Raw genomic sequence first — 121896 nt, forward strand, 5'->3', positions numbered from 1 at the left:
TTAATGCCAAGTATGTGTTAACTATACCAGTGTGCCAGCATAGTTATCTTTTTTTTTTTTTTGAGATGCATGAGGTAGGTGGGGAATGCCAGGTGGGGCTGGGACAAGCCACCCCAGTCCCCAGGCAGGAAGGATGCAGATTGCCTGGGGAGGGGGTTCTGGGGACATACTGGAGTGGAAGTGGCTGAGGACATGTTTGACAGGGGAGGAAAGACTTCTGGGGTCTTGTAAGGACCAGACCACTGTACTCGCAGATAGGCAAGGCAGCTAAGACAGAGTGGTTTAGAGGTGGGAAAGCAGAGGTCATGTCTGGGTCAGGCCAAGGCACATGTCCACTTGGGAGATCTGGGCTGGGATAAATAGCATCACCAGTAGCCCACCAGGGCACAAAAAAAGTTGAGGCTAGAAGAAATGCCTGACCAGGCTAGACCACAGTACACATACCCACAAGTGTCAAGGCAGGAGGAAGGCCATACCAGGCTGGGATGCAGCACCCACTAAAACATGAGAGAACCAGATCTAGGGGCAGATTCTATAGGTAACTCATAAACTTGCCTCTGCGGGACTGCAATACTCACTGGTTTGCACAGGGAGGTGGGGGTAGTGCCTGGCTGAACTATGCTGGATCACAGAACTTATTGGACATTCATGAGAGCCAGGGCTAAATGGAGGCTGGGCTGGGCCAGGATGCAGCACCAATGGGCGCATTAAGGACTGGGACTAAGGACAGATCTTGTCAAGCATCATCATTGCACTTGTCAGTGCTTATTAGATCCAGGGCTGGGAGAGGGCTTGGTAGGGGAACTTGGGGAACTCCCAAGCTAGGACACAGCTCCCACTGGGAAACATAACAGCCTAGGCTGGAGGCAAGCCAGGCCTGACAATGCTGCAGCACTTGTCACCAATTGTGTTGGCTTGGTCTGCGGACAGGCCAGGCTGAGACAGGTTGCAGCACTCACTGGCACATGTGAAAGCAAGGACAGGATGTGGGCTACAGCCAATTGGGCTAAGCTACAACACCCACCAGCAAGAGCTAAGAGAGAGTAGGTCGTGTCAGATCAGTTTGGAGCACACATCAAAACACACAAGATCTGGGGCTGGGAAAGGCCTGGTAGGGGAACTTCAGGGACTCCCTTGGTAGGCTACAGCTTGCACTGGTGACTGTGAAGGTCAGGACCATAGGCAGACCAGCTTGAGCTAGGCTGCAGCACTCATCAGCATGTGTATAGTCTGGGTTTGGGGGCTGGCCAGTTTGGACTAGGCCATAGCACTTGCTGGTGCTTGTGAGAGCCAGAATGGGTGTGGACCAGTCAAGCTAGGCCACAGTACCTGCCAGTGTATGGCAGGACTAAGGGCTGGCCATGATAGGCTGGTCACAGCACTTACCAGCACATGTGAGATCTGGAGGCTGGGAGCAGGCCTAAGAACTTGGGAAACTCCCCTGCTGGGCTGTAGCTCTCACTGGTGAATGCGAAAGCTGGGGTTGGGGATAGGCACAGGCCAATCCAGAGCACAGCACACACTGGCATGAATGAGAGCCAGGATAGGGCACAATATCTGCCAGTTCACATGAAGGTTGAGGGTAGGCCAGGCTGGGGTAGGCTGCTGCACCCACTGGCAAGAGTTGGGACTCAGTGGGCCAAGCTGAGTTGGCTATCTAGAACACCTGCTGGTAAATGCTGAATTTGGGGGTGGGCCATCTCACACCGGGCTGCAGTGCCCACTGGTGCAGGTATGACCCCGTACTGGGAGCAGACCTGGTAGAGGAACTTCAAGGACTCCCTTGCTAGGCTGCTACTTTCACTGGTAAGTGTGAGAGCTGGAATTGGGGGCAGAGTAGTCTGAGGGAGAGCCAAGCCAGGGAAGGCTGCCACATCTGTTGGCATATATGAGAGCCAGAATGGGTGCAGGCCAGCTGGGCTAGGGACAGCACCTACTGGCAAATACACGGACTGGGTGTAAGTCATGTCAGTCTGAACCGAAGTACTCCCTGGTGGGCATGAGATCCAGGGCTGGGAGCAGGCTTGGTAGGGGAACTGTGTACACTTCCGTGATGGGGCGCAGCTCCCACCTGTGATCACAAGAACCAGGGCTAGAGGTGAGCCAGGCTAGTCAAGGTGACAGCACTCATTGGCATATGTGTAGGCAGGGTCTGGGGTGGGTCAGACTGAGCTAAGCTCAACACCAGTGAGGTGTACCAGAGCCAGATAGGATGCAGGACAGACCAGGCTAGGCCACAGCACATGCCAGCATACACGAAAACCAGCACTGGGAGCAGGCCTAGTGGGGATTATCAGGGGTCACCCAGACTAGGCCACATCAGCTGATATGCCTGAAGACCAGGCCAACAGTGGGCTAGACTAGGCTAGGCTGCAGCACCAATCAGTTCACATGAGAGATGGGGCTGAGGGTGGAACTGACCAGGCAGCTGCATCCACTGGTATGTGCATTGGCTGGTGCAGATGATAGACCAAACCTGATCCTGCACTAGCTGGCACACGTGAGTCAAGTCTGAAGTCATCCCAAGCAAGGTTTCTTGGGGGACTCACCAATTAGGCTTCTGGATTCAGACCCCATCCACAGGGAAAGTCATAATATATGTGATCCAATCTTGGAGCGCATGCATCAGGACTGGACCTCCTCAGTCAGTGATGCCTATCTAGCTTATCTAGGCCAGTAAAGGAAAGCAAGTGCCTCGTCAGAGGATGGAAAGCAGAACAGGTTGGACCATTCCACTAGGCAAGCTTTGCAACGTGGTCCTGGGACTGTGGATGCATTGAGATAGATCTGATCAACCAACAGACGTTGGAAAGATCCTCCCAACCCTTATGCAACAAAGCCAACAACATCTCAGAAATATCAAAACTATTCAATAACATCCTTGGCATACTCTACCCCACATCAGGAGTTCTAAGACATGACTGTCCCCCACCCCTGGGTGCTGAACTAGTTTGATAGTAAGGAGTGGTCCTCTCTCCTTCCCTCCCAGCAAACACAGGAGAAAAGAGAGAAAAGAAAGAAAGAAACAAACAAACATTTGTTCTACCCACACTCCTCCTTGCCTCAACCCTCCCTACCCTAATGGGAAATATATATATTCATCCCTTCAACTATGTAAACAATATTAAAAATAAAATATAAAAAGAAAGTGAAGCAATGGATAGGATCTCTCTTTCTCTCTAATAAATACTTCCTTTTAATTCGGCATGTCTCTGCAGCCCACACATTCCATCTCTGGAGCTTTCCTTTCCCAGGGCACTCTCTCAGGTTGCCAAGACACTTTGCCCACAATGTCTGATACCCTGCTCCCTTCAGGGTAAGATGTCTCTTTGTGCCATTCTGTGGTTGGCCACAATAGTTTGCAAAAATGACTTAATGGCACAGGGACATCTGTTCTTCCCTGTTTGCTCCTGTAATAAAAGGTCCCACTGGGCGTGAACAGCACCTCTCACCTGGGAAAGTTCGGAGGCTGGGCTGCTGTGAATGAGCGTAATGAAGGGCTTCTTCTCTCCAGAGAGAGATCGGCATCTTATCCCAGACGGGCCAGCTGGGATACCAACACAACTAAAGGGCATGGTAAATTACATGGACCTTCGGGAGCATAGGAATAATAAAGGTTGACTAGCATGTCTGAAAAGGCAGGTGAATACATAATAAATGGTTGACTGACACCGCATTGTAAAGCATGATACAGGATAGCTATGTTTCCAGACTTGATGGCCACTGTGTAGTAAAAACTGTCATTTATACCAAACAGACTCTAAGTGTCAGGGGATAGGACTCCAAATAGGTCACCTAACTGAGCTGGATTGCCTTTTTTTCTTTTTTAATTGTTGCCAGATTGGGGGTGGTGGGGGGGGAAGCCAGGGATTGGGAGAATATTCAGCTCATCCACCTGAGGAGCTGGGTGCATGACCACCAGCTGGTCCTGGGGAATGTCTGCAGCAGCTGCTGCAAGGTTAGTGATAGGTTTGTTCTTCCCACACTGAGAGTATACATGCCGACTCCCTCTTCCTTCTCACATGACATTTGGATAAAGGGACTTTGGACATAATTGTAAATCCCTTCTGGGTGACCTCTAGGCCTTTTTTTAAAAAACTTTATCTTTGTAGGTAGGATAACCTTCTATTCTCAATCTAATCTTCTTAAGGCCCCTCTCCTTCAACACTGATTTGGCCACATCTCTGTTTCCAATGTACTTGAAAAATCTATGTAATTTTGTATTATAAATAATTTGTGAATATTCCTCTCCCATCTGTGACGGATACTCTTCATCCCAATCAACCACATCATCATCATCTATAAGCACCACTATGGCATTCGCGTTCACCACTCTGGGCACTAGCTACCATGAGAGGGAGGATCATTTCTTCCAGATAAAATTCACATTGTCTACGAGCACCATAATTCGATAGCTCATGCATTAGGGCACTGAGATCTCTACACTTAAAAACACTATATTCAAAAGAGATACAAAGATACTCACATGCTTCTCTCAGTTCAGGAATGGATATGCCATCAGGACAATGGATTATTCCTGCTTTATAGTAATCCGGAATGGCTCAAAACACAGTAGAACCAATAACCTTTGCAACTTCATACTCTCCCTTCTCACTGGGACATGTATAGTTATGTTCCCAGCCAGATCCATACATCCTGCCCAGCATTGTATTTGGCTGTGCGGTAAAGCTGGATGGGTCTACAACAAATCTAGTGTTATCCGTGATTACTGTTACTCATTCCGATATTCTTACGTTCCGTGCTCCTTCTTTTGCATTTTCATATTCAAACACCATCTCTCCAGATGCCTTACAGTTGTCATCTGAACTTGACTGACTGCTGTTTCTGCTGCCATGTCCAGCACTGCTAATGGAACTTTCTGAGGACAAGGACTGCTTGGACAAGGACTATGATCTTTTTCTCTTCCAACTGTCGTGTTGGAAAAGTAAGAGAAGTAACATTTCTAATACAATGAGCAAGTTGAGACTGTTTTCATTAGATGAATCTCGCGATCTGTCACTTGACCTTCATCTATCTCTTGATCACTCATGTCCCCCACTGGCACCATGTAGACTCATTTTGGTGTGGCCTACTCCTCTTTAGCAACATGTGAGGGGGTGCTGTAGTTCCCCAGTGAGCGTCTGCAGGGGATCAAAGCAAAGGCCAAGGCCAAGGCCAGGGCCAGGGACACCTCCGATTCCTCCTGAACAGGATCCTTCCAGATCTTAGCTGGAGGTGGCCGCTCCAGCGGCTGCTCCTACCAGAGCCACAGGGGCAAGTTGCAGGCCAGCTCCTCTAGTTGGATTGCCTTTTTAGAATAATCCTGCCAGGTGGTTCCTGTTTTCACTCTCGTGGTAATGGGTCTGAAATGGAAGCATAAAAGAAGCTCATCTGGGTCCTGCACGATAGCCTAGCAGCTAAAGTTCTTGCCTTGCACGTGTAGGTTTTAATCCCAGCATCCCCGCTTCCCATTCAGCTCCCTCATCAAGATCCATTACAACAAACTGGCAGGGACTACAGTTGCATTTTATAGATGAAGAAGATGAGGCTTTTTTTTTTAAGATTTATTTTTATTTTTATTGCAAAGTCAGATATACAGAGAGGAGGAGAGACAGAGAGGAAGATCTTACGTCTGTTGATTCACTCCCTAAGTGATCACAACAGCCGGAGTTGAGCCAATTCAAAGCCAGGAACCCGGACCCTCTTCCGGGTCTCCCACACGGGTGCAGAGTCCCAAGGTTTTAGGGCATCCTCAATTGCTTTCCTAGACCACAAACAGGGAGCTGGGTGGGAAGCTGGACTACCAGGACTAGAATTGGCACCCATATGAGATCCCGGCTCATTCAAGGTGAGGACTTTAACCTCTAGGCCACCGTACCAGGCCCAGAAGTTGAGTTTGTCACAAGAAGCCTGTCTACCAAATGTAAGAACCATGACTTCAAGAACTTGTGAATTTTTTTAAAGGTTTGTTTATTTTCACTGGAAAGGCAGAGCCATAGAGAGGAGAGCCAGAGAGAAAGAGCTTCCACCTGCTGGTTCACTCCCCAAATGACTGCAATGGCCTAGAGCTCAGTTGATCCGAAGTCAGGAGCTTTTTCAGGTCTTCCATGTGGGTGCAGAACCAAAAGGCTTTAGGCCATCCTCCACTGCTTTCCCAGGCCACACACAAGGAGCTGTTTGGGAAGTGGTGCATCCAGGATGCAAACTGGCATTCATAAGGGATCCCAGCGCTGCAAGGCAGAGGATTAGCCAGTTGAGCTATTGTGTTAGTCCCGAGGCTCATGAATTTAACTCATCACCCATGTTGGGTTCTAATGTTGCCAACATCCAAGATGACTCCTGCCTCTTCTGTACAGAAAAGGATGCATTTGTATCACCACTGCACTACTGTGGAGATGACAGTATGTGACCTCAGAAAACAGGTCATGAAAGATGTGACAGTGTCTGCCATGACACCCACCTCCACTCCATGCCATATCACTCCCTCAGGAGGAAGCCAGCAGCCGTGATGTCAGGACATGCACGTAGGCTCACAGGGGACCCTCCTGATGAGGAACTGAAGCCTGCTTCTCACAGCCTGACCCCAATGTGCCAGTGCACATGAGCCCCCTGGAAGCAGACCCTCCATCCCTATTCAGGTCACCTCCAAGACAGCTGACCCCTGGATGGCATTCCATGAGTGACCCCGTCTAAATCTCTCCTGAATTCTTGTTCCACAGAAACTGTGAGATAGTCATCTTTCAATGTGTTAAGCCAATTAAAATAGCTTCTAACTATTTTAAAAACGTGGAGGGTAGCATTTTGTGTTCACATCCCATATTGAGGACCTGAGTTGGAGTCTCAGCTCAGCTTCCTGCTAATGCACACCCTGGAAGGCAGCAGGGAATGCCTCAAGGACTTGGGGTGACCTAAACGAGCACCATCTACATCCACATGGGTAACCTAAATGAGCACCCAGCTCCTGACTTCCCCCTCATTGAGCCCTGGCTGTTGCTGGACTTTGGGGAGTGAGCCAGTGGATGGAAGATCTGTCACTGTCTGAATCTCTGTGTCTCTGCCTTTCAAATAGATAGATATTTCTTTTTTAAATTGTATAGAAAATGTGTTATGTATCTCTAAGTCACCAACACAAGCTCCATTCCAAAAATTCTGGTCCTGATGAAAGCTGTAATCTTGAGATAGTCTTTGATGTTCTCTCTCTCTCTCTCACTATCTATCTTTCTCCCTCTCTAGAGCTCAGTTTCCTGTGTGCCTAAATAGTAACCTAAGTCAACTTCTGAGTGTTCTTAAGGTGACTATTTTATTACCATCAGGTTCAGGAATGTTCTGTGTAACAATGAACTCCTGATATACACAGGCTAGTATGTGCCAAACCCGTATCATTGTACCACCCCTCCCAGCACTCCTGTCTCCGTATTCCCGCAGCATTTTATGGGGAGCACATTCACTCATCATGGGGAACCAGGGCTGCTTCCATGTACCTCTCTAGCTTCATCCCCCACCCTGGCAGGCAGGGTCCTGTACTGAGTCTGCCATTCATGAGGGCCTGACCCCATGTCCTGGCCTTAGCGAAGCCCATTTGTGTTTGAAGAAGTTAGGGATGGTGCTAGAAGGAGGTGAGGGAGTGAGGCAGCAGGAATGGCAAGAAGCCTGGACTCTCTTCCCACAGAAGTCTCCTGAAAGAGAGGGCTTCTGTTTGCTGAGGCGGGAGAGGGCAGATATGAATGGAGTCAGGAACAAGAGTCCTTCCGGAAACTTCACTAGGGGCTGAGGTTCCCACAACCATCACTAAGTATCCCTCCATCCACTTCCATTCCCCCACTCTCAGCAGCTAAACCCCCACTCCACTGGGTCTCTGGCTTTTATATGGCTTTGAATTAGAGAATTATGGAGTTAAGGCAACTCCCAGATCAGATGGTAGCTCTGAGTCAGGTCCTAGCTGAGGGCAGAGGGCAGTGGGCAGTGGGTCCCTTATACCCCAGGAACAGCCAAACTAACTCCCTCATTAAATAATCAATGTCCTTGAGGTTCAGATCACTTCCTTAAAATAATTGCAAAGATATGCTCTTCTCCAATCACTAATAGACCTGAACAAGTCTCTTCTTTTTAAAAAGAATATGTTCTTTAAAAGAATATATGACCTAACAGCTAAAGTCCTTACCTTGCATGTGCTGGGATTCCATACAGGTGCCAGTTCTAATCCCAGTGAACCCTCTTTCCATCCAGCTTCCTGCTTGTGGCCTGGGAAAGCAGAAGAGGACAGACCAAAGCCTTGGGACCCTGCGCCGTGTGGGAGACCCAGAAGAAGTTCCTGCTCCTGGTTTCGGATTGGATCAACTTTAGCCATTGCGGCCACTTGGGAAATGAGCAGGTGGGTGGAAGATCTTCCTCTGTCTCTCCTCCTCTCTGTATATCTGACTTTCCAATAAAATAAATCATAAAAATAAGAGTGTGTGTGTGTGTGTGTGTGTGTGTGTGTGTGTGTTTGAAGGAGAGGGGAAAGGAGAGAATCTTTCCATCTTATGGTTCACTCTGAAGATGCCATGGCAGCCAATAGAGAGCAAAGCCAAAGCTGGGACAAGCCAAAGTCAGGAGCCAGGAACTCAGTCTGAATCGCCCATGTGGGTGACAGGGAGCCAGGTACTTGAATCAGTTCCTGTTCTCTCAGGTGTGTATGAGCAAGAAGTTGGAATTGGAAGGGGAGCTTGGACTCAAACCCAGTTCTCCAATACGGAGGCAGGTGCTTCTCAACCACTGTGCCAAACAAAAACCCCTGGAGAATTCCCATTTCATCTGGCTTTTCCACCCTAAAAAAAAAAAGTTTTGGGATCAGCTAATCACTGATATATCTAACACTATGTCACTAAACTAACTCCATGTGTCCACAATTTCCTCATTTCAAAAAGGAGGAATCAAAGCTCTGCCTGTCTCAGAGAGCTATGTAAGGTCAAATGAGTTAATGGATATTAAAAAGCATCATTTAAACTCTCAGCTATTAATTGTGACATTTAATGGGTGTATTAAAAATATTTTATAAACATTCCTGGATGGTTGAAGTGGATTTTGACATGATTTTGGACATCATGGGGAACATTAACTTAGGAGAAAAGCAAGAATTCATAAAAAAAGATTCATATCCTCTTAGGCAAGGACTCTTCCCATGGCTGAGCAAATTCAAAAATTAGACAACCTCTGCTGGGGCAACTGGGGACAGACACTGTTGTCTAGGCCGGTATTGACCGATTCTCTGATTGCTTTTTTATTCCCCAAGATCTGCACAAAGGATTGGCCTATCTGTTTATTCTAAGGCTTGTCCTCAATGTTCAGCCAGCCTTTTAACCAATATGCCGGAGAGAATTAAGGTAACTCATGCCTGCTTGCCTTTCCCAGGTAGAGCATAACTAGGTCACTACAGTATTTCAAAGCCTCTTTTTTTTTTCCACCTTTGTTGTTGTTATTCAGTTCTTCAAAAACAAGGTCAAGATTCAGAAGGAAGACCAGGCTCTTTGATCTTCAAGATCACGGCCACATTCTTCCCAGCAGCCTTCATCCCTGTGTCTGCATGCCCAATAAAAGTCTAATTAGGAGAGTCCTGAGGTGTCCTTGAGAGCCGGTGTGCCTGGAGTGACTGAAGTTGAAGACAGCATGAGGAATCCGCATCACCTCATAGCCTTGGCCTGGAAATGATGACTGACTGCTACTCTGAGCTGCCACTACCCTTCGCTCAGCTCCCTATCCCAGCAGAGACAGAGGTGGACCAATGAGCACAGACGCTTTTACTATGGTGTGGCAGGTGCAATTTCTTTCCAGTTGTTCCATCTGAGGCTTAGAGCTGAGTTGCACCCTTAGCAACTTGCCTCATCACTAGTATACAGTTCCTTGATCTACCCCAATGGACACAAGCAGGTAGCCTACTCACAGATGACCCTCCATCTTGTAGTACTATGGCCACCCCGATGATAGAAGATACTGAGGAAAACGAGCCTCTCTCCCACAAACCCAAATACAGCAGTTAGCCAAGGCTCGTGTCCACTGACATGGACCAAAGGAAGCCAATCAGGAGCCAGGCGGAAGGGCAGGCATGTAGTGCAGCAATTAATACACCCCTTGGCATACCCACCTTCCATATCCAGAATGCCTGCTTCAAGTCCTATCTTTCCATTTCCAATTGCAGCTGCCTGCTAATGTATACTCAGGGGTGCAGTAGGTGATGGCTCGAGCCTTTGGGTCCCTGTCACTCGTATGTGAGACTTGGATTGAGTGCCATACTCATGTGCTCCAGTTGTTGTAGGTGTGTGGGCAATGAAACAGCTGGTGGACCATATCATTCTCATTCTCTCTTTCAAATAAATAAAAATATTAAATTTTAAAAAGACATGCAGCAGCAGGTCTAAGGTACTTTTATGAAGAGACTAAATGGCATTAACAACAATAATAATAAACCTATGATATTATTATTCCAAAATCCTAATGATATTCTGGTACAACCACATTAATTGGTGGAACATCCAATTACTCCCAAACCAGTTGGTCAACAGCCTCTGACCCAAACCCAAGTCTTTCTACAGCACCCATTCTTCATTCACTGAAAAACCACCGTGTGACTCCTCTGGGACTCTCCCATCAACACACCTGGCCAAGATGTAACAATCAAAAACTTCATGTTTACCTCCCTGGCTAAGATCCCTAGAACCTGTGCTCCCACGCTACGTCCAGGAACAGCATGCCACCAGGCTGCTCCTCAAGTACTCCCACCACCCCCATCCAGGACCTCTCTTCCTGGGACACTTGCAGGGTTCAGGCACTCTGCACCCCACACTCTGCTCCCTGCCTCTGTGGTGGCCCCAGTGTGGGAACCCAAGGCAGGCAGCTCACAAACAGCCACAAGCTAAACGCCCAGTGCCCAGTCAGGCCCTTTTTAAGAGGGAAGGAAGACTGTGAATCGTCCTCAGTGAGTAGCACTTACATGTGGCCTCCTGCCCCTTGGCTCTGCTCTGAAGCCCTGGGTTAGGTGCCTCTTAAACCCCAGAAATAATAACACACACAGCAGCCATATGGCAACTCCTTGACCTGCTGTCGGCATCAATTTCCCTCTGTTCAAGCCAATGGAGGAAGATAATGACGGATCTTGGATTTAATTAACATCTGGACCCTGCTGCGGGGAGATTCCCAAACCCACGTCTCCCTGTAATTGCAAACCTTTATTTCTTTGGGCACTTTGATGATAGCCACATAATGGAACTATGGCCCCAACCCCTCCCAGTGCCTCATACTCCTAGCCTGCCAACTCACCTCCCTCCCTTGTCACAAGCCTGCTTGTCCACGGGTGAGTTTCAGTGTCCCTTCCCCATGATCCCTCTACCCAGTGCTCACCTATGTACATAGACCATCAGGGACCAGGAGACCTGAACTCCAGCCTCAGCTCTGCCCATGACTGTACCTCCAATCAAAGCCACAGCTCTCTGTTTATATACAGTGTAGGTGCTAAACACTTCTCAGTGTCTTTCCCTTCTGAACCATTCCATTCTTCAGCTTCCACCACACGGAGACACACACATAGGACAGTCCTCTAAAAGCTGAGTTAGTGATATTGCCCTGCTTGCCTCTCTGGGTGGTTATGAACACTGGGATAGAGAGCGTGTGACAGTGCTGAGCTGAATTGAAAGGTGCTACACCCAAGGAGGGGCAGCTTGCTCAGGTCAGACATGTTAGTCCAGTCTGAGGATTAATATTGGGGCTTCAGGCACGGTTAAAGTCCTAGCAGCTAAAGTCCTCGCCTTGCACGCACTGGGATCCCATATAAGCACAGGTTCTAATCCTGGAAGCCCTACTTCCCACCCAGCTCCCTGCTTGTGGCCTGGGAAAGCAGTCAAGGACAGCCCAAAGCCTTGGGACCCTGCACCCACATGGGAGACCCAGAAGTAGCTCCCGGCTCCTGGCTTCAGATCAGCTAGGCTCCGGCCATTGTGGCCATTTGGGGAGTGAACCATCAGACAGAAGATCTTCTTCTCTGTCTCTTCTCTTTGTATATCTGCCTTTCCATTAAAATTAAAATGAATCTTAAAAAGGAGAAAAGATCCTGATTAAGACTCATGTACCAGGTAATTTTTTTTTTAATTGGGAGGCAAGGCAGGGTGGGGGAAAAGCGGGAATCCCAGGAGGCTGTAGGAGACCACAGGCTCAGACAGCTGTAATGTGGCCGAGTCTCTATAACACATCTGGAGTCTCTTGCTGACACTCCCCACCCCTGCTGCACCCCAACCCAATCTGGCTTTATCCAGGAGAAGGGCAAGGAGAAAGCCTCACGCTGCTGCCACCCATTCCCATAAAAATGGCTTGGAGTTGAGACTTCCCAGAGATGTCACAAGGCCTCACAGTAGCATCATCACCCCTATTTACATCTAAGGGCCCAGAGAATCATACCACTTTGGGCAAAGTAGCCTGGGAGCCTTGAAGCAAGGGGTGCAGGCACAGGTGTGTCTGCTCCAAGCCCCTGCCTCTGCCCAACTAGAGCTGCCTCCAGGAAAAGTGCAACTGGTCTCCTTAGCTTTCTTTGTTCTCTCCTTTCCTTTCTTATTACCCGCCTTTCTTCCTGTTCATCTCTCTGTGTTCTTCTTCATCTTCTCCCTTTTCCTCCTGCTGTTCCTCTTCCTTTTTGTGTTCATTTTCATCTTCCTCTTCCTCTCCGTGCCTTTGTTTTCAACTATTTGCAAATACATCACCACAGTCATCAAAGAATAATAACTATAATAGAGTAATGCATTCTGTTACTCTCCAGGCCAGCACATTACCTAGATACCCCATAAAGTTTCCTGGGTTTACCTCCCTCGGAGCCCTGATGCTAACACAAGAGGCTTCTGACTTCACTAAATCTTGCTTTTCTCACTGTGCTGTCTGTGTGCAAATTCTTCTACATGAAACAAGAGCCAAACCACCTTCCCTGTGGCTTCCTGCAGGAGCCTGGTGCTCAGGACACAGTAGGTACATTGTAAGTATGCCTTCAGTGAAAGGAAGAATAGAAATGAAGACATGCACAGAGTCCAAGCTGCCCAGTTACAGGTGGGACACCCAAGTCATCAATTATCAGCAGAACCAGGACACTTCTGTACACAAAAGGTGGCACCACCTCAGTGATGTGAAAACACCGGGCATGAACCAAAACTGTCCTGGGCAAGCTGGAATCCCTGGTCCTCCTAGATGCAGGGCTCTTTGCATGATGGTCTCTTGCAACATAGAACATTCCCAGAGTGAACCGGTGGTTTCCACTCATTCAAGGGCCTTTTAAGATCACAAACAACAAAGAAGAGAAAAGGCACAAAAGAAAAGAAGGGGTCGTGTGCTTGGAAGTTTTGCTTGGCAAAAGTCTGGGAGGATCAGCAAAGTCCTCTTACTGCTCTGTGACTTTGCACCAATCATTTCAGGCGCTGCCAACCATAACAGTCTGGGTGCACAGACCTTGTCCCCACCCCTAGCAAAGCCCTGGATGTGCCCACAGGGACACGCGCAGGACCGTTCTGTCAGGACACCCCAAGAGGCCCCTAGGCATCCCTCTGTGTGTTTTATCTACACACATGTCTCCAGGGAAAACCTCAGAACTCCCGACATTTCTAGAAAACAGTCTTAAAAAATTGCTTCCAAGGCATCAGGGTCTATTTCAGGTACATTTGTTTGGAATGTAAATGACATCACAAATGCAATTTTTTTTGTAGAGAGTTGGGATGTGTGTGTGTGTAACTATGTACAGAACATGAAAACACGGGGTACACTGATCTGGCCTGCCAAACCAATGCTGACATAGCGAATCCCAATACACGGAAGGAATGAAAACACAGCCAGGAACACAGGGCAGCCACCATGCTCTTTTGTCACACTTGCTGGGAGGGATTGGGCTGCAGGTGGCCGAGGGAAGCATGTGTCTATCTAGGATCCTGGACAGGAAGTTAGCCTGTAATCTTTCCACATAAAGCATGCCATTTGAATACCCGCTGGCTGTTTCCTGATCTTAATAGATCACTTCCTTGTTTTTGCATATTTTCCCTCCTTGGACCCTGGGATTTGTTTCACGGAAAATGCGCCTGCTCCATGGGGGAGCCCCCATGCAGGCTCACTCAGCCCCTGATCCTGTTATTTCAATCTGAATATTCCAGTAACAACCACTCCTTTCCTGTCCTGTACTTTACAAAGCAGCCACTCTCCCGCCTCAATATGTAGAATTTGATACTCAAAACAACCTAGGAGTCCAGTGTGGTACCAGCACCTCCATTTCATAAAAGGAAGTGCCCCGCCCCCAGGGAGGAAACTCAGCCAAGGCCAGAGAGCTAGCATGTGGCAGAAACCTGGGCTAGAACCAAGTCTCAAGGCCATTTCTGCTTCCACTATGAGGTGCATCATTCCCCACAATGTGTGTGTGCTGCCCAGTTCACAGTAGCAACTTCTGCTAGGACCTGGGCCAGAGAAATGAAATGGCAGGTTTATACCACACCACAGCAACCTTTTACAATCTCATCAGCATAAACACCTGTTGCAAGCCGCATCTGTATGCACTGGCCACATGCTGTGCCTAAAATGGCGCCGGCCGGAGAAGCCACACCTTCGTGCGTGTCACGTAGCCTAGCGCATGCGCAGTGAGCTGCGGCGTGGCCGGCGCGTGAACACTGGGGACTGACGAATCCAGTCGCCCAGGACCCTGCGTGATCATGACACTGACCTATCATCGGCGGAGGCGGGGCCAGTCAGCACATAAGAGCAGAAAGACTGCCGGGGTCCGCCCCTTCCTCTTCCTCATCTTTGTGCGCGCAATAAACTTTACCGCAGAAGGCTTCAATCGCGTCTGCCTCTTACTGCTGGGCGGTAAGACACGTGGGCGCGACAACTGGTGCCGGGAACCCGGGACCTGGAGGGGGCCTCCCGTTTCGAACGGGTGGAAGTCAGAACTGCGGCCAAAAGACAGGTAAGGAGCTCTGAGAGGGAGAACTTTCGGGTGACTAGGAGCATAAATCGGAGGTATAGGAACCACCGCTTCTGGTTATAGACATGGGCGCACGGATCTCTCTGGTGAAATTTTTGCAGAGGGTTTATGCCCTCCGTAAGGGAGCGGTCAGAGAGAGTGACAAAGCCCTTCAGTCTGCCCAGGATAGTCTCTCAGAAACAGAGCGGGAGAGGAGAACCGGTTTGAAGCAAAAAATAGAGGTGAAATTGAAAGCAGTATCTTCCTCATCAAGTTCGGAGACGTCCGACGCGGAGGAAGGGTACAAGCGGCATAGGCGCTTAGGACGCAAACAACCCGCAGGAATCAGAGGAGGATCAGAAAAGGAGAAGAAAGAGAATGGCGGTGCTACTGCGCCGGCCAGGAGCGGCCCATGGCCTCAGGGCTCTGGAGCCATTACACTAATGGCTCCTCCTGCTGTGAAGCCATCTGCCCCGCCCATGAGTTGTGGCGCCGGCTCCTCCTTCATCGATCCAGCCACACGCCGGGAACTTCAAAATATGTTCCCCGTCTTAGAAGAAGAAAGGGAAAGAGTTTACAGACAGGTAGATGCAGCATTAGTGCGAGAATTGGCCATGTCTGTAAAGCAATATGGTCTTCATGCCAATTACACTTTGTCCCTGTTAGAACGTATGGGGGGAATGAATATGACTCCCTCTGATTGGCAATTTGTGGTGAAGGCTGTTCTCCCTAATATGGGATCATATCTAAATTGGAAGGGATTATGGCAGGAGCTTTTGGATAGATATCCATGGCCAGTATATACCCAAATTTCTACTGCAGCTATAAAGGCATGGAAGGCCCTTTCACTTAAAGGGCAAGAGAAATTGGGCATCACACAGGTTAAACAGGAGCCGGATGAGCCCTTTGCTGATTTTGTGGCACGTGTAATGCAGAAAATGAGTGTCAAATTAGTGACTGGCATCCCTTATAATCCACAAGGTCAGGGGATAATCGAACGTGCTCACCGCTCTATTAAGGAATTGTTACAAAAACAAAAAACCACCTGGGAATCACTTGGCCTCGCCAGTCAGAGCCCTCGGGCCACCCTAGCCCTGGCTCTCTTCACCATCAATTTTTTACAGCTGGATGAGCAAGGCCTCAGTGCTGCAGATCGTCATTCCCTTAACACGGCGCAAGAGCAATCTTGGGTCAAGTGGAAGGATGTTCTGGAGTCCAAATGGAAGGGCCCAGACCCAGTTATTAGGCAGGCTCGAGGAGCCATTTGTGTGTTTCCACAGGACGCCCCAGTTCCGGTTTGGGTTCCAGCTCGATTGACTCGTTCCTGTCCATCACCGCCTTCTGACGTTTCTGCAACCGCTGGAGCGCTTGCACGAGGATCTGACTTGGGGAAGATTCATGCAACCCCGCAATCAGAAACTCCTCCTACAATCCCACAGGACAATGGTGCCCCGCCCAGTGCAAACACAGCTGATGGTGCAACTAAGGGTCTGTATGGCGCTTGTGAGGACCGTGATTGCTGAGCCACGATGAGGAGTTTTGAGTGTTTTTCCACGACCCTTACCGGTCGCCCACTCAGCCCGAGTGTTTCCTTGATTTTTTCTTCTTTGGATTTGCCTTTTCTCCCTTATGATGATATTAAGGAGAATGTGAGTAATTTTTTATTCCCCCTACAGGACGCGCCTTGTTTTCAAGCATTTCCTGAGAATTTTAGTGTCAAGGTTTATGTGTTATTCCTTTTCAAAATGTTTCAACGGCTGCTAATCTTTCTTGCCAGCTTTCTTCTTATCTTTTAGGAAATTGGACGAGAGAATTTGATATTTTACAGTCGGAGTTGAGAATTGCCATTGTCCAGATTAATTCTACATGGGTGGATCCTGTTGTTGCTGAAACCCTGGCCACTTGGATTTGGAACATCACTTCCCATATTAAGGAATGGGTGGGAGTGGTTGTGCTGATTCTGCTCTTGTGTGCAGGCTGTGCCTTATGCCTTTTTTGCCTGTGTCATCTGAGACACCGCGCTCAGCGAGATCGTGTGGTAATACATCAAGCCCTACTAGCCATGCAGTATGGTGACTCCCCCATGGTATGGTTGAGCATGCTTCTACGGGTTTAGTTAAGAGCATGGACATCATGGCTCCTGCACCTCAGGCCATTATGGCATTGCACTGAGTTCGAGCATGATGCACCTGACTAGCCCTTGCACCTCGCAGGACTTATCCATTGCACGCGAGAGGGTAGTCACTCTTATAACTGCCTTGTCGAGACATTGCTCTTTACAACCACCGCGGTTGTAGCCCATGACGGGTAAGATAGACCCAGACAATTATCGGTCTAAGACAGGGACTACGTCAAGCTACGCAGCCTCCCTATGACGGATCGTGCGCCTTGAGTCTACAACCTAAGACAGGCCCATACCAGCTTATTTTTTCTATTGTGTAAGAAGGGGAGAGATGTTGCAAGCCGCATCTGTATGCACTGGCCACATGCTGTGCCTAAAATGGCGCCGGCCGGAGAAGCCACACCTTCGTGCGTGTCACGTAGCCTAGCGCATGCGCAGTGAGCTGCGGCGTGGCCGGCGCGTGAACACTGGGGACTGACGAATCCAGTCGCCCAGGACCCTGCGTGATCATGACACTGACCTATCATCGGCGGAGGCGGGGCCAGTCAGCACATAAGAGCAGAAAGACTGCCGGGGTCCGCCCCTTCCTCTTCCTCATCTTTGTGCGCGCAATAAACTTTACCGCAGAAGGCTTCAATCGCGTCTGCCTCTTACTGCTGGGCGGTAAGACACGTGGGCGCGACAAACACCTGCCGTGCAGGTACAGAGCGGACCTGGACGATCAAAAATTCTAAAAGTTTCCTTCACTCCAATGCCAGGACCCAGACACCTTGCTGTACCTGTACCTCTCATTCAGATCTCAACAGAGTGGCTCTTCTAAAAAGGTGCAGTGGGTATGTGCCCCTGGCTTGGGTTCCAGGACCACCAGGATAAGTTGGCAAAGGACGGCTAGGCCAGGTTTCACTGCAGGGGGAAGGCCTAGAGGACAGACAGCAGGTCAGAAGGATTTCCTGCTGGATTTGGAGACCTGTGGATGGTGCATGGGAGTCACTGGCAAGCCTTGAACTGGGATACAGAAGTGACAGCATACAGGTGCAGAATCCCCAGCCCCACCTGTCCCTCCCTCTTGGAACTCCTGTGGTCCAGACACATCACTCTCTCGGTGTAGGAGTTCAGCTGCCAGCTCCTTTAGGAAAGTGCCCGAAGGTGCTAAGAAAACGTCAGTGACTAATATACTCCCTACACGGAACATTCCTTACTGCCTCCTCCCACGTCACAGGGCCAGAGATGTCCTTCTTACTTGGCCTTTTCCATTGCAAAAGGCTTTTAATATTCATCAGTCCTCTATTAAAATGTCAATTCCCTGGAAAGGTCAGGGAGGAAGAGTCTGGGATGTATGCTGCAGGCAAAAGTGGGGGACTTGACCTGTACTCGGGAGAGCCCTGAGCTTCACACAGCCTCCTGAGTCCTTCACAAAGTCCATGGAATGAATACTATTTTCTTCCATTAGAGAATCATGCTTTGTTTTTTTCACAATGCACATCTTTCACAAATTTTTGAAAACCCCTTATAAACATGGATTTAATTTTTTTTTCACCAAGACAAATATATCTTTTAGTTCTGTTTTGCACAAATTTTTGGAAGAACCCTCATAAAACTGACCCATATTCCTAAGGCAGGAGAATTCACCGCATTTAAAATTTTTATTTTATTTTATTTTATTTTATTTGAAAAGAACAGCGACAGAGAGAGAGAAAAAATCCCCCATTTGCTGAGTTCACTCCCCCAGAAAACCATAAATATATCTCAGGCTAGGCCAGGTCAAAAGCAGGAGCCTGGAACTCCATCCAGGTTTCCTGTGTGGGGGTAGGATGTTCTTGAACCATTTTCTGCTGCTTTCCCAGTCGTATTAGCAGGGAACTGGATATGAAGCAAAGCAGTGAGGACTTGAACTGACACTGTGTTATGGGATGCCAGTGGCTGTGCAAACCTTAGCTTAGCCCCAGCTGCAGCCCAGTCCACTCTGTCATGATGCCAGCCCCTGCTGGGGGTTTCCAACAGAGGGCAATGTGACCCCTTGAAGAGACAGGGGCAGGGGAGGGGGGACATTAACATTTGGATTCTAAGTGTGGATCCTGGGATCCACATGGAAGTCCTTTCCTGCGTCTGAAAGCCCAGTTGCGCCACCTATAAAACAAAGGTAGCAGAAGGCAGGATCATTACAATTCTGTCTGGCTGTCAGGATAAGAAAGGTAGAAACCATTGGGTGAATGGTGACCTTCGGAGCCATGACCACTAGCCAGGGAACAGAGGGGGCAGCTAAGAACCAACTGTCTTAGAGAAGAATCCAGGTTCAAGGGGTGGTGGTGGTAGTGGTGAGTATCCTGGAGCGATGCCCACACAGATGCATTTCTCAGTTACCAGCTCCCTCTTATTCTCAGACTTGCTCCAAGTAGTGGTCGATCTTCCTTACAGAGTAATGAAGCAATGAATTCCCAGTCTGAAGAATACTGAAGGAAAAAGAATACAGACTTACAGTCAGCAAACTTGAGTTCTAAGTGATCACAGACAAGTCACTTTCACATCTCTGGACCCTCACATGGCCCTGAATCCAGTGATTGTCCCTGTAATAGGAGTTATCATGGCCTCCAAGTTTTGAGGTAAAGAAAGGGACATCTGATAGGGAACCCCTCTCTGGACTGGCAAAGGAAATGTCACCTCCACATCAGACCTTGGTGAGGATTCAGGCATAGCAGAGGCTGCAGGTGAGCTGTGTCCCTGAAGCTCTAGACAATTTATAGCCATGTCCATGGGTTTCTTCTGTCATGTCCCACTAAGGGACAGAGGGGGCAGAGTCACACATGGTCTTAACTTTAGCTTCTTAGAAAGTCTTGCTGTTGTCTAACCCAGCCCACCCATTTTATCACTCAGGACCCAGAGGCCAGAGAGGGGAAGTGACTTGTCTGGTTTATTAAGTGACGGCTTAGGAGCACCATAGTCTGAGTCCACAACTCCACTTTACAGGCCTCCGGACATACAACATTGCTTGAGTCTTTATTTGGTACAAATCGGGCAATAACCAGTAGGATTCCAACGCTATACAAAGCCAATTCCAAATCCACCATCCTTCTCCAAACCAGAACCACAGAACAAAGACAGACAAGTTCCAAGCAAAATCTTGGAAACTGAATCTAGCTCATTGAGAGCTGGGGAGCTGAATGAGTCCCCAGCTTCGCTCCTCACCAAAGCTGAGCACAGCCCTCTAACCCTGGCTCCCCCACTGGCGTGGCAGCTTGGAGCTTCATCACACTTGTTCTCCTGGCATGGAATGGAGTCGCTCCTTTATTCCTTCTGTAACATTTCCTGAACACCTAAATGTGCTCAAGAAAATGTGGTGACTCAGAGACGTAGAAGACATAGGACTGCCCTTGAAGAATTCAGCCAGTCGGGAGAAATAAGGATGAGTAATACTGCACAATGCAGGAACTCTCCTGTCCTCAAACTGGACCTGCTCTTCTAGGGCCAAGTCCTCACCAGATCACATCTCAAGGGTGGCAGCTATGGGAGACCATGTTCCTCAGGAGACTCCCACCCGTCCTCCAGTAGCATTCTCCCTAGGGAGGCAGACCCCTTCCCAGGTGACCCTCCACACTGTGCAGTCCCATTTTGGAGGGGGTGAGGGTGATGAAGAGGATCACAAAATATTTATCTTCAAGCATTTACCATGTATGAAATCTGTGTGTACAAAAGAGAAGGCAAACAAGCAAAATTTCAACCGTCAGCTTCTGCCAACTCAAACTTACAAACCAGTTCATAAGCTATAAAAGCCAGTTGGCCTATGAGAAGGGCATTGGTTTAAAAAGTGTGAATTCCTGGATCTCTGTCCTTCCTGTTCCCTTGGCAGGACATTAACAACGAAGGCCTCAGTTTGCTCATCTCTAGGTAGGGGCCAGGACCACAACACGGCTTAGAATTGCGTGATGGGACAGGACTGACTGATGCCAGCGTGCTTGATGCTTGATGTCTTTTTCTTTTTTTTAAAGATTTATTTGAAAGACAAGGTTGAGAGAGAGAGATAAAGAAAGGCGAGACAGCGAAATCATCGATCTGCTGGCTCACTGTCCAAATGCCTGCAAAGGCTGGGGCTGGCCCAGGCCAGAGCCAGGAGCCAGGAGCTTCTTTGCAGGGCTCCTATGTAGGTGCAAGGGCCCAAGCATGTAGGCCATTTTCCACTGCTTTCCAGGCACATTGGTAGGAAACTGGATCGGAGGAGTAGAGCAGGTGAACTTTGAACAGGTGTCCATATGCAGTGCCTACATGACAGGCAGTAGCAATTTGCTGAGCCATAGCACCCACCTCTATCTTTCTCTTAAAATGTTGACTTTCTTTGCTTTTAAACAATTTCAGGTCCAAGCTACATTCATGAAAATAAAAAGACAGTAAGTCAGGGAGAGGTGGGGAGTTGGTCAATAAAAGGAGACAAAAATTGCTTGTTAATGGGAAGGAGTAAGGTAGGTGAGGGGTGAAGAGGTGAAGCAAAGGAGGCTGCCAAAAGAGCCATTCACCATGAGGGTTATAAACAGGGACCTTGGCAGCGCCAGGAAACACATACAGAGAGAGACAGAGAAACACAGAGAGAAAGAGGAGTGCCAACTAAACATCCAACCCAAAAATGGTGATTAATCAAAATGGGTCACTTCCCAGACTGCAGTGGGAGCTCCATCCAGAAACACTGGGAGGCAGGGGATCAAGAACAGGGGTGAGTCCATAACAACACAGAAAGCCCCGCTAATAGGAAAGCTGAGCCCATGCGTGGCGTTGTGCAAAAAGCCTGGTGCAGAGTGGACGTAGTACCCTGAGCCCTGAGCAGTGTCCTTTTGTCAGGCAGGGCTCCAATCCCAATAGTACACACACATTCCTTGCTCTGTCACACAGCGCTTGCCAGCAGATGCCAGGCTGTACAGATGAAAGGGTCCTGCTTGTTCTGTGATCAGAGCCTGTTAGGGAAGAGGGCAACTTGCTTCATAAAATTAGTGTGTTTCTGTGATTCTTGGGGACTGCCATAAGATGTCCTGAGCTCCAGTGCAGGACCAGGGTGGGCTCTCTCTCTTCTCCCCAGCAGAATGCTCAGAAGCAGGTGTATTGCCTGCAGAAAGAACTGTGCTTACTTAGGATAAAAGAGCCTTTTCCAATGTAGTTGAAAAGCCATGGCTCTGAGGACTCCAGGGCTGAGGAAGCTGTTTTCTTTAGGGGGAGGTGTGTGTGTGTTTGTGTGCGTGTGTGTGTGTGTGTGTGTGTGTGTGTGTGTGTGTGTGTGTGTAGGGGTTTTTGCTTGTTTGTTTTGCACCAACTTGGAGGCTCTGTAACTCCACTGCTTGTTTCATACCACTCTATTCCTCCTCCCACCCCCATAACACACACAGCCAATCGCAGCCTGGAACACAGGATGTGCATACGGAGAGGCCAACAGATGCTTCCCGTGCAGTGAATGCTGTAGTACCAGCCACAGAGGACTACTCAGGGAGAAGGGAATGTGGCAAGTGTCTTGCTGCATTACAAGTGCCATCAGGTGACAGAAAGGAGTAACACGAGCCTCCCCCTGCAGAAGGCAAATTGTGTGGATGAGCGAATGTGGGGGACCATCTAATGACTTAGTTGTGCTTTTCTCACTCCACTATGGGGCCTCTGGGAACCAGGAGCAAATGCATTTGGTGGGATTTTGTTCCGTTTTTCATTCAGAGCATCTCTTCTTATCCCAGTGATATCACCCCCTGGAAGACTGAGATGTAAGAAGAGGTGAATCACATTATCACCTTTGCATCTCTTCTAGAATTACATCAGTCAGAGCCTCAGGTGCCAGAAGGGGGAGGTGGGGTGGGAGAGCCTCACCAGCGGTAAGGGAGCCGGTTCTTTTGTAGCATATTTTCTTTCTCCTACTCCTCAACTCCCAAGCCTCTCCTGCTATTAATAAACTGTGGAAGAATAAAGCTCAGACTTTAAAGAGATAAGTGCTATAGACTTCTTGGTGGTTTTGGTTTAGAGTCATTTGTCTCAACTTTTCAACTGACCGCCACGCCAGCCCCCTTCAGCCACAGGCGAAGGCCAATCCTGGCATCCTCACTAGACATGTCCTTTCGGTAAGAATGATGACACGGGGACACAGGGCCTGGCACAATGGTTCTATTGGCTAATCCTTCCAAGCACTAGGATCCCATATGGGCGCTGGTTCGAATCCCGGGAGCTCTACTTCCCATCCAGCTCTCTACCCATGGTCTGGCAAAACAGTCGAGGACAGCCCAAAGCCTTGGGACCCTGTACCCATGTGGGAGACCCGGAGGAGGCTCCTGGCTCCTGGCTTTGGATCAGCTCAGCTTCAGCCATTGTGGCTATCAGGTAGTGAATCACCAGATGGGAGATTTTTGTCTCTCTTTCTCTGTAAATCTGCCCTTCCAATAAAAATAAAATAAATCTTAAAAAAAAAAAAGATGAATAAAGACACAAGGCCCCCAAAGTCGTGCAGTCATGTTTTATGTCCTTCTGTTTTATGTCCTCAGCAGTCATGAAGGACAGAGGGCCTCGGCGATGTGTAGCAACCAGTGGAAATGGAGCTCAAGTCACACATGACAGGGCTGACCCACACAGTGGGTCAGTGAGGGGTCAGTGAGCAGGAAAGGCAGACCACAGAGGTCATGGGATGGGCCAGGATTTGGAGGCTGACCTCTCTCCACCTCCCCCTGGGAGCTTTTAAATCTCATTATATGATGTGGACCTGAAGGAGTCGGAGAGGGACAGGGCCTCTTTAGCAAGCCAAAACAGAACAGGTTCAAAGGCTTGCACATTGTCCTAAGTCCCTGGGAAGAGAGTGAATATTTAAAAACCATTTCCCATCCTCTCCAAGCCAATCTTCAACCACTCCCATTATTTAGGAAAGAAAACCTCTCCCCACCCCCTGAATTCCAAACTCCCCATGGTCTCAGGGTCTGGCTGTTCAGCAGGTTATTTATGAAGAAAACAAAGTGGTCCCAGAACCCCAGTGAAGGCCAGGAGGGACTTCCTTTCTGCAACACAAAAGAGGCCTGGGGGGGGGGGGGGTAAAGGGGACAAAGGAGAAAAAATAATTTGCAGAAGGCACAGTTTGGGATGCCTCTTCTTGCAATTTCCAGCTGATCGGGTGTAGCCTAACTGGAGACATCTGCTTAGAGTTTACAACAGAAACAAACACAAAGAGAGCATGAAAACTCCAAAACACACACACCCAAACCCAAGCTCGAAGAGCTCCCCTTTGCCCTGGCCTCCACACCGCCAGCCCAGGAGCGTCATGGCGGGCTGTACCGGTGGAGAGAAGGGAACAGGCAACAAGCCAGGCCCCTCACCAGCTGCACCTGCCCCTATTGCAGCTGCACCATCTTTATGCTCTCCTGGGGGCTGGGGAACCACAAAGCCCTGTGGATGACTCCTTCCAGTCTCTAATCCCTGTCCCTCCCCCCATAAAGCTCCTTTTGCAAAAGCAGCAATGACATCTTCAGACTCCATCTGAGGAACCCACAGGAGGTGGTAGGTGGTAAAATCTCAGGGGACTCCACAGGCTCCAGAAACAGCCTCCAAGATGGAAAACAGAACGCACACTGGCCTCCCAGAAAGTTAACTCAGAAAGACCAAAACCAAACAAATTTGACACTTAGCACACCTTCCTAAGCTATCAAGTGTCCTGGAGAACACACTGGCCCAGGAAAGCCCCACCAGGTAGAGTCCCTTCCGAGCTGCTCTCTCAGCCCCACCACCCGTCCCTACCTGCCCAGGACCACACCCAGCCCCTCCCACCTCCAGACCAGGCACCTGCAGCGGCACAAGTCTGTCAGCTTACCTGCGCTATTTTCCTCTTTATTCTCTCCCAGCTGGTGGGCAAACAAAAGCAGAACAGCGCTAACTCTTGAAAAATAACAAAATGTTTTATACACATTTCTGTATGTACAATTGCACAACCGTTTTTTACATTTGTGTGTGTGTCTTTTGCACAGCAAAAGGTATAGACATCAGCTCTGGGAACACAATTATGTACAGAACAAAGCAAAAATAATAACAGATGTCAAAATACTTCACAACAGTGCAACAAATATTTTACACGACGGCACGGAGTGACATCTTCTGAGCAGGAGGGAGGTGTGTGTGTTTCTAAACTAAAGCTTTTTTTAAGATATTAGAGGTCTTAAACTGTAAACAAAATGCAACTTTCTTTCACCACCATCACCGCAACCCCAAATAAAACAGTTATTTGAGGAATTTGGCAGGTTTTCAAGGTTCTCGGTCTGAGGTAAACAGCCCAACCAAAAAGAATGGAGGTGAACAGGCTCATTTGTAGACTCGGGAAGGAGAGCGCGGGACCTCCGGGCAGGGGGTCGAGGAGGAAGTTACCCCTCCTTGTCCGGCCCAGCCAGCCGCAAACAGGAAGTCAAGGCCAGGCACCTCGCGCCACGCGGACGCCCTGAACGGGACCCCAACCGGGCCTCCGGCAAGATTTGCCCCAATCACAAGGCACCTGGTATCCCATCGCGCAACCTGAGCCGCCACAAACCGAGCCAGGGAGTGGGGCGTGGCGCGGAGCTGGGATGGAGTGGAGAGGAGGGGGCGGTGGCGGCCGGGGCACCTGTTCACTGGGCACCCGGGCGTCCCCCAGGCTTTCCCTTTCCTGGGTGTGGGACACGGGGATGACTCGGGAGGCCCCCTGTGGGCGCGGCTGTTACTCAGCCCGAGCGGGGCTGCTCCGGGCTGGCACTGCCGGTGGAGCCGGACAGGTCTGCGGAGGTGACCGAGGCGGCGTCCGGGCCCCCACCCTCAATGGAGCTCTCACTGCCAGTGCTCTCGCCCGACAGCAGGCGCGTCACCCGCAAGTCGGCTTGCAGCGTGCGCACGTCGTTGCCGAAGCTGAGCTCGCCCAGGTCGCTAATGAGCTGCGACAACTCGGTTTTGATGTCGGACGTGCTTCCCAGCAGCAGGGGCGGCGGTTCGGCCCCGGGGCCTAGCGAGACCCCACCGCCCCCCGGCGCCTCCTCGCGGTCGTTCTCCAACGTGTCCACCAAGTCCCCGCATTCAAGGTGCATGGCCACCACCAGCGCCCCCTGCGTCTCGGCCTCCTCTTCCCCTGCTGGGTGATCCGCGTCCCCCTTCTCCTCCTCCTCCTCCTCCTCTTCCAGGCAGGCCTCGAGCTCCTCCTCCTCTTCCTCCTGGAGCTCCTGCTCCTGCTGCTCCCCGAGCAAGTCCTCGGTGATGGAGCCGAGCTTGGGCGCGCTGCGGCTGCGCTCCACCGGCGGCTTGTAGCAGCAGGGTCCGTGCAGAAGCAGCTTGCGCAGCGGCACAAGGGGAATGGTGTGAGCGCCCACCAGCTCCTGCTGCTGGTGGCGCGCATCGTCCCGCCGTTTGAGGCGTTTAAATTCTGCCAGAGCGTTGGCCGACGTCTGGTAGAGCAGCAGTGCCATGGCCTGCGCCTTCTCGGGCTTGGACACCAGCACTGCGTGGCAGCGCAGCATGACCGCCTTGTGCTTCAGCTCGTGCCGGTACACCCAGGCGAAGACCTTGGGAAGCCGAGCGTCCGCCACGCAGTAGGTAACGCGGTGCAGCAGGTAGAGGTGGCCCGGGCGGCGCAGCGCGCGCTCCTCAGCGTGCACCATGCGGATGCCCTGCGCACTCACAGTAAGCTTCATCTTGGTGCCCTGACGGCCCGCCTCACTCTTGCTCCAGATCTTGCCCACGGCTAAGTCGGTGCAGCCATCGCCGCGTGCCTGGATGGTGGTGGCATTGCCCAGGTAGAGCACGGTGTAGGTCGGGTCCTCGCTGGTGATGTGCAGCTTCTTGCGCTTGGAGCGGAACATGCTGCCCACCCGGCTGAGTGCGCCTTCCGGGCAGGCCCGAGCGAGCGAACTGAGAGCAGAGTAGTGCAGACTCACAGCGTAACCCTTGGGCTTGGACGCCTGCCGCGGCGGCGGCTCGGCCAGCAGCTCGAACTTGTGCTTTTTCCACGGCAGCATCTCCGGAGGGTGCCCCGGCGCAGCTGGGCGGCGGCGGCTGTGGAGCGCCGGGAGCGAGCCGCGCTGAGCCACCAGCCCCGGCCGGGCTCACCCCCGCAAGACCAAAAAATAAAAGTCTGCTGGGAGCGCCCCAGTAGTCGTGAGTTGTATTGGAGGAAGGGGTCTTGGAAACCCCGCGGGAGTAGCGGGGGAGATTATTTTTTAAAAATTATTTCCAACCTGCAAAATTAAAGGCGGGGGGGGGAGCACGCGCACACCAAATTAACCCGGCCTGGGCAAGGACCAGGGCTGCGTCTCAGGCAAACAACAAAAAGAGAAACGGCAACGAATGGAGCCGAAAATGTCTTAGAAACAAGCTAGATAGATGCGCGTGAGTAAATCAACGGAGGAAGCTCCCAATCAAAGCGCCCGGGACGTGTGGGGCACTCCTTGGCAAACGGGAAAAGAGACCCTCCAACCCTCTCCGCGCACCTCCGGATCAGCACACAACCCCAGAGGCTGCGGTCAGAAGCTGCGGAAACTCTCCCGCGAGTGTGCCAGGAGCCAGAGCTCCCCACCCCCACGGGGTGCGGGACACCAAGTGCCCTCAGCGGGGCTAGGTTCGCGGTGTACCCGGAGCGCAAGTCTGGCGGCGGGGCCCCGCGCAGCAGTCCGGCTGGGGCTCACCGCATCCCTGCTTCAGCCGATCACGGTCCGGGCTGGCTTAGTCGAAGCAGAGCTGGCCTCCGAGGGCGGGACGCGCGCATGGCCGGCTCCAGGGGTCCGCTGCTACCTCATTCCTTCTCTCCCCTGCTGTCCTTGTTGGGCGGCTCGCCTTTGTAGCCGGCCCTCTCCGGTGCCACGAGCGGTAGCCGGCTGGCACGCCTCACATCCTTGCCGTCCGGGAGGAAGATCTCGGGGTAAATATAGGCCGGCGTGAACCATTCGCTGCGCGGGGACAGGGGAGGAGCTGACTAGAGAAGAGGATCCGTTTCGGGCTCCGACGCCCGACGGGTCCCCGGTCTCTTAAAGGGACCCGGTTGCAGCCATTGGCCCAGGGAGCGGGGGTGACCTGTCCAATCCCGCGATTACATTCCAAATTGACCAGCCTCTATTTTAAAGCGTGGAAATCACCGAGACGCGGCGCTACCCAGCCGCAAAAGAAACTGGAACTCTGGCACTCCACCCCCAGGCTGAAATGCAACTCGCGGAATAAATATAAGGCTGGATCGAAACTTCTGGGGGAGGTAGCAGAGGATGAGATGGTACGGTAGACTTTCCTGTGTGAAAAGGTTGGAAAAATAGTGGCGCACTGCCCCTTCCCCTTGTGAGACAGTAACTGGGTGGCGTTGAGTATTATTTTGAGAACTTAATTCTGTGAAAGGAGATGGGCAAAGAAAACACCACGACTTACTTCCTACTATCTTGGAGGCTGTGACTGACAGGGAAGAGCACAAACGAGACCTTGAAGCACAAGATGTTTGCAGTGATCAGTATGGGTATGATAGACGATAAAACAAAGCATCCAGCTCCTAAGACCCCGAGATACCAGCTCCAGAGGAGAGGGGTTTTCTGAGGCGCAATTTCTTGATAATACTTGTGTGTGGCTTGGAGTTCAGTTTACTTTGGCAGGCTAGTCATTCAGTTTTATTATGTCATTGAAATGTTTTGAATGAGAATTCCCAATAAAACTTCAAACGGCCATGTTTTATTTGGGTGTCACATAATGCCTGACGACCTCCTCTGGTAGTCACAGTTGCATTAATCATGCCTATTTATTTTTTTAATTTATTTTCTGGGCCAATTGGATGATGTTTTTATCATCTGGCTTGACCCTTGGCCAGGCACTCATCGCTGGGCTCTTGAAAACGCCTGCTTGCCTAGCCTGTCAGCCCAGTCACAGCAATAAGACTTCCAACTGGGATGTGTGCTATATGGTGGGACAATCTTGCATCACACTGCCAGGCTGGTCCTGGAGTGGGCCGGTCCGCTGAAAGTGGTTTAGAATATGCCTGAGACCACATGCCAAACAGATCCTCATTTCAGAACCATGGCTGCTACTCCTGGAAATCCCCTAGCCCTTTTAACCTTCCTCTGAACTCTAGACCCATTTTCTCACAGTCATAGGTGTGAGAAATTTTGACTAACCTTTATGAGTACCTTTGAGCACCAGGCCATGGACTAGGAAGCTCCCGGCCCAGAGGATGTCAACCCCACCAACTCCAGGCTTCCACTGGATTGTTGGCTCTGTAAAAGTCCACTAGGTCCCCCAATGTGGGGTATAAATCAGTACCCTATGTATGCTGGCCTAACAAATGAGATGTGTGGGTGAGAACTAATGATGAGCTAAGTAAGTGCTCCAAGACCCAAAGTACCATGCGAAGATGGAAAGAGAAGAGGTTCGCTAAAGACCAGAGATGTCTTCTTGGAGGCGGTGACATTTTAGGGGAAAACGAAGTTGTTTGTTTTTGTTTTTACCAAGTAGGAAAGGACTTTCTGGGAAGAAAGGATAGCAAAATAACAGACGCATGAAAATGCACGTCTACGCACTGATTATAATGGAGCCAAATGATTGTAACAGCTTCCTAATCTTTTTTTGAGGACCTGTATAGATCCATTTGTTACTATAACAAAGTAGCTGAGGCTGGGTGATATAGGAAAAGGCAGTTTGAGTTTAGTTTGGATTTGAGGAAGGCTGAACATCCAAGATCGGGTGGCCCCATCTAGCCAGGGTCTGGTGCAGGTTCTTGCTGGTGGGTCCCATCACAGTGACGGGCCTGTCCAGGAGAGATGACACAGAAAGACAATAGGCCAGAGGGATCCAGGGGCCAAATTCACCTGCTGTAACAACCAATTCTTGTGGGGACGAACTACCTCCATCCCTTGTGAGGGTGGAGCCCCCTGACCTAATTACTGCATGCACTCGGCCCCACCCCATAAAGGTTTCACCATCTCAGCACCAACGTACTTGGGACCCAGCTTCCAGCACATGAACCTTTGAGTGACATTCAAATCACATCCAAGCTACAGCAGGGTCCCCCTGGTCCCCAAGGGAAGGAGCAGCCTTTTCACAGAAGACTGGAACCCAAGGGCAGTCCTTGGTAAGAGCTGGAATGCATTCCTCTCCTGCTGCAAAATATTCACTCAGTGGAAGTGTATCAGACTTGGTATGGCACTTGGTTAAGATGATACTAAGCCATGGCCGCCAATGTGAATTCTGTTCACATTTCTGAAATAGCTTTCAGTGCCAAGGCATTACACGCTGTGCTCCAAAGGCTAAAGCTTCTGGTGAAAATGTGCCAAATTGACCTTTACTGAGTGACCTTTACGGATCCATAATCTCAAAGTCCAACGAGTTCACAGTTTCTAAATGGTTCAGAGGTACAAGGGTCAGGGAGGCTTTGAGAGGAGGGAGGGTTTGAATGGTGGTGAGAACAGAGTGAAGGCTGAGCTCAGGGCTCACACTTCATGAAGTGGTGGGGCAAGCAGGGGACCTTGGTGGTAGGAAAGAATATACCTGCCAGCCTGGCTCTTGCAGCAGCCACCAGAGCGTCAGTGTCAGACACGGATGTCCACAGAGCTGCCTTCTTGGTGAGCTTGTTTGCACAACAGCAAGGTGCTGGGCAAATGGGACATCCTGGTATGTGAGTCATGCTCTGTGCCTGTGCTCCCACCCCAGCTGTCTCCCATGGTTGCCTGGAACAACCAGCTTCTGGGCAACCCCCTCACCTTGGGAGAAATTGTGCGAGAACACACGTAGCAACTGAAACTGTGCTTCCCCAGCCTTGACGGGGGGACGTGGTTGATGATCTCACAGCTGGCTTCTGGGACCCAAGGCAGTTCCTGCTCAGGACATTTGTAATGTGGGGTTGGGAAATGGCTGTGCTTTTTAATGACACTACCCCATCTACTGGTAGCAAACAGAAGTGCCACCTGCTGGGATGGTTTCTCATCAAACCAGAGGAGCCCCTGGTTGAATTCAATCTATTGCCATTCACCTCTGGAAGGAAAGGAGTCCTGGCCCCTAACTTGACACCCCCGAGTCCATTTTTTTTCTCTCACACACGCTTGTGGACTGACTTTGTTCCACCTTAGGTCATGCATAATTCCCTCTCTACCTTCTCTTCCAACAACCTACGGGATGGACATTGACTTCAGAGACGAGAAATGGCGCATCTGGGAACATCTAAGTCTTTCAACAAGTATTTGTTGAGTGTCCGATACAGATGTGACATGGTTGCTGAGAGAGTCAAGATGACATCTGATACAGATGTGACATGGTTGCTGAGAGAGTCAAGATGACATCTGATACAGATGTGACATGGTTGCTGAGAGAGTCAAGATGACAGCAAATGGTTGACAAGTAATAAATGATCAGGCAGTGAGAAGTCGGTGAATAAAAGAAAGCAGTGTTAGGAGTAGAAGATGGTTGGTTTAGACAAGCATGGTCAAGAAATGTGTCTTAATGGACAAAGACTTGTATAAGATAGAGCCAACCGTGCAAAGGAGAGGGCTTTAGCCCGACCTAGTCAGTACAGCAGTCCGTGTCATCAACCCAAGGAGACAGCCTAGCCACATGTGACTACTGAGCCCTTGAAATGCAGCAGACCCAATGGAGATGTGCTCTAAATGTGAAATACACTCTGGATTCTGAAGACTCAGTGAAACAGAAAGACTGACATGTCTTCATGCATTTAGGTTAACTGGACCCAGTGCGGTAGCCTAGCAGCTAAAATCCTTGCCTTGCATGCTCTGGGATCCTATATGAGCGCAGGTTCGTGTCCCTGTGGTCTTGCTTCCTATCCAACTCTTTGTTTGTTGCCTGGGAAAGCAGTGGAGGACGACCCAAAGCCTTGGGACCCTGCATCCACATGGGAGACCCAGAAGAAGTTCCTGGCTCCTGGTTTCAGATCATCTCAGTTCCAGCTATTGCAGCCACTTGGGGAAGCTCCTTCCCTCTGTCTCTCCCCCACTTCCATAGTAAAGAAAAGTTAAAAGAATATGCCTTTTCCAAACCTGCCCTACAAATGATACTTGAAGATGATCTCTTGACAGAGTAAAGGAATAGTACCCACCAAAACCAAAGGCAAATGCAAAGAACATCCCAGTAAAATAACAGCGGAAGACCAAATCAATGAACAACCCATTGTTAAAATGACAGAACCAAATTACCACACATTCATATTAACCCTGAATGTAAATAGCTTAAACTCATCAATCAAACATCATAGATTAGTAAACTAGATTAAAAAACAAAACCCATCTATTTGTTGCCTACAGGAGACATATCTCACCAACAAAGATCAGCAGAGACTATATCTCATGGATTTTGATTTTTTGTTTGTTTTATCTCTTCAAAACACTTTCTTCTGATTAAATTCTTCACTGGCTCATAGATCATGTAGTAGCATCATTTTCTTCAAGAAGGTTCTTGATTTTCTTTTACATTTCTTCAGTGACACATTAGTCATTCAGCAGCATGTTATTTAACTTCATGGTGTTTTTCTTTTTTTTTCTTCCTGCTGTTGATTTTGTTTTGCGGCTTTTCATTTAAGGGGATGTATAGTAACTGTGTAATGGAGACTATCATCCCCAGCAGTATGTTATTTAACTTCATGGCATTGTAAATTTCTATTTTTCTGCCTGTTGTTGATTTTTGTATTGTGTCTTTTCACTTAAGGGATATATAGTAACTGTGTAATGGAGACTATCGTATCCAGATATGAAGATGCAATGTAGTATGGGTCTCTACTTCCAAAGATGGACTTACAATGAAACTGATTACTATATCTTGACAACAGAATGCTGGACTCTGTCATTGTCCATGCCTGAAATGATGGACATATGACTGTGTAGGAAGAACTATACTATAGTAATGATATAGGGAACTCAGTGAGGGTGGAGGGAATTGGGGAGAGGATAAGGGAAATCCCACAATCTATGGCACTGAATCATAAAGTGATTATAATAATAAAAAGAAATAAAATTTTAAAATAAATAAATAAAATTAGGGGCCAGCATTCGGTCTGGCAGTTAAGATGCCTGGGCCCTATATCAGAATGCTTGGATTTGGATGCTAGACTTTCTCCATTGTCTATACCTATAATGTCATGATACACTTAAATAGCAAAGTGATGCACTTGTGACTGTTGCTGAAGGACTAAACTACTATACTAATACAGGGGAAAACACTGGAAGGGAAGGGAGAGGGGGTAAGTGAAAGGAGAAATCCCTGAGGCTGCGAGGCTGTGTCATGAAAAATAAAAATTACAAAAAGAATACTTGCATTGAATTTCTGATTTTGGTTTCTGATTCCAACTTGCTGCCAATGCAGACCCTAGGAGTTCCTGCCACCCACACGGATGTCTGGACTGAGTTCTTGGCTCCTGGCTTTAGCCCCAGCCAAGGTGCAGTGTAGGCATTTGGGCAGTGGCCCAGCAGAAGGGTGTGCTCTTATCTCTCTCTCAAATACATGAATAAATACAAGGGTAAAATAAACTTTGCCTGCTTCCTTAATGTGGCTGATAGAGATTTGTAAGTTCCATGTATGAGCAGCACTGTCCTAGGCAAGGGCAGAGCTAGTGTGAAGACCTCGAGATGGAAATGAACTCAAAAGATTCAAAGAGTTCTCAAGCCTCAAAATCCCACTGCATGATCCCAGCAGCTCTCGTCATTCCTGACCCCTACTGCACCTGCTTCTGAGCCTTCTCCAGTCCTCTGGGCCCTACTTTGGCATTGTTCACAGAGGGTCCTGGCTGCATCAGAAAACCCAGCACTGATGCCTGATTCCCCCTCTAAATCTAAATCTAAATCTCTGGGGTTGCTGAGACCAGAGATTGTGCCCATCCAGGCTCCTCTGACGCTGAATACACACTCAGTGTTTGTTGAGCTCTGGTTTTGCCTCTCTCAGTTCTCCCACTATCAACCCCTTCCTGAACTTGCATCATCCCTTCTCCTATCCAAAGCCTTCTGTATGAGTATCAAGTCCATTGTTCCTGCATGCCTCATCTTCCCAGAGCCCTTAGCTGCTCTCACAGCCTGTATTCCTTGCCGAGAGCTGGCCTGCCAAGTGGGGTCCTTCAGTGCCTCAGTTGACACAGGCATGCATTCTGACTCCTTCTGTGCCAGCTAAATAACACACCCTCCCCCCCTCAAAAAAAGAGAATGTTAAGGTCCCCAGGCCGGAAACCTGTGAATCTGTTCCATTCCAGAGCCAGGGGAACTGAAACTGCAAGTGAAATTAACACTACTCACCAGTTGCCCTTAAAACAAGGAGATTAACCTGGATTAGCCAGACAAGGGCAGGGTCATCACAGAGGTCCTTGAACATGGATGAGAGGATCTGAAAGGTAGTCAGAGAAGCCAGGCACAAAGAGTCATGGGTTGCATGGCTCCATTTGCACGAAATCCCAGGGACAGAACTCAAGCAGATAGCTGCCAGCAGCTGTAAGGAGGACATGCTGAGCAAGTGCTCAGTGTTTACAGGTTTCTTATGGGGGGTGACGACAGTGTTTGACAGAGGTGGTGACTGTGCAACATTGGGAGTGTACCAAATGCCACGTGTTTGTTTATTTAAGACAGCGATGGAGAGGGGAGAGGAGCGGGAACAAGGAGAGGGCAAGATTACAAGATTCCTTCTGCTAATGTCACTCCCCAAATGCCTGCAACGGCCAGCAGCTGAAGCTGGGAATGAGGGATGCCACACAGGTCTCCCACATGAAACCAATTACTTGAATCATCACTCTTGCCTCTCAAGCACTGTGTAAGCAGAAAGCTCCAATCAGGAGCTGTAGTGAGGAATTGAACCCAGGTACTTCAATGTAGCATGCAGGTAAGCTAACCCGTTGCTTAACTACTAAGCCAAATATGTGTATGCATTTGAGCCACCTTCTGCCACTTTTCCCAGGCCATTAGCAAGAAGCTTGGCAGAAATGTAACAGCAATGACACAAACCAGCACTCATAGAGGATGCTGGCATCGCACGTGGCAGCTTTACCCATTATGCCATAATGCCAGCTTCTTAGCTCATTTTTTTAAATAAAGATTTTATGGCAGAGTGACACAGGGAGAGAGGGTAAAACAGAAGTATCTTCCATCTGCTAGTTCAGTCCCCACATGGCCACAACAGTCAGAGCTGGGTTAGGCCAAAGCCAGAAGCCTGGAACTCCATCCAGGTCTCCCAAGTGGAAGGCAGCATCTTTCACTGCTTTCCTAGGCACATTAGCCAGGAGCTGGATTGGAAGTAGAGCAACCAGGACTTGAACTAGTACTATGATCAAGGTGTTACAGGAAGTGGGTTAACCCACTACACCACAACGCTGGTCCCTCATCTCAATTTTGTAGAGGGAGCCAGAGGGTTGGGTCAGAGTCAGATGAGGGCTCAATCTACCCTTGCTGGCTTTGAAGACAGAGGAAGGAGCTACAAGTCGAAGGATGTAGGCATCCTGTAGAAGGTGGAAAAGACAAGGCCTGAACTTCCTCCAGAGCTTCCAGAAAGGAATGCAGCCCTCTCCACACCACAATCAGTCCAGTAAGACATTCCCTGAGCTTCTAACCTTCAGAACCATAAATGCATGTTGATTTCAGCCAAGTCTGAGGGGATCTGTGACAACAGCCACACACCTCCATCCACACATCTTGTCCCTTATCCTGACCCTACCCCTCCCACTATCATCAATGAGAACCCAACCCCTCCCCAGCTTGGCTTCCCACAGAGCCAAGCAGAGCTAAGCAGAACTGACCTGGTGCCTCCCTAATGAAAAGGGAGATGGTTAGAGGAACCTGAATGTATGACCTGGTTCCACCTGACCTGCCAAAAGCACATGCATACCAAACCCACCCCTGTTCTCCAGCCTCAAAATCTCTGTTCTCCTGGACCTATTTCCTGAAAGCCATCCTCCACACTGATGTCAGACCACAAAGCTGACGTTGTACCTCTTCCGGTTTTTACCCGCAATGGCTTCCCACCAACCACAAGATACAAGCCCAGCTCCTCAGTCTACACAGCACACAAGAATACTCAGCTCTGGCACCTACCTACCTCTCAACATTCATTCTTCTCCTCTCCTGGCCTCACAATGTATGCCTAACAATAGCAAACAGCCTAGACTTCTCTCCCATGCTCATAAACCGGCTTTTCCTCTTTCTGTCACAGTTTCGATGATTCTAGCTAACTGGAATGACCTCCCACTGCCACTTCCCTTCCCAGTTCTTGCTGGCTTCTAAGAGCCCCTTCAAATAGTGCCTTCTCCAGGTAAATGTCCTGGGCCTATACAACTCCTGTGGAACACTGTACTTGTCTTGTTAATGATGTTGTTATTTTCACTTCTCTGCCTCCCCCATTAGATTATATGTTTTATTCATTGTTTGTTTTCCTCAATCCTAGCGCAGTGCCTGCAGCCAAATCAGTGTATAATAAATGTGGAATGACTAAACACGAGCCAGGTGTTCATAGCAGTGGGACTATCCTAAGTCCCACTGACTTAACTAGTTCCTGACTGAACTAGAAGAATCCTTCAAATAACCTAGCACACCCCTCACCCCTACTTTACAGAAGAGGACACTGAAGCCCTTCGGGTGCACATGCATGGTCTTGTGATGAATTAGGGGCCAAGCCAAAACTGAGGTTCACACAGCCCATCTCAATACAGGATGCTTTCCTCCTGCTAAATGGGTCACAGGCTTTAAAACACATTGATACACAGAATCCACATCCTGCGTTTGCTCTTCTACTACGAGAGGGCTGATCCAAGGACTTAAGACCTCAGCTAAACGTGTTTCTCCCTGTGATCTGAATGAACACAACTCAATGGAGCCCTCTAACGAAAAATCCACGTTAGTGACTCACACTGCTGTCAAAGAGGTCAGAGTCCAGCACGGCCGTCCTGGCCTCCACCTGTGAGACTCTGGTCTCAAGACCATGTTCAGATCCAGGAAAACACCCATTGGGTTCCTCTGCTCTGCTTCCTAACCTTTTCAGTTGCCCAAGACCTCTCCCTGTAGAGCAGGGAGTCTGACTGATACCAACTGCTGTAAGGTCCGTGTCTTTATGTGACAGAGAGAAAGGGCGGAGGCATGGTGATGTTAAGAAACTTGCTGAGATCCCCCAAAGCTGGTGTTCATTGTGTTTGAATCAGGCTGGGCCTGATTGCTGGAGGACTTGAATGGCAAGTAGAGGCATTGTCCCATTGTCATGAGTCACTAGAGGCAAAGGAGCAGAGGTGTGTCCTCAGATACCCAGAGAGGGAAGAGAATGACTCCAGGCACCATGCTCTGGCCTGACATGGATGGTCCCGGAGCAAGCTGCAGCCCCTTTGGGCCTTTGTCTCCCAAAGTATGGGCTGAGCACATTGTCTTGCAGGTCCAAGATAGCAGGGAGCAATGCTATTTTCTAGAGCTGCCGTAACAAATCACTGTAAACAACAGAACCATATTCTCTTACAGCTCTAGATGCCAGAGAAGGATACCTCGTTCTTGCTTCTTCTAGCTTCTAGCAGTTACCTGCAATTCTTGATGCCTCTTGGCTTACATTGGATTCGCCAATCCTGAAATCTGATGTCACATGACACTGTCCCACAGTCTCTCATGTAGGTATCCAAATGAGTCTTTTTTTTTAAGATTTAATTAATTTTGAAAGCTGGAAATACAGAGAGGGAGGGAGAGCTAGAGAGTGAAGGAGCTTCTTTCTGTTAGTTCACTCCCCACATTACTGCAACAGCTAGCACTGAGCAAGGCCAATGCCAGGGGCCTAGAGCTTCATTTAGGTCTCCTATTTGGGTGGCAGAGGTCCAAGGACTTGGGCCATCTTCTGCTGTCTTCTCAGGTGTATTAGTAGGGAGCTGGATCAGAGGTAGTGCAGCCAGGACTCAAAACCAGCATCCATAAGGGATGCCAGCACTGTAGGTGGTGACTTTACTTGCTATGCTATCTATACCAGCCCCTAAATGTGTCTGGTCCTATAAGGACATTAGTCATTACATCAGGGCCACTGAATCCACAAAATCTCATCTTTGAATAATTGCATCTGCAAACACTTTTTCGGTTTTGGTTTATTTGTTTGAAATTTTATTTTCAAACAATGGTTCAACTTGCTAATCTCCTACCTTGTAGCACTGGCATCCCATATGGGTGCCAATTTGTGTCCTGGCTGCTTCACTTTTTATCCAGCTCCCTGCTTATAGCCTAGGAAAGCACCAGGGATGGCCCAAAGCCTAGGGACCCTGCACTCAAACAGGAGACCCAGAGGAAGCCCCTGGCTCCTAGCTTTGGCTCAGCTCTGGCTGTTGCAGTCATTTGGGGAGTGAACTAGCAAGTGGAAGATCTTTTTGTCTCTTCTTCTCTGTAACTGTCTTTCCAATAAACATAAACAAATCTTTTTATAAAATTATTTTTAATGGCTTAGTAGTATTCCACAGAGTAGATGTACCACAGTTTCTTTATCCATTCCTCTTTTGATGGGCATCTGGACCGTTTCCATGTTCTCACTGTTGTTGTAAATATAGATTATCCTATAATCCTATATGCACTTTCTCATATGCATATTTAATTTTCCTTTGATATAGTTACCCTTTGCAACAAAATGGTCCCAACTTGAGACCATTATGCTTGGTGAAGTAAACCAATCCCAAAAGGACAAATATCATATGTTCTCTTTGATATATGGCAAACTTCATGCAAAATACAAGATCAATAGATATATATGTAAATGTGTATGTACATTAATTTATCTAGAGAAACTATATAATGGAAACTAGCATATCCAGATACGAAGACACATTGTAGTATGCATCCCTGCTCCCAAAAAAAAGATGGAATCCCAATGAAATTGCTGAATATATCTTGACAATAGGATCCTGGACTTTCTACCATTGTCTATACCTACAATGTCATGATACACTAAATAGCAGAATGATGGACTTGTGACTATTGCTAGAGGACTCTACTATTATAATAACATGGGAGAAAACAGATGGAAGGGAAATACCTAAGCCTATGGAACTGTATCATGAAAAGTAAAAAAAAATAAATAAATAAAGATAAAAATAAAAATTTAAAAGAATAAAAATAAATACAAAAAATATTTCTTTTACCTGGAAAGTCAGAGTTATAGAGAAAGAGAGAGACAAAGAAAGAGGTCTTCCATCTGTTGGTTTGCTTCCAGCATCCTCTGCTGCTTTCTCAGGCCGTAAATAGGTAACTGGATCAGCAAGTGAAGTATCAGGAACATGAACTGATGCCCACAAGGAATTCTCCCATAAGGGAGAATTGACCTGATGTGCCACTGCCCCAGCCTCCACACACATTCTTTTTCAAATATGGTCATGTTCACTGCAGGTTAGGTGCTGCAGGTTAGGACTTGAGCATATCTTTTGGAAGAACCTCCTACAACTCCAAACAGAGGCTGTGGAAGGGACTTGCAGTAGTGACAGAGGAACAGTTGACAACAGCAGTTGAGAGGCTGCTCTGTGGTCCAAGCCCACAAAATGTCCTCACTTGGCCCCTGGCCAGGGTGCCTCTCCTCCCATGAGCTGTTTGTGTAGAATGCTGGCCCTGAGGACAAGGCTCCAACAGAAATGCAAACACACTGGAAAAGAGGTGACAGAAAGAAAACCCTTTGCTTTACAAAGGAACCGTCTCATCAGTGCCATCAACACAAGGACCACTCTGCAGTTCAGGTCCAAATCTAGTTCCAGAAAAACAAATAGACAAATAAACATCTGAAGGGCAGTGGCGAGTTGCAGGGGAGGGCATGGTCCAGTGAGGAAGGATCTGATGGGCTAGTTCCCTGTATTGGTGAAGGGAGGTAGAGGCATGGCTAGCCTTAGAGAAAGAGTAGACAAGCAGGAGAGAGAGGTGGTTATTTTTTTTTTTTTGCATTTCCATCTGTAACAATATTCATAATTCACAAATGAATGTGCTAGATGTTTGTTCATCTCTCTATCATCTCAGCCACCTCATCTCAGAGGGCAAGGTGTGACCTCTGCTAAAGTTTTCAATGACATTCAGCTTCCCCATCTGTGCCACCCTGAACACCCTTACTGCGACTATCATTGTTCCCCTGCTTCGTTCAGGTCCTGGGGTGAAACAGGTGGTACTCCATGATCAGGAATCTATATACCCGTTTTTAAAAGATTTATTTTTATTGGAAAGGCAGACTTACAGAGAAAGATCTTCCACCTGCTGGGTTCACTCCCCAAATGTCCACAATGGCCAAAGCTGAGTCGAACCAAAGCCAAGAGTCAGGAGCTTCTTCTGGATCTCCCATGCAGGCGCAGGAGTCCAAGGCTTAGGGCCATCCTCTGCTGCTTTCCCAGGTCAGAGCAGGAAGCTGGATGAGAAGTGGAATAGCCTGGACACAAATGGGTGCCCATATGCAATGCTGTGCTTGGAGGTAGAGCATCAGCCAGATGAGACATTGCATTTTCCCCCAACTCCATCACCCACTTTCTAAGGCACGAACCTGATTTAGGACATCCTGACTCTTTGGTATGCAGCCTTCGCTTGAACACTCCTAAGTGGAAGGGAGCTCAGTATTTCACAAACATGTGCTTGCCATCTGTGAACTGCTCCAGTTGCAAGAATGTTCTGACACATTAAAATTAAAATCACAGCTCTGTGGTTCCTATTTTGTGGCCTTGGTTCCACTTCCTTCATCTCCTTACACCCTTCTCTTCCTTACCTAGGACAACCCTTCATGTAAACAGAAGGGATTCCCACACACCAGTAACCCTTCCTTCACCTGTGCCTCTGACAACACCTCTACCTTCCAGGTTTATGTGCTCACACTTACTCATGTGTGTAGGACTGACTGAGGGATGGAGTCACACTTAAAGACAAAAAGTAAGATCCCAGCAGCCAGAAAGCCCTCCAAATGGAACAGGCTGCTCTGATACGAGCTACGTGACTCAGAAGAGCCCCTGTGGGGGCTGATCACTGCTAAAATGTACTCTCCTGGAGGCAAGGAATTTGGGCAAAGCTGACTCCCTGCAGCCTAGTGTTGAACGGACACATGCAAGATGAGTCTGGCACCTTCTACACTGCGTATTTTAGAATTGGTGATGATTAACTCTAAGCCTCCTTTATTTTGTTTTACTTTGCTTGACTTTACAGAATCTCAAGTTCTACAATGAAAAGTGTAGAAAGAAACAATATCCTCTCTCTCAATTATTATGCATGGAAAAGTCACAATGTCATCCATGATTCAAAGAATCAGGATATTCCATGCAGGGATCAGCAGGATGGCTCATGGGTTAACCCTTGTCTTGCAAGCACTGGGATCCCATATAGGCACTGGTTCATGTCCCAGCTGTTCCAATTGCAGTAGAGGATGGTCCAAAGCCTTGGGACCCTGCACCCTCGTGGGAAACCCAAAAGAAGCTTCTGGCTCCTGGCTTCAGATTGACTCAGCTCTGGCTATTGTAGCCACTTGGGGAGTGAACCAGTAGACAGGAGATCTTTCTCTTTGTCTCTCCTTTTCTCTGTAAATCTGCCTTTCCAATAAAAATAATAAATCTTTTTTTAAAAAGATTCTGCATGCATCACACACACACCTGCAAGAGTTGTGAGCAAACTCATGGGTCAGACATGGCATATAAATACGATGTACAGTCTGTATCACCAAGCAAAAGATCTGTTACATATTCCCTTGTATGCACAGTAACTTACACAATCAGGCAATGTTTTTCTGCAGTGACTCATTTATAATAATCATTTACAATAATCACCAGTAAATGTCTGCTGAATTATGGAAACCCATTCATGTGTGAGAATCCACCCATTTTCAGCAGGACAATTGGAGAAAGGCAGATAATCATAGGGAGTTTCCCTATTAGTTCAACGACACCCTACAGAAACTGCTAGACTGCCATTTTCACACCTTTCAAACTTACACAAACCACTTCAGTGTCCTGATAGAAAGGGATTGGTGTGGAGAATAGAAGGGGACAGACAAGGCTGCAAGCTAACCTTGGGACAATTTTCCAGCCTTTGGCACTTTTCTGACCAAGAAGTGAAAGGAAAAACCAAAATGAAACCCATTCAGCCTCTCCTCTCCTACCCCAGACCGATGCAGAGCCCAGAGGCTGGACCTTGTGGAGGCAGATCCCTGAAAGCTACTCTAGGCCTTGTTCCTGGGTGTGTGTTTCACAGATGGTAACTCCATTTGTTCACGCTCAGGAAAGCCAGCATTATGCAATGCCATGCAGGAGGAACACTCCCGGTGTTGCTATTTGGAAGCTGGATGCCAGGGTTCAAATCCGCACATCAACTGCAACCTCCATCCAAGGCCGGCTATTCAGAGAATCTGGACTTGAACAAAAGAACTCATCCAGGTGGAGAATGAGGGGGAGCTGTCCCCTGTTCTGGACACAGTCTGTTGAGTGAGCACTCTCCCTTGGCCTGACCGAGGGAGGAGGGGTGTTAAGTCTGGGTTGTGCTGTTCCCTGAAGTGTGTGTGTGGGTGGAACAGCTTCTGCAGTTGGAAGACAGGGACCTGGGCTGACTCATCTTTGTAACCCCCTTGCTTAGGCTCAGCCAGCACCTTGCTCAACCCTCCAACGCCAGGATTGCCGCGTCCCGCCCCACTTCATCTCACATTATGCCTGTGAGTCTGGGTGCCACGGCCTTGTTGTTAAAATACCTTCAATTTCCTTCCTCTTTGCCTTTCTCTTGGGACAATCATCCAGTGAGGTTTTTATCTGTTTTTTTCCCACTTGTATCATCCAGATGCTGGGAAAATAAATGTGGTACTGTGACAAAATGGTACTTGACCACCTCCCAAGCTTCTAGACAAAGCCTTTACAGTTCTGTCACCTGCTCCCTCGCCAAATGGCAATTATCATTACTATTATTAGTCCAATTAACCAGATAAGAAAACCAAGACTCAAATTGTTCTTTGTCATTGGTAAAGCTGAGTAATATCTTGGGGGAAATATTGAAATCATCTGTGCTTATGTAAGCTGGGAATAGTTCCTGCTAATTAATCTCACCATGTCAGTGTCCTTGGACACGCCCCCCACCACAGTCCTGATGAAATGATCACTTCAGTTTATCTTGTTAAGATTTCCTGGAGCTCTTCAAGGAAAGACAGCAGAAACATGACGTGTTTGCTTGTCAAGAGCCCTGGAGGTGACAACATCTGGAAAAGGGAATAGAGTGATGTTCCAAGCTCCTGCTTGAATTTCTAGGAACAAGATGGCGGGCTTTTTTATATCATCTCCTATGAGTAGTATTGTTAAAGTATAAAATCCACTTACTCTTTTTGTTAAAGTTTTTTTTTTTTACTTGAAAGGCAGATTCACAGGAGAGACAGAGTTCTCTTCCATTTGTTAGTTTACTCCCCAAGTGATCGCAATAACCTGAGCTGAGCTGATCCAAAGCTGAAAGCCAGGAGCTTCTTTTGGCTCTCCCACGTGGGTGTGGGGTCCCAAGGACTTGGGTGTCCTCCACTGCTTTCCCAGGTTATAAGCAGGGAGCTGGATGGGAAGTGGAATAGCTGGAACATGAACCAGTGCCCACATGGGATGCTGGCATTTCGAGATGGAGAATTAGTCTATTGAGCCAAGGCACTGGCTTCCAAATCCACTTACTCTTACTTCCAATAATAACTGGTTTTCTGTTTGGCCACCCAATTGCAGAGCAGTCACCAGGAGCTGTCTGCTAATTCTGTCCCATAGGTCGTCCCCAGGGCCTGCTTCTCTAGATTCTGTTTGGAGATTTTAAAGATACAGCACTCCTAACCTGGAAATGGGAGAAATCACATCCTGATGCCTTCCCTGGCTGGTCGGGAGCTCCACCTTCCTAAAGCCTTGCCAGCTCTTACAGGGCTGCGCAGCAATCCTTGGATCATCCCCAAAGCTGAGTTTGGGAGGAAATGCAGACATGGGTGAGTGTATAGTGCCAACTTTGCTTGCTCCTAACTTGGCGTCATTGGCCTTTAGCTAATTAAGAGTCTTCCTCTGTACCCTACTCTTGCCACTAAAAATATGGCCCATGGGCCAGTAAAAATTGCAATCTCCTAGCAGCTTCTTTGAAGCAGAGACCACCCAGGGACCAGCAGAGTGGCAGTAGTGAATTAATCCACTAATATTTCCATACCTACAATATGGGCATCCCATATAGGTACCCCACGGAGTGCTGGCTGTTCCATCTCCAATTCAGCCCCCTGCTAATCCATCTGGAAAAGCTGCGAAAAATGGCCCAAGTGCTTGAGTCCCTACATCCATGTGGGAGACCTGGAAAAAGGTTCTGGCTTCCATGCAGCCATCTTGGGAGTAGCTCAGCAGGTGGAAGATCTCTGTCTCTCGGTAACTTTATCAACTATATAAAATAAATTTTAAAAAGAGAGAGGGGGGACCCGGGCTACACCCCTCTCTAATGAGGCAGAACCGTCCTGTTAATGAAGGGGCATAGATCCACATTAGTCTGAGCAGCACTGGACCAGATGTTTTCTGTGCTGCTTATAAAATCCTGTTTTTGAAGGTGACAATGCTGTTTATATGCACGATGCCTGGCATCCAATTTCCTCAAGGCATACCGGTGGAATGGCTAAATCCGTCCAACTAACACGCATCACTTTGGCACACGCCGTCTGCCTCTCTGACCACTGTCCTCGGGAACGGCCGAGTCCACGACAGGGAAGGGCGGTAGGCTGGCTGCGATCCTGCACCGCCTCGGACTCCATCTGCGGCCGCAGCAAGATGACCAACAATCAATCCAGTGAAGAGCGAGGGCGGCTCGCTCATCTTCCTTTCATTTCCACTACAGGACAACGTCAACATTATGTTAGAAACACAGAAGTCCGATCTCGCTTTCGCTTGTAACCTGGCCAAGCGGCAGCTGAGGAAGACTAGAGCCAGCCCGTGGCGAGGCCACGTCCGCGGACGCCGGCTGGGAAGCAGCGCCGGGAAACCGACCACTCAAACACGCTGCCCCGCGCGTCCACCTGCTGCTGACGCCACAGCCGGGAGGCGGGGCTAGGCCCGAGAACGCGAACGGCCCTGGTGTCTCGCCGGACCCTAAAGACTGACGCACAAATCTGGAACGTACCATTCCTGTCACTCATGCTATGCAAGCGCGAGGCATTCGGAGGATTCGCCACAGGAAGTCACAGAACGACCATTGTTGCAGTCATAGAAGATCTAAGTAAAACAAAAGCATTCTGGAGCAGGGCGTTGCGTTCTCCCCCCCCCCACTTTCGGTTCTGAATAACTTGGGCTCGCTCGCGTCACTTCCGGGGGCTGGGCCGGGAATGGCGGCCGCCGCACGCGGGGACCTCAGCGGATCCGTGTGGAGCTGCTGGCGTGGAGATGGGTCGGCGGAAAGCGCCTGGGAGCGGGTCGCTGGGCCGCACGCTGGTCCGCCGCCAGATCCAGAGGAGTCACGGCCACCGGCATGCTGACTCCTGGGTGAGCTGGGGCCGGGTCATCTGTTCCTTTCGGTTTAGTTTCGAGAACTCGAGGGGTCCACGAGGGGTGACAGGTCCGAGGACTGTCCCGGGAAGAGCACTCGTGTTGCAGGAGGGAAGAGCTGGACGTGTGGGCAGCAGGTCCTCCTGACCGGGCCCAGGCTGGGGAGGGCGAGCCCTTCCTACAAGATGAGTCGGGTGGTTCGGTTGTGCCTGTCGCCGCTGGGCTGTGTAAAATCCCGTGCCGACTGCATCCGTTCCCGGCCCGTGGGTGAGAGCCAGGTGCTGCCAGGCCAGAGGAGTTTTGGGCCGCAGGACCAGTACTGACTTGGAACGGATAGGAAAGAAACTATTCTTGGGGACTTAAGGAAGTGGGGTTAGGGAGAAACTTAATTTGGATTCTAAAGATGGCTCTGATTTTTTGCCGATTCTGGGACCCAAGGCAAATTGCATCAACTTTTGACTTTGTTTGTTTGTTTTGAGGATATAGCTTAAGATGGTGTTTATCCAGTTCTGTGTTGTGCCTGGAAGTCAGTTTAGTTGTTTACACCAGCTTTGTAGTGAATTTCAGTAGGCTACAATTAAGAATTAGCAGTATCGTAGCAGTGTTTCCCGTGTGATAAGGGCACTTCTGTGTAACTGTGATGATCATGTGTCACACACCTTGGAGTCACTGTGTAGAGTTTAGTTTAATATGTGATACACTTTTTATGAACTTTATTTTATTTGAAAGGCACAGAGATCTATGTGCTATTTTACTTCCAAAGTTTCTGCAACAACCCAAACTGGGCCAGTCCAAGGCTGAGAGCCAGGAATCTTTCCATGTCCTGCTGCCTGCTGATGGTGGAGCTGAGACCTACACCGCTTGCCCTGGTGGACACCTGTGTCTGATGTGGCATCTGTAGTTCTGCGGTGTGCTTGCCCCTCACATGCGTTTCTTGTGATCCTTGCAAGCTAGCTGGCAGAGCCAGACAGGGCTCATGTTCTCTTAGTTGAGACTGTAGGGTCGGTATCTGCTTACATCCCCTGTTGGGGTGTCTGGTTTGAGTCCTGGCTATTGTCCAGCATCTGCTAACGCACAGCCTGCTAGACAGCAGATCAAGGGTCAAGTGCTTGGGTCTGTGCCACCCACATGGAAGACCTGGATAGAATTCTGGGATCCTGGCCCAGCCCTGGCCATGGCAGGCATTTGACTTTCAAATAAAACAAGATGAAATGAAAATTCAGGATCTGGTACGGTAGCCTAGTGGCTAAATCCCTCACCTTGCAGCTAGCACTTACAACTGTTCCGCTTCCTATCCAGCTTCCCTGCTTGTGGACTGTAAAAGCAGTAGAGAATGACTCAAAGCTTTGGGACCCTGCAACTGTGTGGGAAACCCAGAAGCTCCTGGCTCCTGGCTTCAGATCAGCTCAGTTCTGGCCTTTGCAGCCACTTACGGAGTGAACCAGAAGATGGAAGATCTTTCTCTCTATCCCCTCTCTGAATATCTATCTGCCTTTCCAATTAAAAAAAAAAAAACAATAAAATCTTCAAAAAAGGAAAGAAAAGAAAGAAAATGCTTTGCAAGAGCATTTAGGACATATCGGGTGGTAGTAGCAGGAGAGAGAGCAGCTGTACTTAATGCTCTGTGTTTTTGTTCATAGTTGCACACTAGTGAGCTCAACGATGGCTATGACTGGGGTCGTCTGAATCTTCAGTCGGTGACGGAACAGAGCTCGCTCGATGACTTCCTGGCGACTGCAGAACTCGCAGGAACGGAGTTCGTAGCTGGTAGGTGGTGTATCGCTGAGTGCCTGTACAGCAGTTCCCATTTTCGTCCTGCTACAAGCGAGCCTGACTGGGAGTGTGTGAGAGTCTTGCTAAGCTCACCGATGGGGCTGTCTTTAATTCCAAGAAGCAGTCTAGGAAGGGCCGGGTGAGATACAGAGCAGGCTGCATCCATTCCAGATGCGGCTGTCAACAACCTGGCAAGTGAGTCAGCTTCATTGTGTCTGGTTCAGGAAGCTCAGTCTTGGAGATGGTATGATGGACAGTGCCAGCATTTTCCGGAACATTTTTCTGATAAAATTATGAGAAGACAGATTTTAGCCTTGCTGCTCTTGGGCAGGTTTCCCTTGTGTTTTAGAGCATGACTTAAAACATTAGGTTACGGTGTTTTGTGTGCGCATGACTTTTTTATTAGTCTCTTCTGTCTTTTTGTATGTCTTTTAGACACTTGGAAAAGCAGCACAGAAATCATACAATAAAGTAGTGTGTCTTTTTTAATATAAAGATTTCTTTTCCCCTCTTGATACAGATCTATATGCATAGGGCCTGCACCCTCTTCCGTCCCCATGTCCCTCTCTTAGTATTTATCCCCAAGTTATTACAGTGACATAGTCACTCGTTTCACTTTTACAGACTTCATTTCTGATGTGTAAATGTTTCATGACATGACAAACATAGGAAAACAAGAAGAAATGTAACATGAAAGTATGATTACAGACAGTAATGGGGATCCTACTGTTATTTGGATGCTATGCACATGGACACGTGCCATATACATCCCTGATTTCCTTTGTCGATAGACCAGTGTTTCTACTCCAAGTTACTATTATAAATGTCTGTTATCCCCTTGTTTAGCATGTGCTCCAACTATTGTTTGGACACCTGCTTCTCTGAGGCATTACATTGGCTGCCCAGAGCACAGTATTGAGTAGGTTCAGTTTTATTTTTGTAAGATTTTGTTTTAGCTGCTTTGAAAGAAGTCTGTGGGAGACCATGGGGTTCTGAGAGATGTAGATCATAAGCATTTGTCTCTGAAGGAAGACTAGGTGAGAACACAGCCTTACCTGGGGCTGAGGAATGAGGAGTGGTTAGGCCAGGCCCTTGTGCAGCAGCGTGCTGAGCGCTGAAGCCCGGGTGGCAAGCAGCGGGCTCCTTCATGAGAAACTGACTGGAGGTTTGGCTGACCTGGTATGGCAGGACAAGGGGTGGACTCCAGAGGGAGCAAGGGTGAAGGGAGCCTTCCCGGGGTGCACTGCGTGAAGGGTGAAGGGAGCCTTCCCGGGGTGCCCTGAGTGAAGGGGGAAGGGGGTCTTCCCGGGGTGCCGTGCAGGACTTGAGGTTTTGTTTGCTAGTTGTGTCTTTTCCTGGCATTCCTGAATTACAATGTGCAACTTCATCTTTGTTGTTTGTATGTATTATGAAATGACTGCCCAGGTCCCAGTAACATTCCATCTCACATAATTGTATAAGATACACTATCATAGCCAATTTCAGATACAGTAAGCATATTAATTGTGGTCAGCATATTATGCATTAGATCACCAGGACTTTTATCTTGGCTAAAGGAAACTTGGTGCCCTTCGACCCACATCTTCTGTTTGCTCCATCTGCTGGCCCCTGGCCACGGTGCTCTTCTGTGAGCTCAGCTGTTTCAGATTTCACAGGGAGTGTGCATGGTGGTGTTTGCTTTTTTTTTTTTTTCCTTTTTTTCAAATTTAAAAAAAGCCCATTTATAGATGTGAGTGTTAGAACAAAGACTTGGAAGACCACATGTTTCATTTAAAACCTCAAGGGAGCCAATTGGAATTGCAGGGGTGGGAGGCATTAGAGGTTGGTCAGAGAGAGTTTACCTTAGTGCATTGTCAGGATGGGTTTATGTATGATGTAATTATGTAATTAAAAGTTAACTTTTCAAAACTGAAAAGAACCCAGAGATGAATGGGAGATGGAGCAGAGTTTGCGACCATAAGGAGATGGGAATGGAATGGGAGTGGAAACAGAATGGGAAGGGTTAGCTCACTTAATAGGAGCAGCCCGACGTGCTCAGAGGCCAGAAGCAGGAAGCTGAAGGCGAGTGCCCACGAAGAGGTCGCAGGGTTGCAGATCTCAGTGCTCTGGCTTCTAGGTGGCAGGGTCATGTCCGGGGGACACAAGGGAGCTTGAAGACAGTAGTTACTGGGTCTTGCGCAATAGCCTCGTGGCTAAATCCTCTCTTTGCACACGCGCCAAGATCCCATATGGGTGCTGGTTCATGTTCCAACTGCTCTACTTCCCATCCAGTTCCCTGCTTATGGCCCAGGAAAGCAGTAGAGGATGTCCCAAAGCCTTGGTTGGGATCCTGAACCCATGTGGGAGACCTAGGGGAAGCTCCTGGCTCCTGGCTCCTGGCTTCGGATCAGCTCAGCTCTGGCTGTTGCAACCACTTGGGGATTGAACCAGTAGATGGAAGATCTTCCTCTCTGTATCTCCTTTTCTCTGTATATCTGTCTTTCCAATAAAAAAAATTAAGAATGCTGAAGTTAATCTTAAAAAGAGAGAGACAGTAGTTAGCATTCAGGGAATTGGACAAATACCTTAAGAACACAGTGGGACAGGCATGGTGGCGTGGCACCTTAATCATTTCACCCATGGCACTGGCATTCCATATAGGCACCAATCTGACTCCTGATTGTTCCACTTGCCCTCCAGCTCCCTGCTAATGGCCTGGGAAAGCAGTAGAGGGTGGCACAAGTCCTGTGGGTCCTGTGTCCATGTGCGACACCTGGGGAAGCTCCTGGTTTCAAACCGGCCCAACTGTGAACATTGAGACCATTTGGGGAGTGAACAGGCAGATGGAAAGTCTTTCTCTATTTCTCTCTGACTCATCCCATAACTGACTTTTAAGTAAAATCAATAAATATGAAAAAGGAAGAAAGAAAGAAAGAACCTTAGAAGGATTAAAAAAAAAAGGCAAAAAGAACCTGGAAGCTTTTCCTCCTCCTGTGGCAAGTCCTCGGGGCTTGGACCCCGTGTGTGTGCGGGGTCAGGTCGCTGCTCTGTGTGGTCTGCAACAGTGCTCACAGCAGCACTAGGGAAAGAGACTGGGCTTTGTGGAGGTTGAGAGCAATGGAGTAAGGAATTCGAGAGAATGGATGAAGGGACGGACCATGTGGTTTCCCTAGATATGGAAAGAAATAAAGGGACTAGGGGTGAAAGCATGAATCAGGGGAGCCAGAGTCCAGAGGTTGGCTGAGGTGAAGAGGCAGTGCTGGGGAGGTCACCACTGGCCTGGAGCCCTGTGAAGGAAGCATCAGTGACGGGGCAGGGGAGAGTGTGTCGAGACTGCTGCCTGAGGATGACACGCGTGACAGTCGTGGTTAGGCTGAGTACATGCTGCAGCATTTGGAGCAGACCAGGGTCCCACGTGGTGCTGGGCTAGTCTGGCAAGGACAGCCAACTGCAGTGCCGGCTTCCGTGGAAATGTGCCTGGAGATGTTTCCTTGTCTTTAACACAGAACCTTGACATTCCTGGGAGAAGCTTCACTGGTTTCTCAAGGAATCTTCTCCCCTGGAGTCACCACTGCTCATGGAAACTGACCATTGGTGCATGTGGGCAGGCCGAGGAGGCCGGGAGCAGCTTCGGGGGTGGAGCTGGAACAGGGGTCTGGTACCCACAGGTTCCTGCACCAATACTGTTCTTTGTAAATATACAAAGTTTAGCAACAGAGTAATTCACCAATTCTAAGTAAAACAGGTTTGTTCACAAAGTCTTTGCATCTTCATCAATTCACACTGGCTTTGAATGGTTCTCCCTACATCACATGAGATTGGTGGTACGCTTTCTCCTTCCCACTCTTAACGTTTCTATGAAAAATATTAAGCATGTGATTTTATAAAGCCTCTTAAGAAATGGCTGACATCTTGGAAACTTTAGCAATTTTTTTTTTTTCACAGAAAGCATCATTTGGAAATTATAGTTGATTCAAGGCAATTCAAGTCTATTCAAGACTCCAAATCAAGAGAGCTTAAATCCTGTTTTAAACTTTCACATTTTTGGTTTTTCAAGTTTATGAAAATGACCAACACTCAGCTTCTGTGTTGCCTTTTAAATAACAGTACTTTTCTTCCTCTTCAACAGAGAAGCTTAATATTAAGTTTGTGCTGCCTGAGGCTAGAGCTGGACTCCTGTCGTTTGAAGAGAGCCAGAGAATTAAGAAACTCCACGAGGAGAACAGACAGTTCTTGTGTATCCCACGGAGGTGAGTCAAACAAGAACTTAGAGCAGTACATGGCCCCTGCGTAAACTTCGAAAGCTAGTATTTGCATTTTTCCTGCCTGCTTTCCTCAGCTGCCATTATTATATCCAAGTCTCCTGTTTGATAACTTACATGTGGAATTGTTTCCCCTTTACGATTGTTTCAGGCCCAAGTGGGACAAAAACACTAGCCCAGAAGAACTCAAACAGGCAGAGAAAGATAACTTCCTCAAATGGAGGCGTCAGCTTGTCCGGTGAGTGTTTTCCATGTGCGCCTGCACAAGATGAGCAGCTCACTCTGGTCCATTCCTGGCCCTTGTCCCTCTGTCCTCTCCTGCAGCTGATGGCTGCTCTCCAGAGCATGCTGCTAGGAGTGGGGGGGGAACAGTGACTGTGTGCGATCGGTCAAGCTTCCAGGGCTTCACTGGCTTATGACAAAGTTGAGTTTGGTGGAATGTGTTTTTTATTATTATTATTAACTCGGGGAAGGAGTATACAAATTTAGATGGTATCTCTGTAATAATCTTTCTAAAAATAAATTGGAGTGCTTATGCTACTTCAAATCATTGCCTGGCAAAAATATAAACTTCTCATTCTAAAGCCAGGCTAGAAGAGGAGCAAAAGCTGATACTGACTCCATTTGAGCGGAATTTGGACTTCTGGCGCCAGCTCTGGAGGGTCATTGAGAGAAGGTAAGTGACAGCTTTCATCTGTGTAATGAAGACAGTGTCGTCCCGTTAGACTCCTTTTGGGTGTTATTGGATGTTAGCATGTGTTCATGGGCTTAGCCTCTGCTGTGGGAGTGTCAGGTTAAGATTACAAAAGGCTGTTGAGAATTTGAAACACTGACAGTATAGGACTGTGATTGTAAATGGACTCTTGTTTCCAGATGAGGACATTGCTAAGTGTGTGGGAATGATGAATATTTTCCGTTCTGAAGCACCTATAGTTAATTCCACAGGTATATATGTAGATATTGAGTTCCTGTTGGTGACATGAAAAATGTCCCGTCCAGCAGGACAGTCAACGGGGGTCGCAACCAAACTAGGAGAGAATGACTGGACAAGAGACACGAAGAATGGACAGCAAGACAGGATGTCTGATCAAGCTGTCAGTTTATTGATTTCAACTGAGGGGTTTTATATTCTTCAATAACTAAGGCTCAGGGAGGGAAGGAGAAACTGGGACACAGGCCATGGTCTCAAGACCGATTGTTCTTGAGCAACCACCATATCAACAATAGTAACCAACATATCAACAATAGCATAGGTAATCAGTAACAAGATGTCGGCAGGTACAGCATAAATCACATTCTGAAACAGCTGCTAGAAACAATTGAGGCTAAGCATGTGATTAGTTTCATAACCTCTTTCCCAAGCATCTAGCCAGCCAGGGGTTTTCCACTGTCCCATAGGTCTATATTCAAAATGGCTTCAGTGTGGCTATAGTACGTGGCTCCTGACAGAAAAATACAGTCATAGGAAGGTAGAATCGTGCTTACAGAGAGGATATGTGCTATGGGGGAAGCAGGTGTGTGAGCGCACTTCAGCTGGCTTGTATGGAGTTCACTTACAGACAAGGCGCCGGGACACAGGGGAGTAAAAGGCAACCTTGAGAGGCAGCATTGTGCTGCCACAGGGAGGCCACTGAGTGCATCGCCTGCATCCCAGGTCGGGTCTCGGGAGCTTTGGTTTCAGCTCCCCGCCGATGTACCTGGGACAGCAGTGTGTGATGACCCGTGTGCTTGGGCCCGTTACCCACTTAGGAGACCTGAGTAGAATTAGTTCCAGGCAGCTGGCTTCGGCTTGGTCCAGCCCTGGGCATTGCAACCACTGGGGAATGAAGTACTAGATGGGAGATCTTCCTGTTACTCTGCCTTCCAAGTAAATTTTTTAAGAAGTTGTAGTCCTTGAACTTGGAGAATTCAGTATCTAGCAAAATACAAGGAGAATATGCTTCTGTGTATTACAGGTACAAAGACAGTGAGCCCTGTCACAGCAGATTGTAGGAAACCAAGGGATAATTTTTTTTTTTTAACTTTATTTTTATTTGAAAGAATTACAGAGAAGAGGAGAGAAAGGGAGGTCTTTCATCTCCTAGTTCATTCCCCTAATGGCCGCAGTGGTCAAAGCAGAGCCAACCTGAAGTCAGGAGCCATAAGCTATTAGCCTTGTCTGGATCTTGCACAAGGGTACAGGATCTCAAGGCTTTGGTCCATCCTCCAGTGTTTTCCCAGTCTACCAGCAGGGAGCTGAATGGGAAGTGGAGCAGCCAGGACACGAATCAGCACACATATGGGATGTGTGGTGCTTGAAAGTGGAGCATTAGGGACCCGGCGCAGTGGCCTAGCGGCTAAAGTCCTCACCTTGAACGCGCCCGGGATCCCATATGGGCACAGGTTCTAATCCCGGCAGCTCCACTCCCCATCCAGCTCCCTGCTTGAGGCCTGGGAAAGCAGTCGAGGACGGCCCAAAGCCTTGGGACCCTGCACCCGTGTGGGAGACCTGGAAGAAGTTCCTGGATCCTGGCTTTGGATCGGCATAGCATCAGCCCTTGCGCTCACTTGGGGAGTGAATCATCGGACAGAAGCTCTTCCTCTCTGTCTCTCCTCCTCTCTGTATATCTGACTTTCCAAGAAATAAATAAATCTTAAAAAAAAAAAAGTGGAGCATTAGCCTGTTGAGCCCGGGTGCCAGCCCCCTTTTTGTACTTTTTATACCCCTAAATCAACAACTGGTTCCCCAGGAGAGGGCCTGCACTTACTGAATCATCTATCTTCAATTGAATTGCAGTATTTGTTATTTTTATCATGTAGTGTTTTTTTTTTTTTAATGAGCAAGAATATGTTTCTCAAGGAACATGATGTGTATTATGTGGAAGTGGATCTGAGTTACACAAAAATATTAATAAAGTGACTACTGCCACATCTTTTGAGAGGAAATATTTATTGATGTCTTCCCTCGAGCAGATGTCTCCTGTTTGGCAACAGCCTGGCTGAGCCATCTGCTACTTGGATTTCAGTAGGAGTTATCAGGCTGGGTACAAGCTTTCTTCTCTGTCATTCCTAGATTTAAATAAGATACTCCTATAGCGGCAGCTGTCAGCAAGTGATTTATTAGTTTTCTTTTGAAGCCTTAGCATTAGGGCAGATTAGGCGGTGTATAATTAGTAGGCTTCACCTTGGACTAAAGATTTGGAAGACACGCTTCTCACCAGGAGAGCTTAGCAGAGGTTTTGGCACTGGCATGTCATCTGAGCTCCACCAGGCAGAATCAAGGTAGTGGAGTATTGTGGCTAAGAGCACGACTTCTGGGCCAGGCTGTCTGGCTCCCTATCCCTGCTCCACTACTGACTGTCTACCTGGTGGGCCAGCTGCTTAAGCTGTTCTAAGCTTCAGTTTTCTTATGTATAAGCTGGGGATCAGCATACATTAAAATAAAATGATTTGGGTCCAGCATTGTGGTATAGCAGGTAAAGACACCGCCTGTGTGTGACTCCAGCATCCCAAATGCACATCGGTTTTGAGTCCACTTATGATCTAGCTGCCTGCTGATGTGCCTGGCTAGAGCAGAGGATGGACCTATTGCTGGGGCCCCTGCACCCAGTGGGAGACCCAGGTGAAGCTCCTGCCTCCAGCCTGGCCCAGCCCTGTCTGTTACAATCATTTGGAGAGGAAGATTCTCTCTTTCTCTCTCTCTCTGTCTTAAAATAAAAATAAATAAATCTGAAAAATACATAAAGTCTCTGTCATGTGCTTGATATATGGAAACTGCTTCCTGTGTATATGGTCCGTGCTCCCTTTGACCTCATAGTGAGTGGAATGTCTGACATTTGTTTTTCAGTGATATTGTGGTCCAGATAGTAGATGCTCGAAACCCCCTGCTGTTCAGATGTGAGGATCTGGTGAGTAACATGTGACAAAATGCAGATTCTCCTCCCTTGCACAGAGTTCAGCATCGGTCAGAGCAGGGCTTGTCAGCAGGCCTTCTGTACCTGGCAGCTGTGTTTCATGAGGTTTCCTCCCCAGGCAGGAGCTTGCATAATGCCACTGTGTAGACAGACGTTCTGTCAGACAACTGCTTCCATCTGCCGGAAGGCGCAAAAACACGAGCTTTCTGACTTTATACTTCAGAATCCACTTTGCTAATAGATATTTGCTAGAACTTTCTGATTTACAGAGCCATCTACTGAAACAGCAGGTTTGTTGTTTTCACATCTTTCTAGCCACTTCACTTTTTAATCCATGCTGTTAAGTTCTCCTTTCACATCTTAATTATCACTCCCTGTGGTGTTTATAAGAAAATTAAGTTTGCACAGCACCACCAGGGTGTGAGGGTCACAGGAGGCTGTGTAGTACCAGCGTGAGTTAACATGGCACGTACTTCGGGGGGATGTGCAGGGAGCGCCCTGCCAGGAACAGAACAGATTATTTTAAATTCGCCAGTGAATAACATGAAACCTCATAGCCTGCTGAGGGGATTAGTAGAATGGGCTGTGATTAGGAGTCTAAATTAAAGTGATTTGGGACTGGAGGCAGTAGCTTCCTTATATGTGTTTGAAGAGGCTTTCTGACATCCTTGCCTTGTGTAGGAATGCTACGTGAAAGAAGTGGATGCCAGTAAGGAGAACATTATTCTCATAAACAAGGCAGACTTGCTGACTGCTGAGCAGCGGAGTGCCTGGGCCTCGTACTTTGAAAAAGAAGATGTGCAGGTTATCTTTTGGTCAGCCTTGGCGGAAACCGTTCAGCTGAATGGGGACTCTAAGGTAACCTGGGGGACAGTCTGGAGAGGAGGTTCTGGGAGGAGTGCTATCGTCTTGGAATCGTGTGCTATTTGTGCTTTTGTTTTTCTTACTGCAGATTTTTTTTTTAATATTTATTTTTATTGGGAACTCAGATATACAGAGATGAGAAGAGACAGTGAAGATGATCTTCCATCCATTGATACACTCTCCAGGTTGTCGTAATAGCCAACACTGAGCCGACCTGAAACCAGGAACCTGGAGCCTCCTCTGGGTCTTCCATGCAGGTGCTGGGTCCCAAGGTTCCAGGCCGTCCTCTACTGCTTTCCCGGGCCACAAACAGGGAGCTGGATGGGAAGCGGGGCTGCCGGGATTAGAACCAGAGCCCAAATGGGATCCTGGCGCATGCAAGGTGAGGACTTTAGCCACTAGGCCACAGCACACAGCCCTTACTGCAGATTTTGTGGGAATTAGTTTTTGTTTTATTCTGTTTTTCTCTCTATACTATTGTAGAAGGATGCATTATAGAACAGGGAATCAGCAGGTTGTGTGTGTATGTTTGTTTTGTAGTTGTCAGATAGTTTGGTATGTCTCTAGGGTCCCTTTTTTTAAAATTTCAGGCAGGAAGTTGGGTAGGAAATTTCATGATGACTTAGTAATTGCTTTAGGAGAAGTCAGAACAAAAGGGTCAACTGAAAGCAGTATGGGATTTATTTTTTATTTTTATTTTCTGATTGAATAATAACTAAGTAAGAAAAGAAACTAGTAGTAGAATTGTTGACCTGGAAGGGATTCATACCTGACAACCTTTTGCCTGCTCTCCTTTTCTCATCCCAGCGTAAAAAGCAATCTGCTGGCTGTTCCGTGCATGTTGAGCTGGGAGGATACTCTCATTCAGAGTTCCCTTTTCAGGAGATATTCTGTACTTATGGTTGTCATTGATCGTGTACACAAATCATTCCCCCAAAAAATGTTTAGAAAAAAGATGTATTAGCAGATCTCATTTTATCTTTGTTTATGTAGGCCCTGTGTGATGGCTCAGTGACTAAATCCTCACTTTACAAACGCCAGGATCCCAACAGGGTGCTGATTCATGTGCCAGCTGCTCCACTTCCCATCTAGCTCCCTGCTTGTGGCCCAAAGCCTTGAGACCCTACACCCATGTAGGAGACCTAGAAGAAGCTCCTGGCTCTTGGCTTTATGATAGTATACAGATTATATATTATAGTATATAGAATGTATAATATGTGTAATATATAATATGTTATATAATATATGTAATATATTGTAGAAATATCTAGATAATATTATTGGCTGCTGGCTTCAAGCTGGCCCAGCCCTGGCCATTGCAACCATTTAGGAACTAAACCAGAAGATTAAAGACATCTGTCTGTTTCTCTATATATTTTTTTCCCTTTCAATTAAGTAAAATAAGTCTTCTGAAAAATAATAATTAATTTTCTCTATCAGGCACCACTATTCAGAGTGCCTTACATATTTTTTTTCTTTAGTTTTCCTAACAGCGAGCAAAAGTACTTCTCTTCAATAATTGGTCTCCGTAGCTTCCTTTCTTAAATCATTACTGCTGTTTAAGACATAAGGAATCTATCCCAGAAGTCAGTGTCTTCCGGGAATGTTTGAGCAGATGTTTGCCCCTGTGTTATTGTGCACTGCTTGCTAGTACATTCAGAAATGGGGAAAGGATTGTTTTTTGCATTTGGAATTCCAAACGGAAGTAGAGCTGTGTGCGAGGAACCTTGGTTGCTTCCTGTTGGTTACTGCCTTAGTTTTAGGACTCACCTGCTGATCTGCAGTTATTTTGTGACCAATCTCTGTATTGCAATATTTGGCTTTTTCGCTGATTCTTTCTGAGAATCAGGCACCATTTTGGCTCTTTTAAGTTTCCTGAAATGCTACTGTTCTCCCTGTTGTCTCAGGTTTATAATTTGATATTTATAAAATGATTCAGAAAAGCTTATTTATGACATAATTTTTTATATACTGCTCATTTATCATGCATAATATTACCTACAATTTTAGGGTTCTTTGGATATCTTTTTGAATTGCCAGATAATATTCTGAAATCATATTTCTTTTTCCTGATGTTTTGCTTTTATGATTCCTTCCCTAAAATTTAAAATACATATTTGAATTCATTATCTCCTTTTTGTGGCTTCCATCATTCTACACTAAATTATTTGGAAATGATACAAAGCTTGTATCGCTTTCAAAATCCCAGCCAGTTCAACCTTGTGGACAAGGATTAGTAATTACCTTGTTTTTGTTTGGTATCAATAGGAATACTTTCATGAGTAGTAAATTATTTTGCCTTTTTTTGGTTGGGGGGACTTTGTTTGGGAAACTCCACACAGGAGTTTGGTTCATTTAGAGGTTGTGTAAAATCCACTGTGCTCTGACTTGTTACAGGCACATTATAATTTTGAAAGAATAACAGTCTCCTTAAATGGGCAAATCAGTCTTTAAAAATGTGAAACAAAGGAAAGGTTGCAGAGGATACCTTCTTTGTACAAGGAAGTGAATGCTAAATGTATTATTGCTAAAGAGAAATGCTGTTTTATTCTACAGTCCATTACAAAGTAATGTACTTCCAAAGAGTCTGTTTAACATGGGATGCCCACCCCTCTTTTTTTTTTTAAGCTTTAATTTAAATTACAAAATAGTATATGTTACTTGTACAAGGCTCCAGTACTGCAGAGATGTGTACAATATAAAGTGAAGCTCTGGGCCCAATGTGGTAGCCTAGTGACTAAAGTCCTCACCTTGCAAAGGCTTGGGTCCCATGTGGGCAACAATTCTAATCCTGGCAGCCCCGCTTCCCATTCAGCTCCCTGCCTGTGGCCTGGGAAAGCAGTCAAGGACAGCCCAAAGCCTTGGGACTCTGCACCTGCATGGGAGACCTGGAAGAAGCTCCTGCCTTCTGGCTTCGGATCAGCACAGCTTCGGTTACTGCAGCCACTTGGTGATTGAATCATCAGACAGAAGATCTTCCTCACTATCCTCATCTCTGTATATCTGATTTTCCAATAAAAACAAATAAATGTTAAACATGTGAAGCTTCTCCATGCCTCCTCTCCCCAGAGGGCAGCACAGCTGATGGTCTGGTTATAGCATCTGCTCCTGTCATCACCCTTTCCAGTTCTTACTGTCACTTTTCTTGCCGTCAGTTCATCTCACATAACCAGCTCCTTGACTGCCTTCACAGGAGTATAGTGCAGTTGTTACACACTTTTAACTTGTGTGACTTGTGCTTTTTCATCAGGAACAAATAAACAGAGTTCCTGGAGAGACCTACATAGGCGAGTCTGAAGACTCTAGCTGTGATGAGACTGAACGGCTCCAGATCAGGGCTGTGCTCCCTCTCAGTGAAGAGTCTGCTAGTGATGAAGATGACAGTGAATATGAAGACTGCCAGGAGGAGGAGGAGGAGGACTGGCAGACGTGTTCAGAAGAAGACAGCGGCCCTGAGGAAGAGGCCTGTAGTGGGGACTGCAAGGGAAACTGTGCTGTGGGTTCGGAGGCTCAGAGCAGCGGCACCCCACCAAGGAGACAGATACACAATTCCAGTCACCTGGTGTCAAAGCAGGAACTGCTGGAACTCTTCAAGCAGCTACACATTGGAAAGAAGGTGAAGGATGGACAGCTCACTGTTGGATTGGTAAGATGAAATGTGCCATAGAATTATTACCATACGAGGACCCTTATTCTTCCTTCGATAGCTGCACAAGGACTCTGGACCAGTGAGGCTGCTGGCCTTGCCCTCTTGCTGCTGTTGGCATCATTGGGTAAGGAAGTGGGACAGGCCGAGTCCAGCTGAAAGGGACACATTTTGTCTAGGCTCATGGTGGGTGTGCACCTGTTGGGTCAGAAGCTAGAAATTGCCCTGTGTCAGAGATGCCTTGGGACAGCAGCGCAGCAGTGGGAAGGACCATTGGCACCTCGGAAGCATGCCCGGGACACAGCCCAGTGTTTCACATGGCAAAGTCCTGCCAGCAGCCCCAAGTTTTCCCCCAAGGAGACCATGCCAGGGGCATCCGCTCTGCCCAGCCTCACATGGGTTACCCATTGTGATAGCACTAGGCAGTAAAACCTTGGGAGGATTCTTGTTTCACACCCAGCAAACCCTTTGTCAAGGAGAAACGGCAGGAGGAACTGGACTCCATTCTCTTGAGTACAGACTGCGGGCTGAGCTCTATCCTGAGATCCATCAGGTGTGTTACAGCCCTGGGTCTCTCCTGAGACACCCACCCGGTCTTTCAGTTGGATTGCTGTCAGCTCACCTCTCTCTGTTCTTTCTGAGCTGCCTGCTGGCCTGACTGTTGATCAGACTATGTAACTTTGTTTTCCCCAGCCAGGATGACTGGGTACCATCTCAAGTTTGGTTTGGAGAAGGTCCCATCCATTCTGATTGATGCCCTACACCATCGAACACCCCCTTTAGACTTTGCAATCTTACATTCCCTGTCTCATTTCTGAGCTCTTTTGGTGGGGGGAGTAGTTGGGGGAGTCAGATTTACAGAGAGGCGAAACAAAAATCATCCATCAGCTGGCCATAGTGACTGGAGCTAAGCTGATCTGAAGCCAGGAACTAGGAGATTGTTCCAGGTCTCCCACACAGGTGCAGGGTCCTAAGGCTTTGGGCCATCTCCACTGCTTTCCCAGGCCACAAGCAGGGAGCTGGAAGGGAAGTAGAGCAGCTGGCATAGAAACTGGTGCCCACGTGGTATCGTGGCAAATGCTAGGCAAGGACTTGAGCCACTAGGCTACTGCGCCTTGCCCTTTTTTTTTTTTTTTTTTTTTTTTAGAATTGTTTATTTGAAAGACAGAGTTACAGAGAGAGGAGGGGAGAGATATAGATAGATATATCTTTTGACTTACTGTCCAAATGGTTAGTGCAGCCAGAGCTGGGCCAGGCTGTAGACAGACTCTAATCCAGGTCTCCCAAGCACTTGGGCAATCTGCTGCTGCTTTCCCAGGCTCATCAACGGTGAGATGGATCAGAAGTGGAGCCGCTGGAACTCAAACCAGTGGGACACTGGTGTTGCAGGTGGTAGCTTAACCTATTGGGCAGAGAATAGGTTTATTTTGATGGGTGGGGGAGGAGCAACTGGGATTTTGCATTATGTTTTTATATACATTTTCATGAACTTTTTGAGTATTCTTGATATGCATGAATTGTTGCACCAACATAAAGTGTTTTTTTTTGTTTGTTTTTAACCAGTGTAGACATCTTTAATTCCATTTTCCACACTTTTGAGAGTACCCATGTATCTTCTGCCATTCTCTTGAAGTTCACCTCTTCCTGTTAGGTAAATTACTGAGAGAATAGAATGAGATTGAATTTCTCAATGTTGTCTTCAGATTCCCAGTGCAGTGTTCTGTTGGCATCCTGTGGTCCTCTGCAGATTGCCTTGTAAATGTCCTAGTGATGGACAATCTTCACATCTTGGCCAGGCAAAATAGGACTGGTGCTTGAGCTGCGTAGATAGTGCATAAGGACTAGAGGAAAAGGAACCATATCACCACCGTGACTATATACGCTAATTCCAGAAGTGACTGTGAAAGTGCACAGCAGCGTGCTTCCAGGTTTCCCCATTCTTAGCTATGGAAATTTAAGATGCTAGAAATGATATTTATTATGCAACTTTTCCAATTAGGACAATAAACCAGAGTGAAGGAAAGGAGGTTTACTGTAGCCCCTGCAGTTTAATTTGTGTTACTTATTATTTGAGAGACAGATCCAGTGCTTCCATCTGCTGCTTCACTCCCAGAATGGCCACAGCGGCTGGGCCTGTGCCTGGCTGAAGCAGGAACTGAAAGTACAACTGAAGTCTGTTAGTTGGGTGGCAGGAACCAAGTCACTTGGGCCATCACTGCTGTCTCCCCGGGTCCACATTAGCAGAGAGCTGCAGGCAGGAGCTAGAACTGGGTCCCAGACACAAGCAATGCCACCATGGGATGTGGGCATCTTAAATGGCACCTTAACTGCCAATTATATAGCTGAACTATTTGTCACTAAAGACTAAGTAAAAATTACCACTCCACAGGAGAATGCCGACAGACAGAATATCCATTTCAGATAAACCTCTCAAGTAATTCAGTGCTTGTTTGGTGTTTTGCAACATGTATGTGAAATCTATGGGTTTTTGGTAAATGTACTGCTTGACTGGTAACCCCTGCATCTCTTACAGGTGGGATACCCTAATGTTGGTAAAAGTTCAACCATTAACACCATCATGGGCAACAAGAAGGTGTCTGTGTCTGCCACCCCCGGTCACACCAAGCACTTTCAGGTACTTCCACAGTCCTGTGCCACTTGTGCGGCTCGCTTGCCTTCACCCGCTGCACGCTCAGCTTCATCTTCTCGTCTTTCAGACTCTCTACGTGGAGCCCGGCCTCTGCTTATGTGACTGCCCCGGCCTGGTGATGCCATCGTTTGTGTCCACAAAGGCAGAGATGATTTGTAGTGGCATCCTGCCCATCGACCAGATGAGGGATCATGTCCCCCCAGTGTCACTGATATCCTTCTGTGTGTGAGTTGTCTAAACGCTGCCTCCCAGCCGCATCTCAAGGACTAGGCTTTAGTATCTGAAGCGCAGACAATCTCAGATACTTTCTTGTGACTGCAGTCTGCATAGTGAACTAGCATCAGGACCTCAGGACCTGGTTCCATCAGGATAATCTGGTGTCATGGAACCAAGTTGCAAACCTGCTTAGTAGCGCCACTCAGCTGTTTGAACAACCTTGGAAAACTTGCTTAAATTCCAGGTACTTTTTCTTTTTCCATAAAATGGGGAGGTAGCCACAGGTACATTGTCGTTGACTGCATTGAAGGTTAAAAGCTGACATGGTTTGAATGCTTGCCAAAGGCTTTTCTTTCTTTAGTTTTTAAAGAGTTACTTATTTTTTATTACAAAGTCAGATATACAGAGAAGAGGAGAGACAGAGAGGAAGATCTTCCATCCGATGATTCACTCCCCAAGTGACCGCAACAGCTGGTGCTGCGCCGATCCAAAGCTGGGAACAGGAACCTCCTCCAGGTCTCCCACACAGGTGCAGGGTCCCAAAGCTCCAGGCTGTCCCCAGGCCACAAGCAGGGAGCTGGATGGGAAGTGGAGCTGCCTGGATTAGAACCGGCGCCCATATGGGATCCCGGAGTGTTCAAGGTGAGGACTTTAGCTGCTGGGCCACGCCGCTGGGCCCCTTTATTTTCTTCTTAAATTTTTATTTTACTATTTATTACAAATGTGAGGTGGGTACAGATCCATGTGGTCCTCCGATTAGGATGGACAGGTTTGGGGAGGGTTTAGAAGGCTAGTGAGATAAATGTCTCCGTCTTCCCTCCTGCGTCCCCAGTCAGTCAGTGAAGGGAAGGAGGGAGGTGTGCTGCTCTGCTGGAACACCACTGCACTGCACCAGGAACAGAGTCGGCCGTTTGCTGTTACCCTAGACACCTTGGAGAGGGAAAAGGTGTTCCATGGATGTTACTGCAGTGACTTTCTTTTTCTTTCTTTTAATATTTATTTTATTTTTTATCACAAATATAAAGAGGAGAGATAAAGAAGGAAGATCTTCCGTCTGATGATTCACTCCCCAAGTGAGCGCAATGGCCAGTGCTGCGCTGATCCGAAGCCAGAATCCAGGAACTTCTTCCAGGCCACCCACATGGGTGCAGGGTCCCAAGGCTTTGGGTCGTTCTTGACGGCTTTCCGAGGCCACAAGCAGGGAGCTGGATGCGGAGTGAGGTGGCTGGAATTAGAACTGGCACCCACATGGGATTCCGGCACATTCAAGGCGAGGACTTTAGCCACTAGGGCACCGTGCCAGGCCCGATTTTTTTTTTTCTAAGATTTATTTATTTTTATTGGAAAGGCAGATATACAGAGAGGAGGAGAGACAGAGAGACTTATCTTCCAGCCAATGATTCACCTTTCGCTTCCCAAGCAGCCACAAGGGCTGGAGCTGGGCTGAACCAAAGCCAGGAGTCAGGAGCTTCCCCCGGGTTTCCCACACAGGTGCAGGGACCCAAGCCTTTGGGTTGTCCTCGACTACTTTCCCAAGCCACAAGCAAGGAGCTGGATGGGAAGTTGGGCCACTGGGATTAGAACCTGGGCCCTACTTGAGTGATCTTGATTGTTCTGAGAAATTGTTGGCAGTAAAGGTGAGAAATTCTAAGGCCTGTTGGCTGGCCATATCTGCTTCAGTGTGTCAACAGACCCAGTTACTTGCTGTAAAACCTGGCTTGGAGTATTGTTCTTTCCATCCTTTGAAAAGATACCCAAACTCTCCTGGTGGTTTAGTCTTTCCTGTGCTTGGGGGCCTGTTCTCCTGCCCAGGAGTTAGTGAGTGAGGTGGCCCAGTCCTGCAGCCTTTGCTGTGGCATTTGACCACATGTCCTTTTTTTTTTTTTTTAAGATTTATTTATTTATTTAAAGTCAGATATACAGAGAGGGGGAGAGACAGCTAGGAAGATCATCCATCCGATGATTCACTCCCCAAGTGAGCGCAACGGCTGGTGCTGCGTCAATCCAAAGCTGGGAGCCAGGAACCTCCTCCAGGTCTCCCACACAGGTGCAGGGTCCCAAGGCTCCAGGCTGTCCTCAACTGCTTTCCCAGGCCACAAGCAGGGAGCTGGATGGGAAGTGGAGCTGCCTGGATTAGAACCGGCGCCCATATGGGATCCCGGCGTGTTCAAGGCGAGGACTTTAGCCGCTAGGCCACGCTGTCGGGCCCAACCACATGTCCTTGTGACATTTCCCAGAACGAGCGAGCACACAAGCACAGCAGTCTAGTTGGGAAGCCCCCTAAGACCTCTCAAGTGTGTCGTCTGTTGTAGGACCCATGCCCGGCATGCCACCTACACTAGCCCACACGTGTACCATATTGGTGGCTACAGGTGCCTGGCTAGTCCCACCCATAGCCCTGACTCTCATGCAAACTGGCAAGTGATTCAGCCCAGTCACTCAGGCCCCAAGACAGCCTAGCAGGCCTGCCTCCAAGCATGGCTCTTACGAGCACTGGCATGTGCTGCAGCCTACCCATCCCAGCCTGCTCCCAGGCCTGGCTCTGGTGTGGTCCAGAGGGTGCGCTGGGGAAGCCCTCCCAATTCCTGCATCCAATCCATCCCCTGTCCTGGTTCCCTCAGTTACCTGCAGGCACAATGGCCTGCTCCATGGAAGCCCTTAGGAATGTTATGTGTGTCAAATAAACCCTCAGTGGCCCCAGTTCTAGTTTGTCCCAAGTCATCCAGCCCCAAGCAGTGTGCCCAACAGTTGCACATGCCCTGGCCGGCATGTGCCCTGCTGTGTGCTTTTCTAAACCAAGTAATAAACCTACTTGATCTTCCAGAAACAGTCCCTGTTTGGCAAGTTCTGCTGTTATTTTCATTTTCTCATGTATCAGAAATTGAGGCTCAGAGAAGTGCAGTGACGACCCGAGGTCTCACAGCTGCTGAGTACAAAATGAGAACTCTGCTGCCTCTCAGCAGCTTGCAGGAAACATGGAGGTGGTATCTGCAACCTCCTCGGAAGAAGTACTCAAAGGTAGATCTAAGAAGAACTGTACCGGGGGCCTGGCACTGTGGTGCTGCACGTTAAGCTGCTGACTGCAGTGCTGTCCTAACACATGGTTCCGGTTCATATCCCGGCTGCTCCACTTCTCATCCAGCTCCCTGCTGGTGGTCTGGGAAATCAGTCGAGGACATCCCAAAGCCTTGGGACCCTGCACCCGCGTGGGAGACCTGGAAGAAGCTTCTGGCTTCTGGCTTTGGTTCAGCCCAGCTCCAGCTATTGCAGCCACTAAGGAAGTGAATCATCAGACAGAAGATCTTCCTCTCTGTCTGTCCTCTCTGTATATCTGACTTTCCAATAAAAATTAATAAATTTTTTTCAAAAATGTAAACCATAACCAAAAAATAGGAATTGAGACAATAAGTTTTGTTAGAAAAAAAAAAGAAATTGTGTAAGTTAACAAAAACTACCTTTGGGGAAAGAATGTGTGTGTCACAGCAGTGTTGAGAATGGATTCCTTGACAAGCTCACGTCTGCCAGAACATTCCAAGGCATGTTTTGGAAGCTACTTACGGCATTAGCATCATCAAGCCACGAGAGGACGACGATCCCCATCGACCTCCAACGTCAGAAGAGCTGTTGATGGCTTACGGACGTAAGTTGTGATTGATCTTAGAATAAGAACAAAATGTATAGCAATAACAGGCTGCAAAGTTAGTGATTAGAGACTTTTCATCTTTAGGACAGATCTGCATTAGCTCAGGCCGCCTGAGCCCCTCCTGGCTTGTGTTTTTGCCTGTATAAATCCTGCTGTGCTGTAGGTCGGAGTTGGGAGTTCTTTGGGGCCTGAGCTAATGCACCAGCAATAAAGGACTTTCAAATCTTTTTTTTTGTTTTGTTTTGCGTTAAAGATTTATTTATTTTTGGGCCCAGCGTAATAGCATAGCAGTTAAAGTCCTCGCCCTACAAGTGCTGGGATCCCATATGGGCGCCGGTTCTAATCCCGGCAGCTGCACTTCCCATCCAGCTCCCTGCTGTGGTTTAGGAAAGCAGTCAAGGACAGCCCAAAGTCTTGGGACTCTGCACCTGCGTTGGAGACCTGGGAGAAGCTCCTGGCTCCTGGCTTTGGGTTGGCTCAGTTCCAGCCATTATGGCTGTTTGGGAAGTGAATCATTGGCTGGAAGATCTTCCTCTCTGTCTCTCCTCCTCTCTGTATATCTGCTTTTCCAATAAAAATAAATAAATCTTTAAAAAAAAAGATTTATTTCTGTTAAAAGTCAGATATGCAGGGAGAAGGAGAATCAGAAAGGTCTTCTGTCTGCTGGTTCATGCCCTAAGTGGCCACAATAGCTGGAGCTGAGCTGATCCAAAGCCAGCAACTTCCTCCAGGTCTTCCACACGGGTCCAGGGTCCCAAGGTCTTGTGGCCATCCTTTCCCAGGCCACAAGCAGGGAGCTGGATGGGAAGTGGAGCAGTGAACCAGCACCCATACTGGATCCCAGCACATGCAAGGCAGGGACTTTAGCCACTAGACTACTAGGCCCCGGGAGCTTTCAAATCTTAATCAGTGCCTGGTGCTCCTCTGTGCCAGCTCACTTGGGTACAACAGTATAATTATTAGAAGTAGAAATAATTAATGGAAATGAATGCTGGTGCAAATTCAGACTTTTTCTTCAGCATTTTTCAGATCATCTGCCAAGGTTAATGTTTCTGATATTTTTGCCTGACAACCTGACTTAAGGAAAAGCCCTTAGCACATTTGCTTTGCTGATACCTGCAGATACAGGGTTGTGATCTAGGACTGTGTTTGCTTTTCTGGAATCTCCCAATTAGGAAAGAAAAGCCATGTTTGTGGGAAATTACACTTGCCAGTTGAACATGACTTACTTACCTTACGTATGAACTATAAAGTGGCCTGCAAGAACGTTAGTCTACCTAAAGTAGCAGTACCAGACACGTTTATTTGTGTACTTGATCCTTTGTAAGGATGGCCCCTAACTGGGAAAGAGGTTCAAATTATTCATTTCCTGAGAGAGAAAGATCATGTGATATGGCCCTTGCTTAGCAAGCAGGCTTTGAACTTGTGTCTTAGGGACGAAAGGGAACAAATCCTAATCCTGGGAAAACCTTCGAGAGGCCTTCCCGCCTCCCCTGTCTGTGGAAGACAATCATGTGAAGTCAGAGCATGGGATAGCTTGTCCAGGGTGATGAGACTGGTCAGTGCGCAGCCTAGCGGAGTCCTGGCCCGGCGAGCGAGCCTGGAAGCTGACGGGAGCTGAACTTCCACAGACTCAACTTGACATCTAGTGAAAGCTAAAAATCATGAAGGTCTTTGACTTAATGCTACCTGATAAAATTCTAGGAATGGATGGCCAAACTCAAGATACCTTCTGACATCATTGTCTGCAAGTCCATGGAGAATAAGTTCTAACAGTGAACTTTAAAAGGCATTGCCAATGCAATAAAAATAAAAAAATAAAATAAAATAAAAGGCATTGTCAAACTAATCCCTGTTATTTTCGGTTTTTCGAAATACTAGTGAAATCTCCATGTTTGCTGCCCTTTGATCTTTATTCTGTAAATCACCTTTTTCGTGTATTGTTTTTTTAAAAGATTTATTTTTTTATTTATTTGTGAGGCAGTTACGGAGAGATCATTCATCTGCTCCTTTACTCCCCAAATGGTTATCAAAACCACAAGATGCCAGGCTGAAGCCACGTGCTCCTCCTGGGTCTGTAACATAGTTGGCAGGGGCCCAGCTGCTCAGGTCATCCTCTCCTGCTTGCCCAGGCACGTTAGCAGGGAGCTGGATCAGAAGCGGAGCAGCCAGGACACGAGTGCATGTCCAAATGGAATACAAGTGCGACAGGCAGCAGCTTTCCACAATAAACCACAGCACCTGCCCCTGTTCCTCCACTCTCTGCTATTGGGATTAGTATTAAGGAGATCCCTGCAGTGTTTTGGAGGAACATATAGGTGTATCGTTAAACAAGAAGGCTGGCTGGCCTAATATTGATGATGTAGCATTATTTTACTGGCAGCCTTCATAAATGAATGTTTGCAATCCCAGGATCTAAGAGATAACTAGAATAGAGAGAAACTGAAAATGTTTCATGTTAGGAAATCAGCAGAAGATAGAACTATTTTATGCACTATCAAATGTTTTTGATGCTAAACAAACTACATTCTACAGTGACAGTTGGTAAATATTAGTTCTCAAAGGAGATCAGAATGCCTAGTGTTGTGACAGCAAGAACCAAGTGCATGCCACTGCAGCTGACTTTATGTCATGTTCTGTCTTCTGACTGGGGAATCGCACAATTCCTTTCTCCTCACAGACATGCGAGGGTTCATGACAGCCCACGGACAGCCAGACCAGCCTCGATCCGCACGCTATATCCTGAAGGACTACGTCAGCGTGAGTGAACTCTGCTTCTTGATAAGCCAGGCTGCTTTCTCCACACACTGAGTTCTTTCTTTATATGTATATATTCTACATATTTTGAAACAAGTTGTTTGTTTGGTTTTTTTAATGATTTACTTATTTATTGGAAAATCAGTTATACAGAGAAGTAGAGAGACAGAGAGGAAGATCTTCCGTCCGATGTTTCACTCCCCAAGTGAGTGCAATGGCCAATACTATGCTGATCCGAAGCCAGGATCCAGGAACTTCTTCCGGGTCTCCCACACGGGTGCAGGGTCCCAAAGCTTTGGGCCGTCCTTGACTGCTTTCCCAGGCCACAAGCAGGTAGCTGGATGGGAAGTGGAGCTGCCGGGATTAGAACCGGTGCCTATATGGGATCCCAGCATGTTCAAGGCGAGGACTTTAGCCGCTAGGCCACTAGGCCAGGCCCCACACACTGAGTTCTTACGCTGGCAGCCTGTTAAGTTATAAGGAGATCTTTTTCTGCTGAGATTGTATTGTGACTAAGGTTGTGTCCCTGAGTCAGGGTAGTTAACATCATATAAATGTAGATGTGCCTGTTAATCTGTAAAATACAACAGTCATTTTTAAAATAACTGTTTGTTTATTTGAAACAGAGGGAGAGATCTTCCATCTACTGATTTACTCCTCAAAAGGCCACAATAAGCAGGGGTGGACCAGACTGAAGGCCAGGAACCAGTATTGCATCTAGGGTACAAGTGCTTGGGCTATTACGCATTGCCTTGTCGGAATGGAAGTGGGGCAACTGGGACTGAACCGCTGCTCCAATATGGGATGTCAGAGTTGTGAGCGGTAGCTTAATTGACTGTGCCACAACATCCCCTGCTGAAGGAAGATCTCTTGTGTACCTGTTGTCAGTGAAAATTACCAATTTATACATCTAGCTTTTCTATCTCCTACAGCCCTTTGCTTGTTTCCCATTGCAGTAAGTCCAGTTTTTTGTTTTGTTTTTTCCAGGTTTAGCTATTTATTTGTTTTTGTTGGAAAGGCAGATCTGCCAAAAGGAGAGATAGAAAGATCTTACATCTACTGTTTCACTCTTCCAAATGTCAGCAACAGCCAGCCAGGGCTGAGCTGATCCAAAGCCAGAGACCAGGAGCCTACTCCAGGCCCCCCACGTGGATACAAGATCACAAAGCTTTGGGCCGTCCTCAACTGCTTTCCCAGGCCATAGGCAGGGAGCTGGATGGGAAGTGCAGCATCCGGGACATGAACTAGTGCCCATATGGGATCCTGGGGCTTGGAGATAGAAGATTAGCCCATTCAGCCACCGTACCAGCCCTTTAGGCTTAGCTATTTACATTCCTGTCTCCCAGTACCTATTCACAGAAATGATAGCCACGTTTATATTCAAGGTGATTGGGCCAGCACGTGATGCAGCTGGACAAGCAGTGCCTGTACTGACACACAGTTCCAACTCTGGCTGTTCTGCTTCCGATCCAGTTCCCTGCCGACAGCCAAAGATGGCCAGGTTCATAACAAGCCCATGACATTTGGGTAATTTTGCAGGAGAGGCTATGCTGTTCTTTATCATTAGAAAGGGGATTAATAATACCTACCTGATGAGATAATTATGAGAAATAAGTAGACATCTGTATATACAAGGGTACTTGATATAGCGCAGAATGGAAAAAGCTTGAAAGCTATGCATACCAGAGCTTTCAAAATATGGAAATACATATTATGAAGAATATCATGCCTGAATTTTCTTTCCATGAACTTGCTGAAGTTCCTTACATATCACTAAACTCAGTGCTTGGAACAAGATAAGAGCCCAGTAATTGTTCTATATTAGGTCTAATTCTTTCCAGTGCATTGCAGGTCCCTGGTAAGAACTAGCTCTGAGTTCAGTTGCTCTCTGTTGACCATGTCTGTGATCTTGGAGCACAGAAAGGCAGCCATATGTTACTTAAGGAATTCAGGAAAAAAGTAGTTGATACTATTTGGGAATCCCTTAATTCCTTTATTGTGTATTTATTTATTTAAAGATTTATTTTATTTTTATTGGAAAGTCAGATATACAGAGAGGAGGAGAGACAGAGTGGAAGATCTTCTGTCCGATAATTCACTCCTGAAGTGGCCACAACAACAGGAGCTGAACTAATCTGAAGCCAGGATCCAGGAGCCTCTTCCAGGTCTCCCACACGGGTGTAAGGTCCCAAGGGTCTGGATTGTCTTCTACTGCCTTCCCAGGCCACCAGCAGGGAGCTGCATGGGGATTGGGGCCACCGGGACTAGAACCTGCATCCATAGGGGTCCCGGCATGTTCAAGGCGAGGACTTTAGCCACTAGGCTACCGCTCCAGGTCCTTACCGTTTATTTTTAACTGTTCAAAGATAAATATGAAACAGTCATAGTATTTATGGTATAGAAAGAAGCAAAGTTATATTCCACAACTACAACCAACTGCAGGTAAAAGAATAACCTAGGAACTATCTTGATTTTGGTATTCTAGCTCAATACCCTTTTAGTACAGTCTTAACTGTCCAGTTGCGTTCTGGGTTTTGTTTTGGGAAATATTGAGTATAACAAAGTGCACTAACGAGCACTTCAGTAAGTAGAATCACAAACAAGATAAAAAGCACAGAGCTTTCTTAGCTATCACTCCGATCTGGTGAGACTGTGGCTCAGGGCTCTAGAAGCCTGCACAAATAATTATCTGTATCTGAGAGGTAGGATTCTGCTGCGGAAGTGACCACAACTCATCCCCACCTGCTTAATGCTCGGAGACGTCTGCTCTGGGGCTATGGCCATCTCTGGGCTGACAGGGACGGTACTGACGGCGCGCCACTGCTCTCTCTGCAGGGAAAGCTGCTGTACTGTCACCCTCCCCCGGGGACAGACCCCGTGCTGTTTCAGCATCAACATCAGCGACTGCTGGAAGCCAGAACCAATGCTGTAGAAATGAAGATGCAACCGGGTGGAAAGAAGACAGCAAAACAGATCGAAAATGTAGTTGACAAGACGTTTTTCCACCAAGTAAGTTTTCAAGTTTTCCTTTGCTTAAGGTTCCAGTGGTTGATAATGCATCCAGAGATGTACACCCAGGATGATTGTATCACCCCCGCCCCCATCCCAGACCCCATTGTGAGTGTCCCCCGTCTTTGAGTTCTGGAGCGTCACATGAACGGCACCATCCATGCGTGGCCTTCTGCGACAGCCGCTTCACTTAGGAGAATGTCCGCAGTCCATCGGGCTGTAGCCTGTGCCGGGACCAAGGCCACTGTATAAACGGAGCTCTTGCGTTGTCATTCATCTGTTTATCAGTTGATGGACATTTGGGATTGTTTTTGCATTATTATTAATATTACTCATAATTGTTGTAAATAATGTTGTTATGAACAGACATGTACAGGTTTTTGCATCTATTTTTTGTTCTCTTGGGTATGCCAAGGAGTGATATGGCTGGTCCGTACAGTAATTCCGTGGTGGGCACTGTAGACTTGTCCAAAGTTACTGTACTGTTTTACATTCCCACGAGCAACACACGAGGCTTCTAGTTTCTCCAGATAGCCAGGAGTAGGATTGCTAAATCATAGGGCTGCTTTAAAGTTGTTAAATGTTTTAAAACATTTTTTTGTTTATTAGAAGAAATTACAGAGAGAGGGAGGAAGACAGAAATCTTCCATCTGCTAGTTCGCTCCCCAAGCGGCCAGATCTGGGCCAGGCTAAAACCAGAGCCAGGAGCTTCTTCCATCTCTAATTCCATATCAGGGCAGGGGTCCGAGGACTTGGGCCATGTTCCACTGCTTTCCCAGGCTTATAAGCAGGGAACCAGATCAAGAGTGGAGCCATTAGGACTTGAACCAGTGTCCATACGGGATACTGGCGCTGCTGGTGGTGGCTTAACACGGTGCTGGTCCCAAGGACATTAATTTTATGTCAGTTTTGACAATTTATGTGAAAGTACATGTTTCTTCAGTTAATACAAATCCATTAAACTGATACAGAGGGCCCAGTACCATAGCCTACCGGCTAAAGTCCTTGCCTTGAACACGCCAGGATCCCATATGGGTATTGGTTCAAATCTGGCAGCTCCAGCAGCCCCACTTCCCATCCAGTTCCCTGCTATGGCCTAAGAAAGTAGTGGAGGACAGCCCAAAGCCTTGGGACCCTGTACCCACATGGGGTACCTGGAAGAAGCTCTTGCCTCCTAGCTTCGGATCAGCTCAGCTCCAGCCGTTGCGGTCACATGGGAAGTGCATCATCGGGCGGAAGATCTTCCTCTGTCTCTCCTCCTGTCTGTGTATCGGTAATAAAAATAAATAAATCTTTTTTAAAAAAACTGATATATAGAGAAAAAATTAGGAGCTAGTCCCATGTGAATAAGAATTTGTTTCTAAACGCTTATTTATGTGGAACATGAATGACCGGGAGAATGGAGAGACCTGTGCTGATGCACTCGCCGTTTGTCTGCAGCAGCCAGGGCTGGGCCAGGGTAAAGCTGGGCGTGAACAAGTCCATGAGGGGCAGCAAGAGCACAGTACCTGGCCAGGATCCACTACCACCCCAGTCGGCCAGCAGGAAGTGGATCAGAGACACAGCATAGCTATGACTAAACCAGACACACCAACATGGCCAGTCGCCCCAGGCAGTGGCTTGACCTACTTTTCTACAATGGACAGTCTGATATTGATTTTAAGAATACAATATAACCCTGATGTGAAAACCTATTAAATAGAAAGAAAAATAAATTGGGAGCCTGCACAGTGGCATAAAAGGCTAACCCTACCCCTGCAGTGCTGCCTCCCCACCCCTCATATGAATGCTGGTTCGTGTCCCAGCTGCTCCACTTCTGATATAGCTCTGTGCTTATGGCCTAAGAAAGAAGTGGAGGATGATTCAGGTCCTTAGGTCTCTGCACCCATGTGGGAAACGTGGAGGAAGCTCCTGGCTCCTGGCTTCAAATCAGCTCAGCTCCAGCTGTTGCAGCCATTTGGGGAGTGAACCAACAGATGGAAGACCTCTGTCTATTCTCTCGGTAAATCTACCTGTCAAATTTAAAAACATAAATAAATGTTTAAAAAAAGAAAAGGCCCTCTGCTCTGTGAGATTTGGTCCTGTGTGCCCCTTCCTTCTGGAGTCGCCTCTGTACTTTCCAGGGCCCAGGAGCTCTGCCAGGAACTGAGGCTGGATTTAATGCCTGTCCTCCAAGTAGGTGGAGTAGGTGCTGCTTGGAGTGGGGTGGGGGCAACATGGCAGCTCTCCCTCCCTCCTTCCTTCCCCACCTCCTTCCCTCACTCCCTTCCTTCCTTCCTTTTTTAAAGATTTATTTATTTTTTTAATTTGAAAGGCATATTTACAGAGAGGAGAGACAGAGAGATCTTCCACCCACTGGTTCACTCCCAAAGCAGCAAGAGTTGGGCTGACTAAGAGCTAGCAGCCTCTTCCCCATCTCCCACATGGGTGCAGTGGCCCAAGGACCTGAGCCATCCTTGGAAGGTTTGCCAGGCCATAAGCAGAGAGCTAGACCAGAAGTGCAGCAGTGGCACTATAACCTGTGCATATACAGGATGCTGGTGGTGCAGAGAGGGGATTAGCATGCTAAGCCACCATGCCAGCCCATGGGCAGCTCTTTCTGTCCTGCCTTCTTCAGTGTATCTCTGACTATACTAAAATCAGGCACTATGGGCTCTCACCTAGCTTCTCCGGCTCCTGTAAATGCAGACTGGTAAATTGGAATCTCGGGGGAAATGATCAGTTGGTGAAGGATCTCATGTAGTTACATATTGCTTTGCCCCTTCATTTCAGTTGGTGAATGTTTAAGAAAGGCTTCCAAAGGCATGTACAGTTAGTGTGGTATGCTGCTTGCAACACTGGCGTCCCACGCAGTGCCCTTCGAGTCTTGGCTGTTTTGCTTCTGATCTACCAACAAAGGTTAATGTGCCTGGGAAGGCAGTGGATGATGACTCTGTCACCCATTTGGGAGACCTCATGGAGTTCCTGGCATGTGGCTTCAGGCCGGCCCAGACCTGGCTGTGAGACCATTTAGGGACTGAACCAGCAGATAAAGACTCTCTCTCTCTCTGTCCGTTTTTCCCTGTCACTCTTTCACATAAATAAATGTTCTTTACAAAGTTTGTCTAGAGTCAGCTTCTAATTTTGGTTGAGGTGGATTGAGTTCTGATATCAAGGTAGAGAATCCCAGAAAACAGCTGGCATCATGAGTCTAATTACAAAGGATTCTCAAAAAGTTCACGGTTCATGAGTATTTTGAAAGGAGTATGTATGTGAAACTGCTCTAATAGATGGTGGCAAATGGCATTTGAAGCCACAGAACTAAAGGTGACAAGGAGGAAGGAGGGAAGAGATGGGGGAAAGCAAGCCAGGAAAAAGGGGGGATGCTACTGGGGGCCTCACCTCTGCCCTTCCCTGCATCGATGCAGTGCCTGCTGCGTGTACCCTAATGCTTTCTCTCCTTCCCCAGGAGAACGTGCGTGCCTTGACCAAAGGCGTCCAGGCCGTGATGGGTTACAAGCCCGGGAGTGGCATGGTGCCTGCAGCTGCTGCCGCAAGCTCCGAGAATGGAGCTGGCAAGCCCTGGAAAAAGCATGGCAACAGGAACAAGAAAGAGAAAAGTCGCAGGCTCTACAAGCACCTGGATATGTGACCCCGGGTTGCATGGGATGGGCTGAAGCACCAAGGCTCAAGGCTCCTGGGAGCTGTCCTAGGCACCACCGGGCACCAGAGGCTGGGCCTGCTCCTAGGGAACACAACTGCACCTGGCAACTGGAAGCTGAAGACTGAGGGGCACCAGGGCATGCCACATCCATTTGGCTGTTGTTACCTGGGACCCCCAGGAACCTGCTGCCATGGCGAGCTGACCCCAAGATGATGAACCCACAGTGAATGGGGAATGTGTATGTGAATGTTAACAGGTGCTTACCAATTTGTAAGTCAGAATTTTTTTAATTAATTAAATTAGTGCTTGTAGGTGTTTCTGTTGCTTTTGCATAGACGGCCATTTGGATCTTCAGCATTCTTTTAACAGCTTCAGTCTGCAGAAACTTGGCAGATTTTAAGTGAATTCTTTGGGGAATATTATTTAGGTCGATGATTTTCAACCTCATATACCCATCCAGTGCACCTCTCTGATGGGACAGAAGGGCTGGCATGTGTGATTTTTAACCCATGACCTTCTGTGTCTAAAACCATCCCCAGGAGGAGAGTAAGCGTGGTGGTTAAGCCCTCGCTTGGGATGGCTGTGTCCCATACGGCATGCTTGGTTCATGTCCTAGCTACTGTACTTCCCACGCAGCTCCCTAACACTCCTAGGAAGCCAGCAGATGGCAGACTGCATGCTTGAGGTCTTGCCACCCACAGGAGAGACCCAGATGGAATCCTTGCCTCATATTGTGGGCACTTATGGAGTGAACCAGCAGATGGGAAATTTTTGTCTTTCAAAAAAAAAGGAGGGGGAGGCCGGCGTGGTAGCCTAGCTGCTAAAGTCCTCGCCTTGCATGTGCTGAGATCCCATATGGGTGTCAGTTCTAATCCCAGCCACCTTGCTTCCCATCCAGCTCCCTCCTTGTTGCCTAGGAAAACAGTCCAAGGCCCTGGGACCCTGCACCCACATGGGAGACCTGGAGGAAGCTCCTGGCTCCTGGCTTCGGATTGGCTCAGCTCCGGCCATTATGGCTGCTTGGGGAGTGAATCATTAGACAGAAGATCTTCCTCTCTGTTTATCTGACTTTCCAATAAAAATAAATAAATCTTTAATAAATAAACTTTTTTTAAAAAGCCATTGCCATAAGCTTCTCTCACAGAAGCATATGCTTTTCTGTCCCATTCAGAGACCCGCACAAGAAGGGGTGATTCCTCACCTGTTTTACTGCAGCTGTAGGGAGACCTGATCACTTAGTACTTGGAGTACTTAGCACCAGCTGAGACAGGAGCAGTATACCCTTTCAAATCATTCTTCACCGTGTGCTGAGGCTTCCGGCCTCTCACTTTTCTTTAATTTTTATGCCCCTTTTGTTCGAGCCTCATTATTCTCTCTGCTCAAATCTTTAACCTTGTTTTGTGCCAAACAAGGTATGTATGGATAATACTGTCCAGAAACATGTATCCCACACACACAGATGGTTAGGATTCAGCCAAGTTCATCTATGCAGTCAGAGTTGAGAAGCCTGCCTGGGCTGTGTTAACACCGAGGAATTGAGAAGTTGTGATTATTCGCCCACATGACTAGTATTTACTGAGCAGCTACCTGCGGCAGGAAGGACAAGAGCTGAGCAGGACCTGCAACAGCAGAGAGAGCTAACGTGGCACATGGTGAGGCCCGGCTCTCAGGGGTCCTTGGAGCCTGCAGATTCTTTGCTTGTTTTTCAGGATGCATTTATATCAAAGAGAGAGGGAGACATCTGTCTGCTGGTCAGCTCCCCACAACCGGGCTGGGCCGGGCCAGGCTCAGAAGCCAGCAGTCTTTTGGGGTCTCCCACATGGAGACAGGGACCTAGGGACTTGGGCCATCTTCTGCTGCTTTCCCAGGCCATTAGCAGGGAGCTGCATCAGAAGTGCACCAGCTCTACCAGCTGTGCCACAGCCCCAGCCCCACAGAGATTCTTGATGTCTTCTGAAAAGCAGGGTCCGAGTCAAGGAGCTTTGTACAAGTGAATAATTCTTCATGTATTAGATGTTGGAAGTTCCCTCCAGAGTACAGCCGAAGCAGGCAGCAAAGCACCGAGCCGTGTGGCTCCCAGTGCAGCACCAGCTTCCAGTCAGTCTTGGGCACGTAGAGAAGGGGCAGAAAAGCCCACGGCAGATGAGGATCTGGCACTGGCCACTGAAAACAGCCTGGTCCATTTGTGGCAGCCTTTCATAGTGACGGAACAAAGCATGTGCTTGGAATCCAAACATTGCTTTTGGTGACAACGGAGCTGTCTTTGCATACCATACGCTTCCCCAAAGTGAAATAAGTCAGCGGTCCCTAGCATGCTCTGGAACTTCACCGCCACGGCTTCCGGAAGGTATTCTCACCCTTTACCCTTAGCCACCAGCACTCAATCTCTCCAGCCCTCAGCCCCACACAGCCACTCATCTACCTCCTTTCTTGATAGATTTGCTGAATTGGAACATTCTCCATCAAAGGGATGAGTGGTGAGGAGGGGACTGGTCAGAAGCGCTCAGCTTCTCCCAGGCTGTTCCTCAGGAGAGCCCGCTGGCAGTGAAGCCCCAGGTGCCCGCAGCTGGAACCGTCTGACACCTCTCCCCCACCAAGGACCCCTTCTCTCCCTGCCCCCTCCCGCTTCCCCTGGTTCCCTCCCAAATAAATTGACGCCCTTTGCTCACAATGTGAGGAACCCAAACTGGAACACCCTGAATCAGAACATTGTACTTTTCACCTTCACCTCTATCCCCAAAAGTGTCATTAAACATTCCTTGCAATTTTTTTAAAAGTATTCCCACCTGCTGTTGTCCTTATCATGCTTGTTTGGAATTTTTCCCCCATGATTCTATTACAAAGCACACACCGCCACTTTAAATAGAACCTGCTATCCATCTCTGACCTGTTCACTTTCAAGAGATCACAAGGAAGTTGAGGCTTTTCTCAGGAAGCCAAGGACCACACATGTTTTCTTGGTGGATATCAACAGGGAGATCTGGCAGTGAGCCACAAAGCTACTGAGTGTCCCTGTGTTTTCATAGCCCTTTCCCATCTGTCGGAGAAGAGAGGAAAGGCATTCAAACTTTCACCTGTGATAACCTTCTGTGTGTCAAGTTATGCACTGAACCCACTTGAGGGCAAAGATGACCCACAAGTAGAGGGCTTTCTTCCTAAGGGCCTGCTGTGGGAAGAGGAGGCAGTGACTCTGTGCGTCCTATAAGCAGAAGGACGGAGTGGGCCTGTAGTCTAGTGGTTAAGACAGCCACAGCCCATAGTGCCCGGGTCCAGTGCCAGCTGACTCCAGCTTCCCACCAATACAGACCCTGGGAGGTGGCAGTGATGGGTCATTAGCTTCCTGTCATGTGACAGACCTGGGGTGAGCTCCCAGCTTTGGCCCTGGTCCAACTGTTCAGGCATTTGGGGCGTGAACCAGCAGATGGAAGCCGTCTCTGGCTCACTTACTCTCTTTACCTCTTCAATGGCTCTGCAGTAGAGTGCTGAGTCATTGAGTGCGCAGCCATTCAGTGTCAGAAGATACTCAGAGTTTACTTTCATTCATTTCTTGTGTTTCTGTATGAATCTGTAAGAAATGGGAAGAAGAAATACATGCCCTGTTAATCACTTTGATTTCACAAGGGCTGAAACTGGGTGGTGGTTTTAGAGGCTTGCCTGATGTCCCAGGCTTGTGGCCCTCGCAGCAAGTGTGGTCAGGTGGGGGGAAGTGTCTCCTCCCAGGCCGTTCTGAGCAGAGGGCATGCCCCTGATGGCAGGGCGTCTGAAGAAGCACTTGGTCCCAGGTTAACAACCTCTCTTGGGTTTTTTCCCCGTGTTTAATTGGGGGATAGAGGACTGTGAAGGGGCTGGCATCAAACCCGAATTATCTGCAAATCCACATTCTATTTGCTTTCTTCTCAGTAGGTGCAGGTCAGCTCCCCCTTCATCACTGGGAACTACAGGTGCAGGGTGTTCCTGGGATATCCTTAAGTCTGGACCTGAATGCATTCCCCTCCACCCAGCTTTATCTAATGTCTAGGCACATGAAATCTATGAAGTGTTCCTTGGTTTTGGGGTTTTTTTTATATTTATTTTTTTTACTACAAAGTCAGATATACAGAGAGGAGGAGAAGAAGATCTTCCATCTGATGATTCACTCCCCAAGTGACCACAACGGCCAGTGCTGTGCCGATCGATCCGAAGCCAGGAGCCAGGAACATTCCTCCAGGTCTCCCACACTGGTGCAGGGTCCCAAGGCTTTGGGCCGTACTCCACTGCTTTTCCAGGCCACAGGCAGGGAGCTGGATGGGAAGTGGAGCAGCCGGGATTAGAACCTGTGCCCATATGCGATCCCAGGGCGTTCAAGGCGAGGACTTGAGCTGCTAGACCACACCGCCCGGCCTCTAAGTGTTCCTTGTTAACATCGGGGAAGGGCTGGTCTCCCAGTGAGCATTTGCCAGGACAGGCAGGTGCTCCCAGGTCTCAGGGACACCGCTGGACAGATGCACAGGGAAACACTCCCTTTGCTACTGTTCTATGGCTAATGTCAGCCACATTCTGCTCTTCCCTGCCCTAGGGTCTAAATTGCCAAGGAATTAAGTGGCTGCCACATGATTCTTATAGTGTGGAGCTAACTTTGTTGAGTCCCTCCCAGCACAAATCAAAACCAAGCAGTTGGGCTCGCACATGCTGCATAATGCAGTTGGAGCTTGCCATGGCTGTTGTTCAGTAATCTGAAAAGAGCAGCAGCTGAAGGGAGAAATATTCCAGAGAGGCATTTTTCCTGGAAAATGCTTTTCAAAAAAAAAGAGAGTTTCCAACTGTTGTTTTAGGTATTTGCTGTCATTGCTCTGACTGAAATGGGATTTTAAGTTTTATTTTCTTGGCTTCCTAGCTAACAGGGAACAGAATTGTAGAATAACCATTTTAGGAAAATCAAATACAGTTGGCTTCCTGCAGGCCAACTGACATGCGCTGTCTGCTGCTGCATAGGTCTCCTGAACACTTGGCAGCTGTTTTTTATTTTTTTAAGATTTATTTATTTTTATCAGAAAGATCAGATTTACAGAGAGAAGGAGAAATAGAGCTTCCATCCACTGGTTCACTCCCCAAATGGCCACAATGGCTACAACAGCGGATTTAAAGCCAGAAGCCAGGAGCTCTTCCGGGTCTCCCACACAGGTGCAGGGTCCCAAGGCTTTGGACTTCCTCGACTGCTTTCCCAGGCCACAGGCAGGGAGCTGGATGGGAAGTGGAGCTGCCAGGATATGAAAGAACTGGTGCCCATATGGGACCCCAGGGCATGCAAGGCAAGGACTTCAGCCACTAGGCTACCACGCAGGGACTGCAATTTTTTTTTTTTAAAGAATGAATCTGAGGCCCTGTGGCGTGGCCTAGCGGCTAAAGTCCTCACCTTGAACGCCCTGGGATCCCATATGGGCGTCGGTTCTAATCCAGGCAGCCCCACTCCCCATCCAACTCCCTGCTTGTGGCCTGCAGTCGAGGATGGCCCAAAGCTTTGGGACCCTGCACCCACATGGGAGACCCGGAAGAGGTTTCTAGTTTCCGGCTTCAGATCGGCACAGCACCTGCCGTTGTGGTCACTTGGGAGTGAATCATCGGACGGAAGATCTTCCTCTCTGTCTCTCCTCCTCTCTGTATATCTGACTTTCCAATAAAAATAAAATAAATCCTTAAAAAAAAAAAGAATGAATCTGTAAAATAATATAGCCACTTTGAAAAAAAGAACTTAGTAGTAGCAATCAGATGACCTGGTAACTCCACCGCCTGGAACGTACCAAGAATCTGTGTCCACCCTCAGCTCGTGGATGGATGGTTACGGCGGCCGTATTCCTGTGGGCAGTGTCTGGCAACTGATGGATGAATGAAATGTGGTTCACTCCCCCGTACAAGGCCTGAGCCTTGGGTGGCGCACACAGGTAACTGCTACAGCACAGATAACACGGAGACACCACACTCCGTGAAAGGGCATTAGTGTGCGATTCCACAGCCAGGATAGGGAAGTGCTGGCGCGGGAGGACGCGGGGCATTCCTAGGACCCCTAGGGAGACTGGACAGAGGTGAAGAATTGCCTGTGAGTGGTTGATTGGCGGTGGTGGTGATGAAAATGTTGTCTAACTAGATAGTGGCGCTGACTGCCCAACTCTACAGACGCAGCCAAAGCCACAGAACAGTGCACTCCGGATAGGGCGGAGTGTATTCTCAGTAACGTGAACGCCACCTTTGAACAATGACATGATAGCCAACGGCTGGCTTTCATCAAACTAACATCAGGAAGCAACTCTTCATCATCATCATCCTCATAACAACGTATCTTCAAGAAAAACAGGGCCTCGCGCCAGAATTGTGGCTGCACGGGAGAGGGGCGGGAGGATCCCTAAGACACCGGCTCCGGGTCCATGGGGCGCGGCCCACCATGGCGTCCCAAAGCCCGGCTTGGACTTCGGGGTGCAGGCTCCCGCTGCCCTTGACCGATTCAGAGAGGAGGCAGTGAGTGGCGAATATCCGGCGACCTGCTCCCGGCCTCCAGTCCCTCTCCCCGCCCCCAGGGACCGCAGCCGCTGAGCGCTCCACCGGCGAAAGGGTGTGTATTGTGTGGTCAAGGACACGCGTGGGCGGGGGGGATAAAGGGACAGAGTGGCTGACCGTGACCGGCAGGGGCTTCGGCCGTGCCCGCTCTGGTCCCGGGGTTTGGAAGTGGGTGGGTGATCGCCCGCGAAGGGACGGCGGGGAGCGGGCGCCGTTGCAGCCGCTGCAGCCGCGGCGTCGGGCCGGAGGAGCGGGTGGCTAGGGTGCTGGGGCGCAGCCTTTGTGCGGGGAGGCTGCTCCCGGCTCCTGCCACTGGGGGGCGGCCTCCACCCCGCCCACCCCCGACAATAGCGGGAGGGCTTGGGGAGCCGCGCGGTTCCGGAAACTTTTCCCCGGTGCCTCCACAGTGAGTGCGCGGAGCCACGGCTGCCATCTCGGCCGGCTCTCAGCGAAGGGACCAGCCCCGCCAGGACGCAGCGGTGCCCGGGCTTCCCGTGGGGAGTCCCAGCCAACGGGGGAGACTGGGCGCAGGGCCGGGCCATGGGGGAGGCGCCCAGTCCCTCGCCCGCGTCCTCGCCCGCGCTCTGGGACTGGGGCTACCTGGACCGCTGCTTCGCCCGCCACCGCGTCTGCATCTCCTTCGGCCTGTGGATTTGCGTCGCCTCCTGCTGGATCGCTGCCCATGCGCTGTAAGGAAAGGGTCCCCAGGACCCGCGCTGCGGGGGCGGGTCTGTGGCTGGGGGTGGGCGCTGCCCCGCGGAGACTTAGAGGAAGGGGCGGGGCGCAGAGATAAACGGGAAAACATAATTGCAGGATCTTATTAAATGTTTCTTGGGAGACTGAAGTCGGACACTTCTTTCCGGATTCCACGCAGGCGGCTGGGTGGTACAGTGCGTGGCGGGGCCCTGGACTGGATACCACGGATCCCAGGTCCTGTTGTCTGTTCTTTCCCAGTGACTTCGCTGGGCGAGAAGGTCTAGGCTTCTCGTAACTGAGGGTAATACCTTACAGGATAACTGGGAGGGTTAAATGTGCCAGTCTTGGCAAGCCACTTAGCAAGTACTTGTTAAGCATTATGACTGTTTGCTCTTCTGGGACTTCAGCCTCTCCTCACAAATCCAGTTTGCCCAAGGCCTTCTCACCTGGAAAGGGGCATGGCGGTGATCAGACCCTGGCCCATAGCCCTTGCTGTACCTGCAGTGGTTTGATCAGAAATGAACTTCCCAGGCTCTGGAAGCCACACAGTGAGTTCCAAGTATAATGGCAACCCGAGCGTTCCCTGGCAGGGAGAAAGGACCAGCACCCTAAGGGGGGTTTCACCATGTGAATGTCCTAGAGCATCATAGGGTGTCCAGATGTGACATTCACAAACCTCTTCAGTCCTGGCCTAGCCCCAGGAGATGGGGAGCACCCCAGGGTTTGAAGGAATTAACATGCCAGACCCTCTTAAAGGGGCCGACTGTTAAGGACTGAAGGCCACAGACCCCAGGGTTCAGCCCTCTGAGGCCTGTACTGCTGGACCCTGCCCAACTGAACAGTCGGCCTCTGCCTGGAGCTGGACCTGCTTTGGGAACCTTGCTGTCCCTGGCTGTGCCTGGCTGTCCCTGACTGTCCCATCGATCTTTCCCTGGCTGCTGAGAACGGCTGGTGCAGAGCCAGGGAATACCCCCACCTCCCGCAGGTGCAGCCCAAAGCCCTGTGGCCTGAGCCCTGCCAGGGGGCCTCAGTTTTCTCCTCTCTCAAATGGGACAGTGGGAAGACAGTGATTTCTTTAAAAAAAAAAAAAAGCTATAATTCTTACAAGTTCTTGGTGATGTTTGCATAGTTAAGGATGCATGTTCATGTATGTGGACCACTGATTAGGGTGGGGAGGGTGGAGGAATGGAGGAAAGTTGGTAAGACAAAGGTTTTCAATCTCCTTTTGTTCATGTATCTAGGGGAAATGGGAAGAGGGACGCTCCCAGCAGCCCAACCGCATCACTGCCCTGGGATGGGGACAGGCACCCGATATCCCAGGGTCCCCAGTGTGGAGCATGTTCTGAGGGCACTGCTAAAGTGGTTTTCCTGGTTCTAAAGCACTGTTGACTTCATTGCTCCAAGGATGAGGAAATCCTACTAAGGTCCGTTGGCTGACACACTCAACCTTAGAGTCAATTCACCCAGATACTCGCTGTCAAAGCTTTGCTGGGAAAGCTGTCCAGTTTGTTCTGCACTCCATGGTACTAGATGTCCTCCGCGGGCCTCAGTGAACTGGGTGTCATGCCCCTCAAGGCTGCTCTGGACATGCAGCCCACTGAACAGGCTTCAAAAACCGAGTAAACCCAGTCCTGGCATATGCACTCCATGGTCAGACCACAGGTCCTGTAATCTCCCTCATAGATGGAGTTTTGAGGCCAATGGTCCAGACCCTCAAGGCAGGGGTTTCTAATCTGGGTGCCTGCTCTCAGAGTCTCCACCTTTGGCCTTGAACTGGTTTCAGATTACAGGTATATCTTGTTGGGAGCTTAGAGCTCAAACAGGCATGTGTGGGAAATGTCTGGGAGCCTAACATCCCATATCCGATACAGGCTCACCCTGTATTCCCCAGGCCTCTGGCCCTTAAGCCAGCCTGTCATCACTCAGGCTCCCACCTGCTGGCTCAAGGAGCTACAATTGTGCCTCAGTTTCTCCATAAGCAAGGAGATACCTGGAATGCAACGTTTCTGAAACGCAGTCAGAGATACTGACAGAGGGGCCTGGGCTCCCTCCAACCCGTCCTGCCCTTTCCCACGTATCCCTGGATGTGTGCAGAGAGCAAGGGGATTGTAGGGCTAGAAGCTGGGAGTCGGGCTCAGGGGAGATGAACTCATAGTGCTAGCAGCTCGGACACAGGCTGATAGAAGCCACTGCTACCATTTCAGAGCAGCACCACAGTTAACCACTGTGGTTGTGTGACAATGTTAGCCCCTGATCAAACATGGCAGTCAATTTGTCTATGCGGAGTGGCAGCTCAGTAAACCGCCTCGGCCTGATTTGGACCAGGAAAGGACTTGCTCTTCGCTGAAGAGGTGGCATCCCCATCTTTCACGAGGTCTGGTTCCTGCTATGGGTTCGTTGACTAGAGGCTCTGGTGGGGTCCTTGCCATTCTTTCTTTTCCAGTCCTAAAACCAAGTTCAAAAACACCTGCTAAACCCCTGGGGTCAGAAGCACTTCCTAAGGATGTGGAGTTATGGTCATCCCTTTGCAGACGCCTGCTGTGGCCTTTTCCCAACCTCAGCCTCTGTGTTGTGTCCACGCCTTTGTCACCCTAGGCTACTTTACCTGAGATGTGTCAAGAGATGCAGACAGGAGCAGTCGGTTCTGTGGGCTGCGGGCTGCCTCCTGGCCAGCCTCGGGGACACTATTGGGGCCATACTGGCCAGGCAACTCACCATCCAGGTAGGTTGGGCTTGCAGGTGGCAGTGGCTTGGGGACCAGTGCGGGCCTGGTGTTGCTTGCTCAGCTGCAGCTGCAGTGGCTCCTGGCTTGGTCCTTCAACATGCAAGGCATAATTTTGTCTCAGCGTCTAAGCCCTGGAGGTGGGGGTAGATTTCTCTGCCTGCTCTGAATTCTGTCCACGTGATCTCTGCACATGGATCTCCGATTCTCAGCTGGGAATGCCTTCCCTGTGTATTACAATTCTCTGGCTCTTCCATAAGCTCCCTGGGTCACTTGGTCCTGCCTGGTTACTTCCCATAACTCGGCCCCAATATTCATTGTCTGTTGGCCTTGTCTCTGGCCTAAATGGCACCTGGTAGATGCTCAGTAAATCATGACAATTATTCTTAACAGTCTCTCCAGCCCTGAACCCAGCCCCATCTGGTGCGGAGCCTCTTCCCCAACTGGCAGTGCAGAAGCAGCACTTGGGAGCAGTTAAGTTTCTCCAAAGTCAAACGTGTGCATATGAACATATCTTTGAAGGATCCTATTCTGGTGTCTGAGGCCCAGAGAATGGAAGGCCTGAGCCACAGTTACAGAGCAAAGAGTCTTCTTGCAATAAAAAACATGGAGTGGAAAGCAGAGGGTTGAGTGCTTGTCCCACCTCTACCACTGGGAATTCACTTCAGAGCAGGCCCTTAAGTATTTTTACTTTCATTTTAATTTTATTGGGGCAGGGGGAGGGAGAAGTCTTCCACCCCAGTTTCCCACCACAGTGCATGCTGGACCAGCCTGATGAAGTCAGGAGCCTAGAGCTCACTGTGCAGCTCCCATGTTGATAGCAAGGAGCCAGCTTACCTGAGCCATCCTCACCTGCTGCCTTCCAGGGTGTGCAGTGGCAGGAATCTGGGGTTGGAACAGAGCCAGAACTCTGGATATGAGCTTGAGGAGCTTAAGGGATATGACCCGGGTCCTCCAAAATGGAGTGCAGGCGCCCCAAGTGGCATTTCAACCACTGCACCAGTGCACACCCGGGATCAGTCCTTGAGATACCTGTGCTTTCTTAGTCAAATGGAGATGTAAGACTCCCTCTTGGCTCTGTGGGAGGCAGTGCTGAGGAATACCCATGGAGGTGCTCCATCAGTGTGGGGCACGTAGCAAAGGAGGCCCTAGGTGACATGTGCTGCATTGCCCCATTGCTGGGACACCCACACTTTATCTCCCTTCACTCCCAGGTTTTCACTGGTGCTTACCTGGCAGCTGTTGACCTAGTGAACTTCCTGTTCATTCTCTTCCCAGTCTGTGGATCCAAACTCAAGTCTAATCAGGGTGAGTGTGTGGCTTTCTGTTCCTGTCTTCGTTCATCCATTCATTCACAGGAATTCTGAGTGCCAGCTCCTTGTTGCACCCGGAGCTGATCCCCTAATGAACACTGAAGAACCAGGCCTGACCTCAGCTGAAATGTGGGCTTAGGGGCTGTGTGCACAGGGTGGGCCACCAGTGGGCCGGAAGGGGCTGCAGGTTTCGGAGAAATACATGACTTCAGAACCTCCTAGGTATGCAAAGGCCAGGATGAGGGAGGGAAAAGGGAGGAGGGTACCTGGCTTTGACGATGTGGTCATCAGTGATTGCTCAGCTTGCAAATTTGGGAAAGACAAGCAGAGAGCCCACAACTTCCGGATGCTGGGAATATGAAGAGAGAACCACAGACATGGCAGAAGCCAGAAGTGACAGATGAGTAACCCAGCAGTGACCTTGGGCCTCACCCTCAAAGAGGGGGTGCTCCCCTCGGCTCTCAGCCACCTGCTCCTGCCGGGAGGGAGATGTTGGTAGGCCTGCTCAGAGGAGAGGCCCTCGTAGGTGTTCGGGAAACTTCCCCAAGTGATGTTTGTGGCAGTCCACCGTGCTCAGAGCTCAGGGGCTTGGCTGCATACCCCTCCAATCACTGATGCATTCGCCAGGCTCTGCTGAGTCTGTGGGGGCTGTGCTGCGTGCTCCAGTTCTGTGTGATGAAAGATGACATCATGCTGACATCACCCCTGCCTGGGACAGTGAAGTGCCAGGTGTAGGGCTGGAAAGACCTGAATAGTCAGAGGATATACCTACCCTGGCTGGGGTGGCTCCACTTCTCCCCTGGGAGGGACCTAGATTCCAGGAGCCACGTGAGATTTTGATGGCTATTGCAGGTAGGGCTTCCCGGGAGAGGAAGAGGAGGCGGCACCTCAGGACCAGTTTGTTTATCCTGGCCCTGCCCTTGAGCCTGGGCTCTGGCTGGGTGCTCTGGGCTGCTGTCCCCAAGGCCTCGGCCCTGGTGGTGCGAGGGCCACAGAGGAGACTGCTGGGAAGCCTGCTCCAGGTGAGGCTGAGCACCCGCTGTGGGTGGGATGCATGGGCCAGAGTTCCTTCCCTCTTTGGGTGGTTTGAGGGATACCCTGGGTGGGTGGAGAGTGCTGGGGGCCAGGCAGGCTCAGTGGCTGGTGGAAAAAGTCTGCAAAGTGCTCATGACAGTTCCCTCATTCCTGCAGAACGATGCTGAGACCCTCGGCTACCTGCTGGGTGTGGTGGCTGCCCTTGGCTCCTGGGCTACCCGGATCCCCCCACTCTCCCGAATTGTGAGGCTGTGGTGGGGTTGGGAGTGTGGGTCCCAGAGCAGGTTTTGGGGTCCCCGGCAACACTCTGGAAGTCCCAGGTCATGGGGTAGGGGAATACCCTTGGGTTTCTCTGAGGTGCCACCAGGTGTGGCTTCAGTGAGGGAAAGGGTGGGAGCAGAAAGTGGCAGGCTGGCCCAGGGAGTCCTGAGCCTCACTGGGGGCTGTCTGGTTAACGGCAAGCAGGCTTGGGATGGCGCCCCGATACAGGCACACATGCCTTTGAGAGGGTGGACCCCAGGCAGATTCGGATGAGTTGAGTTGCCCTTGGGCTCTCAGGGGAGATGCAGGGACGTGAAAGGGGGGATTCCAGTGCTCTTGGGAAGAAAGAGTGATGCTGGCAGTTGCCAAGCAGGAAGACGAGGCTCCTGTGCTTCCCCTGCCCCCGTGAAATGGAGAGTCAGGTAGTGTTTGCCCAGCCAGGCGAGGGGTGTGGGCAGCTAGTCTGGGGGAGGAGATGGGGCTGAGAAAGTACAGCCTGGGGAAAGTTGATGGGGAGGCCTGAGCAGCCACCTGCTACTGTGGATGTGGGCGATCTGCTGTGCAGACAGCTCTGAGACAGGAGCTGCGGCCAGACCCCCAACCAGGATCAGTGCAGCCCATCATTTAGGTTTTTTGAAAGACAGAGTGGCAGAGAAAAAGAGAGTACAGATCTTCCATCTACTTGTTCCCTCCCCCGAATGCCTACAACAGCTAGAGCTGGACCAGGCCAAGAGCTAGGAACTCCATGCAGGTCTCCCACTCGGGGGCAGGGGCCCAAGCACGAGCCACCACCTACTGCTTTCCAAGGTGCATTAGCAGGGAACTGGACTGGAAGCAGAGCAGTAGGGCTCTAATATGGGATGGTGGTGCCGCAAGTAAATACTTAACCCACTACACCACAACACACAACCTATGCCCATCCTTTAGTCTATAAAGAACCCTCACCCCCCAGAGCATTGTGGTTTAATGGAGCTACCATATTCACAGGCTTTGAGGGTTAGGATGCCAGCATCTCTCGGGAAGATAGCATGTAGCACCCCCTGAACAGCCCCCAGAACATTGCCCAGACAAAGGTGATAGTTCAGTGAGCCTTGTGCTACTACCAGGGGAAGTCATCCGTGGCCTCTGTGGAGGCTGGAGCAGACCCTGCCTGCCTCCAGCCCCTGCCTATGTTCCCACCCTCTTCCCTGCTTGTAGGCAAAGGATTCACAGGTGCTTCAGAGGCCCAGCCAAGTCTCCTATGGCCATAGTCCAGCCCCGCTCTTCAGTTACCTGTGTATCTGGCACTGCAAAGAAATAGGGCCACGCAGATCCTAGGGCCCACGCTGGAAGGAGACAGGAGATGCAGCATGGAGGGTACCCGACTTGGGCAGCCACTAGAGGGTAGGAAGCTTGGGTCCAGCTCAGCTCTGCAGGGTACCCCACTCCGGCTGTGGGCGATGGTTGTCCTCTCTAGATGGATGCTGGGTGGTTGGGTTAGAAGGGAGCCCTGGGGATCTCCAGCTGTTTCTTCCTGCATGTGTGAGAAGGGACAACCCCCACCTATCCTGGCTGAGTACTGTTCTCAGTGAACCTGTGTCTAGTGGGTGACAGACAGTTGCAAGGAGCCTCGGACACAAACCCTACCACAATGCAGAGAGAACAAGGCCACGGTCCCAACTGTTTCTTTTCCCTAGTTAGTGTCAAACACGGAGGCCAGTTGTTGACCAAGGCATGCTTTTCCCCACGCCCTGGATTGCTTCTGTTCTCGTGAGTCTCACTTCATAAAGAAACCAAGTTCTGCATCATTTAGATTCGTGTATATTCATCCAGGTGTCTGCCACCTAACTAGGCATGTGTAGTGTTTATGTATGTGCTCATGGCACCTACAGACTACTTGATGGGGAAATAACACACGTTCGCCTTTTGGAACTCAAGTTTTCATCACCGTGATTTCAGGTGTCCGGAAATATCATCCCTCGCTCTCCAGACCCTCCCCGTTTTGGCCTGGTTCTGCACCAGCAGCCCCAGGAGCAGGGAGGGCTGGCTCCCCACAATTCAGACTCCCTTCTGCCCTGCCTTGCCTTGCTTTGTGCCAGGGACTGGTGGCATGGATCTGGCCAGGCGCTGGCCTCTTCCCTTTCCTAGGAGCTCTCTGAGCCTGCAGGCAGTGCAGTAAAGACTACTACCATGGGGGTAGCATCCGGGGTGTTGGACCTAGAAGAGGAGCTGCTTGGTTCCCATAGCAGGGAGGTTTCTGGTTCAATTGAAGCCAGATGTTAAAGGGGGAACTGGAGCTTGTAAGAAAGGGAACACGGGCAGATGCTATGGTGTATCTGGCTAATCCTCCACCTGTGGCACCAGCATCCCATATTGGGTGCTGGTTCAAGTCCTGACTGCTCCACTTCCCATCCAAATCCCTGCTTATGGCCTGGGAAAGCAACAGAAGATGGCCTAAGTGCTTGGGTACCAGCAATCCACATGGGAGATCCGGAAGAAATTCCTGGCTCCCAGCTTCAGATCGGCTCAACTCTAGCTATTGCAACCATTTAGGGAATGAACCAGCAATAGATTTCACTTTCTTTCTCTCCCTCTGTCTGTAACTCTATCAAGTACAGTAAATAAATCTTTGAAAAAGGAAAAAAAAAAAAAAAAAAAAAGACCTGGCATTGCAAGGGAGTGGTCTTGGACAGAGGGCTGGATCTTTTCTGCCCCCACCCAGCTGGGGGAGGCGGGGCAGGGGGCCCTAGCTCTTCTCTTTCTGCACAGTGCTGCCGCCGGAAGCCATTCTCCTGCATGTGTCTTTGGCCCAAGGCCCTGTCAGCCCTGGCTGACCTCCTCTATGCTTCGGCCATCGTGGCCCATGACCGGCAGCCGGAGTACCTGCTGCGGGCTGCACCGTGGCTCCTGATCTCCCTTGGCCGGGCCTCGCTGGACATTGCTGTATCCAACCCAGCCCGACTGGGCTCAACCACCTCCTGCCCTCACAGCCGCTGGCTTGCCCCCATGCGCACTCACTGGACCCATCTCTCCCAGTTGTGAGGCAGGCAGTTTGAGACCAAGAGCAGGAAGACACAAATGCAATTATTTGCAATTCTGCTTTTGCAATTCTGCTTTTGCTTGCTTTTATAGTAACACGAAGTCCCTCTTGGCAGGAGTGAGTCTGTGAAACAACGAAAGAGAGAGCGGCAGGTTCCTGATCCTAAGGTCCAAAGAGCCAGGTTCCAGGCTCCGTCCTGCGTCCTGCTTGGGCATCTAGCCCTGGGTGGTCATGGCCCTCCTGGGAGCCTCCACCTACTGCTTGCTGACCTTGCCCTTCTCAGCAGGGCCTGGAGCTGCCCGCAGTGCCAGGCGGGCTTGGGGGATAGGGGGAAGACCGGGATCCCCACTCTGCTTTCTGCTCCCTTTGCTGTGGACACCTGAGCTGGAGAAGTGAGAGATTAAAGCTGCCACTTGTCAGCCCCACCTCGGGGGTGTGGCCCGATGTGCTGCCAACCCTGATGACCTTGGCATGAGAACCACAAGGGCAAGCGGACTGTGAGCCAGGAGTGTTGCCAGAGACATGGACAGAGGCCATGCTGCAGGGTGTGTGTGTGTGTGTGTGTGTGTGTGTGTGTGTGTGCGTGCGTGTGTGTGTGTGTGTGTCTATACAGAGAATAGGCTGGAAGCCCAGAGCCAAAGCAGGACCACACTCGCAGGCTGGAGGGGAGAGTCACTGCCTGTTGCAGCCTCTGCCGTCCTTGGCCTGGGATGGCATGAATTTCATTCCTGCCTCTGGTTTCTCATGGCCACCATGTGTGCACCTGCTAGGAGCTGAGCCTTCAAGAAACACATGCTTCAATGGTCTCTAATGACCATTTGCTTACCAAGTGCTCTTTAGGGCAGGGGTCTCACTGGACATGAGCCCTGGTATGGATGGAGACACCCAGAGTCACACTTGGGCCTGTCATTAGGTGAGTTCAGGTCTGTCTGGAGCAGAATCCTGCTGGGGGAGGGGTAGTAGGGGGAAAGAGGGAGGCTGGAGGGGGCTGGAGGTGAAGGGCAGGGCACTCCGCGGAAGGCAGTCCATCCACGTCCTGGTGCCTTAACCTCTACGGCTCAGATCATTTTGCTGTCCTGCGCGATGAATACCAAGATACATCGGGCTTTGGGATTGGCCGCTGAATCCAGCCAGAGCTCAGACACGCAAGCCCTGCTGACCTGCGCCGAGCAGGAGGAGGAGAAGCAGGAGGCCAAGGTCTCTCAGTACTGCTGCTTCCTCCACCGTGTCTCCAGCAGGCACTGGAAGGAGCTGGCACCAGCAGAAGCTGGCAGGGTGGGGCGGGGCATGCTGGGGGTGGGGACACAGCCTTGATGGGGGCGGGGCGTGGGACTTCTGCAGGCCCCTGAGATTAGCCCGTGGGTCGTGGGTCGTTTAGAAAACCTGGTGTTCCCGTCTAAAGCCGTGACTGCACTAGGTCCCTCCCCTTTCCCAATAGAAGAAAGTTGTGATGTTTGCAGAGGGGAGGGGTGGAGTCTGCGGATGTCACTCAGGAGCTGGAGCTGTCATGTCCCCTACTCTGTCCTTCCTGCTGCTACAAAAAGAACTCTTTAAAAAATTTGTATTCATTTTTATTTGAAAATCAGAGAAACCGAGATCCTCCATCGCTGGTTCACTCCACAAACAGCCACAACAGCCTGAAGGCATTAGCCTCTTGTAGGTCTCCCATGTGGGTGCAGCGGCCCAAGCACTTGGGCCATCTTCTGCTGTTTCCTAGATATATTAACAGGGAGCTGGAATGGAAGTGAAGCAGACAGAACTCTAACGGGCACCCATATGGGATGTGGGTGCTGCAGGTGGCGGCTTAACCCACCGGGAAATGGGGTGTCTCAAGTGGAATCTTAACTCTTGCACCAAATGCCTGAGCCAGTTACAAAAACAGCCAACATTTGCCATTATGTTGTACCACCCATGAAAAGGACTTATTTTTCAGGGTAAATGTGTTTGCCTCCTCTTATTGAGTCAATCAGATGATTTTTTAAGCAACCAGATCTTATTCTGATTGAAGCAGTTTGTCTTCATTAGAAGTTCATGGTTCCTGGGCATAGCGGCTTCAGCCACAGCCTGTGAAACTGACATCCTCGATGGGCAGCAGTTCAAGTCCCCGTTGCTCTGCTTTGGATGCAGCTAATGTGCTTGGGAAAGCAATGGAACCACGGGGGAGACCTGGATCGAGCTCCTGGCCTCAACAGACTGAACTGGGCCAGTCCAAAGTCAGGAGCCAGGAGCCTCCTCCACATTTCCCACATGGGAACAGGGAACCAAGGCCTTGGGCCAACCTCCACTGCTTTCCCAGACCACAAGCAGTTTTGAGCTGGGTTGGAACTGCAGCATTCAGGACACGAACCAGTGCTCATGAGAGAATCATGATGCAGGCTTTGTTCTGTACACCACTGTGTCAGCCCCGGTAAGTTTTATTTTGGCACAACGAATGTTGAAGTCTATGTAGGTTTTAGTTTTTTTCATAATGGACCTTTCCCATGAGTTTTTTTTTTTCCCCAAGATTTCTTTGCGTGCATGGGTTTCATTTTTTCACAGCAAAATAAGCTTACCTCTTAGCTCCATTTCCAATGAACTTTTTGAAGCATTCTTGTGTACTCAAGAGAGAAGCAGAGTGCTTTGCAACTTCTCTAGCAATCATTTACAGTGAGATGCCTGGACCGGCTTCATGAGGATGCACACTGCCTGCCCAAGTCTGCCGGTGAGGCTGGGTCCAGCCAGCCGCATCTCAGCAAGCCCTCCGCCTGCCTCTGATGCGGGGACGACGCCTCCTGCACTGGCCTCCGGTCCTTGTGACACTTTAGACCCACCTGGGAAGCTTTTACACTATCCAGCACCAATTCAGTTAGAATGTCTAGGGGTGGGCACTAAACAACCGCTGCCTTTTGTTTCTGAATTCCCAACTCAGGCCCAGCAGCACGGCTCAGTGGCCAAACCCTCCCCTTGCAAGTGCCAGGATCCCACGTGGACGCTGGTTTGTTCTCTGCTGCTCCACTCCCTTCTTGCCTGTGGCCTGGAGAAGCAGCGGAGGATGGCCCGAAGCCTTGGGACCCTGCACCCACATGCAACCAGCTGCTGGCAGCCAGTTGGGGAGTGAACCAGCAGATGGATGATCTCTGTCTTTCTCTCCTTCTTTGTAAATCTGCCTTTCAAATAAAAAATAAATTAAAAAAAAAACAGACAAAATACGTTTTTTAAAAAAAAATTGAAATGGACCTAGTTCTTAGAAAACACCTCCTGACTTTGACGATTCTCCTTCCTGTCTCCCATCTGAAAGAAGGCAGACTGGCTGCCTCTCACCACCCTGTCGCCTGGCAAGTCACAGAACGTGACAGCAAGAATCCAGCACTACATGGAGCTGACCCTCGAGCCCGTGCAGCAGGTGAGCGCCCCTGGACCCCAGCCCCGCATCCGAAAGGCTGGGGCGCAGTCATGGAAGGCTTCTCTGGGATGTGGTGGAAGGCCGGGTGGGCATCCTGTAAAATGATCCCCAATGTGAATGTATTGACTTTCGAGCTCCCCCTGCAGGATCAGACCAAATGGGTTTGCAGGCAGGTGGGAGTGGACGCTCCCCACGCGGCTCTGGCCAGTGTCTCTGCAAGCAGAGGCGTGGAAACGTGTCCGCGAGGCGCTTGATCCAAGGCCACGGTGGAGGGGCCAGGCCAACGGCAGGAAGAAGCTTTTACCCTCCTCACTCTGGGTTCCATGGCCAGGGCTTGTCAATCAACGGATGCAAGAGTAACCAGAGAAGAGAAAATGTCCCTGTGCTTAGTACATACACGAGGCAGGCGCAGCTCGGGCTTGCCGGCTCGCTGCAGCTTCTACGGAGGGGCTTTCAAAGAGTTCGCACAGAAAATGCACGCTGTGGAAAAATCGCAAGACCTTTGAACCACGTTTAGCTTTGTAGTCCATTTCCAGGAGCTTTTGAAGTCCCCTTTATATGCCAACTCAGGCTGGAAAAAGGAGGAAAAGTTCAGGCTGGTAGGGGAGGAGAGGGAGGAAAGGACAGTGCAATCGCTTAGGGGCAGCCTTGCTGGGCACCGAGACCCTCAGCAGGTCGGAAGCCCTTCTGGAGGCAGCTCCCTCCCCGGGGGCACGTGCTAGGGTGCCCTCAGAAATGCCCTTCCCTGCCGCATCACTAGTCCCTAAGCAGTGTCGTGCGCGGGTGGCTTTGACCGTGGACTGAGTGTGTGGTCGTCTGGAGATAGGATGCGGAGGACACAGGAGGGTGGCGCCGGTTCTGTGCGGGTGCTGCGCCAGGCGTCCTTCCTGTTGCTTCCATTAACTGTCAGCCGATTTGAGCCCCCAGATAATCCGCACGCCAAAGGTGAGGAGGGGGCAGTGCTTCCATATTCTGTCCCCCTCGGGAATGAGGAATGGAGACAGGGGTGAGACCTGGCCCGTTGTGGGAATCCGTTATCCTGAGGCAGGAAGGGACCAGCAGCAGGGCTGGCAGAAGGGAAGTGGGGGTGACAATGAGTGGAGGCGCCACCCACCCAGGGCCGAGAGGGAGGGCAGAGGTGTGGTGGGCGGGGTAAAGGTGTGGGGCCACAGGGGAGGGTGGGAGGGAGTGGCTGGAAGCCCCTCCGCCGTCCCACTAAACACTGTGCCTATCCAGGTCCCCGTGACATCCATGGCCACCACCTGGCGAAGGGAGACGCCGCCACCTGGGCTCCCTGGGCTCCCTGGGCTGCCGGCTGCTCTCCCGGGCTCTCTCCCCAGGGCTTCCGCTTTGCTTCTGCATTGGGGGGTGCGGGGAGTGTGCCCCAAGCCCTGGCTTGAGAGCGGCCCCCTCCTTGGTGCTTGCTCGACTCCCCCACCAGGGTTCCCCACCCTCCGAGAAGCCGCCAGCTGTCAGTGTCCGGTGGGTCCTTTCTCCCTGGGCTCCGGGTTCAAGCCTTGGCCTGCCCACTGGCCCGTTTGGCACCACGTGACTTCTTGCATATTCAACACAGAATCCTGAAATTCCAGTGGCAAACTCGCTCCCTTTCCATCCTCCTCCATCCCCTCTCCAAGCTGCGGTTTGAGCCAAGAACCTCTTCTCACTATCCTTGCCCCCTCCCTCAATGCCCATCCACCCAGTCCTACAAATGTTTCTCCCAAAATAGGCCTGCCTTCCCACTTCTGCGAGCGCCTCCCGCTCCATCTGCACCCTCTAAAGGAACCTTTACAAATGCAAATTATATCTCCTCCTTCCTTTGTCTGGCTTTTCTTTTCATTCAGAATGGAATCTGAGTTTACTGAGACTTCTATGACCATGCAGGTCTTGCCCCTCCCTGCACCTGTTCCTTTCCGGCAGCTGTGTAGGCCTTTCTTCCGTTCCCCAGTGCCAGGAACTGTTCCTGACTCTGCTTGCACAGCTGCCTCTTCCTCATCTTTCACACTTCCTTCCAATGCCACAGTCTTGGTTTTGTTTTCTGCTGCTCCCATGGAACACCTGATCACGGATGATGCATAAAGAATGAGGCCTTATCCAGCCTGTGGTCCTGGGGGGCAGGACACCCGGGGACAAGGTGTCGTTCATCTCAGCTTCTGGAGGGCAGGCTTCTCGCTGCCCCACACCAGGCAGTGGCCGTCTCTGGTGAGACAGAGTCCAGGAGCTGGCACAGCCTCTCCCCCTCCTTGCAGAACCACTGGTGCCATTGCGAGGTCCCAGGTCTCCCAACCTGAAAATACTGTTAGCATATGGGCTTGGGACCTTGGAGGGACACATTCAAACCCTGTCAATCCTGTCCCCGAAGGCCTTCCCAACGTGCTGGCAGAAGAAGCTTCAGCAGCCCGCTCCCCTTTTAGCAGGTTCTGCAGAACACTTACTGCTCTCTCTGCTTTTCATGTTGCCTGTCTCCTGCTGGTTCTGGGCCCTCATGGAAGGTGAGTACTGAGGGCGTCCTCAGGGGATGTCCTACTCAGCTATCCAGAGGACAACCCTGACCTGCTGTTGTTCCTCGGGTGCCACCGCCCCTGTGTGTGATGTCTGGAGATTCAGAGGGAGTTGGAGCTTGCTTTTGTAACTCGGATCCCAGGTCAATCTCTCAGCTGTTCTGATAGGGGACAGGGTGATGGCACAGGGAATTTTGGCCGTGTGTTGCCAAAACATTGCACTAGAAAGCTTTAAATTATACAACTTCTGAGAGGGAGTACGTGCAATCATTGTATTCGCTTTAACACACACATCTGCCCCTCCGCCAGCTTTCTGCTGGGGACAGGTGCCTTGGAAGAGTGTGTGCCTCTTCCACTCTCCTTTGGTCCACCTGGCCGCTTCCTCCTCTGTCCACCAGAGGGCGCCCCAAGCAGCTCCCAGCAAGTGTTCCCGGCTCCTGGCGTCTGATGGGCCACCCAGGAGGAAGCCACCCCCTCAGCTCCGGGGGGCATCATTCCCCCGGGAAGCTGATCCCTAGCCAGGATCTGAGCACCGGACAGCAGTCAACACTTCCTTGTGCGTGGTGCAGGCTGGCATACTGTTCTAAGGGCTCCCCTAGATTAACTCCCATCAACTCACAGCCACCTGAGGGGATCATTTTCCTTGTCTGGAGCACAGAGTTTAGGCAACTTGCTCAAGGTCACACAGTGTCTCAGCGGCAGAGCGGGGGCAGCTGACACCAAATAAACCTTTGATAAACGCTTGATTTCATTGTGAATGCAAATTCTCACCATGACCCTTTGGAGTCAACCTTCTGCCTCTTTCTATTGCTGTTTTTATGAACGATGCATACTTTTAGGAGGATTTTCAGTGGGGGCACAGGAAGGTTACATAATCTACCCCAAACCTGTGCTTTAAGAATCTCAAATCGGTTACCACCTCAGCCTGCCTGATTCCAGACCCTGAGGACAGGCTCTTCACTGTCCCTTTGCACCTGCTCAGCAGCATTGCCCTGGCTTAACATGCATGCCTCACTGGGCAGAGTCATGATGAGACAGTGTCCCTGGATTGTGTCATTGGTAAACATGAGCACATTCCTAAGTTCAAGGAAAAGTGAAATGAAAAGACAAGCTTAATTGGGTACCAAAAACATTTATTTGAAATCTCTCTTAGTTTTTCCCTTAAATAAGTTCCTGGAAGATAAGTGTGAAAAAACCCTGGGTGTGTGAGCCTCATGAAGTCCCCTCAGGCGTGTTGCACCTCCAGAGGCCACCTGGGTGTGGGTACCCAGAGCCACTGGCGGCTCCCTCATCACTCCTTCCAACAGCTTGCCACTTGGGTGCTGGTCCCCAGGTGAGATTTTCTGAGCACGCAGGGAGGGTGGCACCAGGAGCAGCCTCACGGTGGACCTTGCCTAGAGGGACGACGGTGTGGGGTCCTGTGACCCAGTCCCTGGCTATGGCTCGAAGTCTCTAAAAACTCCATCTCATCAGAGGCTCTGGTGTGGTCAGACTTGGGGACCTGAAAGAACTCAACCTGAGCTTGACCAAGCCCTCTGCTTCTCTTCAACCCTCACTCAGAGGTTTCTGTCTAGTATCTGCACAGGGGGCAGTGTGGAAGGGGCAGGGGTGGATGGGGCACCTGCCTGTGTCCTGCAATGCTTCCAGGATGCTGCCTTGGTTTCTTCCATGGATTTGCTCTGCTGACTCTTCCAGGAAACTGTGCACGGAACTGGTCAGGGTCAGCCAACGGCCCTTCTGGGTTTGGAATCCTGTGCTCAGTGCCCTTCTTCTCCTGCAACCAAAGTCTTGACTTTGAAGAGGAGGCAGGACAGTGGGTGGCAGTCCTTGCATAGACTGGGAAGCTAAGACTCAGAGGGCACATGTTTCAACCTGGGGTCATATGGATCATCTGTGGTAGATGCTCGTCACTCTATCCTGGGTCCAGGGGCATGACCTTATTCCTGCAGAGCTCTGTAAATCAAGCTGTTGGAGCTTCCATGAGCTCTGAGGAAGCCGTCAGCTGAGACAATGTGAAGGGCTGGATGATAGATGGATGATGATGGATGATGATGGATGATGATGATGATGATGATGATGATGATGGTGGTGGATGATGATGATGATGATGATGGCATATGGAGGGATGATGGATGATTATGGATAATGTATGGATGGATGGATAGTGGATGAGTGATGGATGGATGAATAGATATATGGTAGAGGTGCAGATAATAGGTAGTAGATTATGGACAGATAGGTGGTAGGTAAAAGATAGATGATAGATAATTCATAGGTAGATGATGTATAGATAATAGACAGTCTCCCTAGATTTCTTCTCCCTTAAACCTCATTGACCTGTGCTGCTGATGGGGGTGTGTTGATAAAGTCTCTATGGTATGCATTATTCTTTTTTTTTTAAAGATTTATTTATTTATTTATTGGTTAGGCAGATATACAGAGAGGAGGAGAGACAGAGAGGAAGATCTTCCGTCCAATGGTTCACTCCCCAAGTGACCGCAACAGGTGGAGCTGAGCCAGTCTGAAGCCAGGAGCCAGGAGCTCTTCTTGCACCTTGGGTGCAAGGTCCCAAGACTTTGGGCTGTCCTCCACTGCTTTCCCAGGCCACAAGCAGGGAGCTGGATGGGAAGTGGAGATGCCGGGATTAGAACCTGTGCCCATATGGGATCCCGGCGCGTGCAAGGCTAGGACTTTAACCACTGAGCTATCATGCCGGGCCCAGTATGCATTATTCTTAGCTATAGCTTTCCAAGCTACAAATGCATATGCCCTTTGACCCAGCAGTTCCACCTCTCGAGATTGGCCCTTGAGGTACCCCGAAGTTGTGGATGTCAAATGTGACTTACTCAAATCAGCACTGATTATAAGGGCAAGACTAAAAATGCCTTAGAGGTGGGGTACAAAGGCTGAACAAACTGCTAACACTGCAGTGCAGCCTGAAACATTTGAGCTGGAACATTCCCCTGAAGCCTTCTGTTAGGTGAAAAACAGCAGCAGACGTGAAAGAGCAGAGAACAATCTGCTGCTGTGGGGCTGGGAGGAGGCACGTCTGTGCCCTTGACCATGAGCACAGGACCTCATGGAAGGACGTGACCAGACCTGAGGAGACCAAATGGCCAGGAGGTGGGTGTGGAGTGAACATTCGAGATGTGTTTTTCTGGACCAGTCCTCAAAACCAACTCATCACCTGAGTGATGAGCTGCCCCCCACTTACCTTACAGGCTAGCTGCGGTGCTGTCAGGTTGCCGGGCAATGGACAGACAAGGGCTGAGGACCCATTCCCGCAGGAGCCGCCCTCATATCCTCCCGTGCAGGTCATCCGAGCCCATGTGTCTTCCAGCAGCTCCTCTGAGGTCTCCTCCATCAACTCGGACTTGGAGGTACAGGGCTCCGCCTGCGGGGTGGGGCGGGGTGGGGCATGAGCATCCGCTTACCGGACACCTGCTGGGTGGGAGCTTGCGCTACTGTTGCCTGACCTTGGCCGCATTAACCTTGCAGCTGCTGTGTGAGGGCTCATCTCCACTCCCAGCCTGAGCAAGGGATCACCCCATAGCCTTGTCAGCAACCGAGTGCCTCAGGGTCATGATGGGTAGGGCAACACTGGGGCCCAGCCCCTCCAGGGTCACACCGCACATCCAAGCCCTACAGGAGTAAATGCATGAATCATGCACTCGCTTACTTGTTCATTTGACCAAAAAAGATGCCTGGAGAGACAGAGGGCGCCTTTCCACTGGTTCATTTCCCCACGTAGCCACAATGGCTGGGGTTGAACTGGGCCAAAGCCAGGAGCTGGGAACTCAATCCAGGTCTACCATGTGAGTGGTGGCAGGAACCCAGCGCTTGAGCTGCCCCTGCTGTCTCCCAGGCCTGCAGGAAGCTGGAGTCAGCAGCCAGCTCACCCAGCTACTCTGGGGTGGGTCCAGGATGCCCCAATCAGTGCCTCAACAGAGAAGCCAGACATTCACCCTGAATGGTAAACTTGTATGGAGTGCTGCTGCTTCCCACACCCACCTGACTGCCACGGCTTGACTGCCACGGCTTCCTTGCCTCGTGACGTCACACGCAGGGGGCCCTGTGCTGGACACCAGACTTAACACTACTTTTTATAAAAAAAAAGATTTATTTATTTTTATTGGAAAGGTAGATTTACAGAGAGAAGGAGAGACAGGAAGATTCTGTACCTGCTGGTTCATTCCCCAAGTGGCCACAATGGCCAGAGATGAGCCAATCCAAAGTCAGGAGCCAGGAGCTTCTGTTAGACCTCCCATAGGGATCCCAAAGCTTTGGGCCATCCTCTACTGCCTTCCCAGGCAATAAGCAGGGAATTGGATGGAAAGTGGAACAGCCAAGGACATGAACTGCTCTTGCAAGGGGAGGATTAATCAGTTGAGCCATTGCACCAGGTCCCAGACTTAGCACTTTTATGAATTCAATCCCCAATTTGTAATATTTGCACCTATGAACAAAGTATGCTTTCATTCTGAGTACACAGATGGTGTAACACCCAGCTCTGAACTCCCCTGGTGCTCTTGGTCTCTTAGTTGTTGCTGGGTCCCAGACCCATTGAATCAGAACATTTCCCTTAAAAAAAAAAAAAAAGAAAAAAAAGGGTTTGTTTGAAAGTCAGAGTTACAAAGTGTGGGAGAAATATGTCTTCTATCCACTGGCTCACTCCCCAGATGGCCACAATAACAGCCAGGTTGAAACTCTGACCTTTATCCATGTCTCGCACTAGGATGAAGGAGCCCAAGCGTTTGGACCATCTTTCACTACTTTTTCCAGGCTGTTAGCAGGAAACTGGGTTGGAAGTGGAGCAGCTGGAACTTGAACTGGCACCTATATGGGATGCTGGCATCGCAGGCGGTGTCTCTATTTGTTACACCACAGTATCATTGCTGGTGATAGAAAGAAAGCTGGGTTTGAGTTGGGGAGTTTGCCCCTTTGGGGGTGGCTTCCAATGTGGTCCTGGGTTCTGATCTCAGGAAGTGGGCCCTTGACCCGCAGCCTGGAGTCAGCAGTCTCAGCTGTGGCCTCAGGCTGGGGGAAGGAGGGACAAGGCTGACTATAATGTGGCTTTTGGTGGCAGAAGAGACCTGGAGATCAGGGAGGGGCTGTGGAGAGGGAAAGGGTCCTTGGCTCTGGAGACTGCGACTTGAGCCACTAACCTTTCAAGATAAAGATTAGACCATGAACCTGAGCAGTCTGAAATTCGTCTTTGGAGTGGTTGGGGCCATTTCTCTATCATGCAATCCTTATTCTTCTTCTAACGTATGTCCTCTTTTTTTCTGCGTGGAGGCAGGACTCACACTGTCATCTGCTTTGCTCCACTGCTGTGTTGTCCCCTCCATCCCGCCTTACCTGCCAGGCGGATTCCTGTGAGCTCAGCATGACAGGTGTGCAAATGAGCTTCCTCCCACACTGCATCCGCTGAAGATGCTGGGGCATCGCAACCTTCTTTGTTTTGTTTTTATATTTATTTTTATTTGAAAGGCTGACATACAGAGAGAAGGAGAGACAGAAAGATCTTCCATCCACTGGTTCACCCCCCCCCCAAGTGACCACAACAGCCACAGCTGAGCTGATCCAAACCCAGCAGTCAGGAACTTCTTCCTGGTCTCCCACGCAGGTGCAGGGTCCCAAGGCTTTGGGCTGTCCTCAACTGCTTTCCTAGGCCACAAGCAGGGAGCTGGATGGGAAGTGGAGCAGCATGGACATGAACTGGTGCCCACATGGGATCCCAGCATGTGCAAGGCAAGGATTTAGCCACTGAGCCATTGCGCCAGGTCCCTCACCCTTGTTTTGAGCCAAGAGGGCCGGGCTTGTACATGCAGGCAGGAACTGAATACTGGCAAAGGCCTACCTATGGTGTGGTGAAAGGCACGGGTCTCGCTTTTAGTATTTGAAAGGCAGAGAGAGGAAGAGAGCTCCCGTGCACTTGTCACTTCACTCGCTAAATACCCATGATGGCTACAGAAGAAGCCAGGACTCAGTCATCAGCAGCTCAAACTGTCACCTGCCACCTTCCAGGGTGCACATTCATGGGAAATTGGAATCAAGAGCGGAGCTGTTGATTCAAACCCAACACTCCAATGGGATGCAGGTATTCCAAGCAGCATGTTAACCACTGTGACAAATGCTTCTTTTACTCCAGGTGCAATTTGTTTTCGTGATTTGCTTATTTGAAAGACAGAGCTTGGGCCCGGCGGTGTGGTCTAGCGGCTAAAGTCCTCTCCTTGAACACACCGGGATCCCATATGGGCGCCGGTTCTAATCCCGGCAGCTCCACTTCCCATCCAGCTCCCTGCTTGTGGCCTGGGAAAGCAGACAAGGACAGCCCAAAGCCTTGAGACCCTGCACCCACGTGGGAGACCTGGAAAGAAGTTCCTGGTGCCTGGCTTCGGATCGGCACAGCACTGGCTGTTGCGGCCACTTGGGAAGTGAATCATCGGACGGAAGATCTTCCTCTCTGTCTCTCCTCCTCTCTGTATATCTGACTTTCCAATAAATAAATAAATCTAAAAAAAAAAAAAAAAGACAGAGCTACCAGAGAGAGGAGGGAAGGAAAGAGATCTCCCATCTGCTGCTTTACTCTCCATGCAGCTGCAAAGGCCAAAGTCTGGAGCCAGGAGCTTCATCCAGGGCTCCCACAAGTATGCAGGAATGCAAGTACTTGGGCCATCTTCTGTTGCCTTCGCAGCACATCAGCAGGGAGCTGGGTAGGAAGTCGAACAGCCAAGACTCAAACCGGCACCCATCTGGGATGCTGGCACCACAGGCTGCAGCTTTAACTTGCCAGGACAGTTCGGGAAAGTCTGTAAGGGGCCAGGTAAAAGGAAGTCATCGCCCAGATCCTAGGAGAGCAGAAAAGCTGTCGTGTGTCTGGTGGGTCTGCAAGCCTTGTGATCCCTCCCAAGTCTCGCCCGACCCCATGGCCCTGGGGAATGGGACTCCTCCCTACATGGACCCCTGCATCCTGCAGGCCCCTCTGGCTTGCACCCTCCCCAGCTCAGGCTTCCTTGGTGCCTCAGCCCAGCTCCACTAGGCAGGGCAAGGGATAGTGCTCCTGGGGGTTCACCAGCTGGGAGATGCACGCTTTCTGGGACAGGGAGAGCACACACAGTGCGTGCTGGCCACTTCATGGGGCTGAGGGCCAGTGTCCAGACGTTCAGAGTGGTCATCGTGTATGAGGCAGGGAAACCGTCTGGACAGCATGGCTGGGTTTGGGAGGGCATCACCCGCTCAGCGGTGGGCCTGGGGTGCATGGTGTGTGTATGTGTGTGTGTGTGTGTGTGTGTGTGTGTGTGTGTGTGTGTGTGTGTGTTGTTGGTACAGTAGGGAACCAGCTTGTGCCTGCCTGACTTGTGAAGGTGCATACAGTGCATAGAGTTAGGCAGTACATGAAACATGACTGAACATCCAGCAGCCGCGTGACTGACTGATGCATTTACTGCCCTGCACTTTTATGGTTAAATCAGAGTGCACCTTCACTTGAGTGTGAGGTTCCACTGTAAGACAGTCCACTGGGCTGTGCCACCAGCAGTGTTCCCCCAGCTCCCCACCCGTGTCGGGAGCCCGTGTGGGGTGTCTGACCCTACCCCGTGTTGGTCTGTGGGAGTTCCCTGTGTCCCGTTCACCCAGCTGTGATGTGGCCTAGGCCCAGCATACCATCCCAGCACTGTGTGGTGTAGTTACCACAGCATGATGTTTCAGAGGCTTCAAGACTCGTCACGTTCATTTTCATTCACTTAGAAGACAAGGAGGCAGAGATCTTCTACCCACTGGTTTACTTCCCAGATTGCTCATGGTGCTGGGGAGGGCCAGGGCCCTCCAAAGCCAGGAGCTCAGAACTGGAGCCCAGAACTCACTCCTGGGTCTCCCAAGTACCTGAGCCATTCCTGCTGCCTTCTGGGGTGAACAGGCAGTTAGTCTCAGGAATGGAGCCAGACTATATCCAGGTACTCCACTATGGGATGCGGAGCACCCGAGCACCCCGTGAAGAGGGGCAATGCCTGCCCCACAGGAGGCACTGAATAACTGCCTATAGTCTCCCTGACATAACAAACAAACAAATAAAATGGGGGCGTGGTATAGTAGGCTAAGTTTCTGCCTGTGGTACCAGCATCCGGTATGGGTGCTGGTTTGAGTCCCGGCTGCAACCAGTTTCAAATCGTTTCCTGCTGAGGGCCTGGCACAGCAGCAGAGGATGGCTCGAGGCTTTGGGCCCCTGCACTCTCGTGGGAGACCTGAACGGAGCTCCTGGCTCCTGGGTTCAGCCTGACCCAGTCCAGGTGTTGCAGCTGCTTGGGGAAAGAGCCAGCAGATTCGCTCTCTCCTAACTCTGTCTTTGAAGTAAAAATAAATATTAAGAAATGAAAACAAATAAGGCTTTAAAATTGATTTACTGAGGGAAAAATAATAATTTTGAAAATATAAAGGCTGTTAGAGAATGGAAATCTAATGGGCTTTTAATTTTTTTTCTATAATACGCACAGTTTGCTCTTGGAACAGAAAAGACAATACAAGTGTATTTATTTTTCATTTTTGAGGGAATAGGAAGAAACCTGTCACAGATAAAGGTTAGTTGTAGTCCTAGGTACATTGCCTTTCCTTTTAAAAAAAATTAACTTAAAAATTCCAACTGCTGGGCCCGGCGCGGTGGCGCAAGTGGTTAAAGGTCCTCGCCTTGCACACCCGGGATCCCATATGGCCGCCGGTTCTAATCCCGGCAGCCCCGCTTCCCTTCCAGCTCCCTGCCTGTGGCCTGGGAAAGCAGTCGAGGACGGCCCAAAAAGCTTTGGGAACCTGCACCCGCGTGGGAGACCCGGAAGAGGCTCCTGGCTTCGGATCGGCATAGTATCGGCCCGTTGAGCTCACTTGGGGAGTGAATCATCGGACGGAAGATCTTCCTCTCTGTCTCTCCTCTCTGTATATCCGCCTTTCCAATGAAAAAATAATAAAAATAAATCTTTAAAAAAAAAAAAAAAAAAATTCCAACTGCTGTCTCCACTAGGGGGCACTCATCTACAATGTTAAGATGCTGGGACGTGGTGAGGCCCTTCTAGGGTCCCAGGGATGGAGGAGGCCTGTTTGCTTGCTTGGTGTAGTGAGCCCTGTTTTCTGGAGGAGCTTCAGATTTACAGAGCAGAGGCAGAGGGAGAGAGAGCTTCCGGGTGCCCTGGTCCAGTCTTTCTAATGCTCTTCTTACACATGCTACACTTGTCAGAAACCAGTCTGAGTGCACGACTGTCAACTGAACTGCACCTTTTGCCATTAGTGGTTTCTTTCTGTTCTAGAATGCTACATTGCATTTGGTCATTTTTATTAGACAAATATTACCAGCTGTAATTACCACAAATTAACATTTATGTGCATGAAGCTCCATATTTTCTAAATATGAGGGTCAGCACATTACTGTAAGTTTAATTTCTTAACCCCTACTGTATTATCAATTCTATTTTTTTTAATACATTTTTAAAAGATTTTTAAAGATTTATTTATTTTATTGGAAAGGCAGATGTACAGAGAGGAGGAGAGACAGAGAGGAAGAGCTTCTGTCTGATGATTCACTCCCCAAGTGGCTGCAACAGCCAGTGCTGTGCCGATCCAAAGCCAGAAGCCAGGAACTTCTTTCGGGTCTCCCACGTGGGTGCAGGGTCTCAAGGCTTTGGGCTGTCCTCGACTGCTTTCCCAGGCCACAAGCAGGGAGCTGGATGGAAAATGGAGCTGCCGGGATTAGAACCGGCGGCCCATATGGGATCCCGGCACATTCAAGGCGAGGACCTTAACCATTACGCTATTGCCCTGGGCCCAAGATTTTTAAATCTTATTAATAGGCAGAGTTACAGAGAGACATCTCTTCCTGCCTTTGGTTCACCACGCAGTGGCCACAACCACTATGGCTGGGCCAGATGGAAGCCAGGAGTCAGGCGATTCTTCTGGGTCTCCCACATAGGTACAGTGGCCCAAAGGCTTGGGCCATCTTCCACTGCTTTCCCAGGTGTATTAGCAGGAAGCCAGATTGCAAATGGAGTATCTGGTATTCGAACCGATGCTGATACGGGATGCCAGTGCTGCAGATGGTGGCTTTACCCTTATGTCATAACACCAACAAAAATGATTTTTTAGAAGGTTAGATATTTATTTGAAAGGTAGAATGACAGAAGTAGGAACACACAAGCACAGAGAGAAGAGAGAGGGGGTGGTTGTCAGAAAAGGAGCTATCTTCTATCTCATCAAGCCATTCCCCAAATTCCCAAACAGCTGGGTCTGGGTCAGGCCACAGCTAGGAGCCCAGAACTCCTGGGTCTCCCATGAATGTGTGGCAGGAGTGCAGCGCTTGGGCCATCTCCCACCGCCTTCCCAAGCACATTAGCAGGAAGCTGGATCAGAAGCAGAGCAGCCGAGGTTCACACTGGAGCTCTGATACAGGAGAATGGCGCCCCAAGTGGTGGTTCCACTCACTCGCTGTGCTGTGGTGCCGGCCCTCCAAATGATTTATTTTAAAACACTTGAGCAAATAAAAACATTAGGGAGCTGAATCAAATAAAACAGGATGTCACTGGTGGCCTTTAGACATTTTAAGATTTGTGTATACATGATTGAAAATCCTGTAGTAAAAACATTTTTTAATGGAAATTTAAACAGCTAAACAGTAGAGGTTGTCTTATAAAATAAAGTCCCTTAATGAAATATTCTTGGTGTTGGGGTGGAAGCTAGTATCACAGGGTTTCCTCCGTTTGTTTGCGATGGAAGATCTCCCATCTGCTGGTTCCTTTCCCACATGTCTGCATCGGTTTGGGCTGAGCCAGGCCAAAGCCAGCAGCCAGGAATTCAGTCCGTGGGTAGCTGGCAGGAATGCCGGCATCTGGTGCCTCCTGGGGTGTGCATCAGCAGAAGTGAGAACTGGGAGCAGAGATGGACTCGGACATGGCACTCCAGCGTGGGGTGCAGGTGTCCGCTGCACCTCATGCTGCCCGGAGGCTTTGTTCAAAAGTGATGTAACCCCAAATCCCATGGCCTGCTTAGACGTGCAGTTGAACAGACACCATGAACACCAACGAACAGACATTTGCAGACTCACAGCTCTGAGTCAGAAATGCGTGTCTCCTCAGTCCGGCATGAGGTGCTGGAGGAGAACGGATCGCTTGGTGCAGCTCTCCGAGAACTTGAGTCACACATAGTTGAGGTTTGGAGTAAAACCAACGATGCAGCAAACACTGATTAAATGAATCTTGGCTGCTGCGTAAAACCCCGTATTTCAGGGTGGGGAATTTTTATGTGCATCTCTTGAGTTTTATGGGTTAGTGGTGATTCATCCTAACCATGTGGCTAATAAATGGGGAGATTTATTATTATCACTGCTAATAATTTCTAATAATAGTCATTTGTAAATCTCTATAGATGGTCATTTTTTCCAGGACCTGCTTGCCCCTGCTAATGATCCCCATAACACTATCGATCATTTAACTGATTATCCCTGCCGGTTACTGCTGCTTCCTGCTCGCATGAGGCCTGCTGTCCCTCTGCCTCCCACCCGCTGAGGCTCACCCAGCCCACCGGGGCTGCTGAGCTTTGCCCTGGAATCGGGTGGAAAACACCGGCCAACATTTTTTTTTTCTCTTTATTGTTCTGCAGCAGAAGTATTGGGAGGCACTAAACTCGGAGCAGGTATGCACAATCATGCTGTCTTCCAGAAAGGACTCCTAGGATGTGATTTCAGATACTGCTTTGGTCGGACCTCTCTTTGGATGGTTGGGCCCATGACACACTCCTTTCTTTAGGAAACATGGAACAAAGAGAGGCAACACTGAGGACCAATGGGGGTGCCCAAGGCCTTCTCGGTTCCGTGCTGGCTGCTTGGGAGGGAAACCAGATGAGCCCACCTGATCGTGTAGTGCTCAGAGAAGGAGCATGGCCCAGTGGGTGAACACAGCTTGCAGCAAAGGTTCTGTGAGCCAGCGGAACAGCTGCAGGTCACTGATGGAGGTGGTGTTGGGCATGGCTGCAGGCCATGCGCCACGTGGTATCATTCTGAGACTGCGAGCAGCCAGCTGCTGTCTCCATGCCACCCTTCTGTCTGAGTGGCCGTTGAGCACATGTTACATGGTGTCTTCCTGGGATCCTGCAGTGGCCACCGCGCTAAAGCAGGCTTTAGGTATCTGGTTTTGACAAGTCCACTGAGCTTCAAATTGGGAGCAAACACTGTGCGGGACAGGAGAGGCTCTGGGCCATTCTTCAGGACTGGAGTGGACAAGGCAGGTGTCCGAAACAAAGGTCAGAGCTGTCCCTGCACAGAGGCAAATACCCAGGAGAAGTAACAAAAGGAACCCCAAGGCAGAGCTCAGTGGGCCAAAGCTGTTCCGGTAGGCTTCCTGGTGGAGGAGGTAGTTGCTTGAACTACACAGTGACCTGAGCTTGCTTGTTCTTTTCCCGGAATGGTAAGCATTACAGTAGGGCTGTTCAGGACCCAGCGTCCTGATGTAGCCTCACTAGATAAGAGCCTATTGAAGGCAGGTGAGAATAGACCGGAATGGGAGGAAGGGAAGGGAGGCTGATCTGACCAGAGGAGCTATTTCTTAATGTCTAGAATTGTCCACTTAGTTCCAGAAACAGCAACTTGGTTAACTTGGTTAACTTGTCCTGACCTACTTGTCCTTGTCCTGGTTCATGAATATCATGATCGGTGCTCTTGTGTGGGTGGAACATTATAGAAGATGTGAAGGGCCTATTCCAGCAAAGTGCATTTTTTTCCCCTTTGGTCTCTTCTCCACAGTGGGATCCAGATGTGAATCTCAAAGGACACAAGGACAACGTGGAGGAGACTCTCTGAGGCTTGTGGACTTGACCTTGGTCGATGACCACCTGTGGCCACCCATCGGCTCAGAGCCCAAGGCCATCATGGAGCAGGGCATCCCCTTCTTCAGAAGCCGCCCAGGAGGATGAAGAATCCAGAGCTGGCAGCGAGCTGGCTGGTCTGCGGGATGGCACAGAGGGCAAGCTCGGAGTGCATGTCCTGTGGGCACATCGGGGTATGCCTAGTTGGTTTTGAAGATTAGAGGATCACAGACGGCTCTTACTCTGTAAAGATAAACCTTCATCCGGGAGATGCTGAAGCCTCTTTTCCATTCCCCTTCCCCATTTTTCTTCCGTTCCTTTGAGAACCAAGCACAGCCAGAACTCCTTCTCGGCTCCCGAAGTGAGTTCGCCTCACACACAGCTCAGGTGTTTGCACTGCAGCAGAGCGCCTTCTGCAAGACCTGACAGCCGAGATGCAAGGGGCGGGCCCATGTGCTGGGAGGCCTGGACTCTGCCCTCCAGTCACGCACTTACCTGCTGGAAGCCACGGCTGGGACTGCATGGGCAACCACGTGTTTGTGAGCTCACTGGTATTGTGAGGACAAACAAAGCAAATTGCTGCAGGTGCCAGGACTCAGAGCCCGGCAAGGTGTGTGCTAAGGCAGGGTTTGCAGGTGAAGGGGTCTAGAGGCTTCATAAGCTCATGAAAAGCATGTTGAGTGTTATAGGCAGTGGGGGGTGGGGCACGGTAGGAGGGTTAGATTCAAGCACAGCGATTCTATTTGCATATTGATACTGTGATTGTGAGTGAAGGGAACGGGCCTAGGGTAAGAGTGAACACTGGTGTGAATAAAATTTGACTGAATGAATTAAAGTGTGTCACTGTGAAGGACAGTGGCTAAGTCTGAATTCTGGCCCCATCACAAAAGTCTGCCTTGTGGGGAACTGGGAGAACTGCCAAGCAGCGGCCCTGTTCCTGGCTGACCCCAGGAACGCTGTGACTCAACTCTGTTGCCCAGTGTCTCCTAGCAGGAACTGCAGGTCTCAGCAGCAATAGTGGCGTGTCTCAGAGAAGCAGGTTGGTGCTGCAAGCCCCTGCAGAGCTCTGAGCCCCCTGGGTGACCTCTGAACAAGATGTCAATGTAAAGCCACCCTTCTCACCTTCCTTCTTTTCGTTATTTGAACCGGTCATTCTTTAGGCCAACTCACCATCAACAGTTTGGCGCAGTCAGCTTTGCTTTGTTATCTTGACCACTGAAGTTGTACTTTGGAGGAAGGAGATGTGAGCAGAGACCTGGGGGTTTGGGGAGAAGTTCTAGAGCATTCCAGTGGATGAAATGGGACACAACATTGCCAGCAGGGAAAGGGTACAATCCAGTAAAGAAAGAAGAAATCTGATGTGGCCAGTATGGTGCAGTATGTAGGCTGTTGCCTGGGCTGGGCAGGAGCCGGAAAGGAACCAGATGGTGAAACCTAGGGTATTGCTGCTTGATTTTGTTGGCAATGGATATCCATGGAAGAGACCAGAACAGGAAGATGACTAATTGTTGAGTTTTTCATCACTATAGCAGAATTCTACGGTTCTGGGTACCAAGTGAGCGTGTGTTTGGTCTAATGAGATTGAGTGGTACAACACAGCAGGAAGGGCTGATCTTTACAAAGGCAGATGATTGGGATAAACTGGCATCCTTGGAAAATGCCTTGAATTGCACTCACGCGTACACACACACACACACACACACACACACACAAGCTCACACATGCTCCTGCACACACACTCACTGGGAGAGGCCGGATTATGCCCTCTGAAACACCAGAAACTGGATCCTGGTAGAAATGTCTTTTCACTCAAGAACATCACATAATCATGCTGGCTTTAAGCAGCACAAATTACTTGAGCTCTAGTTGCTATCTCCCCAGACCATCAGCCCAATCTCCTTTCACAATCTAGTTCTCTCTCTCTCTCTCTCTTTTTTTTCCTATTTTTTAAAAAAGAGTTACACAGAGACAGAAGAGACAGAGATATTTTTCATCTGCTGATTCACTCCCGAAATGGCCACAAAAGCCAGTCCGAAGCCACGAGTTTCCTCTGGGCCTCCCACGTGCGTGCAGAGGCTCAACACCTTGAGCCATCCCCTCTTGCTTTCCCAGGCCATAAGTAGGAAGCTCGATCTGAAGTGGACCAGCTGGGACCTGAACCAGTGTCTCTATGGGGATGCCAGCGCTGCAGGAAGAAGCTCAGCTGATAAACCACCATGCTGGCCCCCCAGTTTCCAACATCATGGTCCCAGCCGTGTCAGATGAGTATCAAGTCTCTTCGTCTGGGGTGACCCAGTAAACGAGGGGCTTGGGATTGAGCTTCATTAACCAGCGAGAACCTGCCTGGATGCAGAGATCTGGAACTGCAGGGGCTTTGTGAAGAAGCACCCACAAAAGGCCTTCTTCCTGGGAGTAGGCACCATGGTAGTTTCATCTTCAGTCTGTGGTTTAGGGAGAGCTCTGATCGCTGAGATGTTCTGGAGTGCCTAGCTAGATCCTAAAGCACTGACAGCCGCTCATCCCTCCTGTGCATCAGTAGGTGTGTGTTGTCACTCACAACCCCCACGGGAATGAGGATGAGCTCCCGGTGTAAAGGGAGGCACTGGGCCAGGACGCGTGGCTGTGCTCCAGCTCACAGAGCTGACACACTGTGATATTGTCATTTCCCTTTCCAGGTCAGTTTCTCCATCTGTAAAATCAGAGTTAGGCACGATTCCTTCCCTGTTTGTTTGTTACATCTGTTTATTTCACAGGAAATATTGGCAGCTTTATAAACTCACAGGCAGCATTCTGTTACCAGATACGCCTTAAAAACAGGTTTCAAGGTGTAATGTAAAATCCCTGTGGATTTTAGTATCCACATAAAGTCACATTTGGAGCTCGCGTCATGCAAGCATCTCACATGAACATCTCTTTGAGTCCCAACTACTCCTCTTGCTATCCAGCTCTCTCTGCTAGTGCAGCTGGGAAAGCAGCAGAGGACGGTCCTGCCCGAGTGCTGGGCCCCTGCTACCCACATAGGAGGGGATTCCAACTGGCCCAGTCCTGGCCTTTGCAGCTATATGGGGAGTCAATCAGAAGATGCAAGATTCTCCCTCCCTCTGTGTAAGTCCACCTTTCAAATAACAGTAAAATCTGTGCCAGTCACTACAGGAAAGGAGAGAGAGGTATTGGGGGTGCCTCTCTAAATGTCCCAGCACTTGCAAACTTCTGTGCAGTTTCTTTCTCTGAGATCATCTTCCTCCACACTTTCTGAACCCTGCTGGCGTGGTTCCGCTCTCTTCCATTGGACACGGCTTCGTCCCGAGGTTCCTGTGGACGCTTTGGCAGAGCAGACTGCCATGAAAGGACAGAGATGCCACGGTGCTGGGGAAGACCCTTCCAATCCATTTACATATGTTCCCAGGCCATCATCCCGAGGGGCCATCTTAGAGAAAGCAGTTGGAGGATGGTGCTAGATCTAGACCTGCTTGTAGCCCGTGAAAGCCTAACCAGACTCTGGGCTCTTAGAGTAGGTCAAGTCTACAAACAGCACCTCCTTCTTCAAGATCCCGTTAGCTGGCCACGTGGACAACACGGGAGTGCCTCCTCCCGTGCAGGTGCAAGTCTCCCGGCTACCTGCAGCCTGCGGCTCCGCTGGTGGCCTCCAGCTCTCTTCAACCTCCCGGGGAAATCAGGCCGCCCCAGCGGGGCACCAGGTGGTCTCCTCGAGCTGCTAGGTAAGTCTGGATGGGGACCCACTCAGCAGCCATCAAGATGGAACCCTGACTTCCTGCACATATGTCCTCACGAACACGGCGGGCACTTCCAGGAAGGAAGGAAAGGAGAGACTGGGCGCGTGTGCACCACGCAGCCAGCACCTAGCCCTCCTGCCGGCGCCCCGGAGCTCCAGCCTCCCTCGTGAGGTCCCAAAGGGTGCAGAGTTTTCAGGCCCCGAAAAGTGCCTTTCAATACAGTGTTTCCAGGACAAGTCAGATCTTTTTTTCCCCTAAGCCACAAATGGAACAGGAGCCATCATATCCTGCATCTCCCACGGGCTTTGCCAGGGACAGCCTGGCCACGTGTGGTAACTGCCCTTGCCTAAGCCTTGTTGCCTGGCTTGCAGTTGCGCAAGGACTGTGTCCATACCACAGTTCTGATGTAAAGACTGGGGCTGTGTCCCTACTGATTTCCTGGGTCTGGCTGGACAGGGTGTGGAAATCTTAAGCTCCTCAAGGAATGCTGTTGCATGCAATGTAGAAGAGACACAAACAGGAAGAAAGCTTTCCAGTTCACTGGTTCACTCCCCGGATTCCAGCAAGGGCCAGCATTAGGCCAGGCTGAAGCAAGAGCCCAAACTTAACTCATGTTTCCCACCAGGATGGCAGAAACTTAAGCACCAGCACTTCCCAAAATCTGTATTAACTAGAAGACAAAATGAAGAATCAGAGGTGGGAACAGAACCCACAGCCTCCAATCTGGGACATGGGTATCCTAGCCAGCAGTTTAACCACTAGACTAAATGTTTGCCCTTGCATGTATTTTTTTTTTTTCTTTCTCTGTGCCTATAGAATTTTATGTGTATGTCACCCATTTTCTACATTGTTATTTGTTAAATAGGTGAAAATAATGAAAAAGCAAACCACCGCATTAATTTAAAATAGCTTAAGACAAATTGATAAAGTGAATTGCCATAATCACTGATGGGGCTCAAAACTTGCTGAAAGCATTGAAGGAAAAGTTATTGGGAATAGGATATTGCCAATGATCTTCAAGCCTCACTCCTTAGATGGCTTTCCCACCTACAAAAGAAAATTAGTTGCTTTAAAATGATGAATTTATGGAACTGATGCAATAGTTCAACTCGCTAATCCTCCGTCGTGCATTACCAGTGTTCTATGTGGGCACCAGTTCATATTCCAGCTACTCCACTTCCCCTCTAGCTCGCAGCTTGCAGCCTGGGAAGGCAGTAGAGGATGGCCCAAAGCCCTGGGACCCTCTACCTGCTTGGGAAACCTGGTAAAAGCTCCTGGCTTCGGATCTGCTTGACTCTGGCCATTGCAGCCACTTGGGGAGTGAGCCAGCAGACAAGAGATCTTCCTTTCTGTCTCTCCTCCTTGTATATCTGCTTTCCATTAAAAATAAATAAATCTTTGAAAGAGTTTTTTTTTTCAGAATAGATGAGAAAAACACAACATGAAAATTGGGATATAGCAAAAGCAATACTATAAGAGAAGCTTCTAGCACTAGGTGCCTACATTAAAAAAATAAAAGCTTTCTGAGGTGGAACTTCAGATAAGCCCTTCACTCACAGGTAAAGCTATTCTCATCCCCCATTGGAGCACCTAGGTCCCATCCCTGACCCTGACTCCTAGCGCTGGCTTCTTGTTAATACAGGCCTGATTAACAGAGGTGCAAAAACTCCTCAACAAAGCACTAACAGGGTCCCGGCGCAGTGGCACAGTGGCGCAGTGGTTAAGGTTCTCGCCTTGCACACCCAGGATCTAATCCCGGCAGCCCCGCTTCCCATACAGTTCCCTGCCTGTGGCCCGGGAAAGCAGTCGAGGATGGCCCAAAGCTTTGGGACCCTGCACCCACGTGGGAGACCCAGAAGAGGCTCCTGGCTTTGATCGGCATGGCATCGGCTGTTGTGCTCACTTGGGGAGTGAATCATCGGACGGAAGATCTTCCTCTCTGTCTCTCCTCTCTGTATATCCGCCTTTCCAGTAAAAATAAAAAATAATTCTTTAAAAAAAAAAAGCACTAACAAATCAAGGGTTGCCATTGTAGTACAGTGGGTAAAGCCATCACTTGCACTACTGGCATCCCATGTGAGTGTTGGGTCATGTTCTGGTTGCTCCACTTCTTATTCAGCTCCCTGCTAATGGCCTGGGACCAGCAGCCACCCACATGGAAGACCCAGATGAAGCTCTAGGTTCCTGGATTCAGCCTGGCCCAATCCTGCCTGTTACAGCCATCTGGGAGTAAACCAGCAGATGACAATCTCTGTCTTCTCTTTCTTCTGCCCTTCCTGTCTCCCTCCATCCTTCCTCCTTGTAACTCTTTCAAAAATGAATAAGTAAGTAATTCTTTTTTTAAAAAAGCTACCAAATCAAATCCAACTTCCTACAAAAAATATTATACATTATAATCAAGTAGGATTTATCTCAAGGATGCAAAGATGGTTCAACATACACAAATAGATAAATGTAATACATTTTATCAGCAAAATGAAGGATAAAAATCATATGATTGTCTCAAAAGACAGGAAAATATATTTATAAAATTTGGTTTTCTTTCATGATTAAAAATAGAAACTTCATATAATCAGGAATAGAAGTAATGTACTTGAACACAATAAGGGCTTTATATGACAAACACATCCTGACTCGTACTGATGGAGGAGGCTGGAGTCATCTCCTCTAAGATCAGAAATGAGACAAAGATACCCACTTTCACCACTCTTATTAAATATAGTGTTGGAAATCTTATCTAGAAAAAATAAGAGAAAGATATAAAGGGCTCCCAAATTAAAAAAAAAAAAAAAACACCCTAGTGTTAGTAGTCTAGGATCTGGCAATCCCACTCCTGATTACATATCCAAAGGCGTGATGAGCCCATTGGCGAGGCATCGTTAATGGCTTGCTTATCGCAGCACTATTCATGATGGTGGATGAGCAGGAAAAAGAAAACCTGGCGTACAAACCCTGTGGAATATTAGTCAGACACGAAAAGTACGAAACCTGGTGACTGATATCAGCATGGAGGGAAGCAGAGAGGATTGTTATGAAGAGAAGTCAACCTCTTACTTACACTCATATGTGGAAGCTAAAAAGCTGATCTCAAGGAAGTAGAGAATAACGTAGTGTTCTCCAGAGCCTGGGAAGAACGGAGGGGAGGGGAGGCTCAAGAGAGGAGAAGGAACAGGTAGAAGTCCCACCGGCAGGATGAACAACTTGCAGTGTTGCCCAGCACAGTCGGATAACTACAACAATTAACTAAATGCCTCAAAATACCTAAAGAAATAACACACATCTGCCATTCACCTGACTGGTATTGTAGGTCTGCATCAAAAGTCTTGCTGTCTGCTCCATACATAGCTATAATTACTATGTGTCCATTAAAGCATTGTTGGATAAAACTAAAAACAACACTGTCAAAAGTGAGGGGGGGAGGGAGGCTGGTGTGGGATTATCGAGATAACTGGGGAAATTCAAATATGTTCAGTAGAATCGCTAACATTATTGGCTGTTCAGGAGAAAGCTGTATTCTTAAGACGTATATGATGAGCTAGTTATGAGTGAAATGTTACTCTTTGGCAACTTAGTTTTAAATATTGCCACACGGAGTGAGCAACTTGCAGTAGCGCTCCCCCTCCAAGATCTGGTATTCCATATGGGTGCCCGGCTGCTCCACTTCCCACCCAGTCCCCTGTTTGTGGCCTGGGAAAGCAGAGGAGGACGGCCCAAAGATTTAGGACCCTGAACCCACGTGGGAGATCAGGAAGAAGCTCCCGGCTTCGAATTGGCTTAGTTTTATCTGTTGCAGCCACTTGGAGAGTGAATCGGCAGATGGACAATCTGTCTCTCCTCTCCACAAATCTGATCTGCCTTTCCAAAAAAAAGCAAATAAATCTTTTAAAAAATAATAAAAAGCACTGGAACTAGCTGGGCTTAATTTCCAGCCCCTGTCGACTCCAGCTTCCTGCTAAAGCTGGCTTTGGGAGCAGATATGGTAACCAAAGTAAGTGGATTCCTGCCACTCAAGCGGGAGCCCTCGGTTGTGTTCCTGTGTGGAAGGCTTCTGGGAAATGAATCAGTAGATGGGAACCTCTCTCTGGTCTCTCTCCCTTTTTCTGTTTCTCATACTCTTTCTGTCTCTCTTCTCTGTCTTTCAGATTTACAACAAAAAATAAAAAATAAATCTTTGTACCCAAACACATTTTTTTCAAGGATGCATGTGCAAGGAAAGAGAAAAAGCAAATGTGACAAAATGGGAACAATTAATGAATTTAGGTGATTAGTATAGACATACCCATTGCATTCTTTCTTCATGTTTGAAGTAGAAAGTTTTTCAGAGAAAGTTGGAAGGCTCTGCTGTGCTATAGCAAGTTAGGCCATTCCTGTGACACTAGCATCCCAGGTAGGAGGTATCCCAGGTTGTTGCACTTCCGATCCAGCTCCCTGCTAATGCATCTAGGAAAGCAGCAGAGGATGGCCCAACTTCCTGGGCCCCCACACCCACATGGGAGACTTGGAAGAAGCTCCTGGTTTCTGGCTTTGGTTTGGTTCAGCCTCTGCCTTCGCAGCCATTTAGGTAACCAGTGAATGAAACCCCTCCCCCTCTCTATGTAACAATGACTTTCAAATAAATAAAAAAGTAAATTTTTTTTACTTTATTAAAAAAAGTAAATAGAAAAGTGAAATAGTCTTTGAATAAAAAAGAAAGGAAGGAAAGATAAGAAAGGAAGAGAAAAAGAAAGAGAAAGCAAGCAAGCAAGCAAGCAAGCAAGCTGGGGGCAAACAAAGACTCCCCTGCAAATCTCCCATCATGGCACTGGGCAGTATAGAAGGGTAGAATTCTAGGGCTTTGCAAGATTCTGATTACTGGGAGGAATTTGCCGGCAGATCCTGAGGGTGGGTGAGTTTTGAGGTGAGGGACTTGGCCCAATGGTGGACCACAAAGGGTAACCAGATTCCAGCGTGTCTGCCCCTGAGAAAAGACTGTATCTCTGACGTGACTGATAAGATGCCTAGCCAGCTTGAGTAATGATCAGACGGGGGGGGGGGGGGGGGGGGGGGGGGAGAGATGAGCGGAGCCCTAAGAAAGCCTGGAGCAATGCGACAAGGAAATTCTTCCCTGAATTGCCTTTTCCTATTGAGATAAGATAACAGACAATAAAGCGTCAGCTCAGAAGTGCTACCGCCACTCCCAGGGGACCCGGCTTTACTCAGCTGACTGAGCTGGCCTTGTCAGCACCGCCGAGGGCCCCAGAGAGCCAGCCGTGGGCACCTGGCCTTGTCCACACCTCAGAGGGGCCCCAGGGAGCCAGCCCCTGACAACTGCGGGCAAAGTCACTGACCTCAGACCCAACAGGGTCCCACGACTCCCCCACTGTGGAACTCCAGTTTCCATTACTTGTGACCACACACACTTACCCTTCTTTCACCTGCCTCCCTGGGTGGCTGAGAAAACAGATAACAAGCCACAAAAGGGCGTTTAACTACTCCACCTGGACATGAAAGTATCCGTTATTCTCCTCACTTCCTCTGCACCAAATAGTTTACATAAACTCCCCTTATTTCAGGTCCAATTCAAAATATCCTTAAAATGTTGGGTAGGTGTTGTGCCACGGTGGGTGAAGCTTGGGAGACCCCCATCCTGTGCTGGCTCAAGTATACTCCTGAGCCAACTTCCTACTAAGGGGTAGCCGCCCCCTCCCCAGGGTGCTTGCACCCCTAGCTCTAGGTTTTGGCCTGATCAATCCCTACTTTTACAGGTATCTGGGGGAGTGAATCAGAGGAAGACCTCTCTTTCTCTGATACCATGCCACTCAAGCAAATGAAAATAAACATTGGGGCCCAGTGTGGTAGCCTAGTAGCTAAAGTCCTCGCCTTGCATGCGCTGGAGTCCCATATGGGTCTCAGTTCGCATACTGGCTGCTCCACTTCCCTTCCAGTTCCCTGCCTGTGACATGGGAAAGCTGTACAGGATGGCCTAAAGCCTTGGGACACTGCACCCACCTAGGAGACTTGGAGGAAGCTCCTGGCTCCCGGTGTCAGATCAGCTTAGCTCTGGCTGTTGCAGCCATTTGGGGAGTGAACCAGTGGATGTAAGATCTTTCTCTCTGTCTCTCCTTTTGTCATTCTTTTTTTTTTTATATATAGAAACTATAAAATATGGATATTTATTAACATTACATGAGCCAAAACAGAGGAACCTAGACAAATGCTACCAACACTTACAATGAGAAAAAAAATGGTTTTAAAAGTGGTAACTGTGACTGGAGCTACAATAAGCATATGATGTCTTTCTTTTTTTTTTTTTTTAAGACTTATTTATTTTATTACAAAGAGGAGGAGAGACAGAGAGGAAGATCTTCCGTCCGATGATTCACTCCCCAAGTGAGTGCAACGGCTGATGCTATGCCGATCCGAAGCCAGGATCCAGGAGCTTCTTCCGGGTCTCCCACATGGGTGCAGGGTCCCAAGGCTTTGGGCCGTCCTCAACTGCTTTCCCAGGCCACAAGCAGGGAGCTGGATGGGAAGTGGAGCTGCCGGGATTAGAACCTGTGCCCATATGGGATCCCGGGCGCGTTCAAGGCAAGGACTTTAGCTGCTAGGCCAAGCCGCTGGGCCCATACTATGTCTTTATGAAATCCTGCTGTGGTTTTGCAAATACGTGAACTCCAAATGCTGTGCTGAGGCCCTTGAATCAGACAGATCAGAAGATTAAAACTCCAGGCAAGCAACTGAGCCAACCACCGAAGAAAATTAAAAAGTAACTACTTCAACATACAAATACTATTTCAGAAGCATCATCAAGACAAATAGAGACTCGATCATAACCGACCTGTGCTACATTGTGCATGTAGTGTTGTTCAGTGCCAGAGGAGAATCTCGACACCCTAGAAAGCTGTCAGATCGTGCCCTGTCATTCCTGAAGGACGCCTGTGTGCCAACTGGGCTCCAGAGCTCTCCATACCAAGGGGTCCAGCCATTGAAAGGAGTACTAGAGCACAAAGGAGACCAGAGGCAGACCTTGTTTCAACATATGCTAGATAGATGGATTTTTTTAAAAATGACATGATAGATGTAAGTCATAAAATCAAATGTACTCATAAAGGCACATCTATCTTACGTTACATAAAAAACTGCAGACTGCAAACTGTGCATGCTTACCATAACATTCCACCGACAAGTGGGATTTGTTGCAATTATTTACCGCCATGATACAAAACAATTATATGCAAACTGCACGGCACCCCACATAGCAGCTACAGAGTGTACACACAGAGTGTGCTGCTATCTGATGGACTGGCAGAGATGGAGCTTTCTGAGTTTACAGCACAGAGCAGTAGCCACTGCAGGCGCTGGCTCCCTGGCCTTCCTCCCTGTGACACAGGTTGACTCCTTTGTCTGGGCCTCGCTCTCCCACAGTCCAAGCGTCTGAAAGATCTTTTCCACGAGCTCCTCAAAGACACACTGGACACCATCACAAGTTTTTGCACTTGCCTCTATAAATAACACGGAATGCTTTTGTGCAAATTTCAGGCCTGCATCTCTGTCAACTTCACGATTTTCCTTGTCAATTTTATTTCCAACTGGCATGTTTACTATGTCATTTCTTGTGGAGTATGTTTCCAATTCATTTAGCCAATTATCCAGTTTAACAAAGGTGTCCCTTCGTGTGACATCATAAACTAAAATAACACCTTGTGCGCCTCTGTAATAGTTGGGAGTTAACGATCTAAACCTCTCTGGCCCAGCAGTGTCCCATGTTGCAAGTTTAGCCCTATTTCCATTCGCTGAAACTTTTTACTTTAAAGTCAACACCTATAGTTGCTGCAATCTCTGGATCAAAAGGACCGTCCATGAACCTCGAGCAGGCTGGACTTGCCGACGTGACTCTCGCCAAGGATGAGGGTCTGGAAGGTGGTCAGCACATCCTCATCCATCCTGACCCAATCCGAGCCCCGCCGACCGCCCTGTCCGCCACTCACTTCACCTGCCCGCATCGCTCGCGCATGTGCACTGCTCCGCAGCCGCCACCTTCCTCCCCTCCTTCTGGCATTCTGACTTGCCAATAAAAATAAATAAATCTTTTAAGAAAAATAAATAAACATTGTTATTCAAATTTCCTTAAAACTCATCTGGG

The 121896-nt window shown here is 49.3% G+C and overlaps 3 protein-coding genes and 2 pseudogenes across 4 annotated transcripts; 2 read left to right on the plus strand and 3 right to left on the minus strand.

Moving 5' to 3' along the window:
* Positions 1–855: 855 nt before the first annotated feature.
* On the minus strand, positions 856–5093 carry LOC121171091 (annotated as a pseudogene).
* Positions 5094–24939: 19846 nt separating this feature from the next.
* On the minus strand, positions 24940–27901 carry FAM43A (family with sequence similarity 43 member A). The gene has a single exon (XM_041002980.1). It carries the CDS (start codon positions 27029–27031, stop codon positions 25751–25753), a length of 1281 nt encoding a protein of 426 aa, XP_040858914.1. The 5' UTR covers positions 27032–27901; the 3' UTR covers positions 24940–25750.
* Positions 27902–45155: 17254 nt separating this feature from the next.
* On the plus strand, positions 45156–75792 carry LSG1 (large 60S subunit nuclear export GTPase 1). The gene is made up of 14 exons (XM_041002912.1): positions 45156–45414; positions 47058–47184; positions 51299–51419; positions 51583–51669; positions 52021–52107; positions 55258–55318; positions 56006–56182; positions 59439–59834; positions 62368–62469; positions 62552–62695; positions 66217–66340; positions 69024–69103; positions 71936–72109; positions 75558–75792. The coding sequence occupies exons 1-14, from the start codon at positions 45316–45318 to the stop codon at positions 75738–75740; spliced, it is 1962 nt and encodes a 653-aa protein (XP_040858846.1). The 5' UTR covers positions 45156–45315; the 3' UTR covers positions 75741–75792.
* A 7015-nt stretch (positions 75793–82807) lies between these two features.
* On the plus strand, positions 82808–110099 carry TMEM44 (transmembrane protein 44). Of its 2 annotated transcripts, XM_041002748.1 has the most exons (11): positions 82808–82969; positions 85572–85698; positions 86913–87006; positions 87864–88033; positions 88203–88289; positions 91056–91229; positions 92389–92517; positions 94604–94708; positions 100428–100586; positions 108844–108873; positions 109979–110099. In XM_041002748.1, exons 1-11 carry the CDS (start codon positions 82821–82823, stop codon positions 110033–110035), a joined length of 1281 nt encoding a protein of 426 aa, XP_040858682.1. In that variant the 5' UTR covers positions 82808–82820; the 3' UTR covers positions 110036–110099. The 2 variants fall into 2 exon arrangements, with proteins under 2 accessions (XP_040858682.1, XP_040858683.1); XM_041002749.1 differs by lacking the exon at positions 108844–108873.
* Positions 110100–121015: 10916 nt separating this feature from the next.
* LOC121171283 lies at positions 121016–121696 on the minus strand (annotated as a pseudogene).
* Between the last annotated feature and the right edge of the window lie 200 nt (positions 121697–121896).

Source organism: Ochotona curzoniae, unplaced genomic scaffold, assembly GCF_017591425.1.
Source record: "Ochotona curzoniae isolate NIBS_2020 unplaced genomic scaffold, NIBS_Ocur_1.0 scaffold_2587, whole genome shotgun sequence".
Classification (NCBI taxonomy): domain Eukaryota; kingdom Metazoa; phylum Chordata; class Mammalia; order Lagomorpha; family Ochotonidae; genus Ochotona; species Ochotona curzoniae.

Coding starts and splice junctions, on each gene's coding strand:
- FAM43A (XM_041002980.1), bottom strand. CDS start 27,031: ATGCTGCCGTGGAAAAAGCACAAGTTCGAGCTGCTGGCCGAGCCGCCG.
- LSG1 (XM_041002912.1), top strand. CDS start 45,316: ATGGGTCGGCGGAAAGCGCCTGGGAGCGGGTCGCTGGGCCGCACGCTG. Junction 45,415..47,057: donor ACCGGCATGCTGACTCCTGG/GTGAGCTGGGGC, acceptor TTTTGTTCATAG/TTGCACACTAGTGAGCTCAA. Junction 62,696..66,216: donor ATGTCCCCCCAGTGTCACTG/ATATCCTTCTGT, acceptor TGACAAGCTCAC/GTCTGCCAGAACATTCCAAG.
- TMEM44 (XM_041002748.1), top strand. CDS start 82,821: ATGGGGGAGGCGCCCAGTCCCTCGCCCGCGTCCTCGCCCGCGCTCTGG. Junction 100,587..108,843: donor CCATCAACTCGGACTTGGAG/GTACAGGGCTCC, acceptor GTTCTGCAGCAG/AAGTATTGGGAGGCACTAAA. Junction 108,874..109,978: donor AGGCACTAAACTCGGAGCAG/GTATGCACAATC, acceptor TCTTCTCCACAG/TGGGATCCAGATGTGAATCT.